Source organism: Emydura macquarii, unplaced genomic scaffold (genome assembly GCF_026122565.2).
Source record: "Emydura macquarii macquarii isolate MOO-44397 ecotype Brisbane River unplaced genomic scaffold, CSIRO-AGI_Emac_v2 contig_1483, whole genome shotgun sequence".
NCBI lineage: Eukaryota > Metazoa > Chordata > Testudines > Chelidae > Emydura > Emydura macquarii.
This window is the reverse complement of record NW_027131620.1, coordinates 4620020-4752393: the sequence shown is the minus strand read 5'-3', so window position 1 is coordinate 4752393 and position 132374 is coordinate 4620020. Positions and strand designations below refer to the sequence as shown.

Sequence of the window (132374 nt, the reverse complement as noted above, 5' to 3'; positions counted from 1 at the left end):
CTTCCCAGCCAGCAAGCCAGAATCATTAGCCAGATTCTTTGAATATTAACCTGGTCCTGAATAATACATGCTATCGCATTTTACATGTTTTATTGTAACTTGCCTTCCTAAAAAGCTTTTTTTTTTTTTTTTTTTTTAAATCTTGCCCTATGTCTGCAGGTGTCTATTAGATACGGTGCCAGTAGATGGCACTGGAGAATACGCAGCATTGTTCTGGGGTAGGGTAGAACCAATAAAGCTTGCCATTGTGCACTGCAAATGGCCTCACCTGGCCGATCTTTACAGCCCGCCTTAACTCTCTGTACTTGTAGCAGACACCTGGGCTACAGGCAACAGACATCACAGTCACAGGCAAAACAGCATGCACCATTAGGGGCAGGACTCCGGACTGCTAGCTCCAAAGACAAAGGATTTTTCCCTGAGGAGCTAACGGATAATCTCTGTTAACTGAGGAAACATCAGAGTTTCCAACTTCTCTAGGCCAGATACAGGCCACATACACTCGGGCAGGTCTGAGCTTCTTCCCCCAGAGGGCAGTGCAAGACGTTACATACTTTCGCCCTGACCCCGGGGCTCTGCAGAAGTGTCTGTGGTCGCAGATCTCTATGCGGGAGCGGGTCCTGTGCCAGCATGTTCAATGAGGCACCCGCTTTCAGTGCGGAATAAAGGGTGGAGTGTTGCACCTCTCTGGAGCCCATGGACACGCCTCCTATGCCCTGGTGGTGCCATGCATCTGAAAGGGTGTCCTCTGGAACCCACGGCCCAAGAAGGCATGCAAGGATTAACACCATTGCTGAGACGCAAGGAAGGGGAACGTTTCTCTTCCTAAGCAGATCAATTTGGAAAACACTCATTGCAAATACAATTTCCCCCAGGGAACAGTCTAGCGGGAACATGAGCGCAGAGTCCAGTTCCTAAGCTTGGACCGTCACTTCTTATACCATTAAGGAATGGCCCGTAGGCACTGTAGAACAGCCCCACCACAGGGAAAATTCAAGTCAGAGCAGCTGTTATGCAACCCCCTAGGACTGTGGAGCTCATGCTAACCTCCAGAGCAGCTCTGCTGATGATGCTGAGAACGGGCCCTACCTCCTCTGGTCTTTTTGGAGATGTCAGTGGCCGCAGGAACATACGGACAGGAGTCCCCTTCTTCCGTGTACACCAGGGCCGGGGCTGACCATAACCTGGCCCTTAAGAGTAGAAGAGAAGCGACTGCTAACGATAGGTGGCCTGGAGAAAGGGAGAAGGGTTGCGGTGAGAGGGGGGTGCTCAGTGTGTGCACAGTGAGCAGGTTTAATAGTTTAGGATAAAATAGACCTAAAATGCCAGCAGATTATTTGAAGTCTGCTCTGTCACTCCATGTGTTCTCAGGCCTTTGGGACTGCCTTCCCCGGCTCAGGCAGCGGAGAGAAGGGCTCAGAGAGAATTTCATCTCCTTCTGTCTCCAGGCAATGCTTGTGCTTTCACAGGACAATGTAATCTACGGGCAGATCCAGCTAAAATTAAACTTTATCATGAAATGTCTCGAGAACCCTGGACACGAATGCAGCTCTCTGGTTGGCTGCCAGTGCGATTGTCTCTGTATGTATGCATAAGTAATGACCTTTTCATGTTAATAACTTCCATTTTCTAATAACACGTTGAATGCTCCAGGCACCCTCTGCGTTTCTGGGGATTATTTGCCCTTCTTTCAATGGATGGTGAGTGGCCTCAATAAGCATTCATCATTTATTACTCAAAAGATCACACATGGGGAAGAGGTGGCGCTTCTCGGGGTAAGCATTTGGAGTAGTTAAAGAATAAATGTTTCTAGGGCAGAAAGGGCATTCACCACCCCCACCCACTGTAGCAGAACCACGTGGTTTAAAAGACAGGGAGGATGATGCAATTTGGTGCACTGACTCAATGTATCCCCTTGGGAAAGGGAGAGAGCTATGAGTAAATTGATCCGGTATCATCCAAGGAGAATCAGAGCTTTTGGGAGCTACGGCAGATATTTCTCAACCTCTTCCATCCCTTGGGGCCCAGAATTCTCTAGGCCTTGGCAGCAAAGCAACAGAAAGGTTTGTAAAATCAGAATGAGCCTTCAGGACAGGAAGGCAGATAATCACAGAAAGGCATTGGTGGGACTAGTGCTGATCTCTTGTCCATAGACCGCTCATCTGTATGCAGGCAGCTCTCTTACATGCTCCTGTAGTATAAGGCATAGTAAACAGAGGAATTAATTGCTGGGAGAGAGCAGGGAGACAGATCCCTGGCTTCCCTGAGGCAGTTTTGCCAGCAGACACCCACTGGCTCTTTAACCTATTGTTTGTCATCATCATCCTAGCACAGCAGGAGCCTGAGTCTATTTCTTCCCCCTTCTAGAAGAAAGGGGAAAAAATTCTGGCTCTACATACCAAATTCCCACCCCCAGGGCAGACATGGAGGGTGAGTGATGCCTGCTTCATTCTCATGAAAAGCCGGCAACGTAGGACACTCAAAACCCCCCCAGCGACCAAACGCCTTTTTGGCAAAGATGTGAGCAGCCCACCTGAGACAACCAGGGGCCCATGTGGCTTCAATTCAGCTTCCCATTGGTGGTTCCTAGAGCAGAGAGAGCAGCCAAGGCGGAAGCTGGTTGCCATGGTGATGCTGTGTGGCATCAACAGTCAGCATCAGCACCAAGTGCTATATCCAGGGAACGGATGCGCCTGCGTTTCACATCAGTTGCTGTTATTGACTATGGGGAGGTGTGGAACCCCGGCCTGCAGCTCCAACACACGGCGGAGGCGGGGGTGGGCAGGGGGGAAGGGGAACAGAGCTTTCCTTGTTTCAATTCCACCAGCCCATCCTTTCATTTGTGATTGGAGAGAGGAAGGCTTTTCTTTGGCGGTCTAAAACTAGAGCTCTGTGTATCTGATGAGCAGAGCAGCATCTGCGTAGAAAATTCACCTGTGCAGCGCCTGAAGGATCTGAGGCCATTGCAAGAAGCCGAGCTGTGCTTCTGAAGAGTGAAAAGCCCTGTAATTCTCAGAAACAGGGATGGATGATGGCTAACCATCTTCCACTGATCGATGGCCAGACTCTCTGGTGGGAAGTCTCGTGCTGGAATGAAATCCACAAGTGGGAGACAAAGTGTATGAGGGGCAGGAAAATATTCCATGAGAATGCTGTGGGGACCGAGCTGCCTGAAACCTGGAGAGTGAAATCCATGGGTATGGAGGGGCTGGGAAACCCCACTAATCTGGATTAGGTGACCTAGTTGAACCTGCTTTAATCTGCCATTGCTGTTAAAGAGTCTATGCGTGGGACGAGTACAATGTCTGTGTGTATTATCAGTCAATGGATAAACTGATAGGCCCAATATTCAGTATAGCAGAGAGTGGGGGCTGTCAGGGAGTCCCCTCCCAGCTCTCCGATTCTCAGTCCGGATCTACACCAGTCAGTAGCGCCACGGAGGTAGAGCAGCCTGTGGTCTGCTCTATATTACATCAGCTGATAAGAGTCCCCATATGCCAGCTGGGCATAACCAGAGCATACCATGTTCCAGATATGTCCCCTCCCACCGATTATATGTCCACTGTGTTGGAGCAGCATGGATGGTGGTATGCTAGCTCTGTGCTGGTCGATAGCTCCCCCATGCTGGGGCAATTCTCAGCTGGCCAGATCCAGTTCTTTCCTGACCCCTTTGTGTCTCAACAGAGAATCTGTCCCCTAGGATGACAGAAGCTGGGAACACACAGCTGGACGACACAGTGGGGCATAAAGACTTTATTGGCATGAGTTTGTGATGGCTGCATTAGAGAGTTCACCTGGGTGAGCAGCAATCACAGCTTTATACCACCCAGGCCATTGCATACTCTTGAAGCCACACTCTTTACAGAAATCTGTGTTCAACATCTCCTAGAGAATCGGGTTTTTTAACAAATGCTTTGGATGTATTTCTCCTACCCCTCTGCCTATAAAGTCAGCCAAGAGGGAGGGAGAACGTAAAAACAGCGGATGTAAAACACCTCTAAAAATGACATAACATAGCTTTTCCAGACATTAAAATGTCACATTTTTAAATACTTTGGGCCCTTCGAGGCCTAAAAGCAAATGTTGTGTGGTCAATTGGAAATCTTCCCTTCCCGGGAGTATAAAACTCCAGAGCCTTGAGAGTCATGTGATATCAGGCCTTAAAACGACATGGGCGTAGGGCTGAATAGTGCCCATCTTAAACCTCAGGCCAGCATATTTTTTGCAAGGGAGTGGGGGCAAGGGAGTGGAAAGATTCACATTTGGGGGAAAGAAGGACCTTTTTTTTAGTGGCAAGTTGATTTTTTTTTTAAGGTAGGGGTTTGGGATGTTAGAATAAAACCCAGGAATATAATGGGGATAGTGGATGGTGTGTAAGTAAGCTGGTCAAAGATGCACGATGGATGCTTTGTTGCATGATGGATGCTTTGAGTTTGACAGATGGCTCCCTAATTTACCCATGGATGTGCAATTGACCACATGACCATAACACTCCTGTCTTAAAACAAGACCATTGACTCCCCAATCATTTCAAGATGCAGTTCAAGATTGCCCTTCTAACCTTTAACCTCATTAAAACTCACCTAATGGACCTTTCCTCTCTCTTTCTCTCTACTTCCTTTGCTATTATTATATTGCTACTTTATTCCTTAACTCTCCAAAGCCTTTTGAGATATGCTGGATCTGAAAGAGGCCATACAGAACAAAGTTGCACGGTACAATTGGACGCAGTGTCAATCCAAGAAGCAGCCAATGCAGATGTTTCTATATCCAGTGCAATTTTTTTAACTCAAGGAGAGGAGGACAACAGAGATATGTGAAGATTTCTTTCTTTAGGGACATGCTGTCATTCTTGACGCACAGGGGTGCATGATGCCCGCTACTGCCAACAGAAGCTGCTCAGATAACTTTCACCACACACTCAGAAGAGGATAGAATTCCCTCTTGATTACTGATGTAGGTCAAGTTGGAGAGAGAACGGAGAGATCTGCACAGTACGCCTTAATGCCATTTACAGAACGTTAGACATCTGTCCGGCTGGATTGTTTATACGACAGTAAATGTCCAGTGCTATCATGAAACTGCATCAGATTTTATTTAGCAGCTACGCACATATGTGAGTTGGGAAAACCTTGTGGTAGCCCAGAGGATGGCTTTGTTTATTAATACGTGGGTTCTGAGTTAAAAGAACGCTGGTTAGACCCATCTTCTAACCATCTTAAATGAAGACTTGTTAAAGGAATGACCTGGTTAAATAAAGAATAAACTTTTGGTGCATTCAAAGGGAGATTACTAGACAACACTGATCTGTTAAAAGTACAGCTCAGTGAAATGGATGAGTCAAAATTCATCCCTGGAGTAGCCACCGGTAAAGCCAATGGCCTCTCACTAGCTATTAATCTGATGCAATATGTTTTCTATTCATCAAAATGTCTTAAAATTCTCTTTGGTGACCCCTGATCCTGCCAGAGGGCCAGGTGGTGTTTGTCAATATGGTCAGTGAATTGCCGAGAGAAGAGATGTCCTGAGAGCATCCTGCCTCTCGAAGAAAATTTTCAAATTTGCCAAGACGAACACAGTGCTTTGTTGATTAAAGACGCGCTACAAGCAATTCCTGTCTCTGCATTTTCCTTTACAAAAGATTTTGAAATGAAGGCTGGCTAAGGGAATAGATAGATCAAAGTTATGGCTGGCAAAATTATGAGCTAACTCTTCAGACTAAATTTACATGAAGCCTCCTTAATTATAACTAGTATTACTACTCAGCCTCATTATTATTCTTACCACTTGTATTCATCCATACAGCTCAAAGATGGTTCAGTGTTACTATTATTCCCATTTTACAGATAGCTGCTCTGCTACTCAGATTCACTAAATAACTTGACCAAATCACACACACAGCCAATGGCTGAGTAAGGACCAGAACAGAGGTTGCTGACTGCCACTTCCACATTCTAACCACTTGAACACATTTTCTCTCTTAACCGCAGCCTCAAAATGAAAGGCATGTCATGTATATTGAAATCAAGTAGTTAGGAATGTAATTATCTTTATCTGCTTTGCACTTACCTGTGCTTATTTGCCTATGCAAATCAGGCTTTTGCCCTCATTCAAAATCCATATGCAATTCCTGCAGATGACATTTAAACAAACCTATTGAAAATCTGGCCCTGGAAGTTAGATTTCTAGACTAGAACTGCAAATGCAAAAATACATGTGGGATTCACAGAGCTGCTCATGACATCCCTGAAAGGGGCAGTGAAAATGGCTGAGGTAAAAGTTTTGTACTGTATATTACAGTGAGACCGCATGCAATCACATTAATTCTGCATGCATACTCTGCAGGGCATTATTCTGAATATCTGTGCTGTATTCTTCTGTCAAGGAGGACATATTGAAGACCTTTCAGTGCAAGTTAAAACTGGTTAACACAAACCTGTGTCAACAACAGGTTTACCTCTTTAACGTGTTTTGCTACTTTTTATACCTCACTCTTTGTAGGGTTATCTCACCTTCTGGAGAGGTGCAGCTTATTGCACATGTAGCCCTTAGATTATGGCACCATCCATAAGCCCCATGAGATGTTGTTCATTGTTAATACCTTTTCCTGCGAAGTTTTCCATGAAGAGAGCTTTGGAGCCTGCTTTTGATAGGCATAAACTGACTGTGAAAAGTGTTCTTGTGACCAGTTCCACAGCTAAACAGCGTTCCAGGAACATTGTGCATTGGTGGCACCGCAAAGATGTAGTAGCAACCTAACCTCTGCAAAATCCTGTCCACTTCTATCTAGATGCCCCTCTTCTGATGGTTTTAGGATGGCTGTTTGCTGCCATTGTCCTGGAAATACACAGCAGGGCTGCCTCCCTTGTGCTAACGTTCTACTCACATGATCTGGACATTGTTAGCCCAGGCCCTAGCAGCAGTGAAGGAGTCAAATGCTATAATATTCAGTTATACTATGCCCTCAGTTTTTGTGGATTTGCAAAATTAAAGCTACATTCGACAGACTAAAAGTCTATTAGTGTCTCTTGGTATCATCATATTCTTTAGGCTTGGAATGTTGGAACCGGCTTTAATGAACTGGCCATTATGAATTCTTCAGGTCTTGCATTTTACACTGTATCTGTTTCCACTTCACCAGTGACATAAAGATCTTCTTATTTTCAAGCCTGTGGTTATTCCTGCTACGATCCCCCTGATTCTAGACGGGGTCTTGACAGAGCAGCCTTTCCTGAAAGGCATAAAGTAATAGAGAGAGAATGGCATCTGGGAAGGAAGGTTAAGGCTAATTCTTATCAATAGGTGGCAGCAGCTGCCCACAGTGGGCTACAGCTGATTGACATTTGAGCCTGTCACTGAGCTGCTCTGTCTGAACAGTGGGAAATTTCAGAGACTTGGAGGTAGACCCTCAGCTCCTGTGAACTGGCATCCTCAGTGCAGATCCAGTTCAGACCAGCTGAAGATCTGCCCCAGATAGTTTTGCCTGCTACTCAACTCTAAGTACATACCTAGAATGTGAACCAACTCTTCCTTGTTTTCGCTTCTCAGACCCAAACAGCAAACCATTCCAATTCCTTCTACTGAGCATCGGATGGTCTGGTCTCTAGGCTTGACACCATACAGCAAACTCTCTGCAAACTCATTAGTATCTTCACAAGAGTCTCCCACAGAAGTTAAGTGAGTTGCGATCGGAAGATCCTTCTCCCCTGCTGATCACTGAGTGGCAGAGGGCACGGCGGGCTTCGCTGTTTAGCTCTGGGGTTTTCCTTCATTGGGTGTTTCATTGGCTGTTTTTATGAATAAGACAAAAGACTTGGGGACAAAATCATCCCTAGTGTAACTTTACTGAAGTCACTTGCAAGTGCAATGGCTCTGTGCTCCGAGCGCGGTACTACTCGGCGTGAGTAGGAGGGGCAAAATCTAGCTCTCCAGAGCAGAAGATGTGAAGTATGGCAATTAGAGGCTGTCTGCTACCTTTCCTTGCAATGAAAGGTACTATTCAGCGTGTGTAAAGGTGCCAGAATTGGGCCCCTGGAGTTCACTAAGGCCTTGACTTCTTGGTCCCATTGGCTTTAACAGTGCAGCATCAGGCCCTGCAGCTTCAGCAGAGCAACTATGAGTTTCCCCCTGCACTGACAGGTTAATCAGTATCCAGTGCTACCTCCTTTCCCGTCGCCACTATTTCTCAGGGCTCTGGAACACTCTGATTCCATTGCCCTGGTGGAACGCACGGGGCGTACGGTTTCCCTGCTGCAGCCAGGGGGACGGGAGATCAGCAAGGAGGCAGCTTCCTCACGGAACTCCTTCCGTCTGGCTGCAGTGGGGGGGCTGCTGGCAGAGCAGCCAGGACCCACCATGCTTGAGGAGGGACAGGACTCTAAAAATCAGTGCCTTCTGGTTTGTCAGCTGCCATGACTTAGCCACCTGGCCATGTGTTTCAGTGTGTAGTGACAGTCACTGGTCTACACTAGTGCTTTGCCTGCGAGTGTGTGACACACTGTGAGTAGTTTGCAGGTGTAAAATAGTGAATATAAGAATGAGCACAGTAGCGTGCAAATGTTCACTTTAAATATGGAGTGGTTTGTATTAATGGGGTGTACGTCAGCACGTTTCTTCATGAGTTGATAAACTGGTGGCCCATTCAGGGTTGTAAAAATGATATTTGTGGCCCACGAGCCAAAAACGTTGGGAACCACGGAGCTAGGTTATTGTTGTTCTCCTTGTGTTCTCCACCAGGGGGGGTCCTCTGCTGAAAGGAAAAGCAACAGCTTCTTTAACCGCCCTGTTTTGAGTGGTACAAGTTTCTTGGGGCTACAGAGTGTTTTGGGCCATCAAGATGCGTACACAAGCTCTCCCCCGGCCCTTATGGGCCTGTGCAACCCCCCCAAGTCGTGGGTCCCAGCTGCACAGCAATCAGCGGGTGCTGCAGGGCCGCTGTCTCCCCTTAACCCCCGCCCCCAGTTTTGCACCTGCACAAGGGCGAGCTGGGTGGAGATGTGGCTGAAAAATCGACCCCGTAAGGTTCATTCTTCCTCCTATCACCTGTTTAGTACTAACAGGAGTGGGCTCTGCATTATTCTTCTCTGCATAAAGCTCTAGGTAAAGGACAACACCCTGAAAAGAGCTGTATCTAAGGTCGCCATGTGGCTATTACCTGGGCTAAAAGGCCCCTCATGCTTCTTGCTGCCTGTGCCATCCCCAGCTGTCTCCAGCAAAGAGCTGACACTGTTCCAGCATCCGATGATCAATGGGCCTCTTGTGACACTGCCCTGCTGTCCACACTGCCCTGCAGTAGCTCCGGAAAAGATTGTCCCTCTCACAGAAGCACTGGCCCTCCCTGAAATTCCTGATGCCTCTCTGAGGATGGTGCCTCTCTCCCCCGGCCCCCACCCTGTGGGTCAGAGCAGAGAATATGATGCTGCCAGCTCTCGGGATTTCATTGCTGATCTCTCAATATTTAATGCGCTATTTAAAGCACTGGAGACAAGGGATTCCATGGGACTCAGCTTGCTTGCTTGCTTTTTCTTTCAAAGAGTAAATTTCTAGCCCTTGTGGTTGCAGTGGGACGCTTGAAAATGGGCCCAAATGCCCTTTAAAGGCGCAGAAACCAGAAGGAAAACAAAAATAATCAATATACGGGGGGGGGGGGGGGGGGGTGTAAAGTCTCGAGATTTTTAAGCCACTCTTATGATTGCGGGGGACCTGACTCATGATTTTTAAACAGTTAGGGCCAGCCACACTGAGTACAGGTGGGGCCTCTACTTTACATTCCCCCACCCACCTGCCCATCACCTGGGAGATCATGCCTGACCTCAGGGGGCACATGGAAGGGGGCAGTCTCTGCACTCCGCAGAGCACAGGTGGTGCAATTGTTGCTGGCCCTTGCTCTGGGGCATGGGGACACACAGGTAGGAAGTTCTCTGTGCCCTCGTCGCCTCGTGCACTTGCACAATAGCCATGGACATTCTGGCCTGACAAGTTCACTGGACAAATCTGGATAAATATCCTGGACTTCAAGAAAAAAAAACCTGGCTTTGTTGCCGCTCTCTCATTTTCAGACACTGGTCTTAATCATTATGGGTGCAAACAGGGGCTCAGACACCAACATGACCCAAACTGGGGACACACATAATCATGTGCAGCAACTCTCTGAAGGCAATACATCAGTTACAGAGATGGGATATAACGCTGCTACCTATGAAAAGGCCCATTGCTCTTTTGCACGGATGCTTTGTATAGTTATTTCCTGGTCTAAGCTCAGACGCTCTAGAGGGCACGAGCTGTTGGAAATGTTGACATTTTTAGTGGCATTCCCAGCAGGTTGTGTGTGTTGGGGAGAGGGAGCTGATTTTTCCATATGCTGCAAGAAACAATGCAACACATCTACAGTATTTCACCGTGATGCTGCACGGTCTCAAGCACCCCGCACAGTTCAGTGGTTGTGTGTGTTTCTTGAGATGTAACTTTCCTGTTTGGCAGATAACAAGGAATGCCAGATAGTAAAGGGTAAAACTCAGAAGAGGAAGTTATCCATTTTCAGGCTTCTTAGAAGTTAGGAGTAAGGGGTAGGGTACACTATATTTTGAGTGGGGGGAGGGAAAACAGGTGGTGTTCTTTTATAATTCAGTTAGAGCTTTATTAATCTGTGCTTTCATGTCCTGGTGGCTATGACAGAGGCCAGCTGCTCCAATCAGCTCTGCACAGTTGGTTCTATTCCGATGGTTTTTGCCAAGTGCATTACGTTGCATGAAAGGCTTTGCCTCCCCACCGTTGACAACATCAAGTGAGAACAAAACCCAGCGGCCGGATTCAACGTTGCCTTTCACACCCGAGATGGAATCCGGAGTCCGCCTGGGTGTAAAACGCTGCACCGGATGAAAACAGCTGCAGGAGAATAAGAAGCTCACACCAGATGAGAATCGGTGAGAAAACCCGGCCAATTCCCGACGTCCGGTTCTGGATTTGAAATGGCTGAGTTTCACTCCTAGCATCATGTTGAGTAAACAGTAAAATTCCCTTTCCCCACCCCCAGCACATTCAGCCGGCATACAGAGGCCTGGTGCTGGGAAACAGCATGGGATTCTCACCCCCAGTTCCACTAGCCCCCTCTTACTGTTACTCCTGCTCCTCATTTGGAAGTGACTCTAGAGGTGTGTAATGGAGGATCCACTGGCCCGCACTTACCTCTCCAATGGCTTGCCTCTGCGCCCCCTTTATCCACCTGTTCAGAGCCCTGCTCTACTGTGTGCACACGTGTGGAGCTCCCCTGTGTACCTCAGTTGCACCACCCACTACCCATGCAGCAAAACCATGGCAGTGCCGCTGCGTCGAGGCCTCAGACGACTTCTGTACTGCGTGAATTGCACCGTACGTGACTCTTCCTGAGACTGAATCTATTGAATACCGCGACACATTCCCTTTGTGTAGCTGCTGGCTTGGCTTGTACAGCCAGCGTGGCACAGGCATAAAAGCTAGCTGGGTGCAACCTGTCCACATGACTCATGCTGCTTCGCTGAAGCTTGATTTATTTTGCAAACTGATCTGGACGTATTTGTTTGCGCATGGGCGTGCGGGCTGGGAAAACGCCGGGTCATTATGTATTCTACTTTAACTCTTTTTCCTTTTGGTAAACGTACATATTAAAGCATAGGCAGTAACTGACATGGGGTGGGAGACCCGATCCGTTCTGAATCAACATGCTGTGGAGCCATGAGTCATCCCAAATTGCCATGACTGAGCCATCATCTTCACCACAACGCTCTCCATTTAACTAGCTGAGCCTTTAAAAAGCAGCCCTGAAGGTGAAGGTCTATGAAGTCATCACATGCACAGGACAGGTTGGGTTTTTTTCCTAGACCCCATCGCTTATAAAAGCAACCAGCCCAGCTCAAAGACGACATTGCATGGGCCGAAGTGGGTTTCTGCCCACGGAAACTTATGCCTAAATAAATGTGTTGGTCTTTAAGGTGCCCCAGGGCGCTGGCTGTTTTGCTAACTTATCAACAGTGCATAAAGCAACCCTACAGCACTTGGGGGAAGGTGCTCTATGAAGGTGAAAAGTATCAGCAGTAGTAATTATCCCTCTTTTGTCAGGGTGAGGAAGGGCCATGGGCAGGCGAAGCTCCTCCTCTCTCCCCTCCCACTGGAGGCGTCCCAGTGTAAACGCGCCTGTGTGACGCGCCTTGGGCTCCGCTCTATATAAACCCGTGCAGCAGCCGCGCCGCCCCTAACAAATCCCTTAGACCTTGGCTGTGTTTCGTGGACGTGGAGTGTACTCCCAGTATCTCCTTTGCAAATGGGCTCTGTGGCCTAGCGTTTACCCCCCTGAGCCTCGCCACCTGTGATCTCAAGCCGTGAGGGGGCTGCTGGGAGCAGCGCTGAAAAAGACACAAGGTAAAAACCACAGCAACACCCCCCCGCCCGCTACCCCCTAAATCACTCCCTCGGGCCGGGGCTTCCGAGCGGGGCTGCGCCAAAGAGAAACTTGGTGCAACTGGTGGCGGGCTGGGGGAGCGGGTGGGAGGACGGGGGAGACCCCCCCCCCGGGATTTGTGCGGCTGCAAGCGGGTTACACCGAGGGTTGTGTTGCTTTGGGGCAGGCTGGGGGCTGCATCTTCCCCGCTTCCAGGCGCACACGGGAGGGCGAGAAGGGACGGTGTGTCCCCAGCTCTCTCGTTAGAAGGTTTTCCTTTCCTCTTGGTGGGGGGGGGTCACCCCCTCTTTCCCCCATTGCTCTGCACGGTAATGAAACGAGCTCCCTCGGTGAAAGCGTCCCAGGACGGCCCGTGCCTTTCCCGCACACCCCCGACTGTCTAGGTAGGGCGGCAAGCGGGCGACGGGAGTGCAGGTTTGTAGGGGGGGGGAACGAAAAAGTGGGGGCTCCCCCGTGTCTCCCCGAAACGGGAGAGGAGGGGGCTGTCGGCGGCTTGGTCAATTGCATTGTCCAGGACCTGCAGGGCCGGGGAAGGGCCCCCCGCCGGCGTTCCATGGGCCCCCCGCCGGCGTTCCATGGGCCCCCCGCCGGCGTTCCATGGGCCCCCCACCCGCGGGCCCCGGCGTTCCATGGGCCCCCCCGCCGGCGTTCCATGGGCCCCCCCGCTGTCTGGCGGGCCGCTCGCTCCGAACTGCCGGAGCCCGCGGGCGCGCTGCACGAAGTCGGTTGCTTTTAGGAGGCGCTTTGTTTTTTTATTGCCCCCCCCCCATTTCTGTCCGGAAACGACACGCTCCCATGTGCTGGGGCTGCTGATCTCTCTTTGTCTTGGGGGGTTTTTGGTTCTCCCCCTACCCCCCACCCCGGCGTACGTCGAGGGGATCTTTTCACCCAAACCAGTTGCTGTGAGTAGCAGCCTCCAGGACACCGCTTTGCAGCTCCCCTTCGCTGCTCGTAGAGCTGAGCATTGCTCTCTGCTCCGTGCATGGCTTTGCGGCCAAGTTCTCCTGGGATAGGCTGAGACTGAACAACCCGGACACCCCTATCCCTTCCCCTCCACCCCCCAGTGCATGGTATGCTTTCCCCCTCCCTCTAGCCGTCTCCTTCCCGCACCAGTTAGGCGAGAGACGTGCTGAGCTAGTTGGTGGAAGCACGATCGCGCCTGTAAAGCCTGAAGCGAGGCAGGGGGATGGGGAACGGGGCGCTGTGTCTGACTCTGTAGGTTGCTGCGAGCCAGTTCAGGCCGGTTTGCTCAGCTTGTGTGTGCCTGTGCGAGCAGAGAGATCCCCACCCCCGGGAGCAGACAAGTCGAGAGTTCTCTGAAAGGGAGACAAAAGACAGCGTGGCCTTTCTTCCCACCTTGCAAGTCACACACTGCAACCATGAATAGTCACTTGCTCCCTTCCCCCCCACAACCAGAGCCCCCCACATGGGGGGGGTGCACTTTACCCGGGGCCCACCCCAGGCTGCAACCCCCATTACCAGGAGGAAATAATTTTCATGGCTCATGAGGCTGTATGGGATGAGGGATTGTGGTATGTGTGTGGGAGGGGGCCTGTGTGACAAGTTTGTATTGGGCCCGAGAAAATTATGCTTGGGCCCTGCCCACAACCCACACGGCTTTCTAAAACTACTAAAGCAATCCCACAATGTAGAGCTGCCGTCTGGGTGGTTTTTATTAATCCACATAAGAAGCGTGCAAGCAGTGTGAATCTGTTGCTGTTCTTCGTTTCTTCTGGATTAATTATATTCCTTCATCAGACATTGTCTGGATGGGGTGGAGGAGGGTTGATACAGAGATTTGGATCAAACTGGTATGAACCAGATTTCAGTTAAACTGGGTTCTTTTGGGCAGTTTGAATGCCTTAATAGATGTGCCAACTGCCTCTGCCAACACAGCACTGGTTATGGCTGCATTTCCATTATCATATTTGACCTAGTGCAAATTTAACACTGGAAGAACGATGTATTTTTTCCCTTGAGCACTAAAATCTGTAAGAAGTCTGTTGCAAAACAAGCAAGTTTGCTAGACTCATAGATGTGGGCTAGAGGTTTTTTTTGGCCAGTTAATATGCAGTGGTTACCCTTTCCATAAAACAATTCAGTCATTCTTGATAACCGAATGGAAGTGAAATCTGATGGGGCACTCACTGTCCGTAGTCTGGCACTTGAAGGAAAAATACACTAGATACACCAGATAAAAGTGATCACATCTGTCAGCAGAACCTCTTTCATGCAGCAACATGCTTGAATGCTGATAACCTAACTGAGGAGCTGGTAATGGAGTATTTTAACTTTTCATCTTTATTGGTTCATGTCCCATCGTCTTACAAAATTATTGTGAAATGAATTGATGCGCTATCAAGCGCATGTACCACAATTTGGGAAGTACTGGTCGAAGTGAAGTGACTAAAAGCAGAGACTGCCTTTTCAAAGACTAGAGATTAAGGACAAGTTCTAAATACTCCTGTTGCTGCTAAAGTAATGCCTACATGGGAAATAAATCTGCCAGTATGTTACTTTGCATCTCTCAGAGGTTTGGGGATGGCTTTACACCGTGAGAATTTAGCAGACGAGTACAAACCAGAATCTGTTTCTTTTTTCTCCCTCAATAAACTCTGATTTGAAGATCCTGTGCCTTCATCTCATAATGTGTGTGATTTAAAATGTGCTGCATGGCGTGACATGCATCTGGCTGAAATTGGGATGTGACGTGTTTTTAATGGAATCTGTTAAAAGCAGGATAGGAAATAAAATAAGCAAACTTTAACCTCAATTTAAGGCTGCATCCTTCATCGGCCATTGAGGTTCCAGTTGGTTCTTCCATACTGGTCATGTCTGTGCATTTGGTGTTTTTTTGTAAAATTGAGAGCTGCATAAATCTGTCTGGTCACATGTAGTAAGTAAACGCTGGAGAATGTGGAAAGCCATTTGATCTTACACCCATATACTGATCAAGTGGATTCTGAACCACATCAGTGAGCTTTCCTCTCATCCCCTTTTCAGCATCCTAAGTCAGCATTTGTCTGGGATTTTGGAGATCCATGTTCAATTACCTGGTCTGCTGCAGACTTCCTGTGTGACCCTGAGCAAGTCACTAAGGCCATGTCTATGCTAGAGAGCTTACAGCAATGCTGCTGGCCGCTGTCAGATTGCTCATGTAGCTTCTCTGCCTCCTGTTACCATCGCTCATGGAGGTGGTTTTATGTTGCGGCGGGAGGGGGGAAGCTGTCCCCCCAACATACACTGCCTGTGTGGACAGTGCTAACTTATGTCGCTTGGGGGTGTTTTTCATCCTCCTGAGCAACGTCCTAGTGTAGACAAGCCTTTAGTCTGTTTCAGTTCTTCATCTGAATGGGGATAACATTTCCCTGTTCTGAGGAAAAACGCACTAAAGACTGAGGTGTGCAGATCCTATGGTAATGAGAGGGACATGGAAGCATCAAAGACATTTATCTAGTAGCAAGATGGATGGACCAGTCTGATGTAATATACAGCTAGAATGTAAAGAGACCTTGAACTAGGATAATATAGCATGATTTCTGTTCTAAAGAGAAATGACAAGTTATGCGCTAAACTGTAAACTTAACACTACACATTCATCTTCCCTTTGGGCTTCCTTCATGTCTGTGTTGGGTGCAGGCGGGTGGAGGGGAGAGAATTCCACACTTCCAAATGAGGTGTATTGGAGGACGGTTTTTGTTTTTTTTCCAGCAACCATTTCAGTAATCTTTTGCTTTGGTAGCTGAACCTCAAATTAAAACCCCCCTTCCCCTCAAAAATCATTCTTGCCTTCATTGAAAGGTGATGGATTGTAGAGAGTCTCCTTGGTTGGCAATAGTGGGGTTGACCTTTTCAGCTGGTTATTAGGACATGAGGAGCATGTCTCCTGAGGCTCCCTGCTTCTGTTGTAGCTTCTGTTGCCATGAAGGGTGCTGAGTTTGTCCCTGAGCTGTTACTAGGCAAGTCCACCTTACTAGATCATAACCTGGCCCTCCTGTCTGTCTTCCTCTCTTCCATATTCAACGTGTGATCACGTAACATGTTGCTATTCACACTGCTTCACCAGTTATCTGCAGCAGGGTGGAATGGCTGTGCCTGGGCATATCCTAAACTGACCATGTTTTGTGTGTCCCACAGAACATCTGTCAATGAGTAGCAGTATAGGTGTGACCCACCCTGTGGGATGTTTCCCACCGCTGCTATGGGATTCAGATTTAAATCACTGAGAGTTAATGTGTCTGGGGAAGTTTCATGGCTCACTATACTTTCCCGAATTGGTTTCCTTAACTAATTATTTTTGTAAATGTTACATAGTAACAAACTATTATGCCAATGTTAGTACCGCTGAAGTTGGCTTTAAAATGGGAGAACACCGATGACCGTGTTTTCATTGATGCATGCTGCAGTTAGATGCTGTGATAACAGGCTTGTCACATGTTAATAAATTGGTATTTGTTTGCCAGAAAAGTGGAAGACGGTGTGTTGGCCAAAGGAAGGTGAGTCTTGCACTCTATTCTGAAGCTGGTTGAGTGTGTGAAGAAGGGTGTAGTTTAAGGGCTGTGGCCGACAGGTGGCCCTGCCAGACAGATGTCACTTCCAAAATGCATCTCAGGAAGGAAAGGCCACCACCCCTTAACTAACTTCAGATGCCACTTTTGACTTGTCGTCTTAGGGGTGAAGTTCAGCACATACAGGATGTTGTGACTACTACTCTGTTGTTTGAGAGCTATGGGCTGTGTTGGGCTCTAATTTTCTACCAGTTAATCTAGAGCTGCTTTTTGGGGGTGGGAGGGGGGTAGAGCTGGCTGGAAAACCCCCATCAAAACTTGGACACAAATCCTTCTTTTTCCAAGCCAGCTGTACTCAACGTGCAGGGCAGTAGCAATGCGGATGGTGTCCCAAGTATGTGCCTGTAGTCAGTATTTCATACCCTGTTTTTCCTGGCTAATGGTGAATAATGAGCTCTCTTAAGAGATGCTGCCTATAATTAGCTGATTAGTCTGTTGCCAGGAAGGAATAAAACTGTCACTTGACTGTATGTTTCAAAGCTGGAGCAGGGAACTGAGTGAGTGGTTGAAGTAAATGGACATGTTTGTTTCCTTCATTGTAAGCGATTGTAAACACATCTACTCAGCTGATGAGAGAGACCTACAGAACAAATGGCAGCATATGCAGTACAGGATATGGAATTTGTCTGGTTGGCGACTGCTCTGGAGATAGGACGTCAGCTTGCCCTCCCCTTGCAGGTTGTCCCAATACTAGATGTAAAGTAGAATTTTTTTTGAAAAACTTGTTTAAAGGAGGGAGGATTTGATTATTGGAAATCTATCCACTAACTTGTAGGGTTAGAACTATCCAGTAATTATCCATGAAGTCAGCCTCTTTAACAGAAAGGACATAAAGTACAGACTGATTTCCTCACGTGTTAGATACGTTAGACATTAATTGTGTGTGGGGAGGGGAGGTTGGTTAAGCAATGACTGATCAAACAACTGCAGTCTGCAAATGTCCAGGGTTAGAGCTGTGTTGTCTATCTGTGATTGACTAGAAGTCATGTGTCTAGATGGAATGAGTGCGCAAGCATTTTATAGGGCTAATATAGGAAGAGCAGGAAGGAAAACAAAACATCATGGAACCTTTGTCCCTGTTGTGTCTATCAGTCTCCTGTTAGTGTCATTTACACATACTTTTTGTTAGCTCGTCAGGGCAGCATTTTTCTTTGTTTGGGGATGTGGTTAGCATGTTTGTTTTTTTTTGGTCACTCAAAATAAATAATATGCAGCCTTAAAAGCTGATGGAGATGCAGGCAGTAAAACTCCTTACAGTTGTACCCATGGAGGAGGAAAGCTAATATATACAGGCGTGACCGAAAAGAATTCGCTTAAAAACTGGACCTGAATATCCTGCAATATTTTCCAAGCTTGAATAACGCCTGACTTTTTTTATATAAATGAGATGGTTAAATTGCTGCTAGATGAATGAAACATCTCTTACTAGCGACACTTAATGGTCATGTGTACTAGATAAGACTGTCTCATTTTGAATGGGAAGTTGTGCTTATGATATTTTTTCCTGTGACCTATTGATTACCTTCTGTTTAAGAAAATGCTTCCGTGGTAAAAAGAATATTAGTTCATATAGAATTGCATATAAAGGAAAACAAGTAAACTGTATACAACCTTAAAACCAAGAAGGTAGAAGAGCATCAACAGTGAATTCCAACTAGCATGTTTTCAGAAATCTTGAAAGATAAACTTACTCATATTCTTCAAGTGCATTAGGAATTGTGACTAAGTGAAAGTCAAGAGATCTTGAATCTCTTCCAGTCTCCAAGGAACACTGTGAATGATGTCTCAAGTAGCATGCTTTGGTTTTTTTCTTTTTTTGCATGTTGGGTTATCCTGTGTCTTGTTCCACTTTTGCTTGCTCTCTGTGGTGTGCGCGGTCAGGGATGCGCCCCATATTCTGAAGATTCCCTCCTTTGTCTTGCAGGGTTTATATCCGTACAAGAACTAAGATCAAGTAACATGGCAGCAATCCCGTCAAGCGGCTCACTTGTGGCAACCCATGACTACTACCGAAGTAAGAATGGCTGCTACGTTGTCCTTTAACGGGTGCAAAATGGAGATGCTTGCAAACAGCACTGCAGGCACTTTTGTGGGTGGGGAAATATATGTCTAATTCAAACCTCTTTGTGGGGTAGGTCTTGCTAATAAGTCACTGAACTCCAACCATGTCTTGGTAGAAGTTTGTCATATCCATGTAGAACTGCTTCCAACCACAGGGTGTATTTACAGGCCTCTCTTTAATTTGCATTTCCAAGGAACTTAAGGGAGTTGGGTGCTCATCCCTCACTGAATTTCAGTGGGACTTGGGCACTTAACTCCTTTAGACTCCTTGTAAAATCTCAGCTTGAGAGATCTGTGCTTTAGAGAGCTTAACTAACACATAAAATCTCCTATTAAAAGAATCGCCAACAGCACTGCTTACAGGACCTGAAGTGTGGATTAACATAGATGTTTCAGCTGGTGGCAGTGTCATGGAATTGCTAAAATAAACTTGATCCATCCAGGCACTGGGCTCTTCTTAACGAAGATCGCTTTTACATTAGGCAAAGCAAATGCCTGACACGGCAGTATTTTTGTTGAAACACCAGGCTAAGGGCCAAGAATGGGGGTGAGTCTTATTTACTAATGAGCAAGGAGAGAACAATCCCCACTCTGAATTGTTTTGCATGTTAGTTCACATGGTTGAGTACAGAAGAAGCCAGCACAAAGGAACAATGACTTCTCTATAAGAATTTGGGGCGTTTTTGAGGGCTTTCCCCCCCCCTCACCTTGCAAGCAACTGCCTCTAAAGTTATCTTGAAGCTCCTGAGAGTATAGGGTGGGAGCGACTAGCTAAACGCTATGTAGAGTAAATAGAAAAATAAAGGGATCTCAGCATGGCCACATGAACCTATAGTTCACTGGGCAGCAATGTATAGGGCCAGATCCTCAGGGGGTCTGAGCTAGCATAGCTCCGTTGTCTATAAAGCTGTACCAGATAGCACCAGCTGCTGGGGATTGGACTTGTGATCTTCTGGCCATGCCCTTCTTAGAGATGCAAGGTGGAGGGGGGAAATTGATGCTGTGGGACTGTCTCATAAAGCACCATTTGCATTCAGCGACTTGTTGCTTTCCAGCAAGCTCCTTCTAGCCAAGTGGCAACTATTGTGATTTCCCGGCATGGGGGATGAAGTTGCCCAATGCACATCAGATTAAAACCTTCCCCTTCCACCCTCCATTGCCTAGAATCCTACACAAAGATTACAGTTGTTTTGCGAGAAATTGAGCATGGATTAGGCTCAGTTATTTTCCAAATGGTTTTGTAAGGTTATATACACCCATCTGTGGTCCTTTACTGACTGCAGTGAGGAAGTTCATTTCAGCAGAGGACGATCTAATGTTGGCAGAGGTGAATGTGAGTCTGATAAGATGCAATCTCGTTCACAGGGCGTCTGGGTTCCACTTCCAGCAACAGCTCCTGTGGAAGTGCTGAATACTCTGGGGAGGTTATTCCTCACCATCCGGGTAAGCCTCCCTCCCAAAGCTAGGTCTCTCTGATCCAGCCTCCTGTAGAGGGAAACTCATGTGGCCAAAACACACTTCCACTAGCGCCTTAATTTTAATACAACGTAACAAGCCACCTTCTCCTTAGCTCTTCTGGGGATCAGTAGCTTCAAAAACGTTCTCAGTGCTAACAAAGTATGTTATCCATGGATGATAGAACTGTCTATAATGGCAGACAAATCCCTGTTGAGAGAGACAATGCATAGAAGAGAACTGGAGTTGCGCTAGCTGGCTTGTACTCCTTAGTAAGGCACTACTGCGGAATGCCAGCTTCTTGCCAGCCCCCCTTTTTGCTTGCATGTGTAACAAGACCAAAGTGCTAATCAGGGAAGCACCTATTCCTGCAGTACCACCTAATCCAGCTGCCTGGACCTCGCTGTCATTTCATAAGTGTATTTGCTTTTCAGGTCTTCCTAAGTCCGACCCCGGTCACTGGTGGGCTAGCTTCTTCTTTGGAAAGCCAACCCATCCGGTCATGACCACTTTGTCGGAATCCCCAGAGAAGTAAGTGGTCTTTTTGTTTTAGCTCACTCAGAAGAAGAGTAATAGATACATTCCCGTCCAGCGTCTCAGTTTAACGGGTATCTTGGAATATTGTAATGGAGATGACAAGAGAGGGCTGCGTTGTTGAGGAATGCAAACTGTCTACTTCTGCCTCGTTGCATTCTGCACTCCATATCCAGAGTACTTTCCAGAGGGTCTCTCTGAAGTGCTTCGAATCTTAACGATCCACCCAGAGACAAAGAGCTAATAGAGGCAAAAGGAATCCCAGTAGCCTAATCAATACTGGGGAACAGTAGCATTGTCATCATTAGTATGAGGAGGTGCTAGACCTAAAACTCCGAGGACCAGATTCTCCCTGGGAGTTAGGCTCAGATCCCCAAAGGTATTTAGGTGCCTGTCTCTGAAGATGCTGTGGATGGTGAAACATCTGTGTAAGTGGGTGGAGAAGGGGGAGCTGATTGTCTTAACTAAAGAGGTGTTCTGTGTAAAAAGCCATCATGAACAGAATGACAAGGTGGGTGAGGTAATCTTTTATCGGACCAGCTTCTGTTGGTGAGAGAGATGAGCTAATTTTTCAAATATCCTGGGACTGACCCAGCTACGGCACTGCACATCGTGAACAGGAAGTCCTCCTCTGTCTGCTGAATGCGAATACAAATTCCAGCGGAGGAAAGGATTTTTTTTTCCTTTTAGCCATTGAACATTGGTACAATAAAAGGACCAAACTTATTGGTCCTTGGGGAAAGAGCCCTCAAAAGTGTTGTGGTCAGACCCAAGTAGTACAGAAAAGAGCCAGATCTTAAATGCTGTGGGGGGGGGGGTGTGATTCCATACTTAGCTTGTCCATGTGCAGATGTAGATTAACCAGTTTCCACGCAGCCATGGGGGATACATTGAGTCAAAGGGGGGGGGGGGGGGAATAGTTCAGGTTGTTCTCTTTGGCTGTCTTATTGGCAGTAACACTCTGTTGTTTACTGGCTAAGACACTGTTGTCAGGTAGCACAGCTTTTTGTTATAGAGGTTGCTCTCTGTGGCTGGGAAGTGCTGACCCATCTGGAGCAGTGATGGCTGAGCTTGGGTCCTTTCATTGTGTCTCTGGACTCACAGAATCTCACTAGCTGTCTGTCCTGGAATCACTGCAGTGGGAATATACAATGAGTTCTAATGGGGGCAGGGAGCTGCAATTCACCAGCGTTTTATCAGAGGCAGCTGTGTCAAAGACGGAGTATTTATTTCTCGTTTTCCCTCACCCTGAGTCTCTTGTCTTTCAGTTCAGGAACTTTCCAGGTGGCCAACGGCATGATCACTTGTGGCCTGGCTCAGGAAGGAATGAGGAAGCGCCACGCCAGTGAGCCCAGCAAACCAAATACTGGGCCGTCTGCGTGAACAGGCAAGGCACATCCTCCTGCTGCCTGCCTGGTTGCTGCTTCTGATCCAAACGCTAGGAGTCAGAGCCCATTTTCCACTCCCCCTCCCCGTAGAGTAGACAGGCTGCGTTAAGTATTTAGATGTAGGTTTTTAAAAAAAAAAAAAAAAAAAAGAAAAAGCAAAAAACAAAAACAAAAAAATTTGTACACCGCCTTTGTACTTTCATTAACTTGACTGCATTCTTTCCATACAGCCTTGGTAATGCTTTTTTTTTTTTTTTGATTACTTGTTCAATGGAAACTAATAAACTTACGCAGCCTTTTAAATGCGGTGTAGCTTTTAGTTCTTTCTCTTCAGTGTGAGCTCTGTCCTTTGATGAGCTCTACTGGTCTGTCTTGGAGAGGCTGCTGCAAGCATCATACCCAGGCGTGCGTTTCACAAATGAGACCGGGACCTGTACATGGAGACAAATATCCTGGCTTCATGCTCAAACGAATTTCACTTTAGATCAATTTCCCTTAAAACTTGGTGATAAGGAGGGACCTCCTCTTAGAACCCTGGCTATTTACTGAAAGCGACAGCATGACAAACCGCAGCTCCTGGTTTAAGCCACCCACCCGAAAGTGCAGCCTCTTCCCTGGAATTATGAACCTGCTCGATCAAGGCTTTGAAACCCCTTCACTGCTTCTAATCAGAATGTGCAGCTATCTCTGCAGCCTTAAATAGTGGCCAGCCATGTCACTGGGTGGTCGTTTTCCAGAGGCTAGCTCTCCAGGTGTACCTGGCATGGAACATCAGTCACCTTGCACAAGGAACAGGTAGGCAAGGAGGAAGGCCATGCTGTCTGAGTAGTAGGGGGTAGCAGGATATACTCTACAGTCATTTTTTTCAAGACTGTTTACTTTTGAGGAGATGAAGCCTTTTTCCTCCTCTTATCCCATAATGAGACATCATCATTTGGTTCTAGTAGTCGCCTGTTCTCTGCTGCTGGTCCGTTGCTAATAAAAAAGGTTAAAGCCCTGTTGTAAAATTCACTTAGGTTATCTCCTGTTACCTCTTGAGTCTCAGGGGTGGGATGATGCCAAATAGCCCTTCTGGCTTTCCAAGCACCCGGCTCTCAATGCAGGCACAGGAGGTTCTAGGAAAACAAGCACTTAAAAAAAATAAAACTACACATTCTGCGTAATTCAAATGAAGAGTTGACTTCTCTCTCTGCAGGTATCCATGTGTATAGACACACAAATGCAGGCTGAAAAGCTGCTCAGTTGCTTGACAAGGCTGCATGTGTCACTCTACATATTTGGAGCCATGCTCTTGTATTTTTGAAAATGGCCTTTTTCTTTTAGTTACTGCCTTCAGGACAAATTACAATGCCTGTCTGCACAAAGGGCTTGTTCCATCAGTGGCTGTTTCAGAACAGGGCTGTCTGCATGCCACTGCTCCAGTGAGAAATGTTAGCATTTGCCTAGAAGGTAAAGATTTGTGTGTTCTGTTACCAATGCCCTGGAACCGAAGAACTTGACTTACGTTAATAGGACTCTCGTTGCTTTTGAAATTCCTGTGGTAAACATTATCAAGGCTGTTGGGTCTTAAAATTATCTCACCAGCTTTCTCGCTTGCTGGCCCTTATCAAAGGGTTCCAGATGGCGAGGAACAAGGAAGCCGATCTTACTGCAGCATTTCTTTTCTGCATAACTACAGGTAACGCCCTAATTTGCCAACAGAGTGCTCTGAAAGCAAACAAGTGGCTGGGTGCCATGGCAGGCCATGGATTGCATGGGCCAGACTTACTCTGAAGCACAAATGTGAAGGTGGTATAGCACAGATGTATGAACTCCAGGGTTGGAAACAGTTAACATGGGTTAGATTTTACAGAAAAATAAAATTAAAAAAAAAAAGAAAAAAGCTTAAGACCTAACTTTTCAAAGTGTCCTGATTCAAAGACTTCTGTCTGGTCTGGTTAGATAAGTAATCTCACTTTCCCTGTACAACGTAACTGATCACTTGTGTCTACAAAAATACTCACCCTGTGTACATGTCAGATGAGTTTGCATGCACTTTAGATGCACAACTCTGAAAACCAGGCTTGTGCATGCCTCTGTCAGACCGAATAATCAAGTTCTGATGGCACTGATTTCCTCTGCAACCAGTTATTTTTATCCCTAACTGGAACTATACCGGCTTATGGGGCAGCCTTCAGACTAATATGGCAACCTCCCACAATTCTGAGGCAAACTGGCTCATAATGTTCTCCAAGTGAAAGCAAGCAGCTTGGTGGTGGGCCAAAAAGTCACAGTTCAATGGCTGTTTGGCAAAATACAAGCTGTGGAAGATGTCTTGCTCAACAGACCTGCACTAAATAAACATTTCTCAGTCTCTTAGAATCACAGAAACAGGTTTTGTTAGCAACATTGAGAGGTCAGCGAGTGCATCCCTGCTACGGAGACAGGCTTAACCCATCTATAACCTACATTGTGCTTTGATTGAAAACAAAACCTGAGTCATAGACTAGTTTAATGCCAGGGTCTATATCTTGGCCATCGACGTTTATGGGGAAATCTGGCTCTGATCATCTTGCTGTAAATTAGTTTAACACAGTTCAGTGGTGCTAGATTGCCTTACTGGCTGCATGGGTAACAGTCTCTTTGGGGCTAGTGCAAAACAGTTTGTGAGTAAAAGCCAAAATACCGACTACTGTAAGCAATCGAGAAAATAAAAGTAGTCAGACCTTTGCATCAGGTGTGCATGAAAACAGCTGATTACTGATTCACTGAGAGGTAGGGTAAGATGTCCAATAGGGCTCATTTTGCACTCAAATCATTGCTAACCTGCGGTACTACTGGAACAGTTACCTGCTTTTGCTTTTTCAATAACAAAAAACTTTTTATTGTGACTATTCAGACAGCCCCCCGTGCTTAGTTACAGAAAGGTGCAGGGGTTGGGGAAAGGCATAAAATTGGAAGATGGCATATTCGGCAGAGTTTATTCTCAGATCTTACTATTCAGGCTATTTCTTTATGAGGGGATGCTGCTCTTTGTGGAAGGACACGAAGCTCTTTATTAAAAAGATTAGAAATGTTTAAGTGGAACTGTGTATGCTAAGAGTCAGATCCTCCTCGGGGGGAGGAGGGTGGATAGACTGAGTATGCGAATGCCTCAACCAAATAAATCAATACTCTGTTGGGAGAGAAAAGTCAGGCCACTTAACATGCTTTGAAAAGTGGAAGGCAACCAGGTGTGTGTTTCACAAGAGTGTGAGACAGCTAGGTGTGTAACTGCTGCCTTGGCCAATCCATTCTGTATTTAATGGGCTTCAGATGTTCTTAGAAATGCTTGTTTCAGGGAAAAATAAAATCATTTTCTCACTCAGGTGGGAGGCAGTGGAAAAGTGGCTGGAACAGCCCCAGCCATTCTCCCCAGTCTTCCACGTCAGCTGAGTGAGTTTATGAGCAGAGCCAATATAAATTCAGGAGTAGGAGCAAGTAGCCAGAACTGGTTCCTTTACAGCCCTCTCCCTCTCCTCCACTTCTCTCCCCTCCCATCCCCAGCCGATGCCAGCAACTATTGGGCACAGCTGAGGATCTGGGCCAAAGTGGAGTTCAATTCGGAGTAGTGAATGGGTGGGGGTTCCACATGTACTGTGTCAGTAATTTCCCAATCTCCAAATAAAAAGCTGAGGGGGGGGGGTTGTAACTTTGTCATTGCCAGCCTGCACATTCAGCCTGGGCTCTGAAAACAAAGATGGGTTCCTTCTGCCTGGTGCATCATCACTGAGGATAAAACTGCAGGGCAAACTGTACCTCCTCACTTACCCCTGTCGGAGCATCCCATTCTACATCCTGCCACTCTTCCTTCAGCCCCAGAGTGCCCAGGTGATTCTAGACTAGAGAGGAGGATGCCACCCTAGTGGCACCAGATCTTTTATTGCCATTTAACATTTAAAATTAGTTGTATTTTTTTAAGAATCTTTTGTGTGCTTAGTGCTTGTGCAAAGTGCCGGATGGAGCCGTGGAGACGCCAAAGCTCTCTGTTGGGACATGGCAGCTGGGCAGATCTTTTTAGGCGTGAAAAGACCTTCACTCTACACCCCATTCAGTCCTGTGAGGCTGCTGATTAGTGTCACGTATGGTGGGTGCTTGATGTGGACACATCCACCAGGAACAGGGCTGGGGCCACCAAATTCAATCCAAGGTCAGCAGATCTTTCCACCTGAGGAAATGCAGCCACTGCTGAGAAATGCTCCGGCTGGTTACAAAGAATCCACCCATATTGTCAACACGCTGCTGGCTTTCTGTACAGTTAACAAGTCTAGCTGGCCAGGCTTATTCTTGCTGCTGTGTAGGAATGTAGGACTGGAAGGAACCTCCTGAGTCATTGAATCCAGTCCCGTCATTGCAGGCAACCCATCATATCACCCTGTTCATAAATTTGCTGTGCTGCTCTGCAAAGCAAATTGAAAAAGCCATCGAATGCCCGCCATTTCCCCCTGCTGACAGTATGGTATTGAATGCTGGCTTGATTGTATGGCTATGGTGGCAAACAGCAGGATATCCCTGCTCAGACTTGTTCAGTTTACAGGATTACACAGAGTTCGCCTTTGTTATGTCCAAATTTCAGTGCTGTGTCTGCAGCTGCTGGTGAACTAGGCAGTCAAATAAACTCTTTTCTCTCTTTCTTCTCCCTGGTCATTTGGGTCACACCCTAAATTCCTTGCCGAGACTGATCCGACTATGGAAGGCAGCAGTTTTGCCTGCGAGATGGCTGCACCTAACATGGTAAACATCATGCAGCATTTCAGCGATTTCCGGCTGGGGTTGAAACACAGCCTATCGAAACAGAGCTGGTGGAGCAAGTGGCGGGACTACCCCATGCCCTATCCTGCCTCCAGGACCAGGCTTCCCTTTAGCCCCAGAGAACAGCTGATACAAACCACCACGATTTCGGGCCCTCTGCAGCACAAGCCCAGCCACTAAGGGCCTGATCCTGTGAGGGGCTGACCCCGTGCGTCTCCCATCGGGGCCAGTAGGAGCAGCAGGTGCTCGGTAGCTCCTGGGATCAGGGATAATAGGAGCTAAAGGTGCTGAGCACCTTGCAAAAACTGAGGAGCTGAATTAAGTCACGGGTGAGGGACTCTGCTGACTGGCTAAGCCCTCGTGGGTAGTTGGCAGATGGAGCAAAGTGCACTTAAAAAAACCAACCTTCCATGAAGGGCTCCCTGGTTTGAAAGGCTGACACCCCCCTGTCCCAACTTCCCATCCTGTGTGAAAATTCTTTGCACAGGTGCCCTGAATTAAAGTCCGTTCAGATTTAGACTGTTGCATACGTGGTTCTCAGCTTTGAGACACCAGCTGACACCAGCCCTGTTGGCTGTGGTTCGTCAGCTCAACCGTGGTAAATATGGCTTTACGCGTTCCCGGGGTTTATCTTCCCAGGGTCCTGCGCCAAGGCAATGGAGTCCGGTCTGGGTGTCTACAGCTGCCCGAAGCATTGTAATGTTGTCACCTGTTGCTTTAAAGGGCTCAACGAATCGAGTCCAACACGTGATGACAGAACGATTAAAACGGAAACCCTGCATGTTCTTTCCCTGCTGCTTGCTGCAGAGGGACTGGAGCATTTCTTCAAGCCTGCCCTCTGGTGCAAAGCAGGCCTGACTCTTGAATCCCATGTAGGAGGCAGGCCAGGGCAAGAGCTCTCAAACCAGGCTCCTCCCTGTGGCAGCAGTAGGTGGCTAGGCGAGAGGCCAGAGGACAGCTAGTGCTGCCTTGTAACAGCCCCCACCACAAGTGACAATCCAGATTCCTAATGCAAAGAGACATGCAGAGAAAACAAAACCTGCTCTGACCCCTCTCCCCTCCCTGCTCGGGTGGGGTGACCTTTAGTCCATTTTTCCATGTGGACTATGGAGCAGAAGGCCTCCCTGGGGCGCATGCGGCTTCCAGCTACTTCTGCTCTCCTGTGGACAGCCATGGGGTCAGGCGGGGTCAGGTGAGGGGGAAGAGAGACAGGCAAAGATTGCTGAGATCCTCTGCATTGAGAGGAAGCCTTCGGGATGTCAGCTGAACAGCTGCTGTGCAGAAAGGGGGATGACAGACCAGTTGGCTTGCAGGGATCCGGTTACATGGCCGGTACTGACTTTGTCAGCGCTGCTGTGCTTGATTTAATGAGGGGTCTGTAAAGCAGAACTTCTGCAGGGGAAAGGGAGTGCTTCCGAGACTGTGCATGGAGGCTTTGCACAGCAAAACACTGATGCAATCTGCACGCAATTTTTCCTCCTCTTGGTTGTTTCTCTTCATTGGTCATGTGCCTCCCCAAAGTGTTGCTGAATAAATAAGGAGTTTTCCTGGACAGGAGGCCAAAATAACCAGTAGAGCTGGCCTGAAGACAACAATCCATTGTGCAAGGACTTTCAAGGTTTCAACATTTGGTTTTGTTCCTCCGTGGACTGAAAACAAAACCTCTCAAACGTTTTTGCGAAACAGATTTTTTGTCGAAATGTTCATTTTTGGGTCAAAAAGGTCAGGTGTTCAATTCGGGTTCTTGCTCTCTCTCTGCTCAGACGTGACCACCGAGCCCACTCAGAAGTTCAGAAATCTTCCTGTCAAAAACGCTGCTGACATTGGTACATCTCCGTGCAATGTTTCAGTTATGACAAAAACAGCATATTTCAGCCAAACCACATTTCATCAAAAATGTTCTAACCAGTTGAAATAAGCAGAAACACCCTTTGTCAGGAAGGAAAACTCCACACCTCTTTTGCGTAGCAGATGGGAAGGCTGGTTTTGTGGCTAAGGCATTGTATCTACACTGCTGTTTTTAGCCCCATAGCTCCAACCCGGTTTCTTGTAGTGCAGATATACCTTAAATTAAGAAGCTCTGTTCTATAATGGTTAGAGCGAAGCCTCATGGAAAAGTTCTGTTGAGTTTAATGGGCATGAAACTAATGGATTTTGACAGAAATTATTCTGCAAGCCTTAAAATCTCAGATTCTATTGGATGGCTTAAAAATTCTCAAGAAAAGTTATATTATCTCCACTTTTCTCCACGGAGTCAGAAGATTTCTGGGTCCTATTTCTGGAAGATCCACTGATTTACTGTGTCACTGCTTACCTCTAGTAAAACTAATAAGAAAATGGGGTACCTACATCACAGCTACACAGAAAATTGGATGCTGCATATAAATTCAAATTTTCTGGGAGAACAATAATAATAAACACTGTCTTTAATGCAGTGTTCTCAATCCAATTGCATATAAAGGGGGCAGTTGTGTATAAAGGGTTAAGCTGGGACTGGAAATCAGAAGACTGGCCTTCTATTTTTGTGTCTGCTATGGATTGACTTTGAGACCTTGATCAGCCATTTTCTGGCTCCATGCCTCAGTTTCCCCGTCAATATAATCTGGATGACAAGGCTTGGCTACCTTTGCAAGGCAATCTTGAACTCTGGCTCTGAATAAACATGCAATATTGCTCTTGGATGTGCTTCTGCTTGTTATCTCCAGCTAGATTGTCAGTGTAGATGGGAGAGCGCCAACAGGAAGCAGACACAAAGATCTACTTTGAGCATGTGCTCTGCTCTGCTGAGCTGTGCTGTGACAGTGAAATCCCTGAAAACAGTCCTTCTGTGTTCTTCTTCCAGCTCTGGGCTGTTGACTACACGTCTTAGGCAACAGGAAACACTGGTCTAGCTTATACCACAGCAGCCTTTACAGGCACTCACGCATTATTTCCAAATAACCCTATCTGTTCTCTTCCATGCCCATCCCATATGCAGCACTCCCTTCAGCCTGAAGGTGGCGCAGTACCCTGTGAGGTTGAGGCTAGTGATGCTCTAAAGTCCCATCCAGATTTGGAGACCCCTCCAAGTGTACCTACATGTGGCATGAGACACAAGTGTCCCCCTTTGCGCCTCTCCACGGGCGGCAGTAGCTGCGGTTCATTTTCAAAGATGGCAGCCAAGCCCACCCTTAGGAATAAGGGTCCCTGCAGTTTTGGGGACCCCGTTGTCCTCTGTTGCCTTTGAAATTAAGAGGCTGATTCACCCCCTCTTTGGGAGCAGACAAGAGCCGGCTTCTCGGAGGCTAGGGCCCCGTAGATTACAAGGGGTTTGATCTTGCCGCCGTTGAAGACAATGGCAAAATCACCGTGACCTTCAAGGCGAGGCAGACACAGATCCTAGCACAGTAAACAAGAGAGTCCTGCCGTTTTTTTCATATAAATTACACAAGGAAGTTGCTTGTGTCTGAGACTTTGTTTCACTTCCTGCTTGTCTATCGGTCGTTGCTATTTTGATCTCAGTACTTAATGCATGTGTGTGCAGCACTTTGCAGAGGAAAAGAGCCTGCATAGTCACTAGGGTCTGTGCAGATTACTGGCCCAAATGCTGACATCCCAGGGAAGTTTTGGTAAGGAGGAAGGGAGTAAATAAATACGGAGCAAAGGCTTTAGGATTTAGCCCCACCTTATACATCAGCCTTTCTAAAGGCGGCAAGCTGGTGATTGTTTAACGTGCGGAGCTAAAGCCAGAGGCTGATTCAGAGAGCTCAAGTCGGTACAATTCCTGGCTCTGCATGCAAGCAAGACACTTGTGTTGCGTCTGTGGGCGATCCTTTCTCCTGAATGGAAAATTAGCAAAGGTGGGAGCTGCTGGAACGCTGTTAAGCCTGGATGCATTTCCTTTTTTTCCCACCACCACCCCTCTTCCTGGCAGCAAGTTTGTCTAACCCAATCTTCGGTGAGTGACTGTGAGCCATTAGCATTTGCCGTGTGCTGTTCTGCCGCCAGGGTGGTTTTGAGCCCCGGGGTAGATGCAAAGAAAGGGACAGCTGTTCAATCAGCCTAGGGCTTATTCTGGTTTTCCTTCAGTTTTTACACTATTTGGTCTTTGTTCATTACCACCAATTTGGTTTTCATTTTTCAGAGTGCGGACACCCATTATCTATAACCAGGCCCATCGAAAGGGCCTGGGCCTCTTCTGCCTGTGGGCCTCCCCTCCCCCGCCGGTAGGGGGCGGGGCCTGAGGCGGAGCAGGGTGGATTGTGGGCGGGGCCATGGGCGGGAAAGGAGGGACAGGACTGTTGTGCCCTGGGACCCGGAATTGCTGTCGGTGGGCCTGTCTATAAGACATTGGCAGCTGCTGAGTCATCAGAGCCTGAGTAAGACAACGCTTCCTGTTGCATTGCATGGCACCTTTGGCATTGGCGGGATGAAGACAGGAGCCGGCTGGAACCAGGGACTGTAGTACATAGCTGCAGGCGGAACAGTGATACACGGTAGGTCTGACGTGCGGCTTCGTGTATTTGTTCCTCCGTCTGACCCCAAAAAGAAATGGATTTCAGACAGAGGGCTCTGCCCGTTAACATGATTCCTCTCCTCCCTGCTTCCGCTCCAGCAGTTCCTTGTTGGACAGTTGTCTGAACTAGCCAGGGTGGGTAAGTGTAAAAGCTTGTCCAAGGTTTTGGGTTCAGCTTTTATAAGCCTCCCATGTTATTTTTGCCATTATCCGGCTCTCCATAGTAACTGAACAACCAGCACACACGGGTCCAGAAGCAGGCGCTCTCTCCTGTGGCTGCTAGATGACTGCAGGATTTCATGCTCCTTTTCTTTGCATAGGGACATGGCAGTGACCTATGGAGGTTGTGACAGCCAGGGTCCAGACATCCCCAGGGGAGAAGGGTTAAACCCCCACACTGAGCAATTGAACCGACTGATTGCATGCTGTATTATTGCACCATGCAAGTCTATCGAGAAAGGTCTTTTATGAAAAGCTTGTAATGCTCTGAATTTGATGGCTGGTCTGAGACACAAATACAGCCTGTGGCTATGATTTTATGTATTTGTGCACATGGAAAACTGTGCTCATAATCCATGGCGCAGCTTCACGTCCAGCTCACGGAAGGCCGGTGGGCAGTCGGGAGCTATCTTCTCACCCAGAGGAGCTGCAAGCATCTAGTATTGTCCAGCCCAGGACACAAACAAGGAAGAACCTTCAAAACAAACGACAACAGCCTGAATTTGCAAAGGAAACCACAGGCTTCAAAAATTAAGAAAAGAGGGCGTTTTCCCCACTTTCAATATCTATAGTGACTGAAGAAAAAAACCCTGCAGATCCTTTTAAAATGGAAGGGGTTAGAAGTGAAATCCATCCAAAACTTGAGGGACAGTCTCAACGGCAGGCCTGGAGGTTGTCTGTGTATGCAGGATTTCCCCTCTCCCCCCATGGCTAGGGTGTACTTGGGAAACTGTTCAAAGACAACAGGTAACTTGCATGAAAAAAGGGATTTTATCTAATATAAAAGTGTAAAGCCTGAAGTAGCATCTTGAGGTTATTTACTATGTAGCTTGTGGCTGTTTGCGCTCCTGTATTATTTGCTCTCTGAATCTGTGGGTTTTCTACTTAAATAAGCCTTTTGTTGATTTTTACCCCAAGCAGGTCTCGGTCGTGCCAGCTGTGTGGCGTGTCGTCTGCCAATAGATGCTGATTCTGCAGTTCTGGTGCCGCTGCAACATGCAGTTAGCATGAAAGCTACAGCCTCTGCCAGTCACTCATTTAGGGTCGCTTCTCGACGAAGAGCACAGGCGGAGGGGGTTCGGGGGAGGTCCTTTCCGTTTCAAAACCTCAGATCGTCACAGAATAAAAACTTCCCCCTCCCCGGTGAACCAAAGCCACCTTTCACACCTGCAGCTTTCCAGCTGCGGCAGCGCAGCCCTAGAACCTGCCTAAATACGGGTCCCTTCAGGACAACTTGGCCACGGCCTCTTCTGTAGCTCTAAACGTGCAACATGAAACCATGCTCGCTCGTGCATGGTTGCTAAGGGAACAAGGGCTGTCATAGCAATGGTTATGAAAACTGTGTGTCAACACTGCCCACGGAGCAGACAAGGGAATTCTGCAGGGCGTTCGCTAAATCACTCACTCTGTTGCAGTCGCTCACGCTCCACATTTGCTAGGAAAGTGCATTGATGCCTTTTGTTTGATTGCGCCCCCCTCTGCTGCTGGGCTCACTGTGTGGGTAGTGTCGGCGGCCTGTGAGACACAGGTCGGACTAGATGCTACGGTGAGGGCCTGTCTGCCCTTAAGCTCCAGGATGCTACTAAATTCAAGCAAACCTTTAAAAAAAGGCCACAAAAAGCTCGTTTCCAGTGACTGTTTTTCCATGCCCGGTATTCTATTTTTTGTGTCACAGAAACACGCCCTCCTATGCCCAGCCTGTGTCGGTTGTCTGCTGTGCTGCTGTCAATACTGCTGTGTATTTCCTATCATGTCATGGTGAAGTGTGATGTCATAGACACTGGGGTGTGACATCAGGCCCCAGTATAAGGAGGGGCGGGTGGGGCTGTGATTATAACCACCCATGTCCATGTCCATGACCGTTTAGCTAGGAAGCACAACGCACTGTACAAACATTACTGTAATTACTGAGCGTGCACACGCAACTTGGCTAGCTACCAGAAGGCAAGTCAAAATACAATCAGCCTTATTGCTTTAAGAGCGCTTGATTTTTAAGCTAATCGCCTGATTTGGTGGGGGGGGAGTGGGCCAGCTCCTGGTTTTTGAATGGTCAGTGCTGACAATACCAATTTAGGGAAAATGAGGCCCAGAGAGACATACCCACAGCTGGCAGAGTGCAGGATTGCATCCTTCATACAGACAGCCCCTGGGAACTGTCCTCTGGGTAGGCTGGTGTGGGAAGACCTTGGATGAACTCTCCCCAGCCCTCGCTGTGCTTAAAAAGACCTCTCATGGCATTGCTTTTCCACTTCACCTCTCCAGCCCTGGCTGCCTTGTATTCCTTTCTGCTAAGGAGTGAGTGTCAGCTGATGTGGTAGAGCTGTTTGCATGGGTGCACAGAGACTGAGCAAAACAAGGGAAACCTGCCTGGCAACCCACAGCCGGCCTACATTACACACGAAAAGCTCCAATGCTCCTAACCAACAAGCAGCCAGCAGCCCGCCAGCCCTGCTCCTGGTTACCAGGCGCCCTCTGGATCAAATTACAAACTGCAGAGGTTGCCTTTTTCCGTGGTAGCAATTGTGCAGACATATTTCTTTGTTCCCGAGCCAGCTGGACACAGCTCATCACCTCCAGACAGTCTTTGTACAGCTCAGTCTGAAACCTCCTGGGTTCACAGCACCATCTGGCGGCAGAAGGGATTGGGTGTGTTCTGTACACTGCTGTCCGTCTGAGGTCTTATCCTGCGCTCATCACCCTAGTCAGAGCTGAGCACTTTCCAGCTGGGCATTAAGCGACACATCTGTCCACATCTGCCTACCTCTCTGTACCCGGCTGGCATCTCATCATCTTGCTCAGGGGAGAATTGGGTGTGCTGAGAAATGGTTCAGGAGGGTGGTGTGTTTGTTTATAGGTACATGCTGCTGTTCAGAAGCTGGAGAACTGGAAGCAGGGCCGGGCACTCCTGGTGGATGGTGCCTAAATGCAGAGCTTTCGCTCCGCTGGTTCACCACAGCCGGAGTTCGATGTTTGGAAGCTTTTCCAGACACGCATTTACCTAGACTTTGGGCTAGGACCATGCAGCGTCCCCTCCCCACCCCCAGCTAGTAATTTGAGATGCTTAAAATACAGGAACCGTTATAATGTTGCATAATGTGGAATGGAGCAAATAAAAAAAGAGGGATTGAAAGGGAATATAATAGATTCGGAGCCAACAGTCGTCAGTCTAAAAATACAGCCTGGATTGCACCCAATGGGTGGTGAAGAATTGGCTGCCCAATGAATTATACATTAATTATTATTAGGATGCACTTTTTGAATGGTGATAGCACCTAGCGACCCCCATCCAGCGCAGCAGCCAATGCACTACAATATGAATTGAAGCAAAGCAAAAGCTGCAGTTCAGTGCAGGGGCTCCTTACAGCACATTTTAAATAGAAACAGGTGTTCGCTATTAGAAAAGGTGGGTAAAGAGATTCCCATCGCCTGCTTCCCAAGACCCTGGAATCTTGTGCCGCTCACCATTCTGTTATTCCTCACGATGGAGTCCAATGAAGGCTCCTCTGGGACATGTAGATTATTATCATATATTTTGCTAACATTTACATATGCTAACATTACTGCAAAAATTCAGTCTCACAGATCTGCAGCGCCTCCTTGGAGCAGACATAATTATACAATTGGCTGGTCAGCAGGAAGTCTTGACATGAATTTGAAAGGTGGACAGAAGGAATATATGGTCTTGTACCGGGGGAGAATCAACCAAAATGGTTTTGCTTGTGTTTCTTCAGATTTTTTGTGTGAAATTGTCCTTACTCCTGAAACAGAATCATCATCTCTGGAAACAGCTGTTCTTTTAGCATGTATCCCCAGTACATCAGAATCCCTACTCTTCAGAAAATGATCTATGAAAAGCCTGCAGACATCCAAGGCTACATTGTGCACTTGTTTCAGAGGCCAGCGAACTATTGGTTTCATATCCCGGAGGTCTTTATAACAGAAATGTAAGGCTTAAAAAGCGGTGAAAGGAAACAGTGAAAGAAGGGCTCCTGGTGCTGCCATCACTCTGGGTTCTCGTAGAGAGTGAAACTGTGGAGTTTCCCTCTGATGTGCTTGAAGACAGGCCTCTGATCGGGACTGAGATGCCAGCACTTGCGCATGATTTCATAGATCATGAATGGGCACTTGGGAGGGCAGGACATCTGGAAACCCGTTTGGACTTTTTTGCAAACCTCACTGTTAGACATACCTATAAATAGGAAAGGAAAAGTGTATTAGAAGCATAACTGCAGTGGATCTTCAGTAACCCAAGTGCAATGAGAATAACAAATGTAATCCAATATCTTTGCAGGGAGGTGCCATTATTCCTTCTTGAAGCATCTTGGTATGCACTTCGGAAAGTGTTTGGAATGTAAATTGCCATGGGAGGGCTCAGTTCTGCCCTCAGTCACACTCATGGAAGTCAGTGGGAAATATGCTGGACTGTAACTGAAGGTAGAAAGGAGCCTTTAACCTTGCTTTATACCATGACGCAATCGGAAGAAGAATGTGTTGCCACGCTTTGATGCCTGTTCTGCGTGTATCTTGTCAACACAAGAGCTGGGTGAATTTTTTTGACATTTATCGTCAGCACAGAATGCAGATTTGTTAACCCTGAAACCTGTGCGTTCATGTCAGTTTCACCACATTGCTTCTGTCGGAAAATAGCTTTTAAAAACTGCCAAACAAAAAAAAAAAAAGTTTCATATAGAAAATGCCAAATGCAATATATCCGTTTTCCCATTGGAAATGACTTTTTGTTTCAAAATGTCCTTGAATAATAATATATTATTTTTTTTAAATTAAATTTTTTTCCAAAATGCTCAAAATAGAAACAATTTTCTGTCCTTTTTCAGAATAGCTAGTGAACGGAAAAATCCGTTATTTGCACTAATCATCACGGCTTCTTGCTGATGCCACACCTTTAGCCTCCAAAGACAACACAAAGCAGATGCTTCCCACTGAAACCCCCTGAATTTAAACTGAATGGCGAGGAGTTGAAGATAGCATACGGCACTATACCTGGGTATGGAACCTGTCCATAGGTGATAATTTCATATAGAAGGATGCCAAAAGACCATACATCAGACTTGATGGAATAGCGTCCATGGGAAAGGGCCTCGGGTGCTGTCCATTTATAGGGGATATTGTGGGAGTTAGACAAGTACACATCATTCTGCAAACACAAAGGACTTGTGATGAAAAGGACAGATACAGCTCCAGGGAGCAGGGCTCTGCTCCCTCCAGATGTCAGAAATTGGTGCCATTTGGTTAGGACAGAAGGACAGAAAGCAGGGATTTTACAGCAGGTGAGACTGGCTAATTGCTCTCTAAGGACCAGTTGTAAGACCAGTCCGAAAAACTGGACAAAGCAGAAAGAGAGGAATCACCCTCCCCCGAAGCTGTGGGGCTGCTCCGTGCAATAGTATTTCATGACTCCCCCATGCTCCTACCACCCTCAGAGAGATTCTGTCTCTGGACTTCTCCCTATGTGCTGCTGGGCAGGGAGTCCTGGGGGCAGGACTCCCCATCCCACACCCTCTCCATATCTTGCCCCCCAACTCTTGTCCAGTGCAACCACACTCCCAGGCCCACTGCAATCACAGGAAACTGGGAGGCATCTGGCCCTAGGCAATTATTAGTGTAGTCGTCATTGGTGATGTTGTTTTGGGGTTGAGAAGCGCCTTCTGCTGAAAGCTACTTCCATCCACTGATCATTGGATCCATTTCAGCCAGCCTTGTTCTACAATCCTTCTGCATCTCAAGTCGCCCCCTGAGTTGAATGGAATTACTCACATGAGTAAACAGTCCTCTGCGTGAGAATTGGGCCCTGAGAGAATTCCATTGCAAATGCACCTGTTGCTACATTAATTTGTGCATCCAAAGTTAGCCACATTTTAACAATACTCAGAGGGGAATGAATTCAGAGCTCTGTGGAGTAAATCTGTCTGCAGGTTGCATTGGGGTAACTCTGGGCAGATTATGGCCCATGGTTATTAACCATCAGTGGGTCTCAGTTATGTTATCCAACTAGTAGACAAGTTCACTGAGGGATACATCAGGGTCCAGCAATCACATTTCCTTTCTTCCCCCTTCCAAACCAATCACCATCAGCCCTGACTTGATTTACAATACCTTGATAAGCCTGGCTAGTCCAAAGTCCCCCACTTTGCAGATGTTGTTTTCTCCAACAAGGATATTTCTTGCGGCTAGATCTCGGTGAACTAGATTCTGAGACTCTAAGTAGCACATCCCATCAGCCACCTGGGAAGCCATGTCAACCAGCTCGGTCATTGGAAGTTGCTCCCCTTCTGACTCTGATAAGAAGTGAACAAAAAGATATTTCTGTTATTATCTAGCTCCAACAGCCGTGTGGATCAAAGACAGGGAAGTGGAAAATAGCTCCAGGTGGTGGAAGGTGAAAAGGCAAAGCAAGATCTTAGCCAGTAATGGAAGCCTGTGTAGAAGTCACACAGGGGTAACAGCATGAGGAACTACTCCCAAAATTACAGCTCATATGTTGCATTTAATTTCAGTCAAAAAGCTCCAGTGAGTTCTAGAGACAGAACAATATATCTCATAGCTCTTCTATCATCTGATATGATAGGCTTGGTTTCGTATTTGACAGGCTGAATCATGTGAGAAAGAAAGATAGAAAGAAGTGACCAGAATTCCAAAGGCATGAAATTTTCCAATTTCCAGAGATTTTAACTTGACATTTTTCAAATTTTGAAATTTAGACAAAATTTCCAGCTTTGACAAACACAATAGGAAAAAAATCAAAAAAAAATTGTGCACATTTTTACTATATTTTTTCCAACCAGCACTAATTGCAACCGTTTTTTTCTCCCAACGGTGTGAACGTATCCAAAGAACCGGCCTATCAAAAAAATCTCTGGAAACACCTCCTACCCTAACACAATAACTCTCTGTATTGCACCTCCTTGGATGACAAACGTTGACATGACTGAACTTAATGAGTCAATTCCTTCTTTGCTGTTGTTGAAACCAAAGGTAGATGGACAGCAAGGATGAAATTGTGCCTCTGACTTTTCCCCATAATTAATTATCTCCGCCATTCAAAAGTATAAGGTAATCACTGACATGGGTTTAGTATCTCCCTTCCCCCACCCCAACTGTCTTGGGCTAAAATTTTCAAAAGCAACTAAATCACTTGGAAGCCTAAATTCCTTTTTTGAAAGTGACCTAGACCCAGACCCTCAAAGATATGTAGGTGCCTAAATCCCATGGGTGTTAAGTACCTAAATTCCTTTGAAAATCAGACCTTAGGAACCTAAGTTCCACTGACTTCCAACGAGAGACTTAACCTCTTAAAACACTTAGCTGGCTTTGAAAAGTATAACCTGGGTCACATTCCACCTGCTTAATCCCAGAACCTTGAGGAACCTGTGGTTCCTAAGAGACTAGAGTCTAGTCTTTATGATCCATTCTCCAGTCCTCTCTTTTTAACCTAAGCTGGTATCATTGCTGTACTTTACGGAAGAAGGGAGTGGGTGGCTTGAAGCTCACGCCTGTTTCTCCACTCAGCATTGCTTGATGTCACCTGGGAGAACCACTACTCTGCCTTACCTCGGAGAAAATCTAGCAGGTTTCCTTTGGACATAAGCTCAGTGATGATGTAGACCGGGTCTCCAACAGAAGAGATGGCATAGAGGGAGAGGATGTGCTTGTGCCTCAGGTTCTTCATTGCCTGGATTTCATTCTTGAAAGTGGCCTGGTACGTCAGGTCAGCTGCAAAGAACGCATGTAAAAACAGTGAATATAAAGAAATGAGGTGCTTTAGTAGAGATCTTTATGTTGAATTACTCCTCTCAAGCCCCAGTGTCTCACTTATTGGCAGAAACCTAGGAGATATGGAGACATGGGCATTCATGTCTATCAGAAAGCAACTAAGAATACTTGGACAAAGAAATTGTCCCATTAACATCTCTTCAGAGATAAGAGATGCTGAATCCTAAAATGGGGCATTTCACAGGACTACTCTGGTGTTACTCTTGAGGTGACAACGCTAATATTGTTGCCTCCATTTCGATTCTTCACAGCCCTGAGTGACACAATTATACCAATATAGGTCTGCAGTGTAAACTGAGTGATTTTGGCCGGAGTACCTAGACAGTTTGGCAGCTAGACCAGGTGGGTCTTACTACCTCCATCTCAGGAGTACACAGCCATGTCCTGAGGGGCATAAAGGAAGTGTTTTTCAGTCATGTTAGCTTAACGCAATCAAAAAGGCCTCTCAATGCTCATTAAGATGCAAGCTCACAAATTTAAATCCACAGAGCTGGTGAGTTTGCAGCATAACCCACTATGGTTACAAACAGTTTGCCCTCCTTTCCTGCCCTTTAAAAACAAAACAAAACAAAACAAAACAGCTGATGACCCTCTACCACAGATTGGAAGGCAGGTCTACAGTGACACAACTCTGCCCGAGCAGCAAAGCATTCTGGGAGTTGTAGTTCCCAGGGGCACCCTTGCAATTATAGGCCAGAGAAAAGCATGCTGGGACAGGGAGCAGGAATATAAATGATCTCTATTTCCATCCCCTGCTTGTCATAATCTCCTGTAGACAGGTCGGAGAGGCCTGCTGCAGTGACTGGGGTCTTTTTCTGAGAGGGAAGCAGGGAAGGAGTGTGGGAGGGGCTGTGGGAATCAGCCTGAAAAAGATCCAGAGAAAAGGCTAAGCAGGCAGGCAGGACTCCAGAAATGTGGGAGGGGTACGTTCTTTGTTCAGCAGAGGGCTACGTAGAAGCCTGGATTGTGGGGTGAAGGCTTGGTCTTGGTTCCTTGTTACTTTTATCCTGAAAAGGATAGAATTTCAGTTTGGCCAGCAGTTTAGACTAGCCAGACAACAGGGGAAGCTGAAGCAGCAGAGAGAAGACAAGCCGCTGCTACACTCTCTAGATAAAAAGGACATGCTCTTCCTCCAGAATAAAAGCTCTCACCTTTGGGGATTGCTTTAATTGCAACTTTGACCTTGTTTTTCCAGTAACCTTCATAGACCTCTCCGAAGAACCCAGCTCCCAGCTTCTTGTCTAGACTGAATTCTTCTCTGGGTATTTCCCAGTCATCCCAGTGAGGCAGAGGCTCTGGTTCTCGCTAGATTAAACAACAACAGAACAACTTCATAACGTTTCAGCCTGAAAAAGTCCATCAGGCGACATAATGGAGATATTATACATCCAGAGACAGAGTGTTACACTCTCTCTACGACACCACTCTGTTACAATAAGCTGTTCCAGGATATGTGCTCCTCCAGCACGTCATTCCCATGGAGGCACTCAGATACCATTGAGATGTTTGCAGACCACAGTGCGGGAAGCATGTAAGTACCTAGACAATTAGACCATTTGGGGCAGGGCAACACAAGTTTCTCCACTTGCAAAAATGCCACCTTTTCTCCTTCTTTACTTTCCCTTTTGGAACATGACAAGCGGTGTGTGCAGGCATAAATCCTCTGCCATTTCACCAAGGAAAAGTGGCTTTTCGTTCAAAAACAAATGTGACTTCCCTATCTAGAGAGCAAAGTTGCACCCCAGGCCAAGTTTCTTGCAGCCTTTGTGAAATAGATTTCACCCTACGGGAAACGTCATTTGCAATTGTGATTATGGTTTTTGTGTGTGTGCGTGCGCCAAATCTCAGGTTTCCAACATGAATATCCATTAAGCAAAAGCTGGTGGCTTGGCTGACTTGGTGTTCTACAGGTGTCCTATTTGCAAGACAAGCTTCCTGATTGCATCTTCCTTCTGCTGCAGTGAGGCATGTGTGCACAGGCAGCAGTGAAGGGGTTAAGGAATGGTCTACATGTCACTGGGTGTGCACAAGAGATGCTGCATGCTTCCTTAGTCAAACAACATAGATGCAGATCCCCAGATGCACTCCATCTTCCACGTACACAAAGCGCTAAGATACACCTATACCACCTGCCAATCTGAGATGCTATCCTGATACCTTGCCCTTTCAGTCTTCTTCGCCATTTCTTGATACATTTATGCATTCATTTGCCAACATCATCCTGAGTGTAACTTCCCAGATTTCAATACTTACACCATAGATCAATTTTGCCTAGCAAATTTGATTTCTATAGTTGCTGATCTTACGGAATGGGAAATGACTGATAGGATGTATATACAGCATTGAAAGAACTGGTATAATTTTACTGCTGGGAGAATTCTGCGCCAAAAAATTAAAAATTCTGCAAAATTCTGCATATTTTATTTGTCCAAATAACGCAATATAATCATGCCAGTTTCAATTATTTTGGTAATTTATTTAAACTACAATACAGCAAAAAGTCACAATAATTATTCAGGATTTCCTAAACACATGAAAGTTAAGTTACAAATTATTGGTAATCAATACCCCGCATTCCAGTTATAATCCTGTATTTTCATTTAAATTACATTACAGAACACCAAACGGCAAAATAATAATAAAGTAGAATGCCAATTTAAATTGCTCAGACTTTCACACGTGGAAGTCATACATTTTTGATATTCATTGTCTAGCATTTCAGTACAATTCAGTATTTTTATTTAAATTATAGTACAGAAAACAAAGAACCTTCAAGTTTTTCTCACTTAGCGATTTCCTTCTGGCAGAAAGGATCAAATTGTACAGTAAAAAACTTCTCTTTGCATCTGCAGAGTTTGAGACAGCATTTAAACAATTCAAGGCCAGTTTGGCGATATTTGGAATTTTCTTTTTCACCAAAAGCCAAAACCCTTGGAGGTCTACAAAAATAGGTTGACTTTGAAGAGCTCTAGGCACAATTTTTTCCCTATACAGTTTGTCCTGTTCAGGTACCTCAGAAAAACCAGGTAGTGCTTGAAAATAGGCACAATGTTCTGGCAAGATATAAATATGATGAGGATCAAATAACCTACAAGCCTTCAGAAAATTCACATCTGGTTGTCCAAATGACAAATATTTCTCAAGCTTTTCAGGCGCTTCATGGAATGCCTCTTTAAAGAGAATTAGACAAGCAAGTTTTTCAGCAGGTGATAAGTTTTCTGCCTCCCTAAATTTGAAGAACTCTGAGGTGCTTTCTTAAGGGAGCTTTAGATGTGAACAGAATTATATCGGCAGTTCTTTGAGAAGGTCAAATGCTTTAACCGTGCAAGGCTTCCTGTGTTCAAATACCAGATTTAAACTGAGAATCTGTTCATATTTCTGTGCTAGAAAAGCAATCTGTACTTTCAACAATGCTTACTTAGCTGGGTCGTTCAACATTTTCTGAATAGTTTGCACAGAAACTGGGGAGCTGCTGTTGCACTCTTCATTAAAAAACTCTTTGTAGAACTGAAAGTTCTTACATTGATACTGAATATCATGGAACCAGCTGTTCCAGCTGTTCCTCCTGGGCTAGTAGGCATGGATGCTTTGGCATCTGGAGACTTCTCTTGTAGGGTTCTTCAGGTTCATGAAACGGAGGAACCTCGCTTTCTTACTACCAGAGTTATAGCACGTGTTTTTGAAGCACCTTACTACAAATGTACCAACCAGCTGAAAAGGCTTTCTAAATGATTCATCAATTTAGTTAACAGGCAATAGGCTTTTGGAAACAGTGTAGAAAACACAGAATCAAATGCCTTTTTCATGTAACTAGTGTTGTCAGTATCAATTACTAGAACTTTTTCATAATCAATCTGGTACTCGTTTACCGCTTTTTCTATGGCTTGTGAAACAGTTGAGTGATAAACAGCATCCAAAAACACCGTATCCACCAAAAAAGAGTTAACATATCCACTATAATCAGGTTCTAGTGGTGCAAACAGTACATTCAGAACTGATCTTGCCTCATCATCACAACATTAATCAAAGATCACAGTGATTTTCTTGTTTTTAAGCTTCAGTTTTAAGTTTTCCTTTTCTTTGAGATACACTTCAGGAAAGTATGTCTCAGTCATTTGTGTGCTACCAGGGATTTCACCACCATTCCAGACTTGTTGTCAAGAAATTCTCTCACAAGTGGGTGGTCAGTCTTTGACAAGTGGATCTTGGCACCTGCTAGTGTTTTAACACATGTACAAATCTGAAAGTAGAAGTTAGGTAAATCTTGAGTGAGCACAAAGGTTTGCTATCCAGGTAACATCTTTTATCTTAGATTAATACATTTATTCATATTACATTCAGTTCTGAATTTCTAGATTTGAATTAGATTGATAGTATAGAAAATGATCACGATTATATATATATATATCTTTGGCTTAAGCTTCTATCCAAGGAGACACTCACACTCAATAACAAAATGCATTATTAAATTAGAAGCAACTGTAAAACATCATGTGAAAGTGCAAAAGTTACGTAGTGTAGAGTGTATTATTATTATCAACAGAAAACTGGCCATAATCATCACTTAAAAAAAAAGTTTAGAAACAGAGCTGTCTATTCAAGATCTCAGAGCAAGTGAAGAGACCCCATTGCTATAGCCGTTCTAAGCTACTTATCCTATTTTTCTGTATTATAACATTTTTTATATTTCCACTCACCTCCATATGCTCTTTCTCCGCCTGTGTCTTGTTGTTCAGCGTACGTGTAATGATTTTCTGACGGTTTGTTTCTGCCTTCCTCTTGAGCCGCATCTTCCTTCAGTTTGTGGTTTTTTTGGATGCAAAATGATCAACAATTACAGGCCATCAGTCACGATCGAGAACAACATTGCAGGATGTGCAAAATAATTTGTCTCCATCCGCTTGCAGTTTTGTAGGGAATTCTCGAGCACGAAAATGTGGGGTAGCCGTTTTTGGTGCCTGATGTGAAGGCTGTTCATGTCGTGCAAAAGAACGAATATCTCTTTGCCCTTTGGTAACTTCATCTGGACCTGTCCTGGCTGACTACTTTGGGAAGTGCTTGGTTCTGACTGTCCTGACATTTTATTGATTGCTTGATAAACGTTTTATTTGTCCTCAAAGTCTTTTTATTTTTTTTTTCAATTGGTAAATAAAATAAAGGCTGAGCTGTAACCTGACGTCACTGTGCCACTGTGGCACAGGAAAAAGTGATAAAGCATATAGATCTTCCTAGTTGAGGAGTCCCTTCCTGTCCTTTAGAGGAAGCTTCCTTTACACCATTCTGGCAATGAAAGGAGCCTTCAAACTTTTTCACCTCTTCTATGCTCCTGCGGGAATTGACGGAGAATGGGAACAATTCACTAACAACAACAGGAACATTAAGAACTAATCGGGCAGGCCATTACACTTTCTGCTCTGCCTAAGGAGACAAAGCCTGCCTTCTGCCTACCTCCAAAAGCTGTACCCCTCCATGCCGGGCATGCCACAATGGTGAGCAAGAGGGACAGAGTCTATCACGTCAAGGCATGTCATCCGGTTCTTTAATTATTCTCGTGACTCTTATAGGTTCATAGACTTTAAGATCAGACGGGACTATCATGATCATCTAGTGTGACCTCCTGCACACGGCAGGCCATAGAACCTCACCCACCCACTCCTGTAATAGACCCTTAACCTCTGGCTGAGTTCTTGAAATCATAGAATCATAGAATTGTAGGGCTGGAAGGACCTCGAGAGCTCATCTAGTCCAGTCCCCTGCACTCATGGCAGGCCTAAGTAATATCTAGACCATCCCTGCCAGGTAGTTGTCTAACCTGCTCTTAAAAATCTCCAATGACGGAGGTTCCACAACCTTCCTAGGCAATTTATTCCAGTGCTTAACTATCCTGACAGTTAGGAAGTTTTTCCTAATGTCCAGCCTAAACCATCTTTGCTGCAATTTAAGCACATTGCTTCTTGTCCTAGCCTCAAATCATGTCCTCAAATCATGGTTTCAAGACTTCAAGTGACACAGAATCCACCATTTACACTAGTTTAAACCTGCAAGTGACACATGCCCCATGCTGCAGAGGAAGGCGAAAAACCCCCAGGGTCTTTGCCAATCTGCTCTTGGGGGAAATTCCTTCCCAACCCCAAATATGATGATCAACTGGACCCTGAGCAGGTCGGCAAGATCCACCATGCAGACACCTGGGAAAGGATTCTCTGTAGTAACTCAGAGCCCTCCCCATCCAGTGTCCTGGTCTCCAACCATTGGGAATTTTTGCTCCTGCAGTCGCAGATGGGCACATGCCATTGTAGGCAGTCCCTTCATGCCAACCCCTCCATAAACTTGACAAGCTCAGTCTTGAAGCCAGCTAGGTTTTTTGCCCCCCACTGCTCCCCTTGGAAAGCTCTTCCAGAACTTCACTCCTCTGACGGCTGGAAACCTTTGCCTCATTTCAAGCCTAAACTTGTTGATGGCCAGTTTATATCCATTGTCCACATTGGCATTTAATTTAAATAACTCCTCTCCCTCCCTGGTATTTAATCCCTCTGCTGTAGTGATAGAAAGCAATCGTATCTCCCTTCAGCCTTCTTTCCGTTAGGCTAAGCCAAGCTCTTTGAGTCTCCTCTCATTAGGTAGGTTTCCTTGGATCATCCTAGTAGCCCTTCTCTGCACCTGTTCCAGTTTGAATTCATCTTTCTTAAACATGGGAGACCAGAATTGCACACGGTATTCCAGACGAGTTCTCACCAGCACTTTGTATACTGGTTCCCTGAACCCTCTCCAATTTATCAACATCCTTGAAATGGAATATGTTGAGGAAGGTGGACCATCATGTTGTGTGAGAGGCAAAAAATCAAGTGCTAAATGCAAACCAAAGCGAAGGAAAACCCTGCAATGCATGGCAGGAAACCCTGCAGTACTTCTCCGCCTTGTTACTCTCTTTTCTGAGCAGCTTCTGAACCGCCCATCGTGCATCACCCTCTATGTGCAATAGCCTTGGGAAGGGGTTACATCTGAATCATAGTATGTGGATTTTCGAGCATTTAGAAAAATTGGCTGTTAAACAGCAAGCGAATCTCAACCTTATAACGGAATTCCTGGAGAACAAAATGTAATTATGGACCTTACAGATGGATAAGACCATGACGAGCATCGATTCCTTTTCCCACCCAGTGCAAGCTTGTTCCCTACATTGTATTTTCTACTGCTTCGAAGGCTCACAGAGTGATGAAAACCAAATACATTTACCATGATGGGAGCTACAGGTGCTCAGCACCTCAGGCGTCTTAAGTCGGGAACCCAACCATTCAATTTTTAAAGGTCTTATCTATATATATATAGCTATAGCTATAAACTGCCTCTGTACATTAGAGATGATCAAAATGTGTGTGTAGGGTGGGAACTGTGAACATTTTGTCAGATTTTTCTTTTGTGCTTCTTTCCTTATAAGTTTGATCAAAACTTCTGTGGAAAAATCAAAGTTTGCAATAATTCTGACCAGCTCAACACACACACACACACACACACACTTTGGAACCATTTTCCAAATGAATTCCTGTGTCAGGATTCTCTGTCATGGGGTAAGTGCGTCAACTCCTGTATCACCTGACAATAAGAATACCGAGGGCCAGATTTGCAAAGGTATTTAGGCACCTGAAGATGCAGCTAAGTGCCGAGAGGGATTTTCAAACGGGCCTAACCAGATTAGGCATCTAACTTCTTTTGATTTCAACGGGCATTAGCTGCCATATAAGCACAAAGGGACATATTTCAAAGGTATTTAAGTGTCTGGAGATGCTGATAAGCCTTTTTAGTGGCCTTTTTAAGAGCTATTAAGCTAAGCTTATTTTAAGAGACGTTAAGCTTCTATCGCCTGATGATTTCCCAAAAGTGGGTATTATTCTCCTCATGTTACAGATTGGGAAACTGAGGCACAGGGAGGTTTCCAGACATGTCTAAAGTCAGTGACAGAGTCAGGAATCGCATCTAGGGCTTCTGATTTCAAGTCGCCTGGTCTAATATATTTTAAGATCTCTTGTACAACACAAACCATAAAATTTCACCCTCTGATCGATCCCCTCTGACCTCCTGTATAACACAGGCCATAGAATTTCACCCAGTTACCCCAGTATTGAGCCCATCTGACCTCCAGAACACATCAGGCTTGCCCTGCCATATCCTGTCCCATTCACCAGCTGACACTCCCACCACCAGCACCGTCCCTCCAGTTCTTGGCTGGCTCAGGTTTACCTTCCGGCAGGGGATTGTCAGTTTCAGGCCGTGGGAGAGGCTCTGTGTTTTGTAATACTCCACGAGGTTAAGCAGATCTGGGAAGACGAGTGCCACGTTCATGTGGAGCTTCCCCTGGGAGTTCCGCCAAATCTTGTAGTGTCTCACAATTGAGTCATCCCGCACTGGGAAATCAAGGCAGAGAGGCAGAAGGATCAGTCATTACATGTGTTGCTACCTGTCACTGGTGGGGGGTAGGTGTGGCTTTGTACAGGGTCTGCCTACCTCCTGCACCTCGGTTTCAGAATCGAAGGTGGGGGCTCACTAACTAAAACCACCAATTTGCTTTACCGTATAGCCTGACTGTCAGAGGGGCTGGGCAACCTGTCACTCACATTGACTCCGGCGTGGTGGGCGCTCAGCAGCTTTGAAAATACGGCCCTTGGCATAATAGCAATTGCCATGCCTGGAGACAGAGAACACGTCTAGTGTAAAGTGTCTGTAAGGCGACTGGCTCGCTCCGGGTACTGAAATTAACCAAATACACGACTCACTAGAATGTGTATTAGTGATGACTAACAGTGCATTCAGGCATTTCTTGTGTCATCAGTTCCCTTCAAAAACTGCCAGCGCTTCCAGGGAATAATCCAGTTTCCTCTTCTCTTGTGTTTCTAATCCTGCTGCAGATTGGCCCAGTGCACTCCAACAAGTCTTCCTGGTTTCAGCTGGAACTATGGGTTTTTTTTAGATTTAAATACATGTTTACCTTTAAGGCCCTGACCTCAACATATATCACCCTTTACTGGCAAACATCAGAGTTATTTTTGCTCTGTTTCCTGGTAGGTATTGTCCCGAGGCTTCCTGCAGCAGCAGGAGGCTAACCATTGGAGTTATACACTGCAAACTTTACCACTGTCCTCCTGTAACAGAGATGCTCAGAATCACCATCTCTAGCATCACTCCTGTGGGATGTGAAGTTTCAGTGTTTGGATCTCAGTCAGTGGGATCAAACGGATAACTTTCAGTGTGTATAATCTGGGTTGGAGAAGAGGAATAAGTGTGTGATTTCTGTACTATGGAATGGAGAGTGTTGACATATGGTTTCTTAAAGAGACGCGCCAGCCTGCAGAGCACATTTCTATTCAAAATGTTTGTACCTACCAAGATCACTATATATGAAATAAATGGAAGAGGTATTGGTGTATTTTCAGCATCTGACAAAGCTTTGTTTATGGTAAGTTTCACCATTTCCCTGGAGTAACTAGTTAATCAATTTCCCCATGGCAGGAAAATGCCTTTTTAAAAGCAACAGGGGGGAGCAGAAAAAACCCTTACTTTTTACAAAGGAATTGAAAAAGAAATCAAGATATACCATTGCGAGCAAGGGCGCACTCTCAGAAAGGAGAGGGTTCTTCCAATTTAGCCAATTCAAAAAATTGATAGTGTCTCTTTATTATGGCTGGCTCTGATGAAGGTGCTAAATTGTCCAGAAAATGAAATTCCATATTCAGAGGTATAAGCAAAAGGGCTGGTGTTTTGTTACAGCGGGTGGGTCAGACAGAGGGAGAGAAATAGCTACCTGAGAGCACGTATGCAGCGTCTTTTTTCTCACTGATTCGGATTAGAAAGGCTCCTGTCTTGTTCTCTCCTGACAGCAGCCTGTGTAAGGTCTCGGAACGCGAGATCTGCCCAAAAAACCAGCTGGAGGAGGAGAGGAAACAAACGTGTCTTGAAATAGAGTCTCTGTAGAGTTCCAGCACACTCTGGGTCTCTGCATCAGCCTCACTAACTCTACTGTAACACCGCTGTGGCCAGCTAGAGACTTCGCTGTGTCACTGTTCTGCACACCACAACCACAAAGAACCTGCTTCCGTGGAGGACAGGATTCTGCCCCCACCTCCATTAATACACGCCTCAAGCTAAGGAAGGTTTAGTCTCTGCATCTATGACTTCTTTTGGGGTTGTTGCATTGCGTTTGGGGAGCAACCAGATCCAACTCCCTAGACATATATTCATGCCATGAGGTTTAGCACCAGGGTGGCTGATTATCCACAGGGCCCCATTAGTTCATCACTGGGATCCCCCATTGATCCTACTGATGAGTTCGCTTTACAAGTTAGTTAAGTGACAGAAGTTGGTTACCAAAGAGCATCAGCCAGTCTCTAGTGGGAAGTGACGTTCCCACCCTCTTTTCATACATCCCTTTAATGTCCCTCTGGGTTTCATAGCCAAAGAGTATAGGGGGCCTGACATCCCAGTACCCTTCGCCTGCTTTGCACCACATTGGTGAGGCAAAACAGCCATCCGTGAAGTGAGGTTACGGCTGCACTGTGTCCCTGGAGTGGCACAAAGGCAGCCAGAGCATACTAACAACTCAGGCCCTAGAGATCTAGCCAGCTGCACTTCCCTTGTCCCCCACTGCTGTGCGTGGGGGTGTCAGACACAGGCTGTCTGTGACCTTGCCTTGTGGGATGACGCACAGCTGGCCAGGTGTTTCGTTGTAACCTAGACCTTGGTAGTTTCCTTTCTGTGGAGCAGGCTCAGAGCTGACACCCAACTGCTTGGCTTAGCTAAACTGCCATTGGACTAACGCACGCAAAACCCTTTTGTCATCCAGAATTCAACGGTGGCTAAAATTCCTGACCGCAGTCGGCTTTTACTTACGGTTCTGCCTCCATTGTCTCCTGCTTGGCTAAGTAATTGTACGGCACATAACCTTCTGCGAGGATCCTTTCCGAGCCATCGACTTTCTTGGCCCACCACCATTCTCCTTCTTGCCTGATGACCTGGAAGAGGTCTCCCTCCCGGAAGCTGATTTCTGTCTGTGTCCTAGCATCAAAGTCCCAGAGGCTGGTGTACAGAGGACTGGCTCCAAGCCTGACATTCATGCTGTCGGGTGGAGGAGCTGAGCTATGGCAGACGTGCGGCCTTCCCACAGCAGCACCAACGTAAACGAGGTTTTCATAGTTTTCCAGCCATGGGCTGTGTGGAGTGGCTGTGGGACGCTTGGCTCCTGCTGCCTTCCAAAGGTGGGTGTGTAACTCTGCCACCTCATCTCACTGGAGGCAGGTCAGACCATACCTGGCAGTCACACGCTCTGAGATAACACCCTCTGAACGTCTTCTTTATAGCTAAATTGCAGCTCTGCCCGTAAGCCACTCCTCTATGGCAATAAAAGGGTAGAAGGAAGTCAACTACTACTGCCAAGTCTCGGGTAAGCCCAAGGCACCGACGCGGTGGAACAAGCGGGGCTGCCTCTAGCTAGAGGCTGGGGGTGGAGGGACACGCTGAGGTTTCACCTTAGGGTATGTCTGCCCTGCAGTCGGGAGGCATGGTTGGTTGCAGCGTGTGCAGACAGACCTGAGCTAACTTTACTCTAACGAGCTCACACAGAAATAGCCGTGAAGCTGTGGCAGGAGGGACTTCATCCTGGACTAGACAAGCCCATCTGGGACCCTGGGGATCACCTGGGTGGCTAGCCAGGCTGTCCTGGCTTTATTGCTGTAGGGCCCCGAGCTAGGTAGAGAGCAATCGCACCCCTCCCTCGACTGCAGGGTAGGCAGACCCGTAGTGAATTTCACCCGCTGTAGACTGCTACATGGGAGAGAAGGGGCGGAAATGGAGATGCTAGGAGAGCAGAGCGGGAGAGGGATCAAAAGAGAAAGAAGAGGCTCAAGAAGGTAAAAAGGGAGGAAGGGGAAGAGAGAGAAAATGGGGAAAGTGGAGACGGGGCTGGGGGAAAAAGTGAAGGGAGGGAAGCGGTGAAGGCCTGTAAGGGATGAAAGGCGGGAGGATCTTGAGCCCCTTTTCTCTTCTGCCGGCCCCACTCCTCTCCCCTTTTGGCATCTCTCGGCCTTTGCCAGCTCAGCGGTTGATTTTCGCCCTCCCGTCCATGGTTTTCACGGCTGCCCTCTGTAGGGGACGCTCTCGCTCCAGCCTGGCTTTTAAGACGCTCTGGCTTGGCTGCCATTGTTCTTTCACTATATTAGTTGTCCGATAACGGCTAATTTTTCGGTGAAAACCGAAACAAAAAAGACATTTAATACTTGGGCCATTGCTGCATTTTCGGTTATTTTCTTTCCCTCCTCGTTGAGTAATGGCCCTACCCTTTCCTTAGCCCTTCTAATGTATTTGTAAAATGTTTTCTTGTTACCCTTTATATCCCTAGGTAATTTAATCATATTTTGTGCCTCGGCCTTTCTAATTTTGTCCCTGCATGCCTGTGGGTTTTTTTTATATTCATCTTTCGTACTTCGACCTCGTTTCCACTTTTTTATATGACCGTTTTTTGAGTTGCAGGTCATTGAAGATCTCCTGGTTAAGCCAGAGTGGGCTCTTACCAGACTTCCTATCTTTCCTACTGAGGTCAAGATAGAAGTGGGAGGCAGACCAGTTGAAAGTCTCTGGTTAAGGAAAAATGGGGGTTAAAACAAGGGTGATGTCATGGTAAGTGTCAACTATCGATCACCTAACCAGGAAGAAGATTTGAATGTGGCTTTTCTTAAACAACAAACAAAATCATCCAAAGCACAAAGCTTGGTGGTGATGGTGGACTTCAGCTACCCTGACAGCTCTTGGGAAAATAATACAGCAGGGCTACAGATTATCCAACAAGTTCTCGGAATGCATTGGAGACAACTTTTTATTACAGAAGGTGGAGAAAGCAACTAAGGGAGAGGCTGTTCTAGATTTGATTCTGACAAATAGGGAGGAACTGGTTGAGAATTTGAGGCTCGGGTGAAAGTGATCATGAAGTGACAGAGTTTTTGATTCTAAGGAATTATAGAAGGGAACACAGCAGAATAATGACAATGGATTTCAAGAAGGCAGACTTTAGCAAACTCAGAGAATTGGTAGGTGCAATCTTATGGGAAGCAAGGCTAAGGGAAAAAAGAGTTCAGGATTGTTGACAGTTTTTTAAAGAGACATTATTAAGGGCACCAGAGCAAACTATGCTAAGTACGCTAAGAGATGGATATACACATAGTTGATGTGCTTTTATTTTTTAAGAGGACCCTTTCCTAGATTCTCTTGGGAACTGTCCAAAAGCTTCACAGATCCTCCTCAAACACTTAGATGAGAAAAACAGAGACTGTTGGTTAAAATCCTTGTATTTAAAGAGGCAGAAAATGTACAGTCAGATCATCAACTTCTGCAGTTCACAAATAAAAAGAACGCCGTACTTCAGCAGCCACTAAGTGGTGCTACAAGGCAGGGAGATCCAGCACAGCTCCCCTGTAGTATGAATTAGTGATGATGATGATGATTTATTGTTTCACAGTTGGGGAACACTGAGAAGCCAGGTCCCTCTGCTGCCAATCTTACAGTTTAAATGGTGAACATGACAGACAAATGAGGGTTTAATATACACTGGTTGCGGGCAGGAAGGATGAAGGTTACAGGAATACAATTATAGCTGAGTGATTCCAAATTGCACGGAATGGGGAGAGTGGTAGTTGTCGGTTCCAGGCACAGAGGAAGACCAGAAGTCCAGGCAGATCTGAGACCCAAATGCTGCCCAAATGTGGGATGCACGGATGTCTCCAAACCCCTGTGAGGAAGCAGGAATTCATAGCAAGCAAAAGCCGTGTAAACTACAACATGGTCAAGCCTGATATTGCCATTGATATTAGCAAGTACACTGAAGAGTTACATTATCCACATGTGCTGTGAAAACGACATTAATCGATAAATAAATCAGACACACTTCATGAATAAATCAATATTAATCACTAGTTTACATAGACAAAGTAAACAGGAAACTTCATTTTCAATGCAGCAGATAGCTTTTGAAATCCTGCCATACTGTTTAGCTTAAGAATTTCTAATACCCATGCTGACATCTTTGCTGTACCGTATCTACAATGCATCGCCCTCTTGTGGGGGGGCCACAGCCATAGCAATGAGGCTAAATTTCTCCAAAACGTAGCGTGTTTTTCTGTGCCTCCCAAGGAGAAATCCTTGTGTATTTTCATCTGACACATGCAACACAAGAATCCCACTGGACTCAAGCCCTGCATGGGTTAGCCAATGGGATGGATGCCTCCAGCACAGCTGCTACATCTGGCGGGCGTGGGAATGGAACCCCACGTAATCATGGGGGTGGGGTGTAGGGCCATTTCCATCAGGAGAGGGAATGGTGCACCCGTCTGTAAATAGAACAGAGTTTCTCTCTCAGAACAAGAAAGGTGGGTCGTTCCTCAGAGTTCCCCTTCCAGCACTCCAGCATGACGATATAGAGCTCAGGAGGGCAATTGTGGGGCCGGGGGAGACGGTAGCCCTTGCTGATCTGCTGTATGGTTTCTTGGTTCGTCATTCCTGTAAGGAAACAAGACACTCCAATGAGCCTTCTCAGTGATTTCAGAATCCCGGTTCACCACCAGTTTGTGGGGTTTGTCTCCCCGAATGGCTCAGTGGGGCTGTGAAAAGATTAGCCAGCCTGAGCTCCTGCCCGTATGGCAGAGCTTCTCCATCACCATCAGATCCCTCACCAAATGCACCTCGCACGTGGAGTGAAACCTGTGTCAAGCAACTACCAAGTCTGCCTCAAGGCCGTGCAGTAGCTGTTCCGTGCACTGTGTTGAAAGCCTCCATTCCTGGCAGGCTGGATGGAAGGAGGGTGGGGGGACGTGTTTCATCAGTGATGGCTGCTGGATGTCAGTGAGGTGGGGAGCCAGAGGACAACAGTCTTGTGTTAAGGGGAGCACAGCGAGGGTACGTCTACACGGCAAAAAAACAAATAAACCCATGGCAGCAAGCCTCAGCTTGGGTCAACCCACTCGGGCTGGCCGGGCTGAAAGCAGCTGGGTAGATATTAGGGCTTGGGCGGGAACCGCGAGACTCTCTCCCCTCACCCAGGTGTCGGAGCCTGGGCTCCAGCCTGAGCCTACATGTCTACACTTAGTGCGAACCCAAGTCAGTTGACCTGGGCTCTGAGCGTCGCGCCCACGGGTCCCTTTCTTGCGTAGATGTACCCTGAAGGACATTCTCTGACCGAGCGTGGCACAGCATCCCTCACAAGCCGGCCCCGCCGGACGAAGAGGTGGGGAAGGACGGACGCCATACCTTCATACGGGCACTGCCCGTACGTGAAGACCTCATAGAGAAGGATGCCGTAGGACCACACGTCCGACTTCAGCGAGTAGGTGTGGTAGTTTGCGACTTCTGGGGCTGTCCATTTCACTGGGATTTTGGTGCTGCCACTTGTGGAATAAATATCGTCCTGAAAAGCAGCAGCAGATGGGTCAGAAGCAAAGAGGAAATAACAAACACGGTATCTTCTCTGTCAGAGGCCTGGGAGGAGAGGTCTAAACTGCTTCTCAAGTAACCCTGACTAGCCCCAGGGCTCTTTCTCTCTCTCTAAAAGTGCACTCGTTTAAATTCAGACACTGGTTGGGCGGGCACCTGAGAGCCGAGCAGAGCACGTATCAAATTGTGTCCTCCTGCGACGTAACGGGAGACCAGGTTCCAGGACCGCGGTTTGGTTGTAGTTCTGGGCATTGTCATCTGGGACAGCCGCGGCTGGAGCCCTGGTGCTAGTTTCTCATCCTCCAGGCAGGTGGGGACTGAGAGTGGATGTAGGAGAGTCAGTGCGTAGGGAGAGGTGGAGCTGAGTGGAAGCCCCCCCAATTCATGTGCTGTTCAGAACCCCATATCGGTCTAACCAGCTGGTGGGATGGCGCCACACTGTAAACGCCTGGAGGGTGGGACTAGCAGGTTCCAGGGTAAATTAGGGCTTTGAAAGGGGTCCAGGGGAGGGAGCCCGGTGGGGACAGGGAAGGGAATGCAGAAATAAGCAAGCTAAAGGGACCAACAGCTTCTAGCAGACTCACCTTGAGGAGCCTGGCAAGTCCAAAGTCGGCGATTTTGCAGGTGAGGCTGTCTCCCACTAGTATGTTCCTCGCTGCCAAGTCCCTGTGAACGACGTGCTGTTCTTCCAGGTACGTCATCCCATCGGCCACCTGGCAAGCAATGCTGAGCAGATGGAGCGTGCTCAGAGCTCTCCCTTCCAAACCTGTGAAACCAGTGGTTGAGGGACTAAAATCACTCTTTGTTTGAGGCCGAGCCATTAAAACCCTCACCAAGCGTGTTATGCAATCAGTACTGCCTCGGCAGGAAAGAGACACGCTGCTAGAAACGGACAAGCTAAACGTGCCGGTTGTGAACGTGTGTAGCTTTTGTCACTTGGCCCGCACCTCTGCAAAGCCCGGAAGCAGACACGTAACTCTGAGCCCATGCAGATTCCCTTTGACGTCAACGTGTGTAAAATGAAGCACGTGTTTCAGTGCTTGGCAGGGGCTGGACCCCCCCGTCAGCTCTGAAGGGGCTATATGCTGCATGGTAGTTCATGGTTTGGAAGTAGGAGTAGCCATTGAGTCTGACTCCGGGGTGGGAGTTGTGTTTCAGAACCCATCCTACTTGGGAGTTGCTGCTCCTTGGATAACAAGCCCTACTGGATCCATAAGCCAGAATTAGGTCATGTTAGTCAATGGAGGACGCCTCCTAGGAAAGAACAGGTCCCAGTTGGGAGTTGGGTGACTTGTTTCCCTAACGACTATTTCCTGGTTGGGGGAGTGAAAGAAAAGAACTAGATAAATAAACAAACACCACAGGCCTGTGCTTCTTCCTGCTGGTTCAGGGCTTACTCATCAAGATGGTGAGAGGAGACTTGCCCTTTTATCAGTTTCACACATCAATGAAAATATGTTGCCTGGCCAAGAGACAGGTTTTGGCATTTCGCTTCAAACAGACGTTCTGGCAGAATAGGTTAGAGAGCTGAAAACTCACTTTCAGAGTCACCTGGTGACACGATCACATTAGGAGGACACAAGAACTAATGGATATAAACTGGCCATCAGGAAATTTAGACTTGAAATTAGACGCAGGTTTCTAACCATCAGAGGGGTGAAGTTCTGGAATAGCCTTCCAAGGGGAGCAGTGGGGGCAAAAACACCTCGCTGGCTTCAAAATTGAGCGTGATAAATTTATGGAGGGGATGGTGTGATAGGACAGCCTAGTTTGGCAATTGACTGATCGTTGACTACTGGTGGTAGATATGCCAATGGCCTGTGATGGGATGTTAGATGGGTAGGTTCTGAGTTATTACAGAGAATTCTTTCTTGGGTGTCTGGCTGGTGAGTCTTGCCCACATGCTCAGGGTTTAACTGATCGCCATATTTGGGGCCAGGAAAGAATTTCCCCCCAGGGCAGATTGGCAGAGGTCCTGGAGGTTTTTCGTCTTCCTCTGCAGCATAAGGCACTGCTCACTTGCTGGTGGATTCTCTGTACCTTGAAGTGTTTAAACCATGATTTGGGGACTTCAATAACTCAGCCAGAGGTTAGGGGTCTATTACAGGAGTGGGTGGGTGAGGTTCTGTGGCCTGCATTGTGCAGGAGGTCACACTAGATGATCATATTGGTCCCTTCTGACCTATGAGTCTGACCTTCTGAGTCTATGAGGAGTCTCTGAACAACAAAGAAGCATCCTAGCCATTTAGCCATTCGGAATGCGCGCATGTCGCAATGGCTCATGGTGACTCTTTTTAGAGACGCTTCAAGTTAAACCAGGAATTCAAACCTGCATGAGCTGTGAGGAAGCTTATGCCTTGTCTACACACCCAAGTTGTACCGCTTTCACTATACTGTATAGTTAGAGCCGTACAACCCTCCATAAAGGAAGGGGACTAAGCTGTACTGGAACTATTATACTGATCTCACTGCACCCGCACAAGTATATTTCAGTTTAAAAAAAAAAAATCACGCCTCCCCTGACCAAGTTAGTTATCCCAGTACAGAAACCTGCGTGTAGACCAGGCCTTACACTCAGATTTGGATGCAGAGACTATTGAGGCTTTTCTGAAAAGGGACCGTTGCCTTGTCCAACACTGCAACTGGGCCTGTCGCATGGTTACTGGTGGCAGGGCAAGGGCTTCTACAATATGTTTAAAATTCAAAACGGCGAATTGTGTAACCCATTGTCCCTAGCTGATTCATGGTGAATTAAAATGCACATCAGGTCCCAGGGCCGAATTCTGCTTTCGCTTACACTGGGGCAAGCACGGAAACGCTCCATTGATCGTGGTGGAGCTGCTGCAATGAAATGAAAGCAGAGCTCGGTGGGCTGTCTCTTCTGACATTCGGCAAGTGTTGCCTTTTTAATTTGGGCAGGGCAGAGGCACGCTGCTGTGCTTGCAGTCCCTTTGAGTGCTGAGAGACTCGAGTACCAAAAGCGGCACTGCCACACGTGTGCTTGGCTAAGCCCGGGAGAGCATCTACCCGCGGCGCTTAGTGTGAAGGGTGAGGCGGTACTGACTGCAGAGGTAGCTCTGTAGGTTGCCTTTCCTCATGAGTTCAGTGACAATGTACAGGGGCTCGCCCACGGAGCAGACGGCATGGAGCTGGATCAGCCTCTCATGCTTCAGATGCTTCAGATTCTGGATCTCTTTGGTGAAATCTTCGGCCTTCATGTCAGCTGTGGAGGAAACCGCGACATTTTTGGGGTGAGTAACTTTCTCGCTAAGTTCATTCATATCTTGGCTTCCTCATGTGGCTCCCGGAGCCCCTACCTGCCGGGCTGTCCACCCCCGACTCCAACCCTCGGCTGCCAATGCTCGCACTCACGCACCCCAGTCCCTCACAACACATTAACAATAACATTTGTTTTAAACTCGCCACAGCGGTTCTTTCTTGTAAGACTGAGAGGTCATTTTCAGGTAGGTGCTGCATGCAGCAGGGTCTTCCTCCCAGCCAGATCCCAAGCATCATTTTTTCAGGCTCAGTACAAACTTGTAACACGGGCCCCCTCCCACACCCATCCCACAATCCCTCATCCCAGACATACAATCTCATGAGCCATGAACATTTTTTTCCTCATGGTAATGGGGGTTGCAGCCTGGGCCGGGCCCCCCAGGGTCTCCGGACCCCGGAAAAGTGTACCCTTTTCCCCCCATGTGGGGGCCCTGCTCCCAGCAGTGCAGTGTCTTACCATGAGGCCGCCGGACTGATGGGGGGAAAAAGGCCATTCTATAAAGGCCTCAGCAGATATAGGACCAAATTTTCAACTGGGTGTGTGCAGACGTGGGTACACTTTTGCACACGCCTCACTCACATGCAGCCTACTGAGCTGGGGCTGCTTGTCTAAGCCAGGCGTGAGATCCTAACTACAGTTAGTTTATTCCGTCGGGCTGCGAGGCTGGGCGATCCAGGGGGAAATGAAACAGACTGAAGCGGTTTTTCATGGCAGTAAGCGAAAGAGACGAGATGGGGCACGGTTAACGTTCGCTGCCTTCCTGTCCACATACCTTGTTTTATGATTTTGATGGCAACTGGCACCGCGTTCTTCCACACTCCTTCCCACACCTCTCCGAAGTAGCCTTCCCCCAGCTTCCTCCCAAGGGTGAATTCTGACCGGGGCCGTTCCCATTCATCTCTCACTGGAGGTGTCTGTATTAAATGTATAGACGCTTAGAACATTTCATTTCAGGCCTGCGCCATCCAGCTAGCCAGGTAGAGGCAGCTTTATGAACCAGGGCAGACTTGGGCATAAGCAACCGAAGTCAGCACGGTCATTCGCCAACAGGCCAGTCCCAAACAGCACCTCTTTATCCTGATTCTCCTCAACTATGCGTGCACTTCTGACCCTCAGTTGTGCTCCAGAATCCTTTGCAGTGGCTGCTTCCTTTGGAGCACTGCACACACTTGGGAGTCAGGGATGCCCATGTGAACAGAACTTGGAGAATGCAGGAATCTGCCACCATTTTAGGAGCAGGAACTACAAAGCCTGAAGGGATACTGAAGACTAAAATGAAATCACGGAGTCGGTCTTGGGATGAAGAAGACAGAAAAAGGCCAAAGCCAGCAACCAAACGGTGAGCATCACATTTAGGACAAGGGTAAGAGTGAAAGAAACTAGATAACTGACCCTAGTGTTGTGTACACAGACCTTAGGGATGCAGGGCTGCAACAAGGGGCTCTGTACAACCTTCCAGTTCACTGTGTAAAAGGTGAGCAGCTCCTCCATGTTGGGGAAAACGTGTCCCTTTTGTATGTACAAACTGCCATCGGGCCCCTTACAGATTCGGAAATGGCTGACTTTAGCATGATTACGGACTGCAAGGGAAAAGACAAAGGAGAAAATAAAACAGAGTTCAGTCACCTGTGCAACCAACACTAGTCCCTTCCCTTGTGTATTGCAGGTTCTATCCTCGGGGGCTCAGTTCAGTTCTGATCTCATTTACACCAGTGTAACAACGCTTCCAGACTAAAGAAGTTCAAGCCATTTAGTTTACCCAAGAGACGGTTAACAGGTGACTTGATGGTTTATAAATACTGGCAGAGGTTTGATAGTAGACAGCTCTTTAATCTAGCTTAACGCCATCCAATGGTTGGCAGCTGGACAAATTCAGGCAGAAGACGTAAATTTTTAACAGTGAGGGTAATTAACCATTGAACACTTTACCCGGGTACATGGTGCATTCTCCAAGCACTTGAAGTCTTTAAATCAAGACTGAATAGCATTGGAAAAGATATGCTAGTGTGCAAACAGAATTGATGGGTGTGATGCAGAAATTAAACTGGGTGAGGTTCTCCCGTTCGAGTCATGCCAAAGGTCAGACTAAGTGATTAAAATGGGTCTTCTGGCCTTAAAATTTACACCATTGTAAATGAGATCTGAATAAGAGCGGGATTTTTATTATTTTTTAATAGTGCCACAGCCCTTAGCCGCAGGGTTTAATTCCAGTGAATTGTGCTATTGTTCTGTGGGTTGTCTTTAAACTGCTGTAAATTGTTTATGGTTTTCATATCGCTGAATGAGAGCAATATACTTTCCTTTCCCACGATGATTCAGCGATCAATATCTGCACAGATACACAGGGCGCTCGTTGTAGTGGCTTTCTGTCCCTTTTCAGGGCTGAGGCGACTCCCATCTTAACAGGCCGCTGTAAAATGCTTTAAACACATCCCTGCTCTTTGCTCCATGTTAGTGAGCTCAGCGCCTCAGGAAGAAGAATGTTCCTTTGCGCAGGGGCTTTTCCCACTTGCATTTGGTAAATGCCGAGCGCTTCCCTTTCCCCGTATCTTACCGAGTCTACAGCTGAGCCTGGCACAGCCTAGAGAAGGGAACATAAAACTGACCTCGCCCCCTTTAGGCTGCTCTAAATTGCACCAAGGGTCGGTGTTGGCCCCTTGCCAGCCCAAGGATGCAAGCAGGTGGCTTACAACCATCTTGATTTCCCTTCCCTTCCAGCTGGGCTACCCTCTGCTCCTGGCCAGCCCCGAGCCCCCTTTGTGGTGCCAGAGGGCAGAAATGAGCCGCGGCCGGCTGCCGAGCAGAAGGGCCGGAGGCTGCAATGTGCTCGGGGTTACCTGAGAGGGAATGCTCCCCCTGGTTACTCTCGCTGTCACGGATGAGGAAGGAGCCGTGTTGATTGGGGGGCGAGAGAAGGAGCTGCTGGGCCTCGTTGCGACTGACGCCCCTGAAGTACCAGCTGCAAGAAAGACAAAGGGCCGATCAGAGCAGCAGAGTGCCCAGGACAGACCCGCACAGCGCCCGGCACCGAGACGAGCTGGTTCGCAGGAAAGCCCAACAATGCACCTGAATGGGCAGCGTCAACCACCCTGGGCGCTGCGCCGTGGGATACGGCTAGCCCGGGCGTGCGGAGGGGCAGAGGCCAGCTCCTGAACTGGGGTCAATCGGCAGAGCTGCGTTGACTTGGACGGAGCTCGGCTGATTGATGCCAGCTGAGGGTCTGGCCCAGGACTCCCAGGGGGACTCACGAGGGCGGCTCTTGTTTTATGCAGAAGGTGCTGTGATACGGTCGTGACGTGCGTCAGTAAATCCACCTAAACGAGCTAATAAAAGACCTGATGAAGAAAAAAACCCAAACCCTGCTCCCTGATAACTAGCGACTAAAAATAGGGTGGCCAATGCCCAGGGTGCACAGGACAGAAACATGCCTTTTCCTTAGAAAAGAAGCTATACACTGCAGCAGGAACGACCTGGACCTGCTAGGTTACTGCTCAAGCAGAGCCCAGCATTTGCATGCATCAGCCCCAGTCTGAGGAGAGCTGCAGGGAGTAGTAGAAGGTCTCCGGCTGCCCCTGTATGCAAAGAGGGGAACGCGACTAGCCCCCACCTCCTGGCAGACAATGTGCATGTTTAGCACTTGCGTGGGCATGGCGGACATTGCATGAGCTGCCATTTGTTAGCAGTGCTGGTTCGTGGGTTCTATTCGTGGCAGGGTCCATAACTGGGTTTGCAACGGGTCTAGGTTGCACGGTTTTGCCAAGCACTCTTCCTCTGTAGCCCAGACCTTCTCAGCCCTGTACACACCTGGTGCAAGGGATCCACGGGTAAAAGCCAGAGGAAAGGTTTTCTAACTTGCAGCACGCCTGCTCCCCAGTGTTAGAGTAACTGCCCTTTGATGTAGCGTTCAGTGCGGTAATTTATGCTGCTGCTGCACACATAAAAGCTAGACACAATGTTTACTAGCTTCGCCCACATCCATTGCAGAGGTATGCGCCCCAGTGCCGGGGTAACTGCCCTTTGATGTAGGTTATAATATTGCTCTCTGGACTGGCCACATCAGACACACACCTTGTTCGCTAATGTCTCCCAACCTTGGGTCCTCATCATTCAACGGTGGACGATGGACATTCGTTCCTTGCCCTCTGCAGCCCCTTTGCATTTCTCAGGTGGCACGAAAGGAGCAGAACCCCCTGTCCCAGTGCCGGCGCTGGTAGCTGGCCAGAAATGGCTTTTGTCCAACCCCCCCAGTGGCAAGGATGGAGCTGGAAAGACAAGCAGGAGGCCACATCTGGCTTCCTATGCTCCCCCCGTGAGCCTGCCCTGCTGAGATGGAATAGCAGAGAATCTGGGTCAGAGACTCAGAGGCTCTAAGGTCAGAAGGGATAAATATGATCATCTATTCTGACCTCCTGCACAACGCAGGCCACAGCACCTCACCCACCCACTCCTGCAGCAGACCCGTGACCTAGGACTGCGTTATTAAACTCCTCAAATCATGGTTTAAAGCAGTGTTTCTCAACCTGGGGGTTTAGAGGGGTCGCAAGTGCAGAGCTGGTATTGGGGGTGGCAAGAAAGGCAATTGCCTGGAGCCACAGGGGCGCCATGAAACTAAGTTACATGCCTCAGCCCCGTGGGGGTGGGACTCAGGCTTCAGGGGTACAGTAGTTTGGAAAGGTTAAGAACCACTGGTTTAAAGACTTTAAGGTACAGAGAATCCACCAGCAAGTGAGCCGTGCCCCATGCTACAGAGGAAGGCGAAAACCCCCCAGAACCTTTGCTAATCTGCCCTGGGGGGAAATTCCTTCCCGACCCCCAAAGATGGCGATCAGTTAAACCCTGAGCATGTGAGCAAGACTCACCAGCCAGACACCCAAGAAAGAATTCTCTGTAAGAACGCAGAATCCACCCCATCTAACATCCCATCACAGGCCATTGGCATATCTACCACCAGTAGACAACGCTCAGTCACTTGCCGAACTAGGCTGTCCCATCATACCAGCCCCTCCATAAATGTATCAAGCTCAGTTTTGAAGCCAGCGAGGGTTGGTTTTTTTTGCCCCCACCGCTTCCTTGGAAGGCAATTCTCGAGTTCCAGCAAACAGTAGGGCGGTTATCTCGGTTTGTGTTTGTGCAGCTGTCTGCCGAGCAGCAGAGCAGCTGATTTACAGTTCAGAGCCAGGAACACCCGCCGCTGATGTCAGGACTCACCTTTGGACTCAGAGCTTGTTGACTGATTAGCTCAGTGTCACATGGGCCTTTTGTTATGTGGTATCACAGCGGGTTTACTCTGAACTATTTCCGGCATTCCTTTGTGCTGGGGAGCGCACAGTAAAGCCAGGCGTTTTGCCCCAGAGAAGACCAGCTGTTTAGAGCCAGTTGCACGTCTCCTATAAACAACTCTACCGAAGATACCGGCCGTGTTAAGTTTAATTCAGCAGTTAAGGAAGCAGGAAAAAGTAGAACGGTTTGGTAGCACCTAAATAAGACGCTTATTTGCCATTCACAGCAAGAGAACCCGGGTTCAAATATGAATTAGGTCACAAGTGCAAATATGCTGGTGGTCTTTCTTCTCTGCAGTAGATATTTGGCCCTGTCACAAAACTCCCCCATGCTTTGGCATAATGCCGTGTGATCTTCAGTCTCTGATCAAAGGAGGTCTAGGATTGGCATAGCAAGGTGGGTGTGGGGGGGCTGCAGGACAGGTTTGAGGTGCTCTGGGCCGAGCTGGGCAAAATGTGCTACTGGGGACAGGGCCTTTAAGGGCTGAGCTTCCCAGACACAATCCAGGCAGGGCACCGTGAAGCACTGTGTTAGACACACAGACAGCTGCGATTGGACACTGAATGAAGCAGAGCTCTTGCAAGCTCCTTAGGCATTGAGGGATCAGTGACCACCACATAAGGGACATTTTGCACAGTCCCAGCCCTGAGCCAACTGTGTAACCGATCAGGACTGTTCTTCCTTAACGCTCATGTGTGCTAACATTTGTACACTCAACTATATATGTGGCTGTGCTGTGTGTGTGTAAGGGTATTATCGTAACACCTCGGCACCCCAATCAGGGAGCAGGACCCCCCATTGTGCTAGGTGCTGTACAAACACAGGAAAAGATGGTTCCTTACAATATAATCACTAAACTAAACTGCACTGCTCCTATAAAACCTGCTAGGCAGGAATTCTGATGGATGCAAGTGGATCCTGGCTCCATCCTCACTCGCCAATCCCCGTGTTCCTATAATTTGTGCAAATCTATTTTTAAAGTTGCCTGGGAGAGGGTCAGAGGCCATCGCTCCCCATCCGATAAATGAGTAAAGGCAGCTCTGAGGGTATGTGAGGCCATTGCTGCAGAAAGTTGCATTGCTGTTTGTTACAAAGGGGGGAGCAGTTTGGCAGGGAAAGGGTCTGTTGTTATCCTCTCACCCTCCCATGCATGCACCAGGAGAGGCTCCCAAAGGGTGCGGGATGAATGGTCTCCCTGAGCCTGCATTTCCCCTTGACTTGATCCCTCCAGCAGCTTCACACACTTGTTTGTGTCTTGCTTGTTGTCCATGTCAGGAGTGCAGGGGGGGAGGGGCGGTAGGTAGACAGGCTGCACCTGTCCTTGTACCCGGGCTTAATGTAACTTCACAGAAGGCAGATGGAAAGGGAGTATGTGTCTCAACCACAAGCGCTCATGGGGTGTGTGTCTGACAGGCTTTTAGGCTTACGCCCGGTGGCAGGCTCACTTGCAGTAAACGCCAGGTACCTGAGGAAAGCCGCTTCCTCCCTGGATGTTAACATAATCCCCTCTCTCGCCTCTTCTCCATCGTAGCGTCTCTTCACCTAGTGTGACAGGTCTAGGGGTCCTTTGCCTGCAGAAGCGGGGCCACGCTGCAAGCACACATTCACCCGCCCCAAGTGTGCAAACGAGGTTGGCCAGGCCTGCAGGCACGGGGCCAGGTTGTGCTGTCAAGACCCCAGCCTGCACCAGGAACAGAATCACAAGATCCCAGGCAGGCCGCATGAGGCATGGTGCAGACAACCCATGACACACCTGTGTAGGAGGGGGCAGAGTGCATACAGCTCTGGCCAGGGCCCAAGCGTAATTTGTTCAGGGCCTGTGCAAACTTGTAACACGGGCCCCCTCCCACACACCCCACAATCCTTCCTCCCATACACACAATCTCATGAGCCAGGAGAAATTTTTTCCTCGTGGTAATAGGGGTTGCAGCCTGCGCCGGGCCCGCCCCCCCAGGGCCTCTGGGCCCTGCTAAAGTGTACCCTTCCCCCCCCCCATATGGGGGCCCTGCCTGTGGAAGCTCTTCTGCTGCCTTTGCCTTCATGTTGCCTTCGAGACAGCTCAAGTGGTGGGGCCCGCTGCTGTGCAGAGGTGACACCTGCGGGAAAGGCCCCACTATGCCCTCCCTTGGACCGGAATTTTGGCTACCTACGGGGGGGGGGGAAACAGACCTGATTTGTACAGAATTGCCCTTACCAGCAGGTTGGTGTTTCCATTCCAAAGTCACACCCCTTTGTGTAAGCCTCTTTAACGTTTATTTTCCAAAATGGCAGGCAATGTGGTCTAATGGCCAGAGCATCAGACTGGGCCAGACTCCCACTTGGGCTAGTCACTTCCCTTCAGTTTCCCCTCCCATCATTTACATGTCTCTTTTATTTAGCTTGTCTGCTGAGGAGAGGGCCCGCCTCATGCTAGGTGCATATGCAGCCTGAGCACAATGGGGACCTGCTCACAGATCACGGCAGCAAGCAGCCACTGTCCTGTGAATAGTGATGAAACATTTCCTGGCTGCAGTGTCTGAAAATAAAATGACTGAATCTTTGGCCGTGATTGATACAATGGCCTCCACTCAGCCAGCAATCTTGCATCCACAGGTAACTGGGAGCAGGTAGTGGGTGAAAACAATTGCAGGCATATTTGAGAGCACTTAGATACACAAGTGAAATATTCAGCGTCTTCTGCCGTGGAGGTGCCAGTGCGTTTTGTTGCTGGATTTCAGCAAGTTCGGTTACTGCTTTTGAAATTTCCACTCTATCACCTGCTGAGTGGGTGCGGCCGGATCTTTGGATGACTCAGGGATATCAGTTTATTTGCTTTTGCAAAACTGCACGCCTGATAATTTGCAGTAACAAAATCAGAATCAGTCACAGAATCAGCATTTCAGAACTCGGGACCCTGGTGTGTACGCCCCACTAATTTCTCTTTGCCCCACAGGTTATTGCTGGCACCATTTGCTACCTTGGCTGCAGATTATTAAAGGAACTATGAATTGGTGACGCATGAAAGTGAGGAATTTATAACATCAGCAGAGCCAAGTACACGCCCCAGGTTCAGGGTCCGCTTCCTCCACCCAGGACTACTAGGGACTTTCATTCCTCACCTGGGACTGTTCGAAATCAGTGGCTCTCTTTATGGGGCCCATGAATCATTTTTATTTTTTGGTAAATACTAAATTCACTGAAAAAAAGCAGTTGTGGGCAATCAAAACTGCTTGTGAATTCAGGTCAAATTTGGCAAATAGTTTTGGCTGAATAAAAGTATTAGGGAAAAATTTCAAAAATGACAAATGGGTTTGTTTAGAAAATGTTGATTCCTTCCACCTAGACGATTTTTTTCCCCACTTTGAATAAAATAAAACATTCAGTTTTGGTTTGAAACAAACCTATTTTTATTTTATGTTATGGTATTTTTCAGTTTGGCCCCCAGATTTCTGCTCAGCCCCCCCATAACTTGATTAAATCAAACTATTTTGTCAGTGCTGAAAAATGTGTATTCTGGTTGCATCATACACCCATTTTTTGTCTGTGTTCTGGCAATTTGTCTCAAGTAGGCAGAGAAATGGAACGGAAGCCTGCTGATTTTTAAATGCAAAGTTATTTCATTTTAAAAACTGACGGTGGTTCGTATGAACAGTCCTTCCTCCACCCTTTTTATTGCCTATTCAGGAAGATAAGTAAGAGCTCAGATGCCACGATGATGGACGTGGTATAAGAACCTGAATAGACTAGACAGACCGGGAGAGAAACTTTTACTGGGACTTCAGTAGGCGCTTGCACAATGCCTGCTTCCAGCCTGTGTGTAATACACTAATGACTCATGATCCTGCTACAGGGAGGATGGAAGTGGCTCAGGTGTGCTTCACAAGGCATGTTGGAACTGGACTGTTCTGACGGGGGAAAGAAACATGGCCTTGTACAATAGTAAACTCACTCACCCGCTGGGCAGGAAGAGGTTAATGTTCTAAACCTCAAATCAGCTGCAGCTGCCCTGTGCAGGTATTGATGGGGAGTTTGGGAGGGTGTTGCTGGAGTAGCTTGCTGCTGCTGGAACGGAGACCCAGCTCCAGCCGAGTCAACATCCTTCCCCCCACCTGCAGGGCTCCTGCAGTGCCGCTTGTGGGAATGCCCACGCTGGGGACTGGAGTGGCCCGTGGCTGGGCTGACACGGGGGCTCTGTCTGGTGGGGCTCAGCACGGCAGTTGCCCCCCTCTGTAATGCTTTCCACAGCTGTCTGCTTAGCCTCAACCCCCCCCGGCCTGCTCCCCCCTCCAGCTGCCCAGTCCGGGAGAGGAGGAAGAGCAGCGCTTTCGTGCAGCACGACAAGGGATTAAAAGCCTCGTCTACACACAAACGCGGCATTGCTTTCACCGAACCTGTATCACGGCAGTCACACCGGGGCGAAGGGGATGTGTGCTGGTACACCGCATTCTCCAACAGCCCCTTCCTACTGGTATATGTGCATCCACACTGGGGTTATACCCGTGAAACTATTTCTGTTAAACAAAAAGCACACGCTGTCCGACGCGGCTACGCCGGCACAGAACCTATACGTGGAGCAGGATTTTGGCAGCCGTGGGCCAGGAATAAGGATTATTTGTATTACCTTAGCAGCTAGAAACCCCCCACCTGTAGCAGGGCCCCATTGTGCTAGGTGCTGTACAAACAGGTCAGACCTCCTTCTGCCCTGGCCCAGAACTGTGCTCTGCGCCTGTTCCATCCCCAGCCCGATCACTGTGCTGGGACCGAGGCCCTGAATCCGGACAATCCCAAATGCAAATTACAAATAAGAGAGAGAAGACAATGCTACAATTCGAGCTGCTGTGAATGTAAGGGCAGCGGGTCCAGCCTTTGTTCTTGGGCCCTCACTGCAAGGAGAGTGCTTGGCACGCAGGTTCTGCAGGGCCTTAGATCGATATCTAGCACTGGTGCTGTGAGATCCAGTTTGCAGTAGTTTCTCCCTTTGTATTTCAGTTACAAAAGACCATCCCCACACACACCCCAGTGAAGAGCTGGGATTCAGATACTTACGGTTGGTGGGAGGTTTCCTCATCGAGCCTTGCCACGTAATTAGCAGGGATGTAACCCACAGCAGGTTCCCCCGAAAGCCTCCTGGCTAAGAGGTAGACCCCTTCTTCTTTGAGGACGCAGAGTTTGTCTCCTCGACTGACGCTCAATTCCTCTGTGCTCCTGGCTCTGAAATCATACAGCGCGCTAAAGAGAGAGGCGCTCGGGAGGATAGGATCTGGCTCAAGGTCTGGCCGCAAGGCGACTGGGTCAGGACCAAAATACCCCAGCGAGGGCTTGTCGGTGGAGACAGCGTTTGGCCAGAGTTTGTTCCAGAAGGAGGTCAGGAAAGTCAAGCGCTTCCGCACAACTTGTTCCATCCCTGTTCCAAGCAAAGCCGTGTCCAAGCGTGGGTTTGCTATGCCTCAGCATTCCTCCCCGGCACAGCGGGGCCGTCCAGTCCCATCTCTATAATCCCAAACCCTGCACAGACATCATCCGCTTGAATCAGCGCTCAGGGGCGTGTGATGCTTGCTCAGCGCTGCAACAGGCGCCTGTGCTGTCTTCAACTGAGAACTTCCTAGTTCTGAAAGTGAAACTAGAAGATCAGGTGTAACTTGTTTGCTGGCTGGAGCTATAGGCCTGCACACACATCTGGTCAGACAACCATAGCTGGAGTTTGCTTCATTAGTCAACTCTATTTACACTTCATGAAGCAAGGACTAGAAATTTGAACTAGAAATTAACCAAAAATATGTTCTGGTAATTGCGAGTTACTAGCAAACAGAAATCTCTGGTATGTAGGAAGGACTCGTACATACAAGGGGCAAATCTCAGTTATATAATAACCTCTATTTTGTGCAGGATCTGTCATATAAATTATGCCCCCAAATATGCTAGAGTTGAAAAAATTGAGTTACAGGAGACAGCAAGAGAGAGACATAAGAAGGGGAGGTTTTCAGCTAGCTTTAAAATGGTCCGGATTTTTGCTCAGATGTTTTTTGCTTGCCACTTACAGCCCTTCTGTGCAGGTTCTGACATCTGCCCGTACCTTTCTGCATCACTCGAACACCCCCTCCATTGCAACTGCCTCGCTCTTTTTTTTTTTATTTTGGAGCTCTTTGGTGGATGCAATCAGTATAAAACAGACTGTTGAATAAAGGGGAGAGATTTATTGCATTTCTTGTTTGGAGTTTACCATTTATGTGGCCTCTGGTTTGCTATATAATGTGAAAAGTCACAGCTGAAATGATCTGAAGTTTGTCAATGAAATAAGATGGATTTTTGCATGAAGTTTCCATGTAAGTGAGATTTGCATGTTTCTCTCCAGGTCCTCTGCTCTCCCTCTATCTGAACACTAGCTCTTCCACACCACCTCTGCTATAGTTGTTAGGCTTGGAAGGATGAGATTGGTAAATGTTGGTAGACGTCAATTTCACCACACAACACACAAACCAACAACAACAAGAAGTCCATTGATGATAACCGTAATTCACTGACAGGCAAAGTAAGAAAAATGCTGCTTGAGAACTTAAACTTTGATTTAAAGCTATTTACTTTGTATATTTCGATGTGTGATGTTAACCTTGTGTTTTAACGGTTAGACAAATTTAACTTTTTGAATCTCAACATCTGCTGTTCTGAAATAATGATGGTCTGACCCGTCAGAATGACCCACCACTGTAAAAATGTAAACTCAGCAATTTTAAAATCAGCAAACAATGCTCAGAACTAAACATGGATATTATCCAAAGAAATTATAAAAAAATTCAAATGGAATTGAAACCTGGCTACAACTGTCTCTGCGACTCCATCGCTGACTTCAGGTCGTTTTCAGGATGCAGATTGTTTGTTTGAAAGAAATGGTTTTTAAAAAAGAGAGGGAGGGAGAGCTGCACTGCATTGGTTTGGAGGGCGGGTTATTGAATAATTATGTCATTTAAATGGTCTCAGCCACTTAAGAGGGCTTAAATTTGCTGTTAAATTGGCGTGACCAAAGTGGTCTGAAACGTGCCCCTTAAGTTCATCCTTTTCTTTCCCTCCTGCCCTTGGGATCTGCCTTTCTGCCTGTTTGGCGTACGTTCCTCACAGATAAAACGTAGCTGCAAGTTGGGCCTTTGTTAGTTCCCCACATGTGAATTACATGGAAAATAAGAGATCTCTTCAGTGGCAAACTCAAGGTCATTTAGATGATAAACGTCCGTCCCTTTCAAATCTAGCTGAAAACCTCCCTCTCACGTGTACCCCTTCAGTCTTCTTCACTGCCTTCCGCGGTCAACTTAAGACCTTTTAAGTAGCAAAAGCCAGACTTCTGCATTGGCAAATTCATAACCATTTAAGTGACAAGCCGATGACTTAAGTGGCATTTTACACTTAAGTAGCAAAGCCAGGCCACTGGTGGCAAAAACCACAGCACCTAAGTGAGGAACTTTGGATCACAAAGTGAAAAATCTAGACAACGTAAGTGCCCATTGTCAAGTAAGTGGCACTCAGACCACTTAAGTGCTCAATTTAAAGCCACTTTAACAAAATCCAGAGCTCTATAATTTTAGCTGAAAACCGCTCTCTTTTGTCCAGATCTCGGTTTTTCTTTTCACTTGACTTTGGCACCAGGAATTTGCATCTTTTAACTGACGGGAACCATTTAGAGACTCTGTCACACGAGCCCTCTGCTTACCTGGATATATGATAAAGTTACGTTTCTCGAACATCACGTCCCTTACGGAGCCAATCCTCCAGTCCCTGACGTAAAGCATCCCTCCACTTTATGCTGCTGACTTGGCCAATGTCAGCTCCTCAGTCAGTGGAGTTATGAGGATTCACAGCACCCGAGGGTATGGGTCCACAGGACCAGCCTTTGAGACTGGCTGCTTGGGTGCAAAGGCATTTGGTAATCATCTCCCCCTCCCCCCTTATTTTGAAGCTGCCAGGTGCTGGCTTGGATATTGGATGTTTTTCTAAAAGATCTGCTCTGGGAAGTCATTTGGGGAAGCTCTGTGGCCTGGGTTTATACGGGAGTTCAGACCAGGTGATCACAATGGTGCATTCTGGCCTTCGAATCTATGGACTGTTGTTCCAGAGGCCCCGGGGCTGCTCAACGAGGGGCCAGCAGGTTGCCGAGTGACCAGAAACATCAGCATTGAACACATGCCTACACGTGCGTGCACACACGGTCACTGTCTTATTGTAAGTCCATTGATGGCGGGCGCAAAAATTCACGCACGAGTTCATTTTGCTGGTAAATTCGCTTTTTGTGAGCAAAAATGTGTCTCAGGGCGTCACCTTAGTAAATCACACTGGGTTTCCCATGGTACGTACAGAGAGGTAATTGCCATTGCCCGACCACCCCAGAGGACGGCTGTAGGGGTCCAAAAAACAACACGAAGCGGCGGCCCAGGGTAGCAAAACGACGTGTGCAAATCACATGGCTCGGTGCCAATGTTCCTAACACGCTCCCCAAGATTCTGAGGATACCCAAACTGCCTGCCCCGAAACGTGATCAGATTTTAGGGACATCCCACCTCACGCTGAAAGCTCAGAGAGCCATGAGTGGAATGCAGCTTGTGTCCTTTCCCCATCTACCCTGCAGCTGTGCTCCAGGAGGAGTCATTCCATATGGCTGCATAGGAACTGTGAGGAAGGAAGGACGGTGGATCTGTAACCATGAACTTACGCCACCCACTGCTCAACAACAAGAAAGAAACACACCATCAATGTCTGCCCGTCAGCCTGCCCAGCATGCATCCTCTGCATGAGCGCTGGGCTCTGGAGAGAGGATTTGCTCCTCATCTAGTTTCACCAAGTGGTGCTTTTCTTATTTCTAGCATAAGTGCAGGAATCAAAGAGGGGCAGAGGAGACAGCAAGTCCAACATTGCCCACTGAAATGCATATAAAACTCCTCTGATAACGCTGTTGTTCACACTATGCTCTCCTCTGCTCCCACTCATTAACAGTGTACATCAAGAAGAAAATTCACTCTGGCCCTGCTTGTTAGGCATTTAAACTAGACAGTCAGCATCAGCACATTTGTCCCTTACTATTTTTAACCAAGGGCTGTAGATGCTTGTTGTTTGCTGAAAGAGACAGGGAATAATTGACTAACTCCCTCTGATCTCGGTCAAGTCTCATGGGGCCAGATCCTCTGATGGTGTAAATCAAGTCAGCTGTTGTTGTTTTACAACAGCTGAGGATTTGGTCCTGAATCTCCATTTCTACCCTAGGTAGAAAATTAGAAATGCCACTTAGAACCAGACACTGCATCTGAGCTGAGCTTACCGTCAAGGTGTAGCTTATATCCATCCCTGCAAGCAGACACTTGCATACGTACACCCAACAAACTCAGAATCCCATACCAAGAAATATATCTGCTGGTCAGCTGTGGCCGTGTTGGTCCCAGGATATTAAGGTGGGTGAGGTAATATCTTTTGTTGGACCAATAGGAGTCCAGAAGACTAACAGAAGTTGGTCCAATAAAAGGTATCACCTCATCCACCTTGTCACACCAAGAAAGTTGATAAACTCTCATCAGCCACACCCCTTTTCTAGCATCATTTTATTTTCCTAATAACTTCCACTCCTAGCAGGGGCATCTCCGCTGTTTTAGTTCTCTTCGATTCTGTAACATGCCTAAAAAGAAGAAAAAAAGAATACGAAAGTCTGTAAAAATTTATGAACCTTGTGCTGTGGGAGGAGGATACAGGATGGGGAAATGAAAGGGACGAAGACAAGAACAGAGGTAACAACTAAGGACTCAAGTATATTCTTAGCAAAAACAATCTGCCCAGGACTGACTCAAGTTCTGGGCTGCCATGGAATCACATGGGTATAAATTATAGCACCAGTAACAAGCACCTCCAAAGTTGATTCCAAAAGCTGGTTACGTATTTCTTGTTTGGCTGTGGAGCACCTGGGAATAATAAATACAAAGAACACTTTGCATTCATTAATGCATCAAATACAGCACACAGTATTCTCCGCGTAGCTAAATGACGGAGCCCAGCCACTTCTGGCTATTAACTAGAGGACTATTACACTTAATTATCTGAGGTCGTGCGTCAGGTCCCATTACGCTGAGGCTGTAAATACGTCTTCCAGCTAAAAGCCGGATGAGGGTACGAATGGAAACATAAACCCAGCTAAAACACGAAAACATAGAAACTTGGAGCGCACAGTCCAGAGTGAAGGAATCGTTTGTCACCACAGACTCATGAAGAGATTTAATTTGGGAGATTCCACTGGTTTGAAAATGATTTACGAAGTAAAGCATCAAGGGGAAAGCTGACCTCCCTTCTGTTTCCAGCTCCGCATTCTCATGCATCTGACTACATGCCCGGCATGGAAGGAATATTCCCCAAAGGATGTGGGGTTTTCTTGTCGCTGCTTGTGCTAATTGCAGGCTGCGCCAGCAGCGCTTTGCCTTTCCCGGAGCTCTTGTTTGTTCAATTACATAACAAGGAGATTTCTTTAAAACACGAGATCAGATTTTCCAAATCCTTGCTGACCCTGCTGTCTGAGACGGCTCGTCTGGACGAAGTGGAGCTGTATACACAATGTCCCCAATGGCTTGGGTTTGGGCACACTAGGAATACCTGCTGCAAAAGCTGACGGTGGTGGTGGGAGGAGGAAAGCATACAGGATGAGGCCCTGAAGCAGTTTTAACTTGTCTCCACTTTCTGAGCTAGGGCTCTGCTGGTGAAAAGCGGCATCCTAGGAGCACATGGCAGAGTGCCGGTTTGCGTGCCTAAATCAGGGCAGTGCAGAGGTTCGTAAGCTGGGAGGAACACCTTTCCCTTGAGGCGGAGGGGTGCAAAGATGGTTCCAGGGCTCTACGCAGTCAGTGCGGAGGGTCAAGTACCAGGAGAAGCACAGTTGCCCTGGGGTGCAGTGGTGCAGAAGGTGTCAGACTGGGGGGAACGTTGATAGTTCTCACTGGCCAGCATGTCGGGGGCCCTCTTGGAGTGGAGCAGATTGGCTGGGAGATGAGCAGTGTGAAGGGTACAGATCACCTGAAATAACCTAGGGAGGAGGAAAAGAGAAAGGGTGGATTGTAAACTCTTTGGGGCAGGAATAATCTCTTTGCTATATGTTTGTACAGCACCTAGCACAATGGGGTAGCGCCTCTAGATGTTATTGCAATGCAAACAACAACGTAAGAGCCCCGGTCAAATAAAACAAAGACTGCAGAACCCTCAAATGTATTCGCTATCCCTTCTATCCTCTACCATTGCTATTCAGGAACTTATCTCCCCCGTCGGCTGTTGTAAACCTCATCCCTTCTAAATAGGCTTCCCCAACATTTACTCCCCAGAGAGAATAGCTCCTGGGTACGCGCTGCACTGGTGTGGAATCTGTCTCCTTTTGGCCCTGGGATGTCTGATGGGCAGCGCCATCCCACAGTGAAGGGGTTCCTGTTTGTGAAACTATAAGCTCTTTGGGGCAGGGACTTTCTTTTTGTTCTGTTTGTACAGCGCCCAGCACCGCGGGGTCCCACTCCACACCTAGGGCTCCTAGGTGCTACGATAATACAAATAATAATGACGATCAGCAGTCTGTTTCCTATCTATCTATCTTTCCCTGCACTCCCTCCCATGCTGGCAGCCCCGCAGCCAGGCTCTGACCTCACATTAGCAGATGGGGTGGTCGTCTTTTTCACCGTTTCTCTCCCGTCTTCTTCCACCGTCTATATTCGTTAGTGCTTCTATGCCGCCATCTCAGCTGACCTTCTAATGCGGTGACCTGGGACAGCAGGACAAAGATAGCACCAGCTCCCAGGTGGGGAATTCTCCCGGCCCCTCTCCCCACCAAAACGCACCCTGGGCATTTCTGAGATCAGGAGGAGGCTGGTTCGTTCTTGCTGCCAAGGGCAATTTGTACACGCCTCTGCACTTCTGGGTCACAGCTGATGCAGAGGGGCGCTGAGAAGAAATCCCATTCTGGAGGCATTTCTGGCCAAGCCAGAAGGCCGGGCAGCCTCGTGGAAGATGTGAGGCCGGACCTCAGGCCACTGTGATGGATTCTGAGAAAGGTGAGCCCTCAACAGCACATCTGTACCCTGCAGGAGCCTCCTCCCATGCCCTCTATAAAGTCCTACCTGTTTCCGTAGGGAAGAGACGGTCTTTTCCAGGTCAGCCACGAAAGACTGGAGATCCTCCTGGGAAGAATGGTCGGGAGAAGGCTCTTCCCTTCTGTAAGCGGAGGCAGAGAAAGGAAAGGCTATGATAAAAACGTTTACTCTTCAATTTCCTGGATCTGTGTGTATTTAAAAGTGTGACCCAGGCGGGACATTCAGGTTTTGTGTTTAACGTGTTTGTGTTACACTGTGGTGAATCTACGTGCTAATTAGGTGTGCAATTGCAGAATTTTTGCGTGGGTGGCCTTAGAGTCCCCAAGATTTTGAAAATCTACCCCTACAATGCTCTTTATCTCTTGCTTTCACTGTGCTCTCACCCGGCTATGAAACGTCACAGGAAAGGAGCAGCACAAAATACCTGCATATTTACTGTCAATAACACAGGACCCGATCCAACTCTCACTGAAATCAGCAGAAAGGCTCCTACCATCTTCAGTCGGCTTTGGATCAGGCTTGGAGTTTGTATTTGTGCAATATCACAGTTCCTTTCAAACAGCTCCATATTAAACAGCACCACAGCGCTGATCTGAACAGAAATTGAGCACTCTGCATGCACAAAGCAGTTTATTCCGTTAGGTATAGTTCTGTCACTTTATCATTTGATATATTTAGTTTTGCAAATATCCCTGCAGTCTGGTCCTCAGGGCAGACTGGCACACGCGCGCGCACGCACACACACACACACACACAAAATTAAAAACCTCCTGACCCTAGAGAAAGAGAAGGCCATAGAGGCAGAGGTCCCGCACCTTGGGATGGCAGGGTTGTGTTTGGAAGGGTTTTCTTCTGGGTAGCTGAATCCGGGAGACCTCTTGCTCCGGAATTGGTGAGAAAGAGCATTGAATTGCCCTCTGGTTCTGCAGTCTGGAGGAAGGGAAAGGAGAGTTTGGAGCGACTGCTCGGTCTGAAAGCCGTGCCATTTTGGCACGAGCTTCTCCCCCGCCCCCCCCCCAACTCTCTCCACTCAGCATAACAGCCTTCATCAGCCTATGTGCATCCATAACAATTACACACAACCGCTCTGAGTTGTTCCTCTCCCAAGCTGGAGAACCAGGGTGAGAGCATCAGAGAGCCATTTCCACGCCCCCATTCCGAATGCTGGCCCCCCAGTGCCACCTAAAACCGCAGCCTGAATGGATCCGGTGCCAGTTCAGGACTGAGGTTATTGAGTATGGCTTCACCGTGCCCCCTTTCTCCTCTGATGTGCACCTGGGCTGGGGGGAGGTGGGCCTGCCAGGGGGCCACGGATGCACCAGCAAGGCGCGATGGGCAGGTTGCAGCATAAATTAGCTTACTAAAGAATCTGTCCAATGGGGTTTCCAGGACATACAATTTATGCAGGGGCTTCTGCATCCTTCCCTATGGAGACGAGAGAGCCAAGTTTGCAGGTCCCGGGCGATCACTCTACCATCAGGAGACCCAGCCTTTCCTGGGATGCTCCAGGCTGAGTTACGCTGATTCAAAAGGGACCCAATGGCCTGACCCCGCGAGGGGCTGAGCTGCTTCCACTCCCCCAGAAGTGAGTGCCCGTTACGGCAGCTCAGTCCCTCCCCTTTCAAGATCAAGCCTTACTCCTCCAGCACTGGCCAGGGAGGGTGGGGTTTGATGCCCACGCCTGGTCAGTCACTCTCGGGGCTGGTAGCAGCGTGTGGAGGGGGAAGGAGCGAGCGCTCGCACAGCATTCAACAGCGTGGCAAGGAGCGGCGCTGACGGTCTCCAGGGTCCGTCCACCAGTGCGGCCCTTCTCAGCTGGAAGGGCCGTGTTTCTGACATGATGCTGTCAGGGCGAAAGGGGGGAAGGGGATCCAGGAGGGATCTTGACGGCTCAGAGGAGCCTGGGAATAATAAGGCGCCAATTCAGAGAGTTTCTGGATTCTCTTCCCGCTTTTGCCTTCTTCCCCTCTTCACTAATTCCCATGGCTTGGCACGGGCAAATCTCTCTCACCAGCTCCACCTCCCAACCTTCCCACTTGCCCAGAACAAACTGCAGCAGCAGCAGCAGCCGCCTCCCCGTGGGGACTCCAGCCGGTCCCTGCTATAGTGGCCAGCTATTTTTTCGGCACCATGCTTTGGTCATTCGAACGCTCCACTTGAACTAAGGGCTGGAGTCCAGGAGGCCGCTGGGGATCAGCTGGCTGCAGAACCAGAAATGCTAGGTTCAAGGAGAGGGTGAACCCATCATGTTTTGAGACCCCTGCCTAAATACAAGTGGGTTGTCCTCAGCACTACAGCAATACCTGTTGGACGTAATGATAAGCTGAGTTGTGGCTTACTGCGTAATAAAATCATCCCTTGTATCTCTTTTAGCGGGACTCATCCCAGCCCGGGCCAACGTGCCGATTAGCAAAACAGCGTCACTGCGCCCACCTTCGCAGCAGTCCTGCCACATGCGGAGATCAACCGCCGGGATCTCCTCGCAGCTGACCACGCCCTGGGGGTAGGACGCCACCCGGAACACGTCTGTCTGGAGCCGCTGGATGTGGTCGCTGTTGTCGCAGATGATGCGGGCCAAGGACGTCTGTCTTAGCTGAGTCACCTGGGCCGGGGTGAAGACTCCGGGATTCCCGTACCAAAACCTACAGGGGATTGCAACACATGGCATCACGGAGAACAAGAGGAATGCGGGGTGAGGAAAGGCCAAGATGGACGCAAGCGTTTGCATTTCAGGACCGGAGCTTAACTTGTGGCTTAAGTGGCCTTGAGTCGGATGGGCTCACAGGCCTTAGAAGGTGACTGTTCAAGTCCCACCCGTCCCCTCTCTATGGGACGCGTAGTATAACCAGCTCCATCTCAAGCCAGAACTGCAATAACTATAGTGTAGCAGGTTCGGCGCGAGATGCCATGGTTCACACAGTCCCTGCCTGCATTCTTTCTGTGGGTAACCAGCACGGTCAGCGGTATTACTGCCTCCACATGCACCAAACTCCCCCAGAATTAAGCTCCCGCCCCTGCCCACACAGCCCTTTTCAGGTGTTTCCACTTCAGAGGCAGCAGATGACAACTTCAGAACCTTGAAAGTACCAGGGAAGCCCAAGTGAATGAATCTTTAAGTAAGAGCAGGATAAGGTGCCTGGACTGCCACAGGCCCTTGAGTGGATGCATTGAATGGAGGAGAACAGAGCCTGCCCAACCTCCTTATGCTCCTACCCAAAGAACCATCCCAGCTCTTGCATCCAAGGGAAACCAGGAATTGTTCCCTCCACATCCCCCCGAAGAGGAGTGATCTCCCCAACTGGAATTCTGGGGGCTTCGGTTTGAGCTGAGATGGTGGTACCTATCCCCATCTCTGAGTCTTCTGAACTGCGTTGCTAACAGGCACATCAGTGCTGGCCCGACTCTGGTCCCAGGGACAAGATCTTCCACCATCAGTGCTGGAAACAGGTCAATGTTTTTGGTGGTCCCATATAAGCTGCACAGTAAGAAGCAAAAAGGGAAAGATCATCAGATGGTGGAGAGCAATCTCAGATGGCGTCGCTGTAATAGGAATTTGAGTGCAAGGATCTCATCTGGGCAACCTTTGGACAGTAACTCGAGTGGGCCACCAAGACGATAGGAGGGAGGGCCTAACTCAGCAGTAAGGAGTGGTAGCTAAGACAGAGAACAGGCAATTTAGTCCTCTTGCAGAATAGCTACTAGGAACTCAGTGTTGATACCCAAAGAGTAACATACCAATCCCCCGATATTTTTTCATACAGCAGTGGTTCTCAACCAGGGGTATGCAGAGGTCTTCCAGTGGATAGGTCAACTCGTCTAGATCAGGGTTTCTCAACCTGGGGGTTGTGGGATGGCTTTTTTGGGTGGTGGGAAGGGTTGCGAATGCAGGACTGGCATTAGGGGGTGGCAAGCAGGGTAATTGCCCGGGATCCCCTGTCACAGGGGGCTGTGTGAAGCTAAGTTACATACTTGGACTTCACACTTCTGAAAGGGGAGCAGTGGTATAGAAAGGTTGGGCACCACGGTCATACAGTACCAGTGGTTGAGAAGTAAGGGATTGCGCGCTTGGAAATGTCCAGGTATCTATTCTATTCCAGTTGTTATGCCATGGACCTCACCCTGGCTTCTGAACCCCATCACAGTAGAGCAGATCAGCTGATAGGTGTCAGGGGAGGGTAATACTATTGGTCGACTGATCTCACGGTCCTAACCACGGTACCTCCTGAGCTTTTCCCTGATCTCCAGGTTTTTGATCTCGTTCCTGAGGTCTTCAAACTCCTGTGCAGACGAGAGGTTGCAGAAGACCCTGAAGTCATTATACGGTGGGATGCCGTGGTCCCTCCCCCTCTGGATGTTGATTGCTGCCAGATCCAGCGAGACGGAGTGTGCCATGGAGAAGAGTTTCTCAGTCAGCTCCATGTTCAGGAGCTCAGAGGGGACCCGCATTTTCCCAGGGACCCCAAACAGACCGCGGAGGAGGGGGTCGATCCCTCCTTCCTGGGTGATCCGGAAAGGGGAGAAGAAGGCCTTGTGGAGGGGGACGTGGCCTTGGCGGATGGGCTGGAAGGTTTCATTCAGCCGATACAGGATGGGGTTGATCAGCGTGTGCCCGAACCGGAAGGCAGCGGTGGCGAAGGCGTTGAGGATTCCAGCATTGATGTTGGGGTCATAGCCTTTGTATTCGCCCAGCACCTTCATGCCAGCTTCCCCCAGGATCTTGGGGAGCCAGTGCGCGTAGGTGATGTGCTGCATCTGGGCACCCACAATTTTGCGCGCCTCGTGGTAGAGCGTGTCCCCGTCCCAGTGGGGATTCAGGGCCTGCAGCACGGTGGCGACCCGGTTGTGCTCCCGGAACCAGAGGGTGTGCATGGCTGTGAGGCCCAGCTGCTCGTTGGCACGGTGATCCCCGGCCAGGAAGCACGGCACGGGGCTCTCGTTCTCGTCCCTCATGCACTCGGTGGGTGGCCCCACTGCAAATGGCAGGAGATGTTTCCCCGAGCTGGGCACCACCTGCCCTTGCTTCAGCAACCCCCTCTGGCTGCTCAGGTCCCTCAGTTCCTGAGACTCCTGCTCCGTGCTGCCGTAGACGTTGGAGGCGTCAATGTAAGAGGTCAGGTGGTTGATCTGCTCCCTGGCGTAGACGGAATTCATCAGCAGGGAGGTCATCCCGCTGCCGCACACGGGGCTGGAGCGGGCAAAGAACATGCAGCGCCCGTTCCTCACCCGGGGGTCGTTCTCCGGGATCATGACCGAGAAGCACGGAGGGTCATTGGTGCACACCTCGCTGCAGGGCGCCCCGTCCGAGAACCGCGACATGCTAATGGCTGCCACCGTCTGGTCCATGTCGTGGTCCAGGAACTGGCCCCACTGCATGAGCATGTGTGTGAACTGGTCGTCGGAGGTGATGGTCTCTGTCCCTATCATGGCAGTGGAGACGAGACGAGGGAGCGGCAGGGGCAGCTCCCTGGAGTCCTCCGCCAAAGAGAAGCCCCGCGGCAGGTTAAAGCCATTCTGGTAGGCCGGCTTGAGGAGGCGCTGGAAGGCCGTGAGGGACGCGCCCCACATGGGGTGCTGGAGATTGTTGCAGGAGCCGTCATGGGTCCTGTATCGCTTGTGGAAACAGATGTCGGAGCAGTTGGGCGTGCGGCGGTGGGCGGAGCAGCCGGACAAATTGGCGATCACGTTCAGGTAGCGAGGGGAGACCAGGTCATTGTAACGGTAGCCTGGGAGAGAATCCCAAAGCAATTCATTAGAGCACAGTCATCACAGACACACACCCTGCCGCCCTGCACAAGGGCTCCTCGTGATCTGTCATCAGTGGTCTCAGGGTGGACAAGGACAATTTGATCGCTGGCCTGTGTGTGGATGAGGGTCTGTGACTGATTGTGGAAGGGTGAAGGAAGCATAGTGAGGTGCTGGCTCCATCACAGAGCGGCAGAAGAGGCAGGGTATGGTATAAACATTACAGAGAGGGTCATTACATTGTGGTGTCTGGGCCGGGCCATGAGGGTGGCTCTGGTTTCCAGTCCCTAATCAATACGTGGGTTTGTTTTTATGTCTTTATCGTAATAATACGGCTGCCATCTGAGCGCCTCATGATCTTTAATGTATGTATCCTCACAGCAGCCCTGCGGAGTAGGAAGGCATTACCCCCACTTAACAAAATGAGGAACTGAGACACAAGAGAGACTAGAGAGTCTACACTTCGAGTGCCACAGTGGTATAGCTACAGCTACTCCGCTTTAGTGTAAACACTTGCTCCAGAGACAGAAGGGGTTTTTCCGTCACCGTAGTAAATCCACCCCCCCCCCCGTTCAGAGCAGTAGTTAGGTTGATGGAAGAACTCTTCCATTGACCTAGCAGGGTCTACACCGGAGCTTAGATCATCTTACCCACGTCTCTCAGGAGGCTGACATTTTCAAAGCCCTGAGACATGTAGCTAGGTTGACCTAAATTAGAGGTGTAGACCAGGCCTAAGTGACGTGCCCTAGGTCACTCAAGGAGTCTGTGGTGGAGTGGGGATTTGAACCCAGGCCTTAACCATTGGGCCATGCTTCCTCACTTTCCAGGGCATTATATGCTGCTCAGACCTGTCGCTGAAAGTTGGATGGAAGACAATGGTTGGGATAAGGGACAGAGTTAATCATTGGTGTTGGATCCTGGACAGTCTATTTCTCCACATACTGATATTTAAGTGTTTTGAACTTTTAGCACAATGTTCTGATTTCCCACCTTTCAACAGTCCGGTGTTGCTGTTTTTTAACTGTATTCTACCTGTGAATTTTCTGATGTTCCCCTGTCAGATCAGAAATAACCTGTCATACCCGTGCTATTCATGTCCACGATCAGTCCCTGCTGGACATGGTCTTGGATCAGCTGCAAGGTTCTTTCGAAGATCTCACCAGCCCGTGCTGTTTCGATGGTGTAAGGGTCCCGGGGGTAACGGAAGAGTGCCAGCAAGTCATTGGAAGTTTTGGGTCGCCTGGAGTAATAGTACATGTTAGCAATCCAACTTGTCTGCCCCACGGGAGCTGATCAGGAAAGGATTCTCTCCCCCCCACCCCCTCCACGCCCAATGAAAAATTTTGATGAACATGAAAGTGTTTCATTTTCACAAAAATTTGTCTTTGAAACGGTTTGTCTCCCACTGCCCCTGCAAAACCTGAAACCTTAAAAATGTTCAGTTTTTGGCACCTGAACACCATAACATTTTGGCTTAAGGCCAAACATTTTTGGTTTTCCTTTGAAAACCCCAAAATGTTCAATTAAAATGATTTATTTGGGTGCAATTTCCATTTCATCTAAAACCGTTTTTCAACAAGAAAAAAAGTGAAGATAATTTTTTGGGGCCTGCTTTACTGCCCCACGTTGCACTAAGTCACCTGCGTTTATACAATGACTGTGCTGACCCCTAATTGTTTTGTGTGCTCTGTCTCTTTGAACAGCTCAAGATTACAATCCCATTCCTCTTCCACTTCTATTGTCTCTCATAAAACAGAGTCAAAGACTTGGCTCAGTCTCAAACGACTTGAGAGATGGGGCTTCTTTGTAAGACAATTCCACAGACAAACGGATCTCCTCCCCGTTATGAATTTTTACCCTGCTACTGAGCCTATGTTTACTAGCTTGATTGACCAGAAACCTGAGATGGAATTAGAGCACATGCTTTCAGAGCATCGCCACCCAATATATTTCTGATCTCGATCTGCTGCTGCTTCTGCAGCTCAGATCTTCTCCCCAGGCTTACTTGCTAAACAGCTCGGTGCGCGTTGAATTGATTGCATGGTCCACACTGCTGATGGCTTCCTGGATTGACGTGGCTACAAAGGTGTCACCACTCCGACCAACGTCCGTGGCTTTCAAAGAATCAAGAGAGAATAAGGAAATTAAATGACTTCGTTTTCCTCTGTTTTCCAACCCTGAGAGGATTTGGTGAGTCTACGCATCAGTGTCCACCACAAAACAGAACATTATTGCCATGTACCATCATAAACAACTTGGGGTAGGTTTGTGTCTCAGTTTGCAGGACAGTGATGAGCTGAAATCACTGCCCCAGCATACAGCAGGATGACAACATGCCCTCTTAGACCTAGGGAAGCACCCCACGATTTTGGTCTGTGAACATTCGCTTGCATAAAATACCTGAATTTGCTTCAGCTGAAGTTGCCCCACTTTCATGTTCACAGATCTTCTAAAGAGCACGTTAACTGCCAGGTACATTCAGAGCAAGAGTGAGTTCTTTCACATGAGTATGCAAGCATGGGTACGCATTTCAGAAACCTAGCTAGATCAAAGCACCTCCTGATTGCTGCACAGACATTCCCTAAGATTTCCCCCCACCCATTCAAGAACCAAACACGATACCGTGTGGCCAGCATGTCAAAGGTAATCAACCCAGCTCAGATTTGGATATTGACATTAGGAACTGACACACAACGTGCTGTTGGAAAACAAGTTACCAATCGCGAACAAATCACAGAAATTATCCTGGGACTGATTCCAAACTGCAAAGAAGTTAGAGGCCATCCTAAACACCTCACAATCAATTCGTGCACAGAAAAGGAGGCTAATCTAATTTAATCTAATAAATGGTTCGCGATGGGTGCTATTCACCCCTGCGTGCTTGAGAAATGCGACGCTTTGTTGGAGCTTTTAAACCTCCCGTGATTTGCTTCCAATTTTTTTCCACCTTGATTCTTTCCTTCTCTCCAAGGTACAGCCGGGATGCTTGACCTCTGGTCTGATTGACAGGTGAGTGTTACCTCTCTGGCTGCTACTTGTTACAACCTCTGTTTATCCTTCCCTGTTCTACACAGCCCACTGGTTGGAAAAATGGCTCCCTCCCCCTGTGGCTTAGGGCTATAAGCAAGCATTTACACACTTGCAATTGAATTGGAAGAGCTGTTTTCAGTCTCCCATCCTTTTGCAAGCCCCATGTGTCTGCATGACCTTCCCATAAGGAAGCTAAAGGAGTGGCATAATTATCCTCTAAATGTACAGGCATCCACACAGGAACTATATAAGCAGAGGGGCACGCTGAGAGCAAGAGAAAGACAGAACATTGCAGAGCGAAAGCCAAGGATCACAGTACCAGTGATGGTCAGCTGCATGGTGCTGGACGTGAATCCAAAAGTATTCCTTGCTATGCACTCGTATCTTCCCTGATCAGCCACTCCTACGTCTCGAATGGAAAGGGTCCCATCTTGACTTACGTGGAACTTGCCGCTTTCTGTGATCTGAATACCCTCCTGTGGCATGATCCAAAGACAGGAAGACGTTTCAGAGAGAATCCCTCAGCTAGACTCTGCTCTGGCCAGGAAACACACACAGCTGTCATTGATTGACATGGCCAGCAGATGTCAGGATAACTCTGTGCAACACAGAAAAGGAATTGGAGAGCAAAAAAGGACAAACAGCCTTCTTACCCCTCACCCTATCCCCAGCAATTCTTCTGACTAGTTACACTCCCATCCAGCTTTCCACCTCCTTCTGCTCCCAAACACGTTATACAGTTCTGAAGGAGCGCAGATATGAAATTGCAAAAATAGTAACTGTGGTATGTAACCGATCGTTTAAATCAGCCTCGGTACCAGATGACTGGAAGGTAGCTAATCTAACACCAAGTTTTTAAAAAGGCTCCAGAGACGATCCTGGCAATTACAGGCGAGTAAGCCTAACTTCAGCACTTGGCAAATTGTTTGCAACTGTAGTAAAGAACAGAATTCTTAGACACATAAATGAACACGATATGTTGGGAAAGAGTCAACATGGCTTTTGCAAAGGGAAAATTGTGCCTCACCAATCCATTAGAGTTTTTAGGGGGATCAACAAGCATGTGGACAAGGGTGATCCAGTGAATATAGTGTAGTTGGACTTTCAGAAAGCCTGTGACTAGTTCCCACACCATGGCTCTTAAGTAAAGTAAGCAGTCATAGGGGTAAGAGGGAAGGTCCTCTCCTGGATCAATAACTGGTTAAACAATAGGAAATAAAGACTAGGAATAAATGGTCAGTTTTCAGAATGGAGAGAGGTAAACAGCAATGTCCCCCAGGGATCTGTACTGGGACCAGTGCTGTTCAACATATTCATAAATGACCTGGAAATCAGGGTAAACAATAAAATGGCAAAATTTGCAGATGACACGAAACTACTCAAGATAGTTAAGTCCAAAGCTGATTGCCAAGAACTACAAAGAGATCTCCCAAAAGTGGGTGACGGGGCAACAAAACGGCAGATGGTAAGTTCAAAGTAATGCACACTGGAAAACAATCTCAACTCTACATACAAAGTGATGGGGTTTAAATTACCTGTTACCACTCAAGAAAGAGATTTTGCAGTCATCATGGGTAGTTCTCTGAAAACTTCCACTCAATGTGCAGTGGCAGTCAAAAAAGCTAACAGAATTTTAGGAACCATTAGGAAAGGGACAGATAATGACATACAAAATACCATGCTGCCACTATAAAAATCCATGATACACCCACACCTTGAATACTGGGTGCAGATCTGGTTGCCCCATCTCAAAAAAGATATATTGGAAGTGGAAAAGGTACAGAAAAGGGCAACAAAAATGGTTAGAGGTATGGAACAACTAACACATGAAGAGAGACTGGGACTTTTCAGCTTGGAAAAGAGACAACTAAGGGGGAGAATGATAGAGGTCTATAAAATCATGAGTGGTGGGGAGACAGTGAATAAGGAAGTATTATTTACCGCTTTTCATAACACAAGAAGTAGGAATCATCCAATTAAATTAATAGGCAGCAGGTTTAAAAACAAACAAAAGGAAGTATTTCGTCACACAACGCACAGTCAACCTGTGGAACTCCTTGCCAGAGGATGTAGCGAAGGCCAAGACTATAAAAGGATTAAAAAAAGAGCTAGATAAATTTGTGGAGAATAGGTTCATTAATGGCTATTAGCCAGGATGGGCAGGGATGCAAAACCATGCTCTGAAGTGTCCCTATCCCTGTTTGCCAGAAGCTGGGAATGGGCGACAGGGGATGGATCACTTGATGATTACCTGTTCTGTTCTTTCCCTCTGAAGCATCTGTCACTGGCCAATGTCGGAAGACAGGATACTGGGCTGGACGGCCCATTGGTCTGACCCAGAATGGCCGTTCTTATGTTCTTAAGTTATTAGTGATACATCCCACTCCCACCAGTGGGGATCACAGAAAACAAGGACAGTTTGTTCTGTTCTAAAATATCCTGTCAGGGATCATGCAAGTCGCCGGTGACTAACATGGTTTAAAGTCTTAAACTAGGCTAGTAAAGTGGAAAGGGCAACCCACGTTGCTAAAGCCCAACTGTTTGTTTTCAACATGTAAAAATCCGTGGGGCCTCAAAATCTTATTGCTTTCCATTAAATTCATCTTCTCCCATATTTACTATACGAGCTTATCTAAAACCATGTCAGCCATAACTAATGACTGGAGCTGATTGACTTTTACTGGAGAATAGTAAATTTGCTGAAAAATGCATTTTTTGGGGGGGAGGGCACTGAAATTATTCACGAATTCTGATAGAATTTGATGAAGATTTTCGGCCGTGAAAAACCATCAAAACGAAAAATTTCGGAAGTATTGAAAGGGTTAGTTTTGAAAAAAAATCAGAACAAACGATTTCAAAAATGTCATTTTGAATCAACGTTTAGTTATGAAATGTCGATTTGAATCAACCTCAGAACCATTTCTTTTCTACCCAAAGGAAAGTTTTTTCATATTTTTTGTTTCAGCAAGACAAAGACAACAACAACAACAACAACAACAAATTCAGTTTAGGTGTGAAACTCACCAAATTTGTTTCAGATATTTTGGCTTAGCCACTGAACTAAAAAAAAATCAATTATTCACTCGGCTCTAGTAATGGCACCGTGACAGGAGGAGCACTGCGGCTTGGTGATTTTCAGCAGAGCACAGGTGACTGCAGAACCTTAAGTTCTCTTACTTTGGCCCAGATGATGGTGGGTCGTGGATCTCCTTGGGCAGCACAGGTGATCACAACATCCTGCCCCGTCTCTGCTGCCACATCTTGTGGTGGGTGAAGAAACACAGGGATCACTGTTTAGTGTGAAGAACGAGAGGAATAAAAACTTGGTTAGAGGCAACTGTGAGAGGTTTGAGTTTGCAACCTCTCTCCGGTGGGTGATATTAAGGCTCCCAGAACCTGCTGCTGTCTCAGATAAGCTTTAGAGGGACATTGTCAAGTTAAAACATCATCTGTTCTCCTCGTCTCTGCTGTTAACAGCCCCTCATTTAAATTTCACTATTCATCTTCTGCTGCTGTTTGTATTTCTCTCAGCTTGGATAATTACCCAGGGACATGGTGGATTCCCCATCACTTGGAGATTTTAAAGTAAGGCTGGGTATCTTTCTAAAATATCTGCTCTAGCTCAAGCCATAATTATGGGCTTGATGGAGAAATTACTGAATGAGGTCCTCTGGTCTGTGTTATGCAAAATGTCAGGCTCTAGGGTCATGGTCTCTTCTGGCCTTAAACTCTAGGAATCTATGAATTTACAGAAACTAGTCAGTTTCTTATGTGATTCCAGTCAGTTTCATTTCCTGAGTCTCACCTCTGGCCCAATGCTGCAGTGTTTGGTGGGCAAACACTGGAGGGCCGATGTTTATTGTTTAAGAAGGCTGTTTCCAGAGGAATTTTTTTTTTTTAAAATCATGGAAATATTTATGTTGTTCTTGCATTTTGCAAAAGCTCAATTTTAGGAAATCTAAATTTTGGGTGAAAGTTAGCCTGGTGGTTAGTGTTCAGAACCAGGATCTCTTGATAAGATTACCATCTATACAGAGGGCCGGAACCAGAGCTGCTAGGAAAGAAGACAATTATTTTTCACAGAAAATATCAACATTTTCATTTTTTTAAAAGTATCCTACAAAAAGACATTCTCCCTCCCTCCAGTGGAAAAAAACAAAATCACAAACAGGAAAAAAAAAAAATTGAAAACCATTTTTGGTTAAAAAAAAAAAAAAAAAAAAATCAGTTTTCAAAAATGGAAAACGTTTACCAAATGTGAAACCCAACCTCATATTTTTAACCCAAAACAATGCAGATTTTTAGGGTTTTTTGTTGTTGTTGAAATACCAGAAAATGTCAAACAAAATGAAATTTTTCTACCGGGATTTCCAAAGGACTCCAAGGCAGTTTGCTGCCCAGTTCTCATTCCATTATGAGCCTTTGAAAATTTCCTAGCCCTGATTGTATTTTAAATGTAGCTTTTGGAAAGGCACACCCAGTGGAACATCCAAGAGGAGCACTGAAACAAAGACTCACCAGCTAGATGGGGGCTGGTATAGTCCCTCTCCCCCATTCACTGTCTACGTCAGGTGAGTTTTGATCTGGTGTAAACTGGGCAGCTTTACTGAGCTCAAAGGAAGGATGCTTATTTACATAGCTGAGAACCTGGACCCATGTATTTTACCATCATTTAAAGAAACTTTACTATGGTCCCTCTGCTCCCAAGGCAAAGAAAAATCCATCCCACAGGCAATTGCCTTCCTCGCCAGATAGTGTAAAAGTCAACATACTGTGCAGTGAATGCAATCCATTTGCCACCTAGTATTTCCCACCCACGCTGGCCTGCAATTGCTGTACCTCGAGGCGTCACCCACAGCTGCACCGGGAAGCTCCTGACGCCGATGGCGCTAACGGCATGGCATTCATACTGGCCTTGGTCATGCAGGGCAACCCTCGTGATGCGCAAGGTGCTGGTGGAGAGGATGATGTGCCTCCGGTCATTCGGCAAAGGCCCACCTGATTGCGACAGCAGCATGATTTGTTAGTGACGCTGTTCATTCCTTCCTCCCCCCTCCTTTCACTGGGCGTGATTATGAGTGTGTCCGGAGGCTGCCCATTCCCATGCTAAAAACCTCTACCCCTGCTATCGATGCCCTGAAGTACAATCATCACCTTTCCAGCCAAGGACAAGCACAGCTGCTGCTCCTAGCCCCTTGGTGTCATTCCTAACTTGCCTTACGGATTATTATGAACTCAGCCTGAATGTGAATCGTCCCTGTGCTATCAGTTGTCCTTTACGCTCCACCAGACCTCTTTATGCTGGGCTGCTCTTTGCATGTCCTCTATTCACCATTGGAACAACTTACCATTCTCCATCTCGGGCAGTTTTAAAATCACCATTGGAGGTTTTGGTAAGAGATCTGCTCTAGTTCAAACAGGAGCTAATTTGGGGAGGTCCCAGGGCCTGTGTTATGTTGGAGGTCAGACGCTAAGGTGGTATTTGTTTAACCTTTTCACTGCTGAATAGCACGCCAAGTCCATTTGTGCAACAGCCTCGCCAATTCCACCTCCTGTCATGGCGTCTCTCTCAACGGCCATCCTGCAAGATGCTGCTCCTGGACTGTGGGCAGCGCCAGTGAAAGGGTTAAAGGAAAGGGAAAACGTGAGTTAAGGAAATCTCAGCGGGCCCTTCTTAGCTTGATGGCTGGTCTGTTGCTGTGGAAGCCACAGTGCCAGTGGAGAATTGCTTCCTAGCGCTAAACAATTAATTATGGCTTGTGGAGTATTAGGAAAGCTGCAGGGCCCCTGGGCCGGGGATGACTGGCTCCCGGCCCAGAGAGTGTTACACAGGATCAGCTCTGGGGAGCCATGCTGGCAAGCACCAGAGAACTTCACAAAGTTCACCCGAGGTCAGTTTTCAAAACTGAAAAAGAAACCCCAGAGAGTTGTCAGGGGCAAACTGGTTCTCTCCTCCAGCAACCTCTTCCCAGAGAAAGAACCAGGTGCGGACCGCAGGCTGTAGTGGGGTGACACCAATCAGGCATGGCTGGCTAGCCAGGTGAGTGACTAGAACAGGATGCAGTTCACGATTGCCAAGGACATCCTGGGGAAAAGGGGGTGAAGGAAATGCAAACTCCAAATCCATCCATCCATCCTTCCTCCCTTCCTTCCAACAGGACTACTTAGGAACCCCTGCAGCGCAAGAGTCTCTGTTCTCGTCCTGGTTCTTAATGTGACTCTTGATGATGTCATTTAATGAGAGCTACACCTCTCAGGTGCCCGCCCTTTACCTGCAGCTCACAGCCCTGCAGGCTCAGTCCAGCACCATCGCTCTGTAGGGAGTGGAGTCAGGGCGGCAACCCTGAGGCCAACAGTTAGTCCATCAAAGGTAACCCAAAAATGCAATTAGACTGAAGCGACTGACCTCACTGAATGACAGACGCCAAAGTGCCTTTTTCGCCCCCTAAGAAAGAGTTTCTGTTACTGCCTTAGGCTCCCTGTACTCTCACATCAGCATCTCCCTTTCCCACCAGAATCCTCCATGTCCCTGCCGGACACCACCACACTGTGCCATGTCCAACAGCCCAGCTTCTTGGCTACCACCTTCTGATCACCGGAGGGAAGCCAGGGCTCCACGTTCACATCTCGCCTGAGTCAGCTGGGAGGGGGACACGGAACCACCTTGGTATTTCAGACAGCGTAATGAAAGCTTATTAGGGTTGCAGGTGGGGGGTGGAAACAGTGACGCGTTTCCCACCCACCTCAGTCTCAGGCAAACCACCAGCCCAAAGGAGGTCACGGGATCCGACACCTCACAAGGGTGAAAAACCTTCAGCTCAGCTGGGCGATAAGTCACCATCTGCTGCAGAAGCAGTAGCCAGCCATCACCGCCCAGGCCTGGTGGATATTTTCAGGAGAAGGTAATACTGGCGGGAGTACCTGCCCTTGTCCAGGTGATGACAGGTAGGGGATGCCCTTCGGCAGTGCAGGAGAAATCCACGCTTTGCCCCTCTGTCACAGTCTGATCGACGGGACTGACCAGGAACCTGGGAGTATCTGAGGGGAGAAGACAATGGCAAAGCAGTAGGAAAAAACCAGACATAACCAGACAGGAACAGACCTCCACCCACTGAAAGCAGAACGGGGCCCAACGCACTGGATTTCGATGCACGGCCAGCGGTCGAACGCTTGCCCCTGGCGAACGGCGGCGAGTCCCTCACCTTGCACTATGATGTTTGCCGTAGCCTGGATGGAGCCTTCTGAGTTGGTGGCATTGCAGTGGTACTGGCCCTGGTCCAAGAAGGTGACGTTTTGGATGTAGAGCCCGCCCGAGGCGGTGATGGCGAAACGGGAATCGCCCGGGAGCGGCGAGCCTGTGCCCAGGGTCCAGCTGACGTGAGGGGGTGGGTGCCCAGAGACTCCACACTCCAGAGTGATGCTTCCCCCCACCAGCACTTCTGTGTTCTGGGGCTGGATCACGAAGCTGGGCTTGGCTGAAAGCAAGGGACGCATTTCAGACCCGAGCGGCCCTGCGGCCCTCTCCTGCACGGGCCTCTCTCCAGAATGGGGCAAATCAAGCTTCACTGGTGACTTGGAACAAATCTTCCCACAGAAAAAGTGGGGCTTGACCCAGAATGCCTTTCAAACGTGTTCAGAGCCCGCTCGGTCTCCTCGGGCATCCCTCCGCCCGGCCCTTCCATGACCTCCAAACCATCAGGCTGAATGACGCCCCCACCAGTCTGCCTCTCCCCCGCCACTGACCTTGCCAGATATCACTGTGCCACTCTCCCTTTCCCCTTGACTCCTTCTCTGCCATAACGGTTGCCCCTCTCTCTTTCCCCGGCTTACTCCAAACCCATGATTCTGCTCCCGCTCCCATGCAGCTGACTATCCCTGGAGAAAGCCTCAGGTCCGTGCAGATACTGGGATATTTGTCTGCTCCTTCCGTTAGGCCAGGATCTCGGGCTTGCAGTCCCCAGCCCCTATTTACCACCTTTGACTCTCTCTCCTAAAACTTCCCCTCCTACAGCCCCCTTCTCTCTCTGCACGTGGGACCCTGTCTCCGGAACGTCAGCCCCGATTCCTGTCTGGAAAGCACCCAGTGCACCGGGGGGGCTGCTAGAAAGAAACACTGGCAGATAACAAATGAAACAATGGAATTCTACTTAGTGAGTCATAGCGACCTCCTGACCCTCTCTGCTACACAAGCTGAGTCTTTGGGGCAAACCCTCATTCACGCACAGCCCGAGTAAACGATCCATGCTCCCGGGTGCTGCATTCAAGTTACAGAGAGCAGGTCTTTCTTTCTGAAGGCTCTGGAGCAGGACCAGAATCTGTTCCTAGCTCAGTAACCTTCCTACGTGCTGTGTTCATTTTCTAGGGGTTGGGACGGCTAGTGGATTCACATAATGATGGCTCCACCACTGGTACCATCCTTCCCTGTGCTCCATAACATGCCCCCAGCCAGATAGGAACCTCCAAAGCACCACGCCTGTGGAGCCATTTGCCAGAGGGCACGTAAATAAAGGAAGGGCTTAATCTGACTGACTCCGTTCCACAATCCCGGCCTTCGAGATGTGTTTAAGGCTCATTTACATGGGGTGCCAAAGTAGCGCAGAACTACTTCCTGTGTCTTGACCTCTCCAGCTATGTTCTTGGCCATGCACTGGTAGACGCCTTTGTCAGATTCTTTGGTGTTTTGGATCATCAGGGTTCCATCTTGCAGCAAGTTAAGGCGTCCATCGTCTTTCATGTCAATTTCATTACTGAAAAGCAGAGCCAGGCACAGAGGCTGAGTGTACAGGGACAGAGGAAAACGACTAAAATTTCCCCTATTTGTCATCACTAAACTATTTCTTTCTTTCATGCATAACGTTAGGTTTGTGTCTCTTCACATTATTTTATAGCTTCCCGTAACTGACAGCAAGTATTTTTTCCACCAATTGTCAGGTTATATGGAATCACAGCTACTGTTCCTTTTATAAGGAAAACAACGATGGGCAGAAACATTCAAGTTTCCTCTCAGCTTGAGTTCCAGATTTCTCTCCCTTGTTCACCAGGGACTGCATCCCGTTGGGAACTCAAAACATAGATATATCTAGCAGCTGAATAATATACTGCAAGTAAATATATCATTACCCCAATGGATCCAATACAACCATTTAAACAGTTTTTAGCACTGCTTCCCCACCCCGATAGACACAGATATTTTCAGTCACAGGAACCTGTATTACAGGCAAAGAGAACTATAAAGGAAGAAAGAACAAAAGTAAAGTGTCCCCTGACAGTCCGCCCGAAAGTGACTACCAAATGGTTGCCTGTCTCAGCAGACAGCAATGTCCTTGAAAATGTAAACATGCATCATAGCAGTTAGGCAGCTAGAATAACATCTCTCTTGCTAACTCTGCTTGCTTAGGGAGAAGTGGATGCTTTTATGGCATTCAATATATTAGACTGAGCTGCTCAAAAATTGGAAAACATTTGGTGAATATTTTGTTGAAACTTTTCCTTTCTGCAAAATTTGAAATGAATAAAATGCTCACTGAAATGTCAAAATTTGGAAAATATGTTTATCAGCTCTCTAAGCTGTTAAGAAATAGGGGGAAAAAGTCAAAATGTTTATGAAAAAAATATTTTTTTCACAAGGTTCAAAGTTTTGAAAAAAAAACCACCCATTAAAATAGCACTTTGATAAACTTCACCCAGCTGTGGTATTCACTTTTTTTTCTAAGATGGTTCATGTAAGAGTAGGAATCTTTTTATAGTTGGGAGATTAAAAGAGAATGAGTGAAAGCACATATAAAATAGCATCAAGTTATGGACGCAGTAGCCATGATGAAACTGGCCCTAAAGCTTTATGTGAAGCCAACTTTATTTCAACAGGACTGGAGGGTCTTCGTTAGGAGAAGAGCTAGGTGTAATTCACTGCAGAGTCTTAATAAATCTGGAAATTCCATTCCAGGACTTGAAAAATGTGAAGTATTTTTTTTCTCCCCACATTCAGCTGCGACTCCTGGAGCCCAGCCAGTGTTAGAAGGTCACCCTGTTGGATATTGTTTGTTCTACCATGCTGGAACCTTGGAAGGCTGCAGAAGACTGAAGGAGGAGAGGAAATTTCTCTCCCCAGAATATAGATGGATTCACCTGGCAGAATAACATGCTTGATGAGCATTTATTAATTCCCCCTGTCCAGTGTTACTGCCTAGGTATAGCCGTTTCCAGTGTTGGGAACATATATTAGCAGTGCAAATGGGATCACACTATCAGTGGGAGCTTGTCAGCATTCCCATCACAAAACCCTCTTTCAAGGGGGATATAACTCAGCTGCAAAAATTTGCACTGGAGTCCAACTTTGCCAGCAGGGTGTCGAGCAGGGAAGCTAACGTTCATCATTTTTGTTTTATTTTTAAAAGCATTCTATCCACCACCCCCATTCCCATGGGACAGAAGCAAGGGAAACCAGTGAATGCTTCAACGTGCAGAAGGGGCGACTGCTCAATCACAAAACATTTTGTTGTCAGGCATTTCCCGGTGACTTTTCAGCACCTAGCGTCACTGTGCAGCAGTGGTGCCTGGACTGGCAGCAGAGCACGTTAACTCCTTGACTGCCCTGTTCTGTGGCAGCCTCCATACCACAAGGGAATGCAGTCGTTTCCCTTTGAAGTGCTGATGTTTCCCTGGACAAACCAAACACACGAGGCTGCATTTTAGTGGTTAATATATCACAAGCACTTCAAAAGGTTAACGTTTTCAGAAACAAGGTCTTTCAGCCGGCAGAGTACATTTATGGACAAATCTAAACCCTTGGAAAACATTTCAAAGGGAGATGAAGACAGCACTTTAATGACAGGGTCATTGGAGAGTGCTACTAAAATGAAGGTAAATACAATTAATGAAACATATATTTCTAATTTGTGTTAAATGACTCCCGTAATCACAGGCAGTAACTGAGGAGTTTGCAACTCGCTGGAAGCAGAAACTCCCACAAGGCCTATGTGCGCGACTTACTTGTTGTGTAGCCAGATGATCTCTGGCTTCGGGTTGCCTTCTGCCCTGCAGGTGAAATAAACAGTGTTTCCCAGCGTGACGTCAGCATCATGGGGCTCGGAGGTTATGCGAGGCCTCTCTGAAAAACACCATTGAACAAAACCCACTCTAGTGTGGATAAATTGTATAGCCAGTTGGTTGACCACACTTTGGGTCGCTATGAAATATCCTAACCAACATCAGTCAGGTTTATTGCTAAAAGCCAATAAGAATATGATACAGGAAAAAGATTCCATATGATACCAGCCTCCAGGAAGCTGTCTCATGCAGTGTTGTTACATTCACCTTACAGAGAAGGCGAGCTCCCAGCATTACACATTCCAGCTAGGAGAATTTATAGGAGGATTTCACAAGTTACAAAACTCTTTACAGGTCACTAAAATCCAGCCCATCAGTTTGTCTCCGTTCCTTAAACTTGTTGCTCTGTTCCTTCCTTATTTTTGTTCTGGACGCTAGCATTCCAGGTATTGGTCCATGAAAGTATCTCCCCAGCTTGTACTGAGACACAAAACGAATGTATCTTGATTTTGACGAGTTTCCCATCTGCTGATGCCAAATGCTGGGTGGGACTGTTGCAGGGCATTGTGGGATGTAGTTTAGTACAAGTGAACAGAACTCTGGGAAAACCATAGGCCAGTTCAGCTCTTATAACTGCCAGGCATTTGCATAATGTGGTGTATGCCAGTGGTTCTCAGCTAGGGGGTACGTGCATCCCTGGGATTACGCAGAAGTGTCTTCCAGGGGGTACATCAGCTCACTTACATATTTGCCTAGTTTTACAACAGGCTACCTAAAAAGCACTAGCAAAGTCAGTGCAAACTAAAATTTCACACAGACAATGACTTGTTTATACTGCTCTATACACTATACACTCAACTATAAGCACCATATTTATATTCCAGTTGATTTATTTTATAATTATATGGTAAAAATGAGAAAGTCAGCAATTTTTCAGTAACAGTGTGCTGTGGCACTTTTGTATTTTTATGTCTGATTTTGTAAGCAAGTAGTTTTTAAGGGAGGTGAAACTTGGGGATATGCAAGAGAAATCAGACTCCTGGAAGGGGTACCGTGGTTTGGAAGGGTTGAGAGCCACGGGTGTATACTAAGCTAACATCCATGTGCTGGGGAACTCCAGGGTTGGATGAAGTTAAAGCCTAAAACCAAGCCTAGAGATGAATAAATCCCCCCAGAACAATCCCAGGTCAATTCTGACCCAATGGCTGGAAATACGGGCACAATATCTATTACAGGCCTTACCACTTACATTACACGTGTGACCCCAATTCAGCAGTCCATCCCTATTCAGCTTTAACTTTAAGCCTGTGTTTAAGTCTGCTTGACTTCAATCGGAGTTAAACACGCGTCAGTGTGTCTTTTGCTGAGTAGGGATGGATTTAAACACCTGCTCTGGCTCCTTCGACCCTGATTCAGCAAGTTACGTAAGCATGGACCGAGCTTTATGACCAAGGGCAGTCCCACTAAAACTAATGGCACTGCTCAGGTGCTTAAGTCCCCTGCTGAATCGGGGCCCATCACTATTACAGGGAAAGAGACATGCACAGATGGGTCCGTGATGCCATAGATCGTATTCCTCAGTTGGACTGTGCCAATGACAGAGTATTTAACTAAAGTTATGGGCGCCGCTCCTGATGCCCATGGGCAAACAAAAACTAACTGCAGTGGAGGTGCTCTTTTAGCTCAAGGGCTTGGTTTATTCACCTGGGAAGGTGACCGCACCGGTCTCCATCTTCCTGCTTTTGCAGCACTGGTGCTGCAAATTAATTGGAGTAGGCAGTGTTGCCCAATGGCTAAGGAAGAGTAGAAGCCTGAAGGGTCCAGGGTGTAAGTTCTAGGTGTGCTGTCGACTCCCAGTATGTTACTTTGATCAAGTCACTTGACCTCATTAGTCATCTCTCATTTCAGCAGTGGAAGTGGATGCAAAGCAGGACCGTAAGGGGAAAACCCTTCCCACAGATGCTGGCCCTTGTTTACACCTGTGCAATCCCACTGACTTCAGAGCTGAGCATCACCGGGTGACTAGATTTAATAATCAAAGCATGCTCACCACAGTTAAACTCTTGGGTGGTCAAGGTAGTGATGGACCGGCCCTGCAATTGCCTTGGATTCTCACAGGTGGCAGCTGTCTGAATATTGCCCTGTTCAGAATATTTCTTCAGCAGTTCAGCCAGCCACATCAAGTCACAGTCACACAGCAAGGCATTGGAGTCCAGCCGTCTATGAGCCATCGATCAAAGAAAAAGTTATTTCATCTCCCAGCCCCAACCCCGTCCCTCTCCCCAAACATACACAACGGTTTGGGCTACACTACGAAACAGACTCAGGGCCAGATTCTGAAAAGAGCTCACAGCTCCCACCTAGAGACTTAACTGAAGTAGGCACCCAACAGCTCCTATTGTTTAGGTGCCTAAAATGGCACCACACGATAGGCTTTGTATTTGTTGCAAGATAACCATGCTCCTTGACTGTGTAGCGAGGGGGTATATCCTTGCGCAAATTCCTACCAACAGAAACCTCTAAAAGACTTTTCCTACTGTTATATTTCTCCTTTTACTAGGTGTATTGATCTAAAGGAGTCCAGAATAGCTGACAATTGGAGTCGTCAATGGCTTTGGATGTGGTCCAACCATGCTAATGGAGCAGAGGGTCCTAAGTATCTCACAGGACAGAGCTCTAAGAGGGACCCTGAGCTGCAGAACTGTGCAGAAGCACCACAGCAATTTCAGTCATCAAAGTGAAGAAGCCACTAACTGGTTAAGTCTTCTCTTGTGTCTGGCTACCTCAACAGTGTCCTAGACATAACAGTTGTCCCAAAACTACATTGGCTGGAACCTTTGTCAGCCAGTCAAGCTGGTCTCTAGGTCCTGGCCATTTGATAAAAGATAACACAATTGTTCTTTGCAGGCGATGTCATCCACTTACAGCCGTTTGAGGGATTCCAGTTGAGAGAAGGTTCCTGGCTGAATTCTGGAAATTTTGTTGTTGTGCAAGAATCTGCAATGGGAATATCAAGAGTGCCAAAGCATTACACAGAATTCTACACTGTACAGATAACAACATCCCAGGTCGAGGCTCAGTTTGATTGTTAAGATTGGTCACCAGAATCTTGCTGATGTGCAGAATGTACTGTATGTGTGTAGTATTATACTTTGATACTCTCTAAGGGCTACAGGGATTTTGTTAATTTGCTAGTGAACACAATGCAATATGCAATCATCAATTGCCGAAGGTGTACTGAAAACATTAACTCGGGATTTGAAATTTAAAAAACGCTTCAAACCAGATTCTTAAATCAAAACCCCTTCGAATTCTGCAAGGGGGGGGAGGAAGCGACTGAATCTTCAGATTTGGTCCCACAGCTAGAATCTGGTTCTGGGTCAGATCCAAAACCAGAAGGAAGCTATTTTGAGCATTGATTTAGATGTTGCTGAAATTTTGCAAGCGCAGCCATTATTATAGGATTTTAACTCAAGGAGGCAGACATCGCATGAGAACATCTCATGTTAGTCCAGTGCCCTTAAAAATCTAAACCCAAACCTGATCCTAGAATCAACATGGCCATGAACCAAAATCCTATCCTAAATCTAAAATAGCTCCAAACACCAGCCCCTGGGCCTATCACTAGATAAAACCAAGGCAAAACTCTCAGCTCCAGGTTCTGTGACCTATGGTTCAAGATTCCTGGTTCTTAGAAGAACAGGAAGTTAGTTACACCAGTATGCATGAGTGAGGAGTAAGATGGAATAATCAGCTTATGATTACTCTACGTGTTGAGAGTGGGTCTGCAGCCATATCTAAAATTCATAACAAAGGAAAACTGACAGATGCTAGCGAATAACTGTATGAAATGCGGAAGAGGAAAGGAAAGCACAGGCAGAATAGTGCATGAGATGTATGCATGGGTGCCCTAGAGTTCAACCTTGCCTCACAATGTGGATCTGCAGTTTAGATCCAGGATTTTTGTTTCCCTGAAATTCAGATCCAGGGTTTTAGTTTGTCAGTAACAAAGATCAGCCACAATCTCTTGATTCAGGTCCCGGTTATCCTAAGTTCCAGGGATATTTGAATCCTGGCTTTGTATCTGGGCCTCTTTCTAGTGTTTGTGGATGTAAAGTACATTTGTATGGCAATGCCAAGAGGGCTTGTTGAATGGAATGTGGAGTGTCAACCTCGACTTGACTTGTCCTGGCTGTGAGGTTGTTCCTTTATGTATTATTGGTGAGTAGAAGAGGCAGGTTTTAGTTCTCTAGCCATTCTAAGGCACTACACACGTTTTTCTTGTATTTTTCTCTGCCTGTATTTCCCCCTCATTTTCTCATGCCGACTGCCCAAGAGTTGACTAATGTTGGCCTGAAAACAAGTGCAAAATAATAGCTGTCAGTCACCCCATCTTGTGGGAAGAGTCCCTAATATTCTCACCAACCTTTTTGCTTTGAGGAAACACATTTCCAGGTCTCACTAATTTTAGAGGCCCAGCCCGGCTCCATGGAAATGAAGCAGAAGAAATCAGATCCTGAAATTAAAACTCCAGAAGCCTTCCTGCCTACCACCCAAGATGGAATCTCTTCCAGTGGGCCACATGATGAGAAGTCATGTGTGTTCTGAGCAAGGGAGTCCTCCTTCCTCTTTACTTACAGTCTTTCCAGTTTGGGCAGGTCGCTAAATGTTTCCGGCTCCAAGGTTTCCAGGCTGTTGAAATGAAGGTAACTGGCACAAAAAGAAAACCACAGGGGAGAGGGTTATAAAAACTGACTGAAGAAGCCCGACAATAGATCTCAGCTGGAGACTCGTCCAGACAAACGTCCACCAGTCAATCAGCCAGTGCACAGTCCAGAGCAGATTTTCAGAAGACGGTCTTCATTTTGGTATCTGCAATTTGCATGTGCAAAACCAGCCAGGGTTGGAAAGCCAAGCCCTATCTATCCATTCTAAAAAACATCTGTCAGCCGTCAACTCTGCTTCCCTACTGAACTGAAAAAAAAACCACGATAGGCCGCCAAAGCTCTCCCCTTAGCCCTAGAAACACCACCACCACCACCACCTTCTGTACTATAGCTTCACAGGGAGACCCTATTAACCTGGACTGAGCTTTCTGAGGTTCTTCTGAACCTGCTGTCATTGGAGCTCATGTTTGCAGCAGTCCAGGGATTTCCCCATTTCCCGCCTGCTGCCTAAAGCATTCTCTAGCATCTGAAAGGTGTGGTCCTTTGCAAGACAGGGGCAAGGGGAGAAGTAGCCTTACATAGGGGACCTCCCTCACCCCCGCCCAAAGACACAAGGTCAGTGTCAAGGACCTGTCTTCATCAGAACGCCCCCTTTGGATGTTACTTGGAAAATGCACTCGCACAAGTCCAGCCCTCCTGGTGGAAGGGTTCAGTGGTGGTTTAATCTGAGAAATGATTGCATAAGCCAGTGCACAGCTGCGCCGTTCGTAATGGAATGAATCATGATAAACGATCGGCTATCAGAATAAAAAACAAAGCACTGAGACTCAGATTCTACAGCCTGGAGTGAGGGGAACTGGTGTGACAAGCCTTAGATGTGTGTTTTCATTGCTTTGGACCTTGAGGAAAGCAGCTGATACTGTCCATCAAACACATTTTAGTTTTACTTGAAAAGTTGGCTTGTAGGACAAATGTGAACAAGGCCAGTTTGCCTGGAGAAAAGCCAGTTTCAGGGATTGGAAACAGATGGGGGATTTTATCCCTCTGACACCAAATCTGGTTTGTCCATTGTTAAAATGTGGTTGTGGCCAGAAGCGTGTCTCTAAAAAGAGCCCCTCGCTATAGCACATACAGTATCTGCTCCCCAAGATTCTTTTCAACCACTGAGCTTATTGATGAGGAAAATGTAATAGATCCATTTACTGCTGTCAGTACTGCAGAGGGCAAGTTGGATCCTATTCTTCCTCGGACAGCAAAGTAGCCAGCTATGTTCCAGCCCCAGAATCTTTGTTGGTGGTGATGATGTACGAGGCAGAAAGAAACGCTGTTGGCCATTTCCTCCAGCATGTTCAAGTGGTTTCTGTCCTCCTTACTCATAATCCCTCAGCTTTCATGGGTGCATGCACACCCACGCCAGGGATTTCTCATGCACAGCCCCCGTGCATGCACAAAGCCACCCCTGCTTGCGAGGATACTTTGGAAGACTTACCCCTTGATTTTCTTAACCAATTTTGGCCGTGAAGTGCTGACAGTTGGAAAGAAAAATTGCTCTAACTGAAAGAGGAAATTAGCTGTGGCCAGGGAGGGGACCATTACAGAATGCTGAAACATCATTGTTACAGGATCCAGTTGGTAGGCAAAGCGTACGCTCCCTTCATCCCGGGGCATCCCACGAGGCACGGTATGAAGGTCTTGCTATTGTTTGGCACTTCAATCGTCTTCTCCAAAGTTGGGAAGCAATTTTAATGCATGCAAACAACACCATATTGACAGCTGCTATAAATACCCAACCTTCCCAGCTGCCTGTTCGCTTCACCCATTCACTTCTCGCAATGGATGAGTTAGTTTAGATAAAAGAAAAACAGCCCACACCCAAAATTCATAGAAAGGGCCAGATACACTGGGCCCTGCTCCTGCCCTGCAAAACAGCTGTAAAGCCAGGAGATCTGCCCCACTTAAAATAAAGTTCCTCTAGTAGTTCTCCCCTCCTCCCATTACCTCACAGCACAAGGAAATTGGGGGAAAAGGTGAGTGAAAGCAAGAGCAGTCTCCAGCACAGACCAGTCAGGGTGGAATGACCAACACTTCCTGAAGTCACGTCATCACAGTCCTTCAGTACCACGTGTAGCAACTCAGAGGCACCTTAGTGTGGTTGCTAAAGTGAATTATATTCCCAAGCAACAGAGTTCTTCAGTACTTACAGCTGTTCCAGAGAATGGAGCCCCTTGAAAGCATGTTGCTGGATACTCTGAATTTCATTTTTATACAGGTAGCTTTGGGGAGAGAGGAGAACAGAGAAATGTAAAGCATTAGGGTAATTTGACATTGCTGTAATTGAAGAAATGAAGAAACCAGCTATAAATCTGGGCCCAGCTGAAGCTTTCTCATTCGACTGTAGCTGGGGTATACTTACGCTAACACCATCTAGCATACAAAGTGTGCACTTGATTGGCAGAAAGTTATAGACACTATGTGATTGGAGAGGATTTAGAGGTGCCAACTCACAGATATTTCAAGTTCTGCAGCGCTTCAAAGGACCTTCTTGCGATTTGTTTGATCAAATTATTGTTCAGCAGCCTGTTCAAAACCAGAAGGAGAAAAGAAACGTGTGAATGAAACATGCCTGAGACTTGAGACCTGGCGGCAGCAGACACCTGTTGAGAAGTCTTAGCTGTGAAGTGTAGTAACTAAGGCTTTGTCTGTACCAGAAGGGAATTATACCTGTATAATTAGATTGGTACTTTCCCTCTAGAGTGCATGCAGGTATATTGGCATAAAGGTGCTTTATACCTCTATAGCTATTCCCATACAGGAAAGGGAATAGCCAAACCAGTCTAAATATGCCTTTATACTGTGCAATTGCATTCACACTTATACTGATCTAGCTGCACTGGTAAAAAGAAATAAAAAGAAAACTCACACCCCTACCTGCCATAGTTACACCAATATAACTTCCAAATGTAGACCACACCCAAAGTTTGTGCAGTCTCAGTCGCTGCCCCAGTGCAGCTTACAGCTTGTCCCTGAGTGCCTCCTGAGGTCTGGTCTATACATAAAAATTAGAGTGACCTAGCCACATCGCTCAGGGTTGTGAAAAACTTCACGCCTGGTGCGACTTCGTTAGGTCCGCAAACCCCCGTGTCGACCGGCGAGATCGATGGAAGAACTCTTCCGTCAACCTAGCGACCACCTCTTGGAGAGGTGGATTAACTGCATCAACAGAAAACCTCTTCCGTCGACAGAGGAAACATTTATACTATGGTGCTGCAGTGCCATAGCTGTGCCATTGTAGTGGCTGTAGTGTAGATATACACTAAGAACTCTCAATGCCAGGCCAGACGTAAACTGAGTCCCCTGTGGCATATCTTCACCTTCACTTACAGTCGTTTTCATTCAGGCATCACTGTCCTGATGTGCAAGGCTATCCGTAAAGTGCTCGTATTTTCTTTTTGGTGAGCATGGGCGTCAGATTTTCTTATAAAAGCTACAGATGCCATTGCCCGTGCAAATGCACAGCCAACTTACACATGCAAAAAAAAAAAGTGAAGGCGAAAGAGAGAGGGTAAGGAATAGTAGGAGTGGAAAGAGAAGAATGAGAATATAGAAATGCAGCAGGAAAATAAAAACTTAGTCCCTACTGCCAGAGGGGGTGGAGGGAAAAAAATTAGATTGCTGGTCTACTGGGAATTTAGGCTCTCAAAGGGGATTCTTAAAAGCGTCTCTGATTCCAGAGCACAAACGTCATTGAAAGTCATGGGACTTGCCCCCCTACATTACATGGGTGCTTTTGAAAATCCCACTTGTCATCTCTTGGGAGTTGCCCAGATACTACATTGATGGGCGTCATTATAAGAACATCAACGGATAAATAGACCAGTAGCTAGAGGGATGGACAGACAGATAGAAAAGGTTAATACAGACGGACGCTGGAAGAGATCTCTCTGCAGCTGGAAGCAATGGCACAATACAAAAAAAGCTGCACAGCTTGCTTTTACCCCTCAAGGATGCAGAGCGATGTCAAATCCTTGGACCAGCCTATTTCATTCCAACAGTCAGCAAAGCTGAAAGAGGAAACAGCTCCTAAAAACAGAGCAATTAGCCTCTCTGATGTGCTGATTGATCACTTCAGTGCTGGTGCAAGGTGTCCAAAGAGCCCAGGAGAATCACGTTGCCTATTTACGCACAGAATAAGTACGGCACGAGCAGCAGTGGTGCATCTTCCCAACCTTTCCCTGCCAGCAGGCTTAATCCTGCTCAGCAGGATTATTCAATCCTTGGCCTCGGTTCAGAGAACACCAAACGGGGGGCCAGCTAGCGCCAGCTGTGATGTCATTGCGGACACCTGTCCACTAGCAACTGACCTCAACAAGTCATGTCACGCAGGCTGCCAGGTGCCAATAGGTGGGAAGGGCAGGGACTGTCTCTTGCTATATTTTGGACATCCCCTAGCACGATGGGGCCCTGATCTTGGTTGGAGTCCGTAAGCACAAACAGTTTGGACCTGGATTGATTTCGGCAGGTGAATTCATAGTGAAACACTCTGTATTTCCAAACTCTGCGGCTAGTTAAAACCTTAACCCACCCCATTTCCGCCAAGTACGTGTTGGGCTGACTCTACTGATCCAGACATTGACTTTAATCCAAGCAAAATAACCCCCTCTGTAAATGCAAACTGTACTCACAACACCAATGGATTCGTGGTCCTGTTACACCCCATTGTTTAATGCACAAAAATCTGTTGAGAATTTAAAAAGCAATTAAAAGCAGAAACATCCGATTCCTACCACAGGCCTCCCTAACGTATGGAGTGGCCTGACCCCAATTCTCACACTTCCAATGTGTCCTGGAATGTACTTAAAAGTGAGATTTTTTTTTTAAGACAATTTATAAAGTACATCATAATCTGCTGAGCAGCCAATGCTGATCCAAGCACATTAGAGACAGGGAATATAAATAACGACGGTTCTATGGGTCCTTAGCTGGTTACACATTGCGATATTCCCTGAAAATGCAAACTGGATGGCGAAAAGCCAGGATTTTTGGTTTGGTTTTGTTTTTTTAATTTCAGATCCAAAAGATACAGACATATCTAAGCAGGGCTGCCAGGCAGTGGAGCGCCGAACCAAGAAAGCTGCTTTCACAGACATAAGTAGACAAGCCAGCGATTCAGTGTCCTAACAGCTTGGGCCATTGATTGTTTTCAAAGACTGGACGTAAAGGCTCGATCCTGTTCCCCACTGAAATCAATGGCAAAAGTCCCAAAGCCCTACCAATTTCCATGGGATCAGGAGTCTTGTAGGAGCAAGCTGAAGGTAAAGATTGCAGACAAGCAAATGGAAGTAAAAGTTCTGGAGGAGATAGGACTGGATAAAGGGGAAATAGTTAACTGTGTGTCCCAGTGACCCCCAGTAGTAAAAAGAAATGAAATAAAAAGTACCAGAAAGTGTCTTTGTTTCTTTGATATCCTATAGAGAAAGGGCCAGATCCTCACTGATGCTATGCTAGTTTGCACCAGTGGAGAAGCTGGCCAAAATATCTAAATAGTATCCTCATTATAGATCCTACTCCTGCAAAATGGCCTTGCGGTTTGGGGCTGGGTGGGCAAGGAATACACACTCAGGCCCAAACTGTTAACAAGAATATTAAAAATAAAATTTCTTTTATGTTTTGCATCTGAAATTTTTTTCCCTCATTTGCTGAGCACAGCTGGAAAGTTACTTTAAATTTTCTTTCTACTTTGTAGGATTTACAATATTATTGCTATTAGATGATGGGAAAATAGTGAAATTGGATTTAAAGTGGGTACTTCTCTCTTCCAATTTGACAAGCAATAGGCTACACTCACTATGCCAGACTTTTTTTATTCCTTTTCCCCCTCTCTCCTTCACGGTAAATCAGCTATCGGCATATTGGAGGGGGACAAATCAATTTAAAATAATCATATAAAAAGCATCGTCCCAAAACAGCCCAGTTGTTATATGTACTCGTGAGAAAGTTGGAGAAGTTACAACTGCATTTAAAAGTTATTTCAATGTGTGGCCAGAAATTCCTTCTTGCTGATGAAATGGTCTGGAATGGAGAGCTTCCAACCAATAAAGAAACAAACAAACATTCCTGAGATTGAGTTCAGAATGAAAGATAATCAAACCTCTATAGACTAGCCTTCTTGGGTTCCAGGAATAGGGCTATGCTAGATAATTCAAGGCGGAACCCTGTTTCCTCCAACCCATCTCCCGAACATCTTTTATTCTGAAATCTAAAGGAAGGCCACAGAGCTCCCCAGAACAATATTTTCCTTTTATCCAGTGCTTTGTATCCAAAGATTTCAAGGCACTTCACAATGAAAGACACGTGGCATTACCCCCATTTTACAGAGGGGGAAACTGAGGCACAAAGCAGTGCAATGCTCGAGGTCAAGCACCGTGCCAGTGGCAGAGTCAGAAACAGAACCCAGAATGCCCCAGTGCTGGACCATGCCACCTCCCTTTGTGCTTGTTGGAATTTTATTTCTATGGCAAAGGCATATTTTAAAGCAGTGGAGTCTATGCCCTTCACAAATGCTGATTACTGTACAAATAATGCTGTCACAGGGTCCCCAAAGTGTTACACTATAATGCAAAAGGCCTGGGCTGTGGACTCTGGGGACAGCGTGCATAAACCATGCAGGTGGCAAGGGAGGCTCAACACTGGTCTGGAGCCAGAAGGTATTGGATGAGGGTCCCACATCCCAAGGAGGAGAGCCAGACAGAAAGCTTGCACCCCAGGGATGTGCCTGAAAGACTAGAACTAGAGACCATGTCTGGATGCAGCTCAGACCCAATTGCCTTGGAAGCACGGGGATCTAAAGGTTGAGTCCAATACAACCAGCTGGTGACAACCCTCTAGGGGAAATTCAACCCGGGCTGTGACAAACACATTTCAACACATTTCTGACTTTTGCTTAAGGAGCAAAAGCAAGGAAGTGAACCTCTCATATGGGCAAATACAGACTTTCCATCAGGCCTCCTAAACACTTGTGATCTGTTAGTTTCCAGACCACACCACCTCTCCTGACCTCATGCTGCGGTAGATTCTCCGGCTGACTTTGGTGAATTATTCCCATCTAAACAACTGCTGAGTAATTACCTGCATTTTGTGGCGAGAATATGGAGTTAGTTTTTCTCTCCCCTTCTCCCACCTTCCACTCCTCCAACCCCGCAGGAATAAAGCTCCATTCACAATGACATTCCATTGACATCAGATTTTCCTCCCAACCTTGTGACTCCTTAACGGGAAATAGGTAAACACAGCCCGTTTCATCTCGCTTCCCAGAGGAAGAGGGGGCGGGAAGTGTGGCATGGAGACGTGACAGGCCCAACTGTGCTGGAGCATTTGACATGCATGCACAAACACGCACACACACAAACCCGGTTTGGTTTCTTGTTGACAGTCCAAGAAAATTAAGCCTTCGTGTGAATTAAGAGAGCAATGAGGGTGAGTTTGCAAGGTGTAATTTTAAACAGCTGAGCAAGGAAGAACTGGCACACACACTTGCTAGTTGGAATGTATAGGTGGAGAGTGGTGTGTCTGGCACGTAACTTTTAGTTACTTTTATGGGCCAGCAACCTACCAGCAAAGATTAGCTAGCTGGCCAGGGAGCTGAGGACATACACGGAGATTGTCAATGAATATTGGGTGTCTTTGTGCCTTTGACTGTCAATGGGAACTGAGCACTTAACTCCCATCTCTGCCTTTGGAAATCCCCCCATAATTTCTATACATTCAGGCTCCAGTCCTGCTAGCGACTTCAGCCCTGATTCCACAAAGCACAGAACATGTTTAGCTTTAGACATATGCTTCTGTCCCGTTGACGTTATCTGGGCTTAAGTATGTGCTTAACTGTAAGCTAATGCTCACTCATAGCCAGCATGCAGGGAGACTTCAATGGGTTCCACATGGGTGAAGGGTCCATTTGGATAGAGATACTTCCAGGATTGGGGCCAGATTATACACTCTTCGGGGCAGGAACAGTGTCTGCTTCTGAGCTTTGTGCAGAACCAAGCGGCACTGTTGACATTCAAATAGGACTATGGAAGTGCCAGCGGCATAGTTAAGGAAGCATCGAGTTCAGCCCTTAAAACAGGGCTTCAAATGCTTTGTTACACATGAAGAATAAAGCACGTTGTCCCCAACACGCATAGATGAATGCATAGGTATGAAATAACATGCTGTATCCGACATTTATAGAAGCATACTCTCTCTCCTTACAGCAACAAGCTTTCATGATAAAATGCACAAGTGCACATTGCAAACATAGACACGAACAGTAGATTTTGCTCGCCGTGGAAACGCAGCCACCTTTGGAGTGAAAGGAAATTACCATTCTCATCTGGCAGAAACTCAAGGCAACAGTTCAGAGCACAAAGTGCAGAAATAGCACATGCGCAACCGAAAGAGCAAAGGGGTTGAGTCAGGCACAACGTGACCCTCGTAGGGGAATTAATCCCTGCTCCGAGATGAACACTTCTGCAACGCAAGCTCTCATGCCCCACGCGGACGACCACAACTCTTCAGTTTCGCATTTCATCCAGCAGATAGCGCTGCCTGTAGACATAGCCCTGTGACAGTACGCCAGGGCATTGGCCCGGGACCATCTCTTGAATCGTCACCACCGCTTCCTAATGCACTTAGGCAAAATGGGGAATGTTTTTAGTTGCCTGTTCAGAAAACTAGCAAAAAGCTAAAGTTTGCCATTTGCCAGGAGGTGTTTGCCCACTTCTCATTCCTGTCTATGCATCTATCTGCGGGTTCTCTACAGTGCCCATGACCAGGACATTTAAGCACTGAATACATATCCATTGTTCCTTCTATTAAACTCCCAGCCCTTACAGAGTATGTTGTCAGTGCAGTTAGCCCAGGCTCTTACCCGGGTGTTGTCTCTAACTAGCCCCACACTCCCATCCACACACAAAACCTCCCACCCATATTTGGTGGTGCTTTCAATGTGGACCAGCTGGCCACTTTGGCTGGTGACCCACCTACTTCCCAGTGAGGACGCAGGCTAAACCTCTCAAGTGCGGATAGTCCTCCAGTGCCTAGAAAACCAGACAAGTCCCCCCGGAATTCATTCCGAGCAGCTCAGTTCACCTGCAGCACAAAGAACCCTGGGCTATGCCCCCGCCCATCCCAGCAACACACACGAGGGAACGCAGCGCCAGTGAAGATGCAACACCTTGGGCAGGGCTTTTGCAATGTGGCTGCTCACGCTCGGGCCGGGTGCTCAGACCTGGGTGCTGATCGCGTGGGCCTAGCCTGAACCGAAGACAAAACCTGTGGGCATCGCATTAACCTCGCATAAACTTCTGCTGCCTCCTCTTCAACTTCCTGGTTGTTCCGACTTCAGGCCCAGCTGTCAATGCACCTCAGTCTTGAGCGGCAACCATGGCTGTTAGTCCAGTTCTGGCCTCTTCTGAGGCTCGATGGAGCTAGGTTCATGAGGCCTGGGCTCAGGGTGTCAGCCACACGCATCAGAGGAGCGGTGCGCCAGCTGGCTGGGGTGCGTAGGTGAAGAGGAAGGGAGGATGGGGGTAGGGTGACCAGATGTCCCGATTTTATCGGAACAGTCCTATCAAATTCGGGGCTTTGTCTTATATAGGCACCTATTGCTCCCCACCCCTTGGCCTGATTTTTCACACTTGCCCTCTGGTCACCCTAGCTGAGGGTAGGGGGGGAGCAGCAGAATCAACACAGGAGAGCTGAGGCTGTGAAAAGAAAAGGTGGGAGCACCCAATCCCAATTTGGTTTCTGAGTCATCCTAAACGTGGCGCTCAGCGGCTTGTCAAGGCGGAAGGGTCAAGGCTACGAAGGAGGGGTGGAACAGACAGTGCTAGAGCCGAAGAGCTAAGATGGCCTCAAGCGCGTTCAACTTTTAACCCAACTGCGATTCGGTCCCAGGTCTTCTGCGGTGAAAGGCTAAGCGCCGGTAATGGGTTGTGCCATCTTCTTCACCACCTAAGCACCTCTCTTCTCAATACGTGTGTCGATCACGGAAAGGGGCTTGAGGGAGGGGAGGGGACGTCCTCAAGGCTCACTGTGCTGTGTAAAGGAAGAAAACCCCATCCAAAAGCTCATAACCCCAAGGCAGAGATCCTGAGTCTGAATGGCTCTGCATTTACCCCAGTTTATTAACAATCAGCATGGGCCGTGCAGCAGGGATCGGAACATCTGGGGGTGGGAGAATTCCAGCTAGTTGACAGGCAGCCACCCGGACCGAACAGCTCACCACGGTGGAAAACTTAGGGTAATCTTTCATTGGGAACACTACAGAGGGTCTGAATAGCAGCATATTATGCTTGCAGCCTTTCGATAGGCTAATTGGGATTTTTGTTTCTTTTAAAGGGCTGCAATTTATCAAACCTCCTGCTTCAGGAAAAGAAAGCAAGGGGCTGGAGCCAGCAGGAAATCTGACTCCAACCCCGACTGTTTAGAAGCCCCAGGAGACCCTCAGTACATTTGCTGCGTGCTCCTTTCATGGCAGTTTCAAAGCCCACCTCCATGTCTCACTCTCTATTTGATTCTGAGTACAAAGGTTTCCTTTGCAGGGAGGGTTTACAAATGTCAGCACGGATATTCCACAGCCCTCCTGCCTGAAAAGCGATGCAGAGCAGAGACTTCGCTACACAATCTGCTGCCTTTCCTCTGCCAGCCTACAGGAACATGGGGAAGGATTTAATTCTCCTGCTCGCATTGCTTCTGGTCCTCACACTGCATGCTCAGGGCTCCTACACATGGACCTTGACCCATCCTCCCCCCCTTGAGAATGTTTGCATCAAACACATTAACAAGAAATAAAACTCCAGAACAAATCTCACAGGGGGCTGGGATTTTTTAAAAAGGAGTTTTCTTTGCGACTTCAAAACCAATAAAAATGCATGGGCAAAAATTTGCCCTATAGCAAGCCATCAGCAAATTCCACAACGTCTTTCAGTTTTGCTGCAGGAAACAGACTCAAATGACAAATCCCTGAATCATCTAAGGCTGCTGGCTCCTGGTCTCCCATTGCACCACCACAGGATGTTACAATTAGAACTGTGCAAATATCTGATTTTTTGGTTCACTGGCAATTCTGAAAAAAATCGAAAGGAAAATCCATTGTTTTTTCATTTCAGGCTGAGCAACATGTTTCATTTCTACAAAAACGGAATTGTTTTGTTTTGAGTCCAACCATTTGTAAACGGTTTTGATTTTTTGAAATAGAGTTGAAGCAAAAAGATGTTTTGAAATTAACCGAAAAAAAATCAAAATGTTTTGTTTAAAAAATGTCAAAACAAAATGTTTCAAATTCTTTTTTGAATTTTTGTTTCACATTTTTTTCCAGCTGAAACAATTCAGTGAAATGGAAACAAATACACGAAACGTTTCAGTGTCGCCAAATCTGCATTTTTTTGCCCCCCAGAATTAAAAGTTTTGTATGAAAAATTCCACTCAGTTCTAGTTTAACAACAACCCCAAAAGGTAGCCTGGGTCTGCTTTATTGTCAAGCTAATCCTACAGTAGGACGAGCTAAAGCCGGGTTAAATATCAGGCCTGTACATGCCAATTCGGAATGGTTCCAACCTCAGATGCTTTGGTGTCATGAAGGGGAAGATTTTCAAAGTCACAAACAAGAATTAGTCACCCAACTCCCATTGGCTTTCAAAGGGAATTGGGCACCTAACTGCTCTTTGAAATCCTCCCCTGGAATTCTTATCGCAAGTCCCAGGACAAAATATCTGAATCAACAATGTAATTACTAAATCTTGATTTCACTGCCTGTATGCCCATTCTTCCAACTTAAGGCCCCAGCACAGAACTTCAGTTGGATTTAAACATGTGCTTAAATGCTTTCCTGAAAGCCTTCTGTCAAATCATAGAAGTGTAACCTGGAAGGGACCTCGAGAGGTTTTCCAATCCAGTCCCCAGCTCTCAAGGCAGGATTAAGTATTAACTAGACCATCCCTGACAGATGTTTGTCTAACCTGCTCTTCAAAACCTCCAGTGATGGAGATTCTACAACCTAACTAGGCAATTTATTCCAAATGTTGCTGTGTACTTTAAGACACACTTTTGTAACAATGCATAGAGCTCACACATAGCTCTGATCTACTAAACTCCCCCTGCTGATTTTACGTTGGGTTATTTAAGGAAGGCAGAGGTTTCTCAGAAGTCCTAGAAGCAGGACTACACATGCATTTTACTGGAGGGTTGTGTAGCGGTGGTTTTTTGGTATGGTTATTTGTTTGCTTTAAAAAGTCCATTTCCAGCTGACTTATATAAACCTGGGAAATTCTACTGCAGCCAGAGGAAGGCATGGCTGTCCCAGCTTGTTGGGAAAAACAGCCATCTTGCGGGTGATTTGGTGAACGGGCGTTGTCAGTCTGCAAAGTCCATCACTCCTCTGCACCTTCCGCATGGGTTGCCAGCCGATTCTGGACCTAGGATCGGCAGCATTAGAAGTAGGGGTCTCTGCCACCTGGACTAAAGGAGTAATTCCTTTACTTGGTAGTGGTCACAGATAGAGCCTGCAAATCCACAGACATCTGCTTCATATCAACAGACCATTTTTGGCGGATCATGGATTGGATGAGGATCTCAAAGGTGGGGAAACAGCTGTCTATAGCCCATAGCCTTTGAGGGTGCTTCCCCCCCTTAGACCCGGGGGTGGGGGACCCCTCTGGGGCTGGCTGCCAATCAACTGTTTGGCTGCAGCTGGCCGCACAACAGCTGATCAGTGGCTGACCAGCTGATCAACGGTGGGGGGAGGGGCTGTGGGTGTGGTGCGGATGTGACTAGGTCTAAAACAGGAAGTGGGGATGACGGGGCAGATAGAAGGTGAGAGGTAGATGACAGACTTCCACCGATCAAAAAGATGAAGCAGGCCAGTTATTAGGGTTCAATCATCCTAGCTGGTCTCCGTCTGGGCTGGGCTAGATGTCCGCACTGACCGGAGCCTTACGCAGGGCCCAAGGAATCACAGAGAGGAACAGCAGAACTCTTGTACCTTTCCCAGCCCTGTCTAGTCACAGGGACCTGGACAGGCAGGGAGAGCAGATCTCCATGCAAACCTACCGAAATAAAGGTGAGGAATGTGTTTCTAATTTCAGACCTGCCAGCCCTCAGATTTTCCCTCCGGTTCACTGACAGTAGCTTGGCCGTCTCATTCTCCTTCCTACCCAACATCTGTCCACATCACAAACCCATGGCAGAATTTGGAATGACTTGTTTTCTTTACTCAGAACGGCTTCAGGGATAGAAAGACTGTCTAGACAGAGGTGTCTTGGCAGGATTGTGTTGGAAAAAAATCTCCGTGGCTTTGTGATAAGATGCGGATCTGTCTACGGTCCCTCTGTCTCTATTTATCTACTATGCATTCGTTCCACACTCCTCATTATATCTGAACCCTTTGCAAAATGACAGGAGTCCACCACGTAGATCTATGCCGGCCTTTTGTCCTGATTGCTCCTGGTAGTCAGATATCTCATGGTGCTACTTGCAAGATTAGGAATATTAGTCCTGTTGTTCTAGACAAGTAATAGTTTCAGCAAATGCATTTCACCCACCTTAATTTGGATAGGCATTGCTTCTTTGTTCCCTGTCCTTTTAAATTGCCACATTGTGTTGCTGGCCTTGTATCACAACTACCCCACACCAACACAGATGTAGCTGAATATCAGCAGTGGGGAAAATGCAGCGATTATTGCATGGAATCTGCAAGCACTTTGTATGTGGCCTTCTGAAAGGTGCCATATAAAATCAATACATCATTCGAATAGCACCTGCCCCCATGCTGCCTGATTTTTAGCTAGCATTCCGAGTCCCGCACTTTCAGGAGGAATCAGTTCAGCTGCAATTTAATTTTAAAACAGAGAAAGGGGGAGAAAGCGAGAGAATGACCCATAGCCAGGCCTGCTGGGTTGAAGTTTTCGTTGGCCTGCTAGCAGAACTGAGAGTTGCTGGAACGTGTAATATGCCTGAGCACGTACAGCACAAGTTCTCTTCCAGTCCACTTGACTTAACCCACTCAGGCTCGGCTGCCAGGGTTCGACACACAGCAGACTGCACCAGGAGGGTGAAGGAAATGCCGATATAGAGATTTTGGGAGGATGGGAGAGGGGATGACAGGCAGCTACCACCCCATGTGCCAGAGAACCGGGGTGGCTGTGCTGAAGCCTCTGACTTGGTTTTACCACATGCTCTGCCGGCACAAGGGAGACCTGGCGCATGGCCAGTTCCACCTCCGAGCGCTGGCGCACAGCTGTGGGCCCCAACCCGCCAGGACAAGTTCTTGTGGCAATATCGCATGTCACCATAAAGCCTCCTGTGGCCGCTACTTACTGCTCTAATCAGAATGTCTCACCGTCACCTTGTGCTTCCCACCCCTGATTGCTACAACCAGCTAGTGTCTTCTGCCAGACCATAAACCCTTTAGAGACCCCCGTAATGTCCAGGCTCCACAATGGGACCCCAGCCAGCAAATGGGGCTTCTAGATGCCCCAAATGATAATAGTGTAGCACAGAGACCTATTGTGGGTATCTCACAAGTAGTGGCATGTGAGACGGGTGTGAACTGAACCGCTGCCCCTCTCACGAGTCCGCAGGCAGAGGGCTGGATTTCCACTATCCTCCAGGCAGCACAGAGACGCGGGGCACCGGTAGAGCTGAGTGGAAGATGCTTCCGCAGCACCTATGCTGGCTTCAAGCCATGCAGGCTCTTCTTGGGAAGGCTATGGACCGAGACAGCGCAGGTCAGAAGTGGGGGCCGCAGAGCTGTGCGTAAGGTGGGCCGTGACCTCGCCCTGCATTTGGCTCTGGCGATCAGACCTTATTTCCTCAAACCCTGCCGTTCCCACAAGTGATCCACCCATCCAGGACTATTAAGGGCCCAAAGACCTGAGCCACTTACTCAGGCCTGTTCCCATTAGGAACAATACATGGTGCCCAGCATTGCATCCTCAGTATCGCTGTATATTCAGCTCTTGCTGATACAACTATATTGCACGCTCTTCACCCACCCACCCACAGTATGTGGATACTCCAGCAGCCTGTTCCAAGCCCACTTCAGCAAACAGGAATCTTTCCATCGACATCACTGGGCTTTGGACACGGTCCTAGGATGTCTAAATATTTAATTATTGCATCATGCTAATTCCAAACCTCCTAGCTCACAACACTCCACAAAGGGGGAAGCATGTGGCAAAGCATGTAGCGCTGTTTTTCTGATCAAGGCAAATACACGCTATGTAACAATGTCTTATCTTGCCAGGATCTCCCTCATCCTATGTACAGCAGGCTTCTTGGCTGGGCTAGATAGCAGAAGATCTTATGTTAACGTATAAACAAGATGGCTCAATTAAGTGAAAACAGCCTCTAGACAATACTTTGTACTGAATGCAATTGAACTGGAGCAAGAATGAATAACGTCTCTTGCTTAGCATCGAACAGTTAGCGCACAGGAATAAAAAGCTACAATCTCTCATTAGTCTTTCGCATTTGCATTACAGCCATTCCTACAGAGTCCAACCAAGATTGGGGCTCCATTGTGCTAACTGAAGTGGGGACGCAGTCCCTGGCCACAAGAGTTTACCATCTGTATAGACAAGACAAAAGGTGGGAAAAAGGGAGTCATATTATCCCCCTTTCACATGATAGGGATTGAAGCAGAGACAAATTAAGAGTGAAATCTTGGCTCCATTGACGTCAATGTCGCCCCAAGTGAGATCAGCTCAGTGGAGTCAGAAACATAACCAAAAGCACTCAAAAATCCCAAGCCAGACCCTCCAAAATCGTGAGATTAGCTTAAAAATAAAGAGGTTTCTTTTTTAAATGATACATTTCAGATTCGTTTGATTTGTCTGCTTGTGTCTGGGCCTTTGGGCTACATTTCTTTTAGGGGTTCCAGATTTTCTACGCAACCAGGACTAGAAACTTAAACAAAAAAACCCTCAAAAAACACAAGAACAACAACCCAGAAGCTGAGATTCATAGAATCATAGAAATGTGGGACTGGAAAGGACCTAGATTCTAAGGCAATTCCTTGATTCTAAGAGCTGGGGCTGTAGGAAAAATGCAGGACCAGTTGCGAGACTCCTGATAAAATAATGAAAGTGGGTGACACTGCCTGTAGTCCAAGGCTGGCTGAAAATGTCTCTCCTTTTGCACCCACCCAGGACTCCTAGAGGAAAGTTTCTGTAACATGCCATGTGGTTCGGCCAGCCACCCCCAATGAGAGAGGAACACTCCAGGTAAATGCTGGTTTTCTGCTATCAGAAATGAAGTGGTTCTTCCTGATAAAGACACCAGACACTAAGAACACAGGCAGCCCCGACTCACAAACCAGACTGAACTCCTTATTGCCTGGTTCTTCCTGCCTCAATCCTTTCACTACCCTGTTCGCTATAACGGAGACTTTAAGCTTCACTAGAGACCAGACCGGAAAACTGATTGAGGTTTTCTTTTTAAGTTTAGGTCCAAGAATACAAAAACCTGGCCACAAAGTCATTCTGAAAAACGCACTTGGAGCTTTCCTCCTGGTGTTCATCACGCTACAACAAAGGCTTCTATAATTTCCTTTAATTCAAGTGGGGGGGAGTTTGTTAGTGGATGATTCTCAGTAGCAAATTTTGCTGCAGGCTCTAATGAACCGACGGGGATTGTCAGACACCAAAGAATATGGAGTCCCCATTCCTGAACATTATAAACTAGCAAGCCTCAGAATGATGTTTCAGGTACAAAAGGTCAAATATTAATTGGAACCAGCAAGCTCTCCAATGCAAAACATGAGCTGTTACAATAAAGGCCCCCGCAAACCAAACTAAGGTCAGTCCTACCCGGTGGAACAAGTTGTAAGGTCTGCTCTAGCGCAGAGGTAAGAATATAGTGAACGGATGGCGGTCTGCTCCAATTCCTACCGGGAACCGGGAGCCCTTTGAGATGGGAGCAACTTACAGTGTGTTGAGGTTCTTCAGTCCCCTGAAGGCTCCAGGTTGAATCTCTTTGATGTGATTGAAGCGTAGATCCCTGAAAGTGAGACGATATCAATCAGTGCACATCTGAGAGCGAGATTATCCATCGGCAATAAATACCATTAGCTGTACTGACGCTTTAGACCTCAGCGTGTCAGGCCTAAAGGAGCTTGAGGAACGACACCAGATGAAGGATCCTTTCTGGGATGATAGTGTGGCTCCCGCTGTTTGCTGAGGCAGTCTGAGCCAACTAGTATTCTGCACACAGCCCTAGACGTAAAAGAGCCATCGTCTTTTAATAAACTTGGTAATAAATAAATAAATGTGGTAACAGCACATGCAACTTAGGCAAACCTACCTAAAAACATAAACTTTGCCTTCAATTGCCAGAATGCAGGCGGGGCTGTGTTTTTATAGACTCATAACAAGGATTCAGTGTTTCCAACTGGCTTTGAGGCCAAGTTTTCAGCTGCAGGTGCACAGAAGGGCGCACAAGAAACCCTACGTTTGCACGCAGACGCCTGCATCTGCACATGCAATCTCTTCGCAAACCCATCGCTTGACATGGAGCTGCACATGCTGGAGTATACGGGCACGCACAAAGGTTTGCAGCCACTCTTATTAAAGCCCACAGCCAAAATTTGGGCCCTGAAATGGTGAAATCTTGCTAAATAGACTCATATAGTCAGTATTTCATATTTGCTCCAAAATGCTGCAGGACTCAAAGGCGTCTCCCATTCTGCATTTTCAGTTTGTGCCATTTCATTTACAATTAGCAGAGGCCATTCTGGCAAAGGTAAAGGGCTCTCTGTGTAAATGCACTGGCTTGGACCCTAAAATCTTGCATATTAAACTGCTCATTAGATAATAAAATAAGAGCTAATTAAACAAGTAGAAAAATTCTGTAGGGAATGTGCATCTACTTGGCTCTTTCCACTGTCCAATGTGCTACGGTAAATTTTGCCTTTGCTATAGCAAATGAGGTTACACATTCTAACCCATCCACACAAACCTCCCAGGGGTCCACAAAGAACGGTGTAATTAGCACAGGCAGCTGGCTACAGGTAACGGGAACAGTAACAGGAAGAAATGGAAGAGGCATGCAAGGCCGATGACTGAGCTTGTTGCGAGCATGGTGCATTTGAGTGGGAAGCAGCCAGTGAAGAGTAAAACAGCACTTTGGGTCATGGACTAATGGTGAAAAATCAGTCTGCTCTAGTGAACAAAGATGATTACAATCTTCACACCCCAAGAATTGCACACGTGCGCCCAGCGCTCTCTGAACAAAAAAAAAATCAGCTGAAAAGCAAAATGACCAATGACACAGGAAATGCATCTATGTGCAACAGTCAAATAAACACGGCCCCCACCTCCTCCAGGACTCTCTTTTTGCAAGTTTAAAGTATGGTCAGGCTCAGAAAATGATTCTGTGGAAACGGCATCACGGGGAACGTGTGTTTATTGGTGATGATTCCCTAAGCAAATCTGCACTGGTTTGCTACAGGCTTTCCTCACCGTCAAAGCCCCAAACTCAGCCTGGGCGCTGAACGCTGAGCTGCGCAATCCAGCGAGAATGTGTCTGCATTGCTAACAGAGCTCCTGCAATCCGAACGCAGCTGAATGTTCTGTCGACGATGCCCCAGTCAGATGGAGGCAGGTATTTGCCCCATTATCTGCCATTGCAAAGGACGCACTGCTCCCGCTGACTGCAACGCAAAACTCTACTGAAAACCAAGCCATCTGTTCCCATCTTAATGGATTGTTGCGATTCCTCACCGATCCCTGACCCATCTTTTCCATTTGAGCCAGGATTTTTAAGCGTAAGGGAGTTAGGACTCCAAATCTCAAATTCAAGGAGAGTCGGGCACTTCATTTCCTTAGGCGCCTTTGAAAACCCCAGCCTTGGTTCTCTCTCCACAATGTGCCCTTGCCCATATTATTATTGGTTATATAATGCCACAGCATGCTAGGGGCCTGTACAGACAGGAAAGGAGACCTGATCCCTGTCGCGAAGCGTTTGCAGTCTAAACAAGCACTCTCCTCCCTCACACTGATTTCTCTTTCTCCTCCACTTTAGTCCTAAATTGCCTTTATGGGCCCTGTATCCATTCAGGAGTCCTGTGTCTATGAGCCCAGGAGATATTCACATCATCACACCCAGCAATATACAAAAATCAACCTTGGCTTATCAGGGGGCTTTTCCTGGGATCCATGTTGTAGCCTCTGGATAACTGGCAAAGGGGTCTGAGGCAGGACTTCTCTGGAAAATTCCTGGCCTTTGTGCCTGCGTGTTTGATTGATGGCCTCTCCTGCTGAGCCTCATCCCCTCTGACACAGGAATGCTTGTTTCTCCCCAGCCCCAGGGAACTCTCATTGAAAACTTAACATTTCCTTAAACCAACAAGGGCCCTTTTCTCTGGAACCGACCTCACAGCTTCGCCGGTGCCCGCCAGCCCCAGCTGCTTTCTGTCAGAGCAGCAAACCTCCATTTTTTGGTTCTTTTACCTTCCAACTCTGAATTTGCAAAGTGGGAAGAAAAAAAAAAAAAAAAAAAAACTCCACAAAACCCACTGGTGATTTTTGTTGTGTTCATGGCATACAAAGTGAAGTTAGATTAAAACATAAATATACTCTTCCTGGAAGATTGCAACATAACGCTACTTTATTTCTTAGATCTCAGAATGGTAACACACAGGAACCCCAAAACAACAAGAGACAGCACAGGCTGCTCCTTAAAACGGAGAGGTACAATGCCCCCGCCCCCTTACTATGGGCTGTCTGTCTGCTGACTGACAGCTGGTGATAGATTCCGAACACACTTCCTTACCTAGTCTACAAGGGAATTCCCGGAGAATTTAAAGGAATAGATCACAATTTTAATACAGTTTTCAATCCACCACAATCCTGTCTCTCTCCCATGTTTTCAAGACTGGCATTTTCGGTTTACAACTGAGCCTGTTACAAACAGAGGGTCTGTCTGCTGATGAACAGATCTTCACTCTCATCAGCCCACTGCACTGCTTCAGTGGCAGTGAATTCAGACTGTTGGAGATTGGGGGGAGAGAGGAACTCTTCTGCAGGACTCAATACTGGACAATTAGGGAGTGAAATTGACTGGCTCAGAAGTAAATCTTGTCCAACCCTCATCCGAAAGGGCTGTAGCTAGCACATGGAGACGGACTTGAAATACATGGATAATCTACCATCTGCCATAGAAATAATACCAACCATCCCCAGTGAAGTTCACCCAGGGGAAGCATGAAAAATGATGGATGATAACAAGGGGACTGGAAATCGGATAGTAACAGTTCAGCCTGAGGAACGATGCTGTATTGTTTCTGATCCTGTCAGCTGTTGGCAGAATAATCCTTCCCTAAATCATCATGCTGAATAATTAACAATGGGAGCATACAAGCCAACCAAGAGCACACAAAGCAATCCATGACTTCTGGAATCACTTTTCGTTTGTGTCTAGTCAATTTATGCATTTACACATGCACAGATCACTGTTACGTAGGCAGCGAACCAGCTGCAAGAGCCATTTGTTGTGAGAATATTGCAGTGCCCCGGAAATTATTGCTAGACTTGAATTGACTTTAACGTGACATTGTTAACACACAAGGTGCTTTACACGGCAATGGGGTAGATGCTGGTAGTTCTGGGACCATTCAGCCCTAGCTGTGTGGGTGGCCCAGCTATTATTAGCAAAGTCATGGACATTAGAGGCTGTTTTAGTAACGGAGTTAATGGCTAGGACATGGGGGTTATCCGCTTCCTTCCTTGGAGACAAAAAATTAAGCACAGTTTTAAAAGGAACTGCCTGCTGGTAGAAAGAGGCAGAGTGATGTTCCTGGATACTGACTTCCTCCATTAATCCCCAGGACAAGGGCAGCAAAAGGGTGTAAGTCGTGCCGCGAAGGGAAAACGAGCTAGGCCAGATGAAAACAGAGTCTTCACGCCTCACTCAGCTCTTGGCTTCTCAGCTCAGTCTGCCAGTTTCATACACCCCCACCCCACCTCTGATGAACAGCCATTGTTCACCTTCACCTCCAGAGCCCAGAGTGAATTATAATGGTGGCTCAGCATTACCCGCCTGTTTTACAGATGGAGAAACTGAGGCCCGGGGTGGTTTACAGCTATGCTTTCCAAAATGGCTGCTAACAGCGGGGAGGCCCGATTTGAGATACCTAGGGCCTGACTGTCTGAGCAGCCAAGCACCTGCAGACTCCACTGGAATCAAATGCCGTGAAAGTGACGTTTAAGTGAGATCTAACTGCAGTGGAGGCCTTATGCGGCCTATCTGCACAGGGCTGAACTTTAACACAGCACTGAAGAGATCTTAAGTGCGTCGTTCATTGGAGCTATGAGTATTTATGCCAGCTGTCCCTGTCAGGGTACATCTGCACGGCAAAAGCTAAGCATGGGCTGGTCCACCAGTTTGCACCCAGCTAGTGCACCTCACAGCGTCAGTGAGGATAGCACAGCGTAGGCAGAACAAGCCCGGCATGAACCCTGGCCTGAGTACCTATTTGGTTTGCTAACCTGCCCTGCAGCCTGCGCTGTGTTATCTTAACTGGATCCAAGTCAGCTCAAGCAGGCTATCCTGTGCAGAGCTTCTGCTGTGTAGACACAACCCAAGTATTGCAAGACCTTGCAGAGTTGCACTGATTTAGCCAGTGGTGCTAATTTACACCCATTCAGTTAAAGGGCTGCAAAAACCTGCATGGATGTGCATTTGGGTTCAAACCAGGCTGAATGCGGTTTCGTTTTGGTCTGTTAGGAATGTGTTGATGCCAAAACAGACTAAGACCCTCACACCAAAGCAAGTGTCCACGCCGGGGTTTGCACGAGTGTCACTAAACGGATTTTAAAACAGACTGAGGTTAGATAGGTGCAACTTTCTTGTGTAGAGAAGGCCTCGGAGACAAAAGGAAATATTTGTAGTTAGCGAGGGACAGGAAAGCATGATGAAAATGCAGGAGAAATCAAGTATAACTTGTGTTGAGAGCCTCGTGCTACAGGGCCGGGTGTTCTCTTCTGCATTAACTGCTAAACTGCTTAATTTTAAGGTTACACCAAGAGAGAGGAACTCTGGTAACACTTGAGCTAAAATTCAAAGCCATTCCTGAGACCAGTCTTCCCTCATTGCTCAGGACCCGATTTTCTGTGCTCAGCACCTACAGTTGGAGCCAGATTCTCAAAAGCCCTCTGCTCCCGGCAGCTCCCATGGCCAAGATGCTGAGCTTGTTTGAAAATCTGGCCCCCCGTCTGCGGCTTTGTGGCTGTTAATGTGATGAAATGGCAGCCATTTAAGCAAAAGATGCCATTTCAGACCATCACCACCACGCTCAGTTACCCACATCACACAGAATTTCTAGGAACTCGTTCGGTCGTAACTAAGAACACATTTCACTCTCCTTTCATGCCATTAACACTTTGGCGAGCCTTTGTCTTCAGCACCTCAGACTGGCCAAAGCACCTGAAAACACAGAGACAGCTAGCACTGCTAGGGATAACGGAGTGCTCTTGTCTTCATTTGAATAAAGACAATTCGGTATTTTTAAGTATGTTCTACTTCAACGATTTATAATGAATCTGTGTAAAAGCTCGATTCACCCTCAAGAGACCCATGCAGCTGCTCACCACAACGTGGTAGTCTAGAATCAACGCTGTTAATACAACAATCTCTAGTACAGAGTTTTTCCTAAGGATGCCATATGCATCAGAGCCCAGATTCTTAGCCTCTGCAAATTGGCATTGCTCCATTGTCATCAATGGATCACACTGATTTACACCCTCTGAGGATCTGGCTATTTGTATTTAACCCTGTCTCCTGGAAATACATTTTTCTAGCAACACAGGAGACACTTAACATTATACGGAGCATTTAATAGTGGAGGCCAATCGCCAGAAACACTCAGAAGATTCTGGTAGGGGAGAATCCTACATTTTCCATTGCCTTTTAACTAGCAGATGTGCTGTTTAACTTCGAAGCATGCTGCATAGCTATGGCACAAAAACTTCAATTAGATTTTGGCTTATGGAAATTATATCAGGTGTCTGACCTGGTTTACAGCATGTCAGACCAAATTAAATGGTATTGCCCCATAACGTGACAGGTAGAGATATGCCTGAGGAATGAAGTGTAGACCCAAATTTGAAATTTCCCAGAGCCTGCCTGTGTGACCAGATTTGGGGGTTATGGTTCAGGCCTCTTTCTAGTGACAGCAGATGAAGAAATTATTTGCATCGCACCCTGAATTTTATCCACATAAAACACTTGTACAGTAAATGATGTATGAGATCTCCCCGATTATTTTAGCGTGAATGGATGCAACAGAGGCTGAATGATGATAGGCCTATTACGTACAAGGGAACCAGCCGATTCCTCTGCTGATTTGCTAATTGAGTGCCTTCCTGCTTACTCCAACCTTTGATAGTGTGCGGCTTTCCATTTGCATTGCTCCTTCTGTGGCTAAATGCACGAAGACTATGTGAATCATAATCTGGGAAGCTGAGGCAGGCTACTCCATATAGTCTGCTCTTAGCTCAACACTTCTATTGACTGCATCTCTGAGAAGAGAGCGACAATTTCTTTGGGTGCTGGCTAGAATGGGGAGGAGAAAAGGTGTCTGAAGCATAAATATTTGGCCCTGCGATTGCTTTTTCAAGTTGGCAGATTACACAGCCAACTGCTGACCCAGGTGATCGCAGATAATTCAAACTATTTGCAGTGAGGAGATTACAGTGTGATCCTAATCGAGCCAGATAAGCATCTTCTTGGGATTCATCTCAGCAAGCAGCCGGGCTTCCTCAATGCATTGGATCTGGCCCATATGTTGACTGTTCAGTCATGGCCCAAATCAAATAAAGACAGCGTTTCCCTCCCCCTGAGCTCCTGAAAACACACGCCAGATCTGAGCCAGGAGCAACAAAAGGACGTTTCAGAGGCACAAAGATAAATTGATCCCCATCAATGGATCCACCAAAGAGACATGGACTTTGTCAGTCTAAGATGAATTGCTGCTGCAGGACTTTATATTGATGCACTAAGGCCATGTCTACATTGACGGGCTGTCAGTGAAGACCCGCTCAGTCGATCCAGAAGTCGACGTACTAAAACCACCTCAAGTGGCGTAGCGCTGCAGCGAGGGGAACGCGGTTCCTGTCAGCGCAGTGCAGTGAAGATGGCGAGCAGAAGAGAAGCACAGAAGTCGACGGGAGTTACGCAAGTTCTTTGCGTACTTTGCGTAACTCCCGTCGACTGCCGCCGAATCGCCGAAGTAAGTGTAGATCAAGCCTAAGTAGCATCTTTTCAGTTTGTTTCAAGCCACAGCCAATAGATCTTTACTCTGCGCATGCAAATAAAGGCCCTTGCTTAGAGAAAGATGGGAGGGTTGCTTCACCCACCCACTACCGTAGCACTGCCACCTCTTTGAGGAAATGCAGCAGCTGTTTAAACAGCACCCAGAAACTTGATGCTTCATTCATTTCAGGACAGCAAGAGGAAAGAAGATAATTTTTCCCATTTTCCTTCTGATAAACTGAGGTTGTCCTTCTGATAAACCGACCAACACTAAAGGGTTTAATTATGAGGGCTAGTTACATAGCCTAAATAAAGAGGATGAACTAGAAAGAGATAACCCTTGGTACATCCAGAGTGTGTGTATACATACAGAGGAAGTTACTGCTCCATTTCCCCCACCATCCCGCTAGGCCACCTGTGCAGGAGAAATTTTGGGCAGGAGGGTAGAAACGAGGTGAAGGGAGCAGCACTTCCAATAAGAATACATTTGCTGAATGTGGTTTCTTAAGGTTAACATGCTGAATTTTTATATCACAACTTTTATCCTCCGTGATCTCAAAGAGTTTCACAAACTACATACATACTGATTCACCACTGAAATGCAGCCACCTCTGGGGAGGAGAGCAGCAGCTGACATAGTATGCTGTAAAACAGTGAAGGGAGGCAAATTTGTCAGACTGGACAGACACAGACACAGAAAATGCACAATTAACGACAAAGTCTGTGAAAGGAGGTGAAACGACTGGGTCATCTTCAACGCAGGCCGGCAATGAGTTCTGGTCACAGATCCTGCACGCTCTTTTCTTGTACCCTAAGTTAAGTTTAGTTAGCACACAACACAGAAGTTGATCTACATATAATGCAAAGGAGAATAATCCATGTATAATATGACTGGAATGCATTAGCTTCCATTTACAGGGAACTTCTTCCAACCGGTGCCTTCTCCCCATATCCACGTTTCATAGTTTATTGTTGGAAATGTCATGCTATAAAACAAATGGCTTAGAAGGCCAAAGACCTATTGAAATTTTCAGAGTGTATGTTTCACAGCTGTTGCCTTCTTTGGGCTGTTGGCTAAAAGCACTGCCTCAGTCCCAGTGGTAACCAACAAATCACATCTGGATAATCCTGTTCCAGTGGAATGGACGGCAGCCAAAATACATTTGCAGCTATACATCATGCATTTTTATAGCTTACTTATCTGTACATATGTAACCATTAGTGCCATCATGTTCCATGCGCAGGATAAAACGAACAGACTTCATTACCACGGATAAATATTCCATTGCTAAAACCAGATACCGGGACAGACCCTCAGCTGGACCCAGCTGCGGGAGATAGGAATCAAAAGGAGCCAGTAAAAATTTATCAATCCTGGGGATGGTTCTAAATCAGTCCTGGAATCACCTAGAGCAGGCTCAGGACTGCTGTAAGTTACATCAGCTGGCTACCGCACCCCACACGGCCACCCACCAGCAGGAGATTGCCACAACGCAGTCTGTGCTGGCCACTTCCTCCCCATTCCCTACGCTGGGTGCTAGAGGGAGAGTAGCACTGGAGCAGCTACATTGGATCTACACTAGCCATAACTCCCTCCATCAGAGGAATGCCCATTTGGGGAATTTCAGCTGCTTTCGATTTTATAGCAGTACAGACGGCAGAGCTGGGGCCAGGATCTGAGTGTTTGTATTTGTATCTCATACCAGGACGTTCTGTTCATACCAGACTATGAATCTTATGAGATAAAACCATAATTCCATATTTTTTTACTCAAAATAAGAACTTCATGATCTGGCTGTTAATTCTGCCAGACCTCTGGATGCTCACACAGATGCAGCGTAACTTCTCCCGACAAGAAGTAGCACTGCTGTGTCCTACAAAGCTGGAACAGGTGGGGTTTTGAAGAAGTACCCTTTGATTGTTGGTAACTTTTAAACAGCATGTGAATTATTAAATATTTTTATAACAGATAAGATAGAAAGCTGCCTGTTAGGACAAATTATCTCCATTAGATAATAAGATCCTCAGGACAGCCAGAGACACAGTGTGTTTTTTTATTTTTACACCTCTGCAGTGATCTATAAATAACAGAATATTTAACTTGGCTCAGGTGATCTGTAAAGATTTATTCTTATTTATCAATATGAGCCTTGCTTTTAATTAGATGGACCACATGAGAATAGGTTGGAGCCACAATCTCCCTCAGAACGCTTCTAAAACATTAAACCCGGTTCAGGAACATACATCAACATTTCATTTGACATCTGGGCCCAACCCTGCATAATCCTGTTCAGGTCTGGTTAGTTTTCTACCTGTGCCTATCACATTGAGCCAAATCAGATGATTTTCTAAACTTTTAGATGTGCAAAACGGCAGCCCCAGAAGGAACAGTTGTGTGAACTGCTAGCATCTGAACCACTGTGTGGTCTAACCGCTCTCAAAGCGGGAATCTGCCATGGTGGTTAAAATGCCAGTGGCTGTTGGCACACAGTCTCCAGTGTTTGCATTGCTGCCAGCAGTAAAAGCTGCACCAGTAACAACAGTGGGAAATTTTAGGCAGAAAAAGTTAAAATAGACACCCCAGTTTAGATCAAAATTTGGTCCATTAGAGTCACATGGAAGTGATCCTCTGCTAGTTATTTTTGAACAAGTTCCATAATCAACAGCGACTTAACTGAGAACAAAACTATTTATACATCTTTGACAATTTCCTCCTAGCTGCTTTTCGCACTATCCAATTCCTCCATATCAAGAGATCATGTCTGGATAACATGAGTAAAGATACTTTGGTGTGGGCCAGATGTGTCTTAAAGCCACCCTGGAATTTTAGAATTTACCATTTCTTAAAAGCATAGGAAGTTTGCTCTTTCACATCTATTACCAAAAGTTCGACTTAGAAGCCCCAGGCTGGCCTCAAAATGCTATATGCACTCCCTCTCCTTTTGATACTCAGAGCTTCCATTGAAATAGACACAGGCAACAATTCATAGCCTTCCCCACTGTAACTATTTCCACAGGGAAAAAAAAGTACTACCAACCAGTGGATTTTAAAGAATTGATAAGGTTTATCACGATTGATTTGCACCCCAAATAAACCTTCTGTCCCCCCCCCCCCCATTGGTCTAGAAAGTAAAAACCTAAAGGAAAGAAAGAGAGTAGAAAAGAAAATGGAGTTGCATTTATAAACAAGAAACAAAACAAAAAAACCACTGCCTCTTTGCATACCTAAAACTAGAACATCTTCGTGTCCCCCCATTTCTCCAAAGCTGTCTCTCCAGTAGAAAAAGGAAATCTATCGTTTTCCTTTACACAAACCCTGTTTAGGATTAGCTTTGGCGACTAAAAGGCCATCATTTTCTTGTGAGTGTATTTGTTTTTTAGTTCTCCCTAAGTGTCCTGTTAAATATCATTAACTGATGCCAAGTGAGGCAGTGTCTGAAGATGTGAAGCTTTTGCAATGCAGGCATGTCTGCAGGAAAAGCAGGGTGTAGAAACCATGGCTTTTCTTTCCTCTCCCTAAAGACGGAGCATGTAAGATAAGCAGCAAAATGAAATCAGCTACTTACAAGATATTTGTCTGGGGTGGAACTTCAGGGATGTTTTCCAGCATCAGATGCATGCATCTTACTGTTGTCCTAAAGCACAAGCAACGGCTAGGACAGGAGCAGGAGAAAGCAGGCAAGAGAAGAAAAAGCAAGAAGCCTGGAAGAACTGCAGATTTCACCAGCATGGTGTTCGCTGGAGTGTACTTTCCCTGATTCTGAACTGCAGGGAGTTGACAAAAGTTTCCCAGTCTAGAAGTCCAGGAGGAGGGGACTCATGTGTTTTCAATTAAATTAAGGCAGTTTGACCATGTAGCCTCCCACCCTCTCTGCCATAATGTACATTGTTGGAGATCAAACTGCTCCCCCACCCTCACTTAAGAGTTTGTACACAGCCCCCCACAATTGGCTTTGACTTATTCCCGCCTTGGCTCCCAGCTGGAATAGTAAATTAACTCCTCCTCACGTTCCTCCCCGTTGGCACAGTTCTACGTTTGTTTAAAAGTGCAACTAACCGCTCATTGACATTGGTGAAGTTAGCTGTGCAGCGGAAGAGAAAGGATGGCTTTGTGGTTAAAGCACTGGCCCAGGACTCAGGCGAGCTAGGTTTAATTTACTCTACTTGACTTTGGGAAAGTCTCTGTCTCTTGGGGTATGTCTCTACACTTCTAAGGTGCTATAAACAATAACTCAATCAGCAATATTCAGCTAAAGATAGTGGTGAGTTTGTTCTTTACAGTTAGTGCCTAACAGATAAATACCCTGCAGATAAACAGTCCCGTAAGGAACAATCCAGCACAGACTAGAAATGCAAGTGAAAACGGACTAGAGGACCCAACTAGTAATCCCCATCTCTCATTTCCAGGATTTTCTGATTGTTGCAATATGGACTAATTTGATCAATTAATAAAATGCTTTTTTTTGCCGGGATGCCTTGACCTACATGTAGAAAAATATCCAGGATTATGGATTTTTTTTTAAAGTTGCCTTGGATTTCTTGTATAAAGCAAGACATTGAACCCAGAGCTTGAAATAGTGATACTAACTATCCAAATTAGGGAAATTTAAACCCTAGCCCATGTTTTGCAGAGTGTGAGAAAATTCAGAAGTGAAGGAAAGAGCTAATTGTTCTTCATTCTGGACATTCTGCCTTTTAGAAAAAGCTTAAGGTTTAAGTCTGAAAGTTTCATAATTATTTTTAAAAGTGATGTAAGGTCGTAACATGTGCCATCTTAATTTGTGTATAAAGCATTAGGGGACAGAGCTATTTCAGGAACACTGAATGTGGCAAATTTCCAGGCTTCTCTGGCTGCAGAATCAGACCAAAGTTCCTTTTAAATCCATCATTTTCTCCCACCTTGTAAACTGTAAAATACAATTAAAATGACAAAAACATAATTAACAAGAGTCTGATATAAACCTTTAAAACCCAGGAAATGAGGAATTTGACGATGGAGTTCCAGCCATAAGATTCTCTCAACAGTAGGCTACAGACATAGGTATTACAGAATGTAGGCATGCCAGAATGAGTTAATGGAGTTCCAGCCTTCATCCTGTATTTCCTTTGCTTTTTGTAGTTCCCCCCTGCCCCAGGCCATTTATATTATTTGAGCACTTTAGGTTTGGTGTTTTTTGCCAGCTTGCCCCCACCTCTTTTTAGCCAATTTCCCATACTTAATGAGCTTCCAAAGGAGGGTTTAGATAATATATTCCAGAGTACGTTAACAAAATAATTCCCCCCAGACACATACACGCTCTTTGTAATTCTTTTCGGTGAGGCACAATGAACCAACTGTACTATAACAGTTTGCGGCTGCTGCATTTTATCTTACCACTTGAACCTTTTAGGTGGTAGTCTTATAGTTGATGGTAAAAAGTCATTCACTTTCCAGCCAGAAAAAGGAGACATTATACACCAGGTTTGTGGACTTGGTCTAACCTTCAAGCAATTTCTGTCTGTTTACATTGGCACCAATTTGAAAACGAGGCAAATTTGCTGGAAGTCTTCCACCTTCTACTCTGCAGGCTTGATTCTTGGTTATGAACAGTGACCTCTGGTGGCATACAAAAATCCCTCTCGAGATTACATACTGTGAAAGGCTAAAAAAATACCCACTTCCGTCTTCATGTAACTCAAACTGCTGGCATCCAAAGAGCAGACAGACAGTCTTAGATTAATGACAGTTTGAAGTTCGAATTTGAAACAAGCTAAATTCAGTCCCTTCCTGTATTGGTATTTATGAAACAAAGTAACAAGATTTTGATTAAAGTCTTGCAGTCCTGAATGGCATGTATTCTGACACTTTGTGTGTGGCTCCACACCTCTTCTCTTTCCAACCACACTGAAATCTATTGGAGCAGGTTAGTGTTATAAAAAATACTTTGGTGCAGTTCTACTCTGATAAATCACTGTAAAAAAGCCATGAAAGGTCCCACGTGTCAACGTCTTCCAGATCAAGTTTGTTCAGTTTGCAAATACAATATATTTTTTCTAACTGCTGTTTCTGAGCTTGGAACCTTAAAGTCAAAGTGGATTTTTTTAAATTAATTTATTATTTTAAAGAAAATAAGTATCTCCATACTGGACTGAACAAATGGTCCATCTAGTCATTCTGTCTTCTGAAAGTGGCAATTATTGAGTGATCCACTTCTTGTTGTCAAATCTCAGTTTCTGGCAGTCAGAAGTTTAGGGACATGCAGAGCGTGGAGTTGCATCCCTGACCACCATGGTTAATAGCCTCCATGAACTTACCTAATTCTTTTTTGAACCATTATTCTTTTGGGTTTCACAACATCCCATGGCAATGAGTTCCACAGGTTGACCATGTGTTCTATGAAGAAATATTTCTTTTTGTTTTAAACCTACTGATTATTAATTTCATTGGGTAACCTCTGGTTCTTCTGTTACATGAAGGATAAATAACACTTCCTCATCCACTTTCTCCCCACCATTCATGATTGTATAGATCTCTACAATATTCTTCCCCCTCCCCCGTCATCCCTTCTAACTTGAATAGTCTGTCTTTTAAATCTCTCCTTATATGAAAGCTGTCCCACCCCTAATCATTTATTGCTCTTCTCTGTACCTTTTCCAATTCTAATATATCTTTTTTGAGATGGGACAACCAGAACTGCGTGCAGTATTCAAGATGTGGGCAAACCCTGGGTTTATATAGTGGTGTTATGGTATTTCTATTATCTATTCCTTTCATCATGCCTAACATTGTTAGCTTTTTTGACTGCCACGGCACATTGAGATGTTTTCAGAGAGCTATCCACAATGGCTCCAAGATCTCTTTCTTGAGTGGTAACAGCTAATTTAGACCCCGTCATTTTGTATGTATAGTTCTGATTATGTTTTCCAACGTGTGTTACTTTGAATTGATCAACATTGAATTTCATCTGCCATTTTGTTGCCCAGTCTCCCAGTTTTTGTGAGATCTTCACTGAGAGCTTTGGACTTAACTATCTTGGGTAATTTTGTATCATCTGCAAACTTTGCTATCTCACTGTTTACCCCTTTTTCCAGCTCATTTATGAATAATTCTCCAGGCTCACTTATCTCCCAAAGACACTGCAATCATAGTTTAATGAATTCCACTGCTAATAAGAAAGCTCGTCTAGAATCCAGGACATTTTCCCATAGGTACCTTGACTAGGGTAACATATTTTGGGCCCTGATCCCGCAATGGATAGTATGCAAACATACCAGTCCATCCAGTAACTATTATCTGCAGAACTGGACCATTAACAAAGTCAGCAGACTTGACAATGACTAAACAAACAGTGAACAGTTCTAAGTAAGAAGATGCTATTTGTACAGTTTCTTAAAAAATGCCAACCTTCATTTGAAAAAAAAGCTGAAGTTTGAAATTAATATCTTCTCCTACTCATTTTCTCTCTTCTGTTTGGGAAACAGGTTGCTGTTGAGGTCTTTTATGGAACACGAGCCATCATAGGTACCTTCCTTTTGGATATACTTCGTGGAAATGAAAAAATGAGGGCTCAATCCTGCAAATACTTAACATATTAGCATTATTATAAACATGCCCAAGTTGTCTCATTAACTATGTTTGCAGGATCAAGTCCTAAATGTACAACGAATTTATGCAATAATAATTTACATATACAAAAAATGTGGCCCTTCCTGTCTTTTTGAGTCTCATTCATATTGTCTTGACACAGTGTATGATTGTTATTGTATGTACCCAACTGTGAAACTAATTTCATAAACAATATTTATTGCAAAAATAATTAT

General features: G+C 46.8%; 4 protein-coding genes and 1 pseudogene across 4 annotated transcripts; 1 reads left to right on the top strand and 4 right to left on the bottom strand.

Moving 5' to 3' along the window:
* Positions 1 to 12218: 12218 nt before the first annotated feature.
* On the top strand, positions 12219 to 22742 carry PPDPF (pancreatic progenitor cell differentiation and proliferation factor). The gene is made up of 5 exons (XM_067554087.1): positions 12219 to 12393; positions 18926 to 19015; positions 20428 to 20505; positions 20952 to 21048; positions 22320 to 22742. The coding sequence occupies exons 2-5, from the start codon at positions 18961 to 18963 to the stop codon at positions 22432 to 22434; spliced, it is 345 nt and encodes a 114-aa protein (XP_067410188.1). The 5' UTR covers positions 12219 to 12393; positions 18926 to 18960; the 3' UTR covers positions 22435 to 22742.
* Positions 22743 to 35924: 13182 nt separating this feature from the next.
* Positions 35925 to 50819, bottom strand: PTK6 (protein tyrosine kinase 6). Its single transcript, XM_067554545.1, has 8 exons — positions 50596 to 50819; positions 49511 to 49632; positions 47953 to 48116; positions 40866 to 41019; positions 39493 to 39654; positions 38038 to 38219; positions 36925 to 37078; positions 35925 to 36112 (listed from the first exon to the last, which is right to left on the bottom strand). The coding sequence occupies exons 1-8, from the start codon at positions 50817 to 50819 to the stop codon at positions 35925 to 35927; spliced, it is 1350 nt and encodes a 449-aa protein (XP_067410646.1).
* On the bottom strand, positions 43826 to 44794 carry LOC137157235 (CGG triplet repeat-binding protein 1-like; annotated as a pseudogene).
* A 2369-nt stretch (positions 50820 to 53188) lies between the features above and the next one.
* On the bottom strand, positions 53189 to 69120 carry SRMS (src-related kinase lacking C-terminal regulatory tyrosine and N-terminal myristylation sites). Its single transcript, XM_067554602.1, has 8 exons — positions 68765 to 69120; positions 61297 to 61418; positions 59873 to 60039; positions 59232 to 59373; positions 58244 to 58402; positions 55764 to 55945; positions 54997 to 55153; positions 53189 to 54249 (listed from the first exon to the last, which is right to left on the bottom strand). Exons 1-8 carry the CDS (start codon positions 69118 to 69120, stop codon positions 54056 to 54058), a joined length of 1479 nt encoding a protein of 492 aa, XP_067410703.1. The 3' UTR covers positions 53189 to 54055.
* A 4170-nt stretch (positions 69121 to 73290) lies between these two features.
* Positions 73291 to 128310, bottom strand: LOC137157005 (peroxidasin homolog). The gene is made up of 22 exons (XM_067554086.1): positions 128141 to 128310; positions 117252 to 117323; positions 102795 to 102866; positions 102491 to 102562; positions 100261 to 100332; positions 98548 to 98619; positions 97673 to 97842; positions 95566 to 95683; positions 93154 to 93323; positions 91779 to 92051; positions 91498 to 91614; positions 89416 to 89574; positions 87754 to 87866; positions 84896 to 85052; positions 83552 to 83660; positions 82629 to 82786; positions 80024 to 81527; positions 79145 to 79279; positions 78238 to 78446; positions 76620 to 76734; positions 75832 to 75925; positions 73291 to 73367 (listed from the first exon to the last, which is right to left on the bottom strand). The coding sequence occupies exons 1-22, from the start codon at positions 128302 to 128304 to the stop codon at positions 73341 to 73343; spliced, it is 4152 nt and encodes a 1383-aa protein (XP_067410187.1). The 5' UTR covers positions 128305 to 128310; the 3' UTR covers positions 73291 to 73340.
* Between the last annotated feature and the right edge of the window lie 4064 nt (positions 128311 to 132374).

Coding starts and splice junctions, on each gene's coding strand:
- LOC137157005 (XM_067554086.1), bottom strand. CDS start 128,304: ATGCTGGTGAAATCTGCAGTTCTTCCAGGCTTCTTGCTTTTTCTTCTC. Junction 81,528..82,628: donor CGTGGACATGAATAGCACGG/GTATGACAGGTT, acceptor ATTCTCTCCCAG/GCTACCGTTACAATGACCTG. Junction 73,368..75,831: donor TCTCTTCCCTACGGAAACAG/GTAGGACTTTAT, acceptor TCTTCTTTTTAG/GCATGTTACAGAATCGAAGA.
- PTK6 (XM_067554545.1), bottom strand. CDS start 50,819: ATGAATGTCAGGCTTGGAGCCAGTCCTCTGTACACCAGCCTCTGGGAC. Junction 48,117..49,510: donor CGCTGCATACGTGCTCTCAG/GTAGCTATTTCT, acceptor TTGATTTCCCAG/TGCGGGATGACTCAATTGTG. Junction 36,113..36,924: donor TGGACAGGTTCCATACCCAG/GTATAGTGCCGT, acceptor TCCTATTTATAG/GTATGTCTAACAGTGAGGTT.
- PPDPF (XM_067554087.1), top strand. CDS start 18,961: ATGGCAGCAATCCCGTCAAGCGGCTCACTTGTGGCAACCCATGACTAC. Junction 19,016..20,427: donor AACCCATGACTACTACCGAA/GTAAGAATGGCT, acceptor TCTCGTTCACAG/GGCGTCTGGGTTCCACTTCC. Junction 20,506..20,951: donor GGTTATTCCTCACCATCCGG/GTAAGCCTCCCT, acceptor TTTGCTTTTCAG/GTCTTCCTAAGTCCGACCCC.
- SRMS (XM_067554602.1), bottom strand. CDS start 69,120: ATGGAACAAGTTGTGCGGAAGCGCTTGACTTTCCTGACCTCCTTCTGG. Junction 60,040..61,296: donor GGGGGAGCATTCCCTCTCAG/GTAACCCCGAGC, acceptor TTTCCCTTGCAG/TCCGTAATCATGCTAAAGTC. Junction 55,154..55,763: donor GACTTGCCAGGCTCCTCAAG/GTGAGTCTGCTA, acceptor GCTGCTTTTCAG/GACGATATTTATTCCACAAG.